Source organism: Pristiophorus japonicus, chromosome 8 (genome assembly GCF_044704955.1).
Source record: "Pristiophorus japonicus isolate sPriJap1 chromosome 8, sPriJap1.hap1, whole genome shotgun sequence".
Taxonomy (NCBI): Eukaryota; Metazoa; Chordata; class Chondrichthyes; family Pristiophoridae; genus Pristiophorus; species Pristiophorus japonicus.
Window position 1 is genome coordinate 232204019 of NC_091984.1, and position 144179 is coordinate 232348197.

Consider the following 144179-nt stretch of genomic DNA (forward strand, 5'->3'; position numbering starts at 1 on the left):
CAGTGTTAAGGGAATCAAGAATGTATGATTCTTCCTAACCACGACATAACTCTGAGTGTTTGTTACAGCCCCCTTCTGGGTCAATACTTCAAGCTTTCACTTTTCACTGAACTGGGAGAGACTACTCCAGTGAATACATCGCCATGAGAGAGCGGACGAAATGTTAAATTTCCTCGGATGAAAATCCCATTCTCCCCTTCGCATCTTGGATCAGAATACAGCCCTGGGTGAAGTGTGAGGGTGTGACAGAGAGGGGGGGGAGAGACAGTCCGCAGTCGGGATCTGAACATCCAGCAGCAAGATCTCACCCACAGATGGGAGTTTGCGGTGCATTTGAAAAATTATGAAGAGTTGTCCCGAAACCCCGTGAAAGCAGAAACAGTAAAATGTCACCTACGCCTTGATCACAAACTTTACAGGAAGAAAACCCAAACTTTCAAGTAATTAATCCACCACCCCCGCCCCCACCCCCCCCAAGTAAATCTCGTAAACGTTCCTATTTTCCCAGCTGGTGTTGAAATGATAATGCCGTGTGGAGCTTTTGAATATCGTTACAATAATTATGATAACCGGTTACTAGGGAGATGGCGGGGCCGTTTGATTCTAAGCGATGTGCAGGGGCCTAAAATCAATCTGAAATTAGCAAAAGATGGCTTGGGGTGGAAGGGGAGGCGGGGGGTGGGGGGAGTGATCGGGATGTTTGAAATGGACCTCCAAGACGATGTACACGAGTTCAGCAAGTACCTCGGTTAGGCAGGCTCTGTGTTTAAAAACACAGACGCACACATACACACACATGTGCAGCCACGGGTTAATCCCGAGTTTGATTCGTCGCCGGTCAGTTTCAAGCATGGCTCAATTTCATATGCGTCCTCAGCCCATTGAGGGGTGTACGAGGTCGAGTGATCTGTCTGTCTGTCTGGCTGCGCGCATTTGGGAGCAACACGCAGAGTTTGGGCGATGCCGACCTGTTGTGTGCTCAGACTTGCCTGTAAGTTTGAATGTAAACTTTTTGGAAAAAAAATCTCTGCGCGTACTGGGCGAGCTTGGGCTGAGTTAAGGAGAGTCCCGGATCCTGATGTGGGCTGTCAGATTTGACAGACGCTGTTTTAAGGGCCAATATAGGCTTAATCAGACCGATCCCGCCTGTTTCTGATTGCAAGAGAGCCTGTAGCCCGGGTTCTGTCCAAAGGAAGAGAAGGCGAGGTTACCTGTTGGCTAACCCTATCAGAGACCCCGCGCGAACCGCGCGTTGATGATAACAAGACTGAAAAGGTAATCGGTAGGATCCCAGCGACAATGCTGCAGCCGCCTCCTCCGATTCGGTGCAATTCTCCTTTATGATAAATGAACGTCGCTTTTTCACAGTGAAGCCACTCTTTATTTGAGCGGTTTTGAGGGCTCCCAGTTTCAACTTGACAGTAAAAAAAGAAGCACTGGCCCATTAATCAAGCTCGCTTTTCAGTTTGAAGAATTCATTTATAAAGGCCCCGTGTCAACAATGGGAGTTCCTATTCGGTGCGTGCGTTTATAGACAGCGCAAGGCACATTTAGACACATTTAGACAGATTGCATGAGTGTCCCAAAGGTAGAACACGCGTTTAGCAATACCGGACCATTTACAATGGGCATACATTGCACTGAGAACGCCAGTTGCGGTTTAATAATGTAGCCTTCTCTTGAAATACATATTAAGTGGACATATCCAGATGCTTTTTTTTAGTGCGTTGCTTGTTATGTTGCAGAAGGCCCCGAGGATTGCAAAAGCGATTTGCTGAGCTTGCACGCCCATTGGATCGGCTGGAACTGTGTAAGGTTAAGATATAATGCACACGACGCGCACTGCCATTAAAGCGATGGTTAACGAGTGAATTAAACTTTGTGGTTAAGGTAAAGTTGACGCGTCATTGAATGGAACCAGAGACACGCGCACGGCCAATTAAAAGGACAGCACAAAAAAGCAGCATTTAAAGAACATTCCTGGACACAAAACCTTGGGGAATTTCAAGAGAGGTTGGTACAGAAACTGTACCGAAAGTCATGTTTGTTTATCATCAATTGCAACGTAAGTATTGTTTTATTCCGAACAATAATCTCACTTGTTCTAAATTAAGAAAAGATTTAATTAATCATTTCTGCCAATGTCTAAACTGACTGACCTTGATTGAGAGTGCCAGCAGTCAGCAGCCTTTAGAAAATGTATTACTTATTTAAGGGTATTACTTTTCCAACCAGATCCCTTGTGTTTAAAGATGTTTTTCTTTGATTGGGGCGTCCCCAAGTTGTTTTCAACCAACTAATCTACACATTGAGGGATTGAATGTAGAGCAGGTACAGTGTTGGTTTAAACCAGAGGAAAAATTCAGACTCAAACAGAGAGATAAACTTGCTAGAAGTACTCAAAAATTGTGCTCGATGTCTTTAAATGTTAAACAGTGAGGAGTCCACGAGTTTCTTGCAATCCTTGCATTGCTGGACTATAGTTGCTATACCGGGCAGTCACATTTGACTATCTCGTTCTGTCCTGGCCTAGTTGCGTCTGGCTCCCTGGGGCATCCCGCAAAAAAAAAAGACTGGTTAAGCAGTTCCTCTTTACCTGGGCTATGCATTTTATCTTTTAACGCCTGCAGAGAGTCAGAAAAAAAAGCCACTTCCGACGTGGCAATGATTAAAAGCGTCGACTTCGGCTCGTACCTTACACACAGACAGAACATGAATCACCTTGTCTTTTTTATCGGCAGAGTTTTGCTTTCAGCTACTTTAAGGAGTAAATACTTCAGTCAGAACTCGCGCGGATTTAACGCCCTTTTCATAATACCCGAATAAATCTGGAGGGCGGTGGGGGGTAGCAGTAGCCAAGATGACAATCCACCAGCCGGTGTTTAAAGCAGATGGGGAGTTTTTCACAAAGTGATCTTAAAATATGGCTACATTTTGGAAACCCTATCTCAGCTTCGAAGCCCGGGACACAGGGATAAGGGGAAACGGCTCACACCCGGATATTCGGCCCTGGAAGCGAATCCTACCTCGTTTTTTAAATGATTGCAACTGCTTGGCAGAGTAAATGTCCCGCTCCCGGAGTAGCCGCCGGGTATAGTATCCTGTATCAGCGCGGGCCAACAGTTGGAGTTGTTTTAAACTGCACTGTACACTTTAACTCATTGAGACTTTTCCAACAAGATCCTAGTGTGTTCAAAGATAGCTTTTTGTTTGATTGGAGCGTCCCCGTGTTGTTTTCAACCAACTAATCTACACATTAAGGAGTTGAATGTATTGCGGGTATAGTGTCGGTTTTAATGAGAGGATAGATCTGGTGTCTTTATTTGTTTGAGAATATCTCACTACAATGTATCTGTAATAAACACGCCGGATCTCTTCTATTTTTTTTAAAGACAGTAAAATATGTTGATGTCTAACATAACAGGAAAAAGATGGAGAATTCTGACCCTCCAGAGATTAAATTGCTGCATTGGTCTGGCCGTCTGCATAATGCAAAGCTGAATATTGACATCGCTTCGAGTCCTTAAATAATGTTAACACAAAACTAAGTGAGATATTGCGTCCCGAGTATAAAACATCTGATCAGATATTAAAATATAATTCTGCGGATGGGCTATGGGGAGAGAGCAGGGCATTGTGATAAGTTTCGGATTGATTTTATTATGTTAAATGTGCTTATATAAATATAAGTTGTTCAGATATTAGAACGGGGTTTTCTCCCTGATTTCCCACCCTTGTTTATTTCTACCGTACAAGTCAGGCAGCAATATAACATTTACTAGTCTGGGAGCGAGCCCTGCATCTCCCTCGACTCTGCCAGTCCAGCTTCTATGAAAAATAAATGATTAAAATTTCTTTAAATCGGCAAAAGTGTCCGAGGAACCCCCGTGGAGATAGCTTTTCACTGGGGCAAGATTTTAGTTTTACATTTACAGATTGAAACGGAGACTGCATAACCAAAAAAAAAACCAACTCGATGGTTAACACTTATTTTTAGACCGTGTTAATTTGATAATGAAACATGTATATTAGTTTGAAATTCACCTCGTGCAGACGTGTAAACAGTACTGGGTGCATCAAGCAGCGAAATCTCTTCAAATATTTTAAGTGAAATATTTTAATTAAATATGATTATCTCGAATATTAATACCGCTGGTAATATGGGGTTGATAGCAGAGAGCAATATGCACAGTTATGATGCACAGTGAACGGAGTGCCCCTCACCCCCGCCCCCCCACCCCAGCTCCTCCCATCTTTCTTTACTTCAAGTTATAGAAAGAATGCAACGCAGTCGTGATCTTAACCGGGAAGCCAAAATCGCCCAAAGCATTGATCTGAATTTGGGAAGTAGTGTAGGCAGGCATTGAGTGTAATGGGAGAGAGAGAGAGAGAGAGATGTATGTGAACAGGCAGGCGAGGTGAAACTGCTCGGATCGAGTCCTGACGTGTACTTTCCTCCAGTGCAACGTCCTTGTTGCTGCAATTCATGCCAGGAAATCGCAGAATCGGCGTCTTGATGAGAAAACTGCCCGAAATTCCGGCGCGAGAATGTTGGAAGTTAGGTACTTTTGTTTGTTAAAGTTGACTTTTCTTTAGGAGGAGTACATGTGTAGCTAGACCAGCACCGACATGTTCCATACTCATGAATGTATTAGTATCACCTTATAAGTACGTTAGTCAGCAATTGTATAATCGCCTATCCCAAAACTGTTCTCAATGTGCAGGGACGGCACACATAAATAGCATTTTTTAATCGATGCTGCCCTGAATTTATTCATGTGTTCGGCGTGTTTATTGGCGAGGCGAAGCAACCCGCCTTCTACACTGTTAAAACATTGCAAACTGTTCAAGTTTAGAGTGTACATCGGCAGACCGAAGTCAGCCGGACATCCGCGATGACGTCTTTTCGTTTTTGCTCTCTCTCTCTCCCTGTCTTCGGGCTGAATTCAAATTTTCTTTCGCCCCTATGATTGACAGGAACCTGTTCAAATAAAACATCACATGGAAAGCAGATTTCTAACAGTGGGTGGGTGGAATAAAGCAGTAAGGGGGGGGTGGGGGGGGAGAGGGCGTGGAGCGAGCCTTCAGTTTTGACATTTTCCTTTGCAGTAGCTGCTTTATTTAGGTAGGTCTGGGAGTTTGTCGTGACATCACCCACCCTGTTGTGAATGGGGGAGCTCAGCAAATCTTAGCGGCGTCTTCGGGGGGGGGGGAGGCGGGGGGCGAGAGACATGCGGAATGGAACTACTAAAACACACAGTTTCCCACCCCCACACCAAAAAATGAACATCTTTTAGATGAATCGACCAACACTTCTCGAGGTAATAACGGCGCCTATTTGCACCACACAAAAAAAAACTCGTCTGGGGAAATTGAAACAAAAACAGTGGGACGTTGAATACCCGGAGGCCCCGGTCCATGTAAAAGGAAAAAAAATCCGAGATTCGTGGCTTAAAAAACATAAGTTCAACTCGGATCTCTTGTGTTTGGTTGCAGTGTTGTTAGGGGAGGAAAGCCGCGAGGAAGGGGGAACTCCGAGCGCTTATAGACCCCTCTCCTATGGACCAAGGCAGCGCGCTGTCTCGCAAGGCGAACGCTTTCAGTATTGCCTCTCTGATTTCAGCGGGCCCACAACCAGGAAACGAGGCGATACAGCAGAGTCCTGTCGTCGGCAAGCACACGGATCCCAGTCTAACTTGCAGTAGGATGCATTTTAGCACCGTGACAAGGGACATGGAAGGTAGGTGGCTCCCGAGCACTTGTTTTTCTAAAAGTGATATAAATATAGATAGAGTTAATCGCACTCGCACACGTCTCCGGGCACAGTTTACGCAATTTAAATACGTGTTCGCGGCGGTCACTAGGGGCTCCTGCCTTCAACGCTGAGAATCCCTGTCGATTAACCGATTAGTCGATATGAAAATAGGATCTGGCGTGTGTGTGTGTCATTTTGTTTTAAATGGGAAATGTGTCGGAAATGTCTCCCTAATCCCTCTTCCTCCCCAAATTTTTTAAACTATAAGTAAATGCGCTCTCACCCCCCCCCCCCCCCCCCACCACAACATACACACACCCCACACGGGCTGGTATTAAATGTGTGGAGTTTGGGGTTAATCTGATAAATCATCCTAATGTCATTTCTTTACTGATGCTAGATTCGTGTTTGTTAGTGACTGAATGGACTGCCAATGTAAACGTGGATCGCCATTGTTTAAATGTTTGTGTGTGTGTGTGCGTGTGAGGGACCCCCCCCCCCCCCCCCGCTCCCTCTCCACCCCCTACTTTAAGTAATGGGTGTCAGAAAGACCATTATAAAAAGCGGCGCACTGCTCTGTCAATCAGACCATCAGGGCTTCATCTCCAGGCGACGAAATCCACATTACCTGTAGGTCCTTATCTAAATAGAGAGAGAGAGAGAGACACACAGAGGGGAGAAAAAAGGAACCGGTTTCATGGAGAGGGGAGGCCCTGAGTTAAAGATAAGAGCTCTGGAGAAGACTGGTGTCAGACTGCAGTAGCGCGGCGCACAGGACGGTGACTTTGTGCTCGTCTCACTCGCAGTAAAGAGCCGAGGAGCAGAGGCACAGAAGGACACAGAAAAAGAGGGCAGGAAAGAAAGGACGAGGGCGAGAGAGAGAGCGAGAAATAGCAACGGGGGGGGGGGGGGGGAAGATTTCATTATTTTTTTTTTTAAAAACCAGAAAGCCATTTGGGGGGGAAAATGATTTCGGCGATCTCCAGTCCTTGGTTAACGCAGCTCTCCCATTTCTGTGATGTTGCAGCTTTTACTGCCAACAGCATTAGTAGTTTGAACTCGTCCGGCGGCTACCACCTCTCGCCTTCTCCCGGGGACCCGGGTCCCTACAGCCACGAGGCGCACTACGAGCCCTGCCCGGCCGCCCAGCACAACACCTACAGCGGCTTCGGCGGCGCCGGCGGCCCGGCGGCTCCCGGCTCCGACACGGACCCCGGCGCTTCCAGCTGCGCCTCGGTCAGCGCGTCCAACAAAGCGCCGGTCAAGAAGAATCCGAAGGTGGCCAACATCACGGTTCAGCTGGAGATGAAAGCGCTGTGGGACGAATTTAACCAGCTCGGGACCGAGATGATAGTCACCAAAGCCGGGAGGTAAGGATCCCAGCGACATAGAGCCGCCATATTTTACATTGTGTGTGTGTGTGTGTGTGTATCGTTCTATTTTTCAACAGGGATGTTTTTTTTTAACCAACCTTAAATCAACTTTAGGGGACATTTTACCAACTTTTTTGTTGACCTCTAACTTTAAAAAAAAACTTTTTGGCATCTACAATTGGCATCCTGGTTTGAGCAGGCTTAGTAATATGTCATTAAAGTGTAGCCCTTTTGTAGGGGCGCCTTTTACCAATATTTCAATGCCCCGTCCAGTTAAACCTTAAACTCGCTCCAATGCATTCTTCTAAACTTAAAACAAAAATTAAACCTTGTATGAACTCTCATCATTTAAATGCAGGGATAGCCCTCGCAGTTGCTATTCCCCCACTGGGTTTATGGCGCTTGCGTTCCAAGTCCACTAAAAGCCAAGGCTAGATTTATTTCCGAAATTCTGAAATAAATGTCGCCCTCTTTTTTTACGGGCTTATCCGAAAGCGTTATTGAGCACCAGGAATGAACTTAAATATTTGAGACCTAAAGCAAAATACAAGTGTGGCACACTTCAATTATGAGAATTCGCTCGCTGCAATGCTGGCCTACAACCCGGACAGGTCATTAACGATACAGAACATTAATGTTGTGTCTGAACGCTAGGATGTGGTCTCTGAGAGAGAGAGCTGTAGATGTGAAGGTATTGAACAAACCCGAGTTACCCCCGCGGTGAACTCGAAGGCCTAGGAGGTTAGCTAGGAGTCAGGCTTCTCTCATTTAATCAGATGTGCAGGTATGAGGTGAGGTTTTTCTTTCTGTTGTTCTTTCAGTTATTTCCCTTAAAGAAAGAAAGGGCGGTAACTTCTACCTGGGAGATTGTGAAAACAGATTTTTTTTAAGTGGAGCTCTGCTCTGTCTCTGACCCCCCAGCCTCTATTGTGTGGAGTCTTGTTTGCTAACTATTTCGGAGATTAATCGGGCAAGCACAATCTACCCAATTCAATCCACCCGCACTCCTCGGCAGCTGGAAGACAGCCTCATATCCCGTGTGCGACTGGGCGAGTGCAGACAGAAGAACACTGGGCTGAAATCTGCCCGAACATTCGCATTCAGAGACCTGTGAAACATGTCTCCGGTTCTGCAAGATATTTATAACATTCTTAACACACTAGAACCCGGCCGATTCCTGTTTATAACCTGTGGCTCTCCCGTCTTTAACACTTGGCAAGTTAGTTGCCCGTGCAATTGTTAGTTCTTTTCGGGATCTGTAGATATCCGCCGCATATAGACAGAGGAACCGAGAGTTTCACGTTAAATTTTTTTTATGTCAATGCATTTTAAATCGGAATGAAGCTCCTGTCAAAATAACATAAGTAGTAATTTAAAATCCAACTGTGACGCAGTTTTTTGGGGGGAGTGGGGGGGGGGGGTTGTACTGGTCCCAAATTAATCGTAGTTTTCGATTCAGCAAATCGAATTAGTTGAAGGTCTGACTTAAGCCGCCCGTCACTTTTTTTAAACTCCAGTCCAGTGCATGTTTGTGAAACGGGAGCCGTGAATCTAAAGGTACCTTTCTTGGAGTACATTCACTCAGTGACTGAACTGCAAATTTCATTTTGACAAGTCAGATTGCAAGGGGAAAAAACTAAACAAGAAGGCGGCAATTGTAAAACAAAACACCAGTACTATGTACCTGCTGAGTATTTCCAGCAATTTCTGTTTTTATTAAAGCTGAGAATCTAAATCCGGTTGAGTGGCCGCAGACTTATTCATTCCCAAGAAATGCTTAGCTTTAAAAACAAACTAATAAAGAAGGCAGCGCACATCTGGGCATGGTCTGAACCAGCTCTCTTCTATTCTCTCTTCTCTCGCTTCCTTCAGCTGCTGTGGGCAATGTTTTTATTGACATGGATGTATATAGTTGTTGTACTCTTATTCGTCAGAAAATGGCGGTTCCAGGGAATGGGCGTGAGCCGCACTAATATTAGATCCATGTGTGTCGCGGGTCTATCTTAGCTCGACTCCCCAGCACCCTAAAGCTTGACATTAGCATTTTTATTTTTGTTTGGAAGTCGGTGCTCTGACGCTGCCAGTTCCTTTAATTTGCTCGGTGTGTTAAGTTGGAGTAGATGTGGATGTGGGTGTTACATTAGTTTGTCTCCCATTGTACTGTGGGCTCTTTGCTACAACAGCAATCAGTATGATGGCACGGGCTCAAACGATTCTGGTTCCTTGATGGTTTTCTCCCTGGGCTCGCCTATATAATATCCTGGCATAAAATCAATCTAATCCGTTTAACAAGTGCCAAATATGCTTGTAGTTCTTTTGGACAAGAATCGCAGCATCTTGTAATGAGTGCGGGTGTTTTATTTTGCGCGCAACCCGATTGGCTTTTTTATTTTAAATCCCCTCCAGTCGAATGCAAAAAGACATTTGAAGAAATAATAGAGGAGTGTGTGGCTTGTTTTGCAATGATTCGGCCACTGAACGCGGATGGGACAGACAATGGCTGTTAAAATTCCGTCTGGCCGTGTGTATCTGCAGCTCCCCGCACGCGCACACACACACACAAATCACAGAACCCTTTTCTGCCGGCACAAGGCCGAGAAAACAGAATAGAATGGGATATTTATGTTCTTGTTGCCAAACCTCCCAATTTTGTAACGATAGCTAACCTGTTCCACAGCGTGTTATAGATTTATGTCTTCGCTTCAGGCGAGTTTGGATTGCAATGTCAATTATTCTGTAAGTGTGAATAGGGCACGTTATGCGTTGACTTTATGCAACGTGCTTATAAATATTAAATAGAGTTAAGCATAAAGTTAAACAAGTATCTATTTGTATGTACATACATTACATTATTGTTAAATATATATATAACGCATTTATATGCACACATTATCACATTATATTAAAACAGATCAGTACAATTAGACTCAAGTTATTTAAGAGGAACTGCAAGTTACAGGGCTTTCCATCTCGTCCATGAAAACTATTACACGGCGACTCGTTACCTTTCTTGGAGTAAATTTACTCAGTGGCTGAACTGCAAATTTCATTTGACAAGTCAGATTGCAGAAAAAAATGAAACAAGAAACCAATTGTTAAAAAAAACAGTACTTTGTACATCGGACTGAATCCTGGATCACGCACAGCTCTGTACCAATCGTTTATTGAAGAAAAACATGCTCTATATTATTTTTTTTTAAATCACAATTGGCACTTCCCAGACTGTTCAATGAATCTGTAGCAATGAAAGCTAGAAGGTTTGCTGCCAATCTCAATGTTTTGCTCCTTTACAAACCGCGATACGCCTCCTGCATTTGTCCTTCCCGGTTGTTCAGTCAACATAGATCTCATTCAGGTAGTGTTGATACCGGGACAGGTAACGCGGCGCTTAGTCGATGCACTATTGTACTCTGTGTGTGTGTGTATGGAGAGAGAGAGTGAGTGTGTGAGAGAGTGAGTGCGTGTGTGTGTGAATTTGTGTGTGAGTATGTGACAGTACGTGTGTGTGAGTACGCGGGTGTGTGAGAGAGTGTGTGTGTGAATGTGTGTGTGTGAGTGTATATAGCTTTTGTTAAAGACTGCTTCTGACGAATACAAAAAATTCAGTTCTTCAATGAATCTGCGGCAATGAATAACTCGTTGGAGAGAATTGTTTTGTAGATATTCAGGCGGGTGGGGAGTTCTATCGGGGAAAATAAATGCCTCAGCTCGCGAGATCAATGCGGAGTGTTGGGCTGTAAATAACACGGGGCTTTTCTAAACTCCAGTGTAGAATCAACCCAACGACTCAGTGAGAAAGGGGGTTAAATCAATCTGCAAGCTTGTAATGTAGCAAACACGTATCATTGCGTCTTATCTTTTCCAAATTGAGTCAAATTAATGCAGCCTGCCTAAATCACAACGAAATTAAATTAAACTGCAATGTGCCAGGACTGGAGGGAACGATTTTAATTGGTTCATCTCCAACAGGCCCCGCAGCGTTCAGGAGTGCTCTGTATTATTGTCCCCTCAGACACTCTGTGTGGTCAAAAAAAATGTTTAGGGACAAACAAGGGAATGCTACAGGATAATATAACCTTCATCAGAAATGGAAACCTTGAAACAGGTCCTTCTGTGTAACCTGTGCCGGAAAGTAAGGGCCGAGGGCAAAATCTCTCCAGTCAGAATTGTGGAATGTTACAGGCAAGAAACAGGCCATTCTGCCATGGGGTGTGCACACGAGCCACCGAGTCTACTCGCACTCTGCTGATCGCTGCCCCTCCCCTTTAATTTTAACAGCAACCTTTTTTGACAAATGTGCATTTCGCTGCCTTCAATTAACCGAGAAAAGAACCCGAAAACCCCGCAGAGTAAAATGTAGATCTCCAGATCTTTGTCTCAGGATCTCACTGTCCGAGTCTGGCTGTGGTTTGAAATCGTCCCTCGCTTCATTCATTTCATTAAATGTTGTTGAGCAGAGACACGTTTACTTAAGAGAGAAATGAACATTGTCAGATTTAAAATGTGATTATTTTAAATTCGTATTTTTCAATCGATGTGGGAATTTAAAAAAATAATTATATTAAACCTTGCGCCGCACACAGAGACACACTCACACACACACACAGACACACACACACTCACTGACACACATATACACACACACATACACACACTCACTGACACACATATGCACACACACACTCACACATACACACACACACTTACTGACACACATACACTTACTGACACACGCACACACTCATACATACACACTCACACACACACATACACTTACTGACACACACACACACACTCACTGACACACTCACAAGTCACAGACACACGCACTCTCATGCATACAATCACATATATTCATATATACTCACACTCACACACATATACACTCACACACTTTCTCTCACACACATACACTTACACACTTTCTCACATATATATATTCACACACACACTCGCACTCTTTCACACACATATATATTCACCTACGCTTTCTCTCACATACACATACACACACACACACACTCACTCTTTTTCACACACACACACACTCGCTCTTTCTCACACACACTCTCACTCTTTCTCTCACACACACTTACTCACCTCTTTCTCACACCGTCACTCACTCTCTCTCTCTTACTCACACTTTCTCACACACACTCTCACATACTTTCTCACACACACACTCACTCACTTACACTTTCTCACTCACACACTCTGACACACACTCGCCCACTCGTTCTCACATATACACACACTCACTCACCCACTCTTTCTCACATATACACACACACTCACTCACCTACTGTTTCTCACACACCCGCACTCACTCTCTTACACATACACGCACTCACACACTCTTTCTCACACGCACATTCACATATCGCGGCAGAATAAGTGGAGCAGTTCAAATTCACAAAGGCCTACTTTAGGGTTCGGATTAGATGCAAGGCAGCGTCATATGAAAACCACTGTAAAATAGCTTCACATGCCCACAAAAAAACCTATAAGCGCCATTCATTCCGTGAGGATGTATTTTATTTGTATCTAAAGCATAGACCAGAATAGAAAATCCTTCAATTATTCCTGACTGACCTTGTGCCGGGGAAAGTAGCTAACTGAACTCTTGTATCTAGACAGGCGCATTCATAATTCATTCAATATTAAGTTGCAGCAACCTAGTTTGCAAACTCCTAATTTCAATTATTCACCTGTTGTGATCCTTTTTATGGAGCCTCTCATCTTATCTTCTGTATTTATTACAAAATGATTCTTTTATTTCACCTTAAAAGTAAAAGTGGACCAGATGACCACGGCCAAACTTGTTAGTTAAATCTTAACACTGGGATCCGGGTAAGGTGAAACCCATTTCTGCACAATATTTATATTCAACTTGCTGACTATTTGAATGGAACTGATTTCCACAAATTTTCGTCATATTTGATTTTGAGAAAAATAGCAGCAATAGTGGAATAATTGTTGCAATCACTTGCATTGCCCGAAGTTTCCCCGAGGTTTATAATCAGTTAGGTGGGTTTACGCAGATCCCGCTGGCGCTATTTTTGACCCCATATTTTTGGGGATGCGAGGGTTAAGCAAAGCACTACCCTTTACACGGTACTAAAGGTACCAGATTTGCCCAGATTTGGGCAGAAATCCAGGAAATGAACAGTAGCAGCTATGTATGAAATGTGTGGTTGGATTTTTCCCCAGATCGGCATTGAGTAACAACAAAGATTTGCACTTATAGGTTATATCAAAACTTGCTAAGGTTCTGTACAGAGAGAGGGTTATCGGGAATAGCAAGAGGTGAACGAACATCCTATCCGTGACCCCGTTGAATGTGGGAGAGCTGGGGACCGGGCTAGCCCGCTTGTGTTGTCTCACTTTACAGGATTCGCTCCAATTATTGACAACGCGGTTTAATCGCTCCTTTCCCCCCCTCCCCCCCCCTCACTCGCAGGAGGATGTTCCCGACTTTTCAAGTGAAGATTTTCGGCATGGATCCCATGGCTGACTACATGCTACTCATGGATTTTGTACCTGTCGACGACAAAAGATACCGGCAAGTAAAATCAAAATTTTTTTTGAGGAAAAAAAAAGAATCAAGGCCCAACTGCTGTTGTCACGGGCGGCGGAGCAGTTTTAGAGGGACATTTCCTCAGACCAGCAACAACCTGAGAGATAAAAATACTCACGGATATTGTAGAATACACGTCCCTGCTGCATATTGACACAAATGCTTTTAATGCTGCTTCTGTATTAATATTATATATGTATATATAAAATATTAACACATATATATGTAAAACAATGGCCCTATTTAAACACTGTTTAATCTTCAAGGTCACACTGTCCCACCCACCTCAGGACTTCCCCCACCCCCACTCTGCATATATAGCTGGGAGGGATTTACAGTTAAACAATGAATTACATTTTTCTCGCTTCGGTCTAAACCAGTCCAAGTGAAGCAAAATCAGTATTAACCTGGATATGAACAAGAGGTTATTGCAAAGGACGGTTTTAAGTTTTGGAGACTGCTTCACCATGCAATTTCAAATGCACTTTTCGTTTGATGTTTTTTTGAATCTCAAATGATTCCTAGACGAAGCAGAGGGTCGCAGTTCTATAATCATCGCAGTCGTTATTAAAATGCACCATTAAAAGAAAGACTTGCATTTATATAGCGCCTTTCACAGCCACCGGGCGTCACACAACACTTTACAGCCAATGTTTAATGTAGGAAAGGCGACAGTCCATTTGTGCACAGCAAGCTCCCACAAACAGCAATGTGTTAATGACCGGATAACGCAGCATTTTGCTCTTTTAATTGCCCTCCTTGTGTAGAATTGTTTTTTGTGGCTAAATCTAATCACACAGCGCGTCCTCGCTCGCATTGCTTGGCGCATCAAGTACTGACCTGAATCCATTTGTTACAATGTTGAGTGGTTATTCAGCCTGAACTACTGCAGCAAATATTGACACAGGAAACAGATTGGTTCTGATCGACATTAACGGAGGGTTTGTGTGGATTAAACAATGTGTGCTGTGGATGGGGTCCTTTTAGCAGCGACTTGTGAACGCAGGCAAAGAGAAAATCAGAGTTTTCACCCAAAACAAAATAGGCGTCACACACGCCTGAAATGTGCTAGAATTGGTATTGCGTTGCAGATCAGACAGGACATGTTCAGGGCGCTACACGTACAGCGCAACAGGGCAATTATGTTATCCTTATAAAGGTCTACATTAAAAAGACATCAACGTAAATGAATTAGCAGATCTCTCTACCTCCTCGCTGTTCAAATAAAGCTTCCCGCCACTTTACATCCACCACCGACCTTCGACAAAGCTGCGGGAAAGTCTCAATGATCAGCTGTTTATTGTGGCCGAGTCTTAAGACGCAGAATACTGGAAGGAACGTGTCCTTGGCCACTCGCGGGTTAGAGGCGAACATTCGCGGCTGATTCACAGACACTCCTCAGCTCCCATATCCCCATCTCCTTTCCTTCGTGTCCCGAATGAATGATCCCTTGCATTATTTTTTACAAGTTATGAAATACGGGCGCGGGGTTTTTGCTTTGAATGCACACCTTATTTTTTTCCCCTAAAACGACACGTTTTTTTTAAGCGAGGGCGCCACTTGTCAAAAAAATAAATTCTGCATCATCTTCTAAGGTGGTGAACAGATTTACAAATTGACGATTTAAAGCATTACACTATTTGAATGAAGCCTGGCTTTCTCAAACAACAACACAACTTGTATTTATATAGCGCCTTTAACCTCGTGAAACGTCCTAAGGCGCTTCACAGGAGCGCTATCAGATTTTTTTTTTAAAAGAACACTTTGATTCGACACATTTTTCTTTCACTGGTTTTAAAAATTGCAGGTGACAACATCAAGATAATTCTGTCTATTAGAAACAGGTTAGAAGATGCTTACACTGCCTGGCAACCCACGAGTTTATAGATATTTTATCCCAATATTTGTTCGGTGGGAACAGAATAGGGTACTTGGTCATTAAAAGACCTTTGTGGGTTTTAATAGCTGGTCAGAGGTATGTTAGGGCGGGGGGGGGGGGGGGTTGGAAGATTTCGCCACCGAGTTATGTTGAAGTTTCTTGAGAGTGATTTGCAGAACGTGCCTCAAGCTCCATCTGGAGACTGCACAGTGAACATTTAAAATGTTTATTTATTTAAGTGATTTAGATTAGGCACGCCTTTTATAGGAAATCATATGCAAACACCAAAGGAGTCTCCTCCATGTACTGATTCTATTCCGAATAAGCTGGTTCCTCTTTCCCCCCCCCCCACCCCCATTTGCCCAGTTTAACCGTCTAATTGCTCGCAATAATGGCAGTCTAAACATATATGTTTCCACCAGAAAGGCTTCAATCCCCTACGCCCAAAACATGGAGATTATGAAAACACGCTTCATTTTATTTTTTTGCACTTTAATTCGCTTTTTGCAGGACAAGTTCATTGCAAAGCCAAAACAAGAGCAGTTCTGTCTAGCTTCTACATTGGAACACGGTTCATCTTATCAATTAACTCAATTTATTAATTGCGTTTCTTTAATTTTCCGGCCGCTCAGTTACTGAATTGCCCGTGTTTATTTATTTACTGACTGACTGACGGGGTGTATTTATTGTTGCAGGTATGCTTTCCATAGCTCCTCGTGGCTGGTGGCCGGCAAGGCAGATCCAGCCACCCCGGGCAGGGTACACTACCATCCCGACTCACCGGCCAAGGGTGCTCAGTGGATGAAACAAATTGTCTCTTTCGACAAGCTAAAACTAACCAATAATTTATTGGACGATAATGGCCATGTAAGTAGCCTAAGGATTTACGTGCAATTCAAATTATTACTTTTGTTTGGCTGAGACCCGTGAATTTTCAAATAATCTCCTTTGCGTGTGTTTTTTTCTCTTCTTCATGCAGATTATCCTAAACTCGATGCACAGATACCAGCCGCGGTTTCATGTCGTATATGTTGACCCGAGAAAAGACAGTGAAAAGTACGCCGAGGAGAATTTTAAAACGTTTCTATTTGAGGAGACCAGATTCACCGCGGTCACGGCGTATCAGAACCACCGGGTATGTGTATCTGGAGATTATTATTCATTGTGGGATCATCTCGGGCCCTCACACTGACGGGGATTTGCAATACTTCATTCATCAAAGTTGTTCATGATCGATGGCGATCTAGAAAGATAAAAAAAAAACATCCGGAAACTATCATTAATTTACCGCAGTTAAAGGGCGCAATGTAAGCCAGTTAACTTGTTTGAAAATTGGTGAAAGGATTGCTCTCTTAATCATAATTACTGTTACTTTTTTTAATAAACTACGAAAATGTATTAACTTTTGAAATAAGATTTTTTTTTAAATACTGGGAATCAGATGCAACTGGGATTCAATATTGGCCACTCAATTGTATATCGATGTTTAAATAAATGTTTAAGAGATGTATAATACATGGCACTGACTTAATAGCTGTAAATAAATCGATAATCTTAACCAAGCACAGGCTATGCGCCGTCTGCAGTGAATCGACTGAAGTGGATACTTGCAATCGCGTTGTGATGCAGTACTTAAAGGCACAGGGCTGGTCTGGCGCCCTTCAGCAATTCAATGCACAGAGTGGGAAATATTAAATGTATGTCCCCTTTAAAAATTATTGAAATAATGTAAGGCGTGTCGAAACAGCTATAAAAAATGTTAACATAAAAAGAAAAGGGGATTCCGATGCTCCGTCTCGCTCTGTGCCTATAATATTGAAGTATGTATGTGTGTCACCACCGCCATGCCTTTGCATCTCCGCGCTAAATCATATTGTCATCTGTTGCACATCTCTGCTTGGCATGCATGAACGCTGATTACAGAGAGCTTGGAGCATGAAGCAGATTTTTTGGAAAGGCAGATTTGAAGTGGCAGGTCCCGGTTGCAGTTTGCCGAGTTGCAGTCTGTTGTGGAGAGTATCTGGGGAAAAGGGTACCCGCACCGCAATGCATCTGCTCAACTCATTCCCAAACCCCTTCCGCACAGCAACCTGATAGCTGAGGGAGCTCAGGCTCCGAATCCATAATGTTGCACAATCAGACAACCCCAAGGACTCCCGACCTGCAATTATGACTATAGAAAACTTCCTGAAACCCACTGGGACGCAATTATCTGTGCAAATTCAAGGCCCCCGGCTTATTTTTGTTCACGGAAAGTGTCACAAGCAAGAAGTGTCAATCAAAGGCGGCGCGGCTCACTTACACACACACACACACACCAACTGTGGCGAAATGCCATCTTCAGTGGCAAATGTGTTTTTGCCAAATCCCGATGAAACATTAGTCTGTGAAAAAGAACTAGAATATGAAGAGATCTATCAGTGCTGGTTGTGCTTGCAAATCTGTTTGAGTTTTTTTTAATGAAATACTGATGTGCAACTCTGGCTTGGACCTGATGTCTGTGAACAGCTGGTCCAAGTCTGACTGCCATACCTCCTGCTTTCCATCAGTTGACCTTTCCGTCTGCAACTGTCAATAACGGATTAAGGTTTGTTTTACAACCATTCCGGACATTTACAGGGGCATATTTTAGCCATGAATTAACAACAATATAACATTTCGCGCCTGGTCATTTCTGTGTGTGAAAACACTGTAGGTGCCGGAGAGTAACATTATTTTTTAGTTAGCTATATTTGCAGACTGGTTAACACATGCAGTTATCTCTGCCGCTGTAATGTGATTCCTCTGCGCCCTTAAAAAAAGGAGAAAATGGCTATTGAGGCCATTAAAAGTGACCGATTGTTAGCAACCTATGTTTTATAGACTGTGACAAACTCACGTATATCAGCCTGATTTATAAAGGTTAAGCGTGCGGCATCGGTGTATAAATGAATTTTGTAAAGTACCCAGTTATTTATAGTGTTGTTTTTAAACGGCTGACCTGAAACTCTACCTTATATTTATAAATCAATCTAATACATTAAAAAAAACACTAAGTCACTCTGGGCGCCTGGGCACTTTTAACTAGATCCGGGTTCGCGGCATTCGAATGCCACTAAAGGCATTTTAATATTTAGTGTAAAATATATTTAAGACGGAGCGCTAGAGGTATTTATTCCCCCCCACCAAAAAAAAATACAGACATCAAATTTAAAATAAAGCATTGTAGACAACATTCAGTTTCACATCAAAACCTAACTGAAAATAAATCTTTATTTTGAATCCCCTCAGATAACACAATTAAAAATCGCAAGCAATCCATTCGCAAAAGGATTTAGAGACTGTGATCCCGAAGACTGGTAAGTCTGTTTGTTGAATGGAAAGGATGGGCGAACTTCATCTGATAACTAGACTAGATTTTTAAACGTTTGATAAGTTAAAGAAAATATTTTTTTGCACGCATTGTCATCATTTTTATTTTATTTTAAAAAAACAACACGCAGTACCTGGGATTGATATAAATATTCTCGAATATGAACAGTTTTGTACCATATTTTAGGCCGAGGAATCACAGACCAGGCTCTTTACAGTTAATCAGCGCTTTCGCCAGAAACAGAAACCCGGTGTCCTCACCGCAACAGAATGGCAGTGAAAAAGGTAGAGTGTGGTATCCCTCATTCCGTGTCTCAAATGTACCAGGCAACATCGTTGGAGTTTGCTGCGGGCAAACTAACTCTCTGCGCCCTTTAAATATATATATATAACATAAATGTCTTGCACATTCTGAGCACATCCCAGGGCATTTCATGCAACCAAATGAATTACCTTTTCAAGTGCAGTAATGTAGACAAATCTGGCGGCCGGTTTGTGCACAGCAAGCTCCTACAGACAACAAATGAGATGAACTACTCCTTAATGTGGTTTGTGTGTGTGTGTGTGTGTTGTTGGTGAAGGGGTGAAATGTTGGCCCAGGACAGTGGGAGAACATCTCTGTTCTTCTGGGATTTTTTCTGCTTAATGTGAATTAAATATAACGTTTCCCTCTTGATTTTGAAGGACTCCTAACCCCTCCAATCAGCTTGTTTAGTGTGAATTTTAGAGAATGTATCTGGAATATAGAATGTAAGGTGAAGCGGGCTCTAAATATTAAAGTGACTTTCAATTCAAGGCTTCAGGAATAATGGAATAACTTTAACAACCCTGTTTCTAAGTACAATGTGTGGATCTGTATTACTCAGGCCAAACTAACAACCCGAAAGCGTTGACATCCACTGTGGGCCGTTCTACCGCCACTTCTGATTGTCCAAAGTAAATTGCTCACACACTTTAGTAAACTCATCAAGAGTGATAGCACAGTCGCCTCTGATTCAGAAGGATGTGGGTTCGATTCCCGCTCCAGAGACTTGTGCACATAATCCAGGCTGACACTCCCAGTGCTGAGGGAGTGCTGCACTGTCGGAGGTGCCGCCTTTTGGACGAGTCTCCCCTCTCAGGTGGACGTAAAAGATCCCATGCCACTATTTCGAAGAAGAATAGGGGAGCTAATCCCCGGTGTCGTGGGGAGCTTGCTGTGCGCGAATTGGCTGCCGCGTTTCCCACATTACAACAGTGACTACACTCCAAAAAGTACTTCGTTGGCTGAAACGCGGTTTGGGATGGTCTGAGGTCGTGAAAGGCGTAAGTCTTTTCATTTGATATATATAGATTATTTCTTTATGTCTTCTTTACTAATTGGACAGCAGCCAAAGCAGATTTGGGATTCCCCATTACCATTGCATAGCGCCCATGTGAATAACAGCGTTTTATTTTACAATCTACATCCATTTCAAAGCAACTTTATATCTAATCATAGATTTAAAAAGAAACAAGCTTTTGTCAGAGCACGACATTCAAAAGATAAATGATGCAATGGTCAGATAATGTACACCCTTTGTGCCTAAAGGATTACATAGCAGTGTATCTCAGACCCCCTGTCCCCCTGTCCCCCAGAGATTTTTAAAGAGCCCTCCCGTGTTGAGACGGGTTTAACTAAATGATTCTACCACAAATCCTTCGGTTCCTCTGTTGTGCTTTTTTTGTTGCAATAAACCACGGGAAGAAATATTTGTCCCATCCATTACTTGCAACAGGCGTGTGCCGGACAGACACGGTGCCAATGCACCCCGCTTTCACCCCGCACGCACAGACAGGCTCCTTGAATTATTCATGTCGGAAGGGTTCGAGGCTGAGTTCGCTGTGCGGGATTAGAACCTCGTACCCGCTCAACCCACCGAGCTACCGAAACAATGAGGTCCGTCCCATCATCAATTATCTTCACATTTAAAAAGCATTTATTTTTACACTGGTCCCTGCTGACAACTCTACAGAAGTAATCTTGATTGTTTTTGGGTAATGTGCATACTTGATTGCGACAAACTTTCAGACGGTCTAAGCATTGACACAGCGATGCATGGATATGGGGAAAGAGCGAGGGATGTGACTAACTGGACTCCTCTTCCAAAGAGCCGACGCAAACTCGATGTACTGTGCTGCATTACTCCACGTATCATAGCTAATTCCATTCTGTGTTAACTGTGCTTTGCGTTTAATCCTTACAATTTATGGATTGCATTTCCTGTCATTTTTAAGCGAGGGACAGTGGGGAAAGCATTCCAATCTTTTGCCCAACTGTTCAGGGCTGGAACGGGTTACATAGAATGTACAGCACAGAAATAGCCCATTCGGCCGTTCGGTCTGTGCTGGTGTTTGTGCTACACACGGTCCTCCTCCCACCTCTCTTCATCTCACCCTATCCATAAATCCTTCTATTCCTTTCTCCCTCGTCTGTTTATCGCGCCACCCTTTAAATATATTTATTTTATTCGCTTCAACCGCTCCCTGTGGCAGCGAGTTCCACATTTTCACCACCCTCTGGGTAAAGAGGTTTCTCTTGAATTCCCGATTGGGTTTATTAGTGACTGTCTTATATTTATGGCCTCTAATTTTGGACTCCCCCACATAAGTGAGGACGTCTTCTCCAAGTCTCTCACCCTATCAAACTCCTTCGTCATTTGATAATTCATGATTTACACAAACTAGGGCTGTAATCCCTGGAATTTAGAAGGGTTAAGGAGTGATCTGATCAAAGTTTTCAGGATACTAAGAGGAACAGATAGGTTAGATAGAGAGAAACTATCTCCGCTGGTTGGGGAGTCTAGGACCTGGGGGCTGAGTCTAAAAATTAGAGCAAGACCTTTCAGGAGTGAAATTAGAAAACACTTCTACACACAAAGGGTGGTAGAAGTTTGAAACTGTCTTCCGCAAATGGCACTTGATGCTGGGCCAATTATTAATTTTAAATCTGAGATTGATAGATTTTTGTTAACCAAAGATATTAAGGGATATGGGCCAAAGGCAGGTATATGGAGTTAGGTTACATCAGCCATGATCTCATTGAATGGCGGAGCAAGCTCGAGGGGATGAATGGCTTCCTCCTGTTCCTAGGATTTGCTAAATTGATATACTGTGAGTGTCACTTGAGTGTGTGTGCTTCTAAACCTTGGCACCTTGTATTTGCAGATGGAGACGCCAGAGGTGACTATGACCGGGATCCGAACCGGACGGCTATGCACGGGGAACACCCACACCAGCAGCAGCTCATGTCCCGGGTGCTGAGCCCGGCTCTCCCCGGCGGACTCCACCCGCTCACCCGGCCCAGCCCTCCTCACGAACTGCGGCTGGACCCCCACGCGCAGCCCCCGGACAGCCTGCACCACACCTACAAGTACCGCTCCTACCACGATGCTTACATCGGTGCCAAAGCCCGGCCCAGCCCTTACCCGCTGCCCAGTATAGCGAGCCATGGCTACCATCACATGAACCCGGCTGCAAACATGTACCCTGCCAATGCAGCGCCCACTAACTATGACTATGGGCACAGATAACGGCAAGGACTTCCTGCTATGTACTTGTTTTATATTAAAAAAAACTACTAATGCTGCAAACTAAAGAAGATGCACAAAAAAAGGGGAATTATCTGTCTCATTGCTTTAGTTGAACTGTTCTCACCGTTTGCAGTTCAAGGGAGGTCCCTATTGGTGGACATGTCAATGACACAGCCTGGACAAGTTGATTGGCAGCCCACTGACCAATCGTAGTGCAGCGAGAAGGAGGGCTTCAGTCCTGATTGGGCGGGGATCCAAGGCGAGCGTTCTTACTCGTAGAGTTGTGATTGGATGTTCTGGGCTTTTTTTGATTGATTGATTGGCGCGGCGCTCGGCCAATCGGCGGTAGAGTGACGGCTACCGGCCAACCAATTGGAGCGAGGCATGGGCGGGACTTCTCGCCTCCCATTGGTCCCAAGGGCGGCGTGGTCCCACGTGGCTGGATGGCAAGCTTGGCAAGTGAGCGAAGCGGCTTCAGAGTATGACTGCACTGAGAGAACTGTGGATAATAACAGCAACTGGAGCTTTATTTTATTTGTACGGCAAAAGGTTATTCGAGTTGCACTTTCAGCTTTGAGAGAAAGCCATATGTTGTTTATTTACGGGGACGCTGTTTCACAATGGCACGGACTGATCCCATTAACCACCTCTAGTTAAAGGCTTCTGTTTTATAACGAGTGTGTGCTTTGATTGTATTAGCAATGGCTGCATCATTCGGGCAATTTGATTGTGTGTGAATACTGGTGGCCGTGTAGACAGATACAGTGAGGGCAGCACATCACATTCCCGGTGCATTAAGTATTACATTAAAAACGAAAAATAACAAATAATTTCAGAACCCACCATGAATTATTGTATTTCACTCAGATATGCAAGTTGAAAGCTACCTACTGATCCAAGCATTTGTAATATTCTAATTTAAAATATATATATTTCTCTAGTTTTGTGTGCAGATTACAACTAAATATTATATTTGGGAAATGGATGTGAGGATGTATTTGACAATATATCACCGTGTTACTCTTAAAATACAGACACGTGCGAGCAGACAATCAACCCTAACCCAGGCACTATTGCGTTATTGTTGTGTCTGAATTTTAAATGGCTTGTCCGTTCCGATGGCCATTAAAGAATGCCTTAATTTCTGCATGTGAAAGAGGAAGACAAAAAAAAATCGCGACTTGTCGGTATTTATCGATATGCCATGTTGTTGTTTGGTGACATGTTAAACCGTGTATACACACATACAGACACACGGATATTATCTCTTCAAATTATAGTGCCAAAGTTTGGTCATGCTGATTATATCGCGGAATGAAGTTGGTATTTATTGTTCCTTACAATGTGGAGGGTGCAAGTGATTATATTAAAAAAAAAACGCAGGGACTGTTGGGAAGAGTACCAGTAACCTAAAGGATGGCACCCATGAACAGGGATAGTGTAGATAAATGTAGATATTTAAACTGTAGATACTGTATATTTAGATAGTAAACCGTTACTTTTTAGTAGTCGATATTGTTTTCATGTGAAGATGTTGTTGTAAAATGGCTTTCGTATTTTTTTAAATGAACCAGCGTGTTGTAATTTTCTATATAAACTGGTAAATTTAAAGAAAGAAAATGTCCCTTTTTCTCTTACAGTGAATAGCATAATAATTATCAATTAGAAATTTTAAAAAATCTCAAATGAGTTTTTACAACAATGTTTGAAGCCATCCCCTGTGCTGGGACTTTCTACAAGCCCTGGAAATGGTTTGCTGAGAGCAGGGGCTGGGTAAATGTGATAACTCGGCAGCTGGCAGTCACAAATATTGGACTGAGTCGAGGCACGATGTGGATGAGCTGGGCTGACATATGAAACACAAATGGGAAGCGGACCTTGCCACCATCATCCCACCAGTAAGAAATAGCGTGGAAGTGGAGAAGTCTCTAATGAGTTCATAATCACGTTAATAAAAAGAGCGTTTTAGAAACCCACCCTGACAGAGAGCAAATACCTCTTCCTATTTTGAGTTTATTTGTAACTTTACAGGCTATCTTGTTTTTACCCCCCCGCCCCCCCAAAAAAAAACAATGAACACAGCAGAGAAGGTTGAGAGAAGGAGGTGATAGGGGTGTTCAAATCATGAGGGGTCTGGACAGAGTAGATGGAGAGAAACTCTTCCCATTGGTGGAAGGGTCGAGAACCAGCGGACACAGATTTAAGGTGATTGGCAGAAAATCCAACTGTGACGTAAGCAAAAACGTTTTTACACATAAATTTAAGGTGGAGATAGATTTTTGAATGAGAAGGGAGTCAAGGGCTACGGGGAGCAGGCGGGGAAGTGGAGCTGAGTCCATGATCAGATCAGCCATGATTTTATTGAATGGCGGAGCAGGCTCGAGAGGCCCAATGGCCTACTCCTGCTACTATTTCTTATGTTCTAAGCAGCGAGTGGTTAGGCGGTGGAGGCAGGCTCAATTGTATCTTTCACAAGAGAATTGGATAAGTACCCGAAGGAAAAAAATGCAGGGCTTCAGGGAAAGGACAGGGGAGTGGGACTGGCTGAGAGCCGGCACGGACTGGACGGGCCGAATCGCCTCCTTCCGTACTGTACCCATGCTATGGTCAGGAACCGTGAAACTAAATAAACTCGCCCGAAGTGGCGCTTCCCCCCCGCCTCTCTATTCGCCCCACTCACACAGTCTGCATAATGTTAGGCGCCGTTATCTTTCCACAGGAGACATCCGCTTTGAACGCTGGGGTTAGGAGATAACATCCAAGAGATCCGACCTTAGAAACACAGCCCAGAACGATTCCCAGGATTGACGGTGGAATCAGTCAATTGAACCCACTGGAAAAGGTTGATATAGATATAGACGCACAGCATTGCAATATCTGTAGCATGTCATACCAGGGCTCCGCCTCGGAGATGCTTGAAAATGGCACAGATACTTCAAGCCCATTAAAACAATTCGGCTAAAAATCCTATCTGACTTCCATTGTGATTATAAAACATTAAACAAATGATTAGCGATTTATTTCACCACCTTCCACGTTTCAGTTAATGCAATATGTGCAGGGCCTGGCTATTTAAATATGAACTGGAAAACTGTTATACATTGCCAGTTAATGACAAACAACGTTACATCCAATGGATTAAAAACAGAATATGCTGGAAATTCATAACAGGTCAGGCAGGGCGAAAGCGAAAAGACAGAATCATTGCGGAGAGAGTACTTTGCACCAGTACTGACATGAATTCAGTAATATTGCTCCTTCATTCCAAAAAAACCCCCTAAGACTAGTATTTAATGACACGGAATAATTTAGTGAAAATTTAATCATAGGCTATTATTATCTTACAGAAATAAATATTTGGTTTAGTGCAGTTCGGCTTTTCAATCCTGAAAGTTTAAACCCGAAGTAAATTCTTCAAACAAAGTGTCGTGGAAAGCTGCAGCTCTCTCTCCCTGGGCCTGTGGGGCAATTGAAGCTTTCAAGGCTTCAGTAGATCAGTAGATTTATGTTGAGCGAGGATATCATTTGAGATGGAGCAACAGCAGTTAAAATAGAGCTGAGGTACAGATCAGACGTGATCTTATGGAATGGCCTCCTGTTCCTAATGTTCCTTCGAATTCATTGGGTTAAAACAACCTTCAGACCTAGGAACCGCTGTATAAAGGATTATTTTTTTCAGCAAAGCAAATCAGTTCTAACCCCCGAGTGATTGTTTCCTTAACATTCGGCCGTTCTCGACTCCAGACGAGAAATAACCCAGCCTGTGGTGGACTGCGGGTCAACCAGTCAGGCTGATGTTCAATCTTGGCCACATATTCCGTCTCTTTACACCCCGGGGGCTTCGAAGGCAAAAAAAAAATCAAAATATGCAGCTTTACTTTCCAATTTTAGATCTAATTCGAGAACTATGATTAAAGTACAATCGGCGGTGCTGCAGAAAATTATTAGCATGAAGTGAAATTTGACCGGGACAGGAGTCTCTGTATCAGCGCCTCGCTTGTTTGGCGTTGAGCCTCAGAGTTTCCCGGGGGCATGGGACTGACGGCAAAGCTGCATGATCATTAATGTCGGAAGACTTGTGGATTTAGTCGGCGCTCTCTCGGTCTCAAAGCGCAATGGACATGAGCATGAGCATGCGGCGGGGCGAATCTGTGAGCGGCACATGGCTGTGATGGTTATAGGCACGGCAGTCGGCTCAATGTGCTCCGCAGTACTGGTTTCAACAATAGCAACAGACCCCCATTTATTGGCGAGGGCCAAGGGTTGATTATTGGAGCTGACATAACATCTTGGCTCAGGATTCCATTTTTTTAAACCTTAAACACATTAGATGGTATTGCAACACTTCATTCCAAGGCCGCACTGGCATTTTTTTATAATCACCTACACAGACTGGAGTCTAAGATTGAGCCACACTGATCCCCCCCACTCCATACCCAGTCACACACACACAGGCAAAATACTGCGGATGCTGGAATCTGGAATAAAACAGAAAATGCTGGAAATCTCAGCGGGTCAGGCAGCATCTGTGGAGAGGAAGCAGGGTTAACGTTTCAGGTCGCTTCCTCTCCACAGATGCTGCCTGACCTGCTGAGACTTCCAACATTTTCTGTTTTTATCCCACACACACGCACACACACACACACAGCGCCGATTTAAAGGGATCCCTACATACTGGGGATTAACACGAAGTGGGCCAGCGCAAAGTCCCCCGCTGGTTCCTCAGTAACCGAAGGCCGTCCTAAATGTACTCCTTCATTTAACACCGACTACCGATCTGAGGAACCCCGTTTACGGAAATAAACAGCGATTTACGTAAACAATTGTCTCCTGCATTCATAAATATGTTCTCAGCCAGCCAGCAGCTAGCTGGAAAGGCGAGTATCTAATGACAGTTAGTGCGAATAATTCTGTTACTTAAGGCAAGGGGCAAGGGTGTTGTGTCGGCAAGGGGTGTAGGTATATTTCGGAATGAGTCATTCAATACATGGTCCACCACCGCCACCATGGTCTGCGGGATGGGCCCGGTGACCGTGACAGAACGTCAGCAGTTATCATTGGAAGCCTCTCCTCTCCTTGCTGGTCTGTTTTGAAACGCTCTACCCGTTATGAAAAGGGTTACAGGAACCACGGCGGGTAGATGGAGTTAAGATACAAATCAGCCGTGATCTCATTGAATGGTGGAACAGGTTCGAGGGGCTGAATGGCCTCCTTCTCTTATTAGTCCTGCTGCAAAGCCAGACACTGGCGCTTCAACAGGAATAATCCAAACTGCTGAAAGCGGATTGAGCCGGAGTTTTCCCCACACTGATGGGGCGGCTGAGTTGGTCTCGTTTTATTTTGAATGTGAAGAGGGGAAATGGCCGAGAGCTCTTCAGACATTCGGTGACTGGACATTAACTCACACCAGCCACGCTGGGAGAGAAGGGGGGAAAATATCCTATCACTTCACGCAAATGTGATTAATGAATTATTTAGTGCGGACGTATCTTCCCCGACCTTTACAGATTCGCGATCCTCCAATCCCATTGGGTATAAATGATCACATCCCCTGCCTGAAAACTGCAATTTTGCTGCCGAAAGGTTTGTGCAATATTAATTCGATCCTATTACTCAGCGTGCCTTTGAAATGCAAAAACAATTTTCCTTTACAAAATTAATGATCAGAATACGATCGATATTTTTTCATCTACATTTAACAGTACAAAATTATATCGGTCAGATTGCCATATGAAAAAAAAGTCCACTGAAAATATATCAATACACGAATAACCATTGATAGTCCAGCTCTCCCGGTCTAAACAGAATACAATGGTTGTACCAAATTGCCAACCGCAATTGGGCAAATCAACTTGACAGGTATTTGCATACGAATTATGTCTCGGAAAACGCCTATAGTGGGTTAGTGCAGGTAGATAAACATCGCTCAATCCTTGAATTCCTCCTTGAGCTGTGATAGAGTTTTTTCGGTGAATGGGAGCGGGGAGGTTGACAAATATTTCTAACCCTGCCAAATCAACCTTAGGGGAGCGTGCTGGAGGGTATGAGGGAGAGAGTTAAAAATGATTGGTATGGGGAATGGAAGCGAGGAAGAAACTGCCCAGAAAACTCACAAGGCCAGGTTTAGTTCCAATGTTATTAACCAGTCTTCGTGGCAATTATTATCGGTACCTCCGCCCTCATCATATAATATCACTTAATCACTAATTGATGCGGAATGGATTTCAGCACAGCGTTTGATAAATGGTTGGTTAAGTTTTAGTTAAAATTTGTTAATTTACACTTTTTTATTGGTTATGTCCCTTTTAACAATGGGGCGCATGGTTGACTTTTAATTAAAAGAGTCAACATTTGATAAAAACCGGTGGGCACCGGAGAGACTGGAGTGCACCATCAATTTAATTTGTTACATTTCCTTTATAATTTATTTTTCATTTACAGTCTTTATTGGTTCTGCCCCTTTAAAACGCGGGGCACATTCTGAACTTTGGGGTACTGAAGTTGCATGTTCAGCCATGAACTCATTGAATGGCGGTGCAGGCTAGAAGGGCCAAATGGCCTGCTCCTGCACCTATTTTCTATGTATGTTTCTATGTTTAAATTGGCAGTCGGCAGTAATAAGGAGAATCAGCATTTGATCAAATATATCTCAGGCCTGTTAATCAGTTTTCGTGCCTGCAGATAGAATGATGTTGTGTCTTATGTCAAACATTTAATGTCTCGTTTGGTTTGTTGTATTCTTTCATGAAACACGAGACAAGTTAAATATTTATAGCAAATAATTGATGTATATATGTGAAACACACATAAGTGACGTGGATAAATGAAACGTACAAATAAATCTGCTCTGGTCACTTTTCCTGATCTATCTTCGGCCCTATGCCGATATATCTTGTTATACTGATCTGAATTAACCTTCACTTCTACCTAGAGTGTGTACTGGAGCGCTCAATGTCAAGAGTATGCTGTATTCTGCTAGCCTGGCAGCTGTGACCATGATAAAGTGTCTATGAGCACCCTGATATAGTGTGCATGCAGTTTGAGAAAGGGGAGGGGACCTTATAATAGAGGCATGCCAGAGATAGCCAATCTCTTTTGGAAGAGGTAAATGCAGCAATGCTCTGAGGGAAGGCTGCATCAAAATAGTAAAACGGATGTCTGGTCCCAACCAGTTCCCTTTCACACGAAGAGTGATTGACTCGTGGAATGGACTTCCGGGTAGGGGCATCAGGCAAGAGAAAATGTAGAATAATTTGGGAAAACGGCTGGGTATTACACTGGAGATTGTAGCTGTGATTAAATGGACCCGGTGTCACTCTTCACCCTTAATCTTAGTCTCACATTCAGATATAAATGATCAGGTGTGTTCAGGAAGATTCAGGCCGGTTGAGACAATCTCACTGTCTGCCGAAAGCGCAATTGCGAGCCGCTGTCCGCAGATTTCGCGGTGAGAGTGAGGTTGGTCCAGGCTCTGCTTCTGTTTCTGTGCCTCTGCGGATCCGGCTGTTTCTGAGCAATTGGATTTCAGCTTCTGGCGTAAGAACCCGAATCAGCGATTTCAACCCCAGCAAAGTCCCTGCATTGACTCCAAATTCTTCGGCATTCCAAGATTGAACAAACTCCCCGTTACGTTCTCCAGACTTCGCCCACCACTGAATGCGAAAGTGCAAACGCGCGCGCTCCAAACTTGTGAAGGTCGTCGCAACTCTGCACCTTTCTACATTCCAGTCATTTTACAGGGTTCCCGAATTTCATATCACACAACAAACACATCGCCGCTCCCGGGTGTTACAGCGTGGTGGGGGGAAATCACGCGAAATATTAATCACTTCACCTTGCCTGTACAGAATTGGATGAGTGCGGTTTCAAGCCTTTCCAATAAATCGCGTTCTCATCGTAAAACTGAGTTGGGAGAGAGGTCAGTTACGGGGGGGGGGGGGGGGTGCATTTTTTTTGGCAGAAACATTATACATAATGTAATACATGTGAGGCCATAAATATAAGATAATCACTAATAAATCCAATAGGGGAAACTTCAACCGCAACTTGTATTAATATTGCGTCTTTAATTTAGTAAAACGTCCCAAGGCATCGCAGGCGTGCTAATCTGACAAAATTTGACACCGAGCCACATAAGGAGATATTAGGGCAGGTTGGTCAAAGAGGTAGGTTTTAGGGAGCGTCTTAAAGGAGGAGAGAGAGGCGGAGAAGTTTAAGGAGGGAGTTCCCAGTGTTTAAGGCCTAGGCAACAGAAGGCATGGCCTCCCATATATATCGGGGGTTCTTTACCCAGAGAGTGGTGAGAATGTGGAACTGGCTACCACAGGGAGTGGTTGAGGTAAATAGCACAGATGCATTTAAGGGGAAGCTGGATAAACACATGAGGGAGAAAGGAATAGGAGGATATGTTGATGGGGTGAGAGGGTGAGAGAAGGCTTGTGCGGAGCATAAACACCAGCACAGAGCTTTTGGGCCGAATGGCCTGTTTCTGTGCTGTAAACGCTATGTAATTCGATATAACAGATCTGAATTGAAGATATTTTCAGGTTAATTATTGACCACAATTACTTACATTTCAAAAGAGTTAATTCAATTTTTTAAAGCAGTCACACTGAATTCTAGTCCCAGGACCCATCGGTTTATTGCTGTGTGAGATTATTTAGACAGGGGTCCCAATGTTGGCCACGCTGATCCGCTTCTGCGCCTTTCAGAGGCCAGCACCAAAGACAAAAACAAAATACTGTGATGCTGGAAATCTGAAACAAAAATATAAAATGTTAGTCATCAGCAGCTATGGAGAGAGAACCAAAGTTCACGTTTCAGGTCGATGACCCTTCATCTTATTGAAGATATTGATATGAAAAATACCTCAGTCTTTCGCCTTAATATCATCAGTGATGTGACCTTGATACATTCTTATTTTTAAGATACTGTTTGCTGTCAGATTCATTGACTCTGTCTTCAAAATCACCCCGAAGTACACCAGATCCCAGATTCCAAACAGGACTTTGACTGTTAGACAGACTTTCGCAGTTTAAATTCGAGGATATCTTAAACTGGTTGCAATCCAAACACTCTAAACTAAATATACATCCAGCCTTGGTGACAGGCCAACTAGTGATACAGGACATTACTGAGGGGCAATTCGACCGGGAAGTCAGGGAGCTGTGGTCTGTGGAGCCACGTCTGGGTTCAAACTCTGTACATTGTGGAAGGAAGGTGAAGAGAAATGGAAATATATTATACAATGTGCAATTCAAACCCCCCACCCCCATCCGCATTTATCATTGTCTGCACACAATCGTAGAACATTATCTGGATTTTCTTCCCCTACATTCTAAAAAAAATCCTCCCAAAGACTGGCCAGAGAGGGAGAGAAAAAGGCAAAGAGAGAAAAAACAGATTTAGGAGAGAAAAAGAAACGGGTACATATAGAGAGAGACAAAGACAGGTATAGGTAAAGACACACACACACATATATATATATATATATACATAGAGAGAAAGAGGAGGAACAGGTATAGATCGATGGATAGATAGATAGATAGATAGATAGATAGATAGATAGATAGATAGATAGATAGATAGATAGATAGATAGATAGATAGATAGACACAGATATATATATAGATAGATAGAGAGAGAGAGAGAGAGAGAGAGAGAATTAGGGTAGAAAGCAAAAGGGAAAACACAAGTTTATATATAGAGAGAAACATGGGTATAGAGGTACAGGGAGAGGCAGGAATAGAGAGAGAAACGGGTATAGAGGGAGAAAGCATGACAAACAATGCAAGAAAGACAGAAACATTGATAGAGAGAGAGAGGGAGAGCGCGGGACAATGTGACAGATACAGAAACATAAAGAGAGAAGGAGGGAGAGAGGCAGAGTGAGAAAGAGACAGAGAGGCAAAGAGATTATGAGAGGATTGAGAGTGGGAAGGAGAGATAGGTTAGAAAAGGAACCAGTGAGAGACCAAAACAGAGCAAAGGAGAGAGAATGATAGGTAGGGACAGAGAAAGAGACAGAGACAGAGTGCGGGAGAGACAGAGAGCAACAAAGACAGAGGAATAGAGACCCGCAGAGACAGAGACAGAGAAAAAAAAAAGAAAAGGAGAGACACAGAGAGATAACAGTTAACTGTAACATGATGGAAAGGGAAACTATTACTGGGCTACAGTGTTGCAATCTCTTAAGTTAACCCTCACTGCATTGTCCAACGAGGACTGTTTTTTAGAATGATCAGTGAGGGGACAGTTCCCGTACACCTGTGGCTCATTTCACTGTGAGGCGCCCCCATCAACCCCCATCACTGGGCCACCTTCAGCACAGCTCCTACTTTCTCCCCCCCCCCCCTCAACCCCCCCACCACCACCATCCCCTCCCCCTTTCCCTATTCCGATGAATACTGGGAAAATCCATGTCCTCCTGCCAGCTCCTTCCTGCAAAGGGAAAAGCAGACGGAAAGCTGGGACTGGGATGGTGCTCCGAGTGCATGAGATGGAGTTGCATTCAGTTTTCTCCCCTCAGGAAGATGGTCACATTGAGTGGCAACAAACTCCAGCAGTCTAGCTGTGTTTGTTCAGTAAAATAATGGGACTAAAGGTGGACAAATCCCCTGGATCTGATGACTTACATCCTAGGGTCTTAAAAGAAATGGCTGCAGAGATAGTGGATGCATTGGTTGTAATCTACCAAAATTCCCTGGATTCTGGGGCAGTCCCAGTGGATTGGAAACCCGCAAATGTAATGCCCCTATTTAAAAAAGGAGGCAGACAAAAAGCAAGAAACTATAGACCAGTTAGCCCAACATCTGTGGTTGGGAAAATGCTGGAGTCCATTATTAAGGAAGCAGTAGCGGGACATTTGGAAAAACATAATTCAATCAAGCAGAGTCAGCATGGTTTTATGAAAGGGAAATCATTTTTGACAAATTTGCTAGAGTTCTTTGAGGATGTAATGAGCAGGGTGGATAAGGGGGAACCAGTGAATGTGATGTATTTGGATTTTCAGAAGGCATTCGATAAGTTGCCACATAAAAGGTTACTGCACAATATCCCTGCGGCACCCCACTAGTTACTGTTTGCCAACTGGAAATCATTGTGTTGGGGGTAATATATTAGTATGGGTAGAGGATTGGCTAACTAACAGAAAACAGAGAATCAGGATAAATGAGTAATTTTACAATTGGCAAACAGTAACTATAGGGGTGCCGCAGGGATCAGTGCTGGATCCTCAACTATTTACAATCTATATTAATGACTTGGATGAAGGGATCGAGTGTAATGTAGCAAAGTTTGCTGATGATACAAAGATGGGTGGGAAAGCAAATTGTGGGGAGGACACAAAAAAATTTGCAAAGGCTAAGTGAGTGGGCAAAAATTTGGCAGATGGATTAAAATGTGGGAAAATGCGAGGTTATCCACTTTGGCAGAAAAATAAAAAAGCAAATTATAATTTAAATGGGAAAAAATTGCAAAGTGCTGCAGCACACAGCGACCTGGGGTCCTTGTGCATGAAACACAAAAGGTTAGTATGCAAGTACAGCAAGTAATCAGGAAGGCAAATGGAATGTTGGCCTTTATTGCAAGGGAGATAGAGTATAAAAGCAGAGAAGTCCTGCTGAAACAGGGTATTGGTGAGGCCACACCTGGAGTACTGCGTACAGTTTTGGTCTCCGTATTTAAGGAAAGATATATTTTCATTGGCGGCAGTTCAAAGAAGGTTCACTAGGTTGATTCCGGAGATGAGGGGGTTGACAAGGTTGAGTAGGTTGGGCCTATACTCATTGGAGTTCAGAAGAATGAGAGGTGATCTTATTGAAACATATAAGATAATGAGAGGGCTTGACAAGGTGGATACAGAGAGGATATTTCCACTCATGGGGGAAACTAAAACTAGGGGGCATGGTCTCAGAATAAGGGGCCTCCTATTTAAAATTGAGATGAGGAGAAATTTCTTCTCTCAGATGGTTGTAAATCTGTGAAATTCTCTGCCCCAGAGAGCTGTGGAGGTTGGGTCATTGAATATATTTAAGGCGGAGATAGACAGATTTTTGAGCGATAAGGGAGTAAAGGTTTATGGGGAGTGGGCAGGGAAGTGGAGCTGAGTCCGTGATCAGATCAGCCATGATCTTATTGAATGGCGGAGCAGGCTCGAGGGGCCAGGTGGCCTACTCCTATTTGTTATGTCCTTATGTTCTCCTTTCATTTCTCAGCTGGGCCGATCTCACCACAGTCCAGAGAGAGGGACAAAAACATTTAAAGTAGACAGAGAGCAGTGGGCTCAGGGACAATCGCCGCTGAAGCAAGGTGCGACCGAGAAGTGTATATATATATATATATAAATAACAGTCAAAAGTAACTGAGATTTTATCGATTGCAACTTTTCAGACCGGGGTACCATTATTATCGAATTTTGCGAAGTTTTATAAACGGTGTGGGGGATGTATCTTTGGTAATTCAGATAAAAATGACATCTGTTCCAACCACCCATTTAACCTCACTGTACCCAAAGACAAAATCCTGCTTTGCGTTGCTTTCACTAATCGGAAAGGTTTGTGTCGGTATTTCGTCGGCCCAACTACCCAGATAACAGGAAGCTCTGAATGTAAAGACGGCGAACCCTACAATGATTTATGTATATTAATGTATGAGATAATTGTGCATTTTGAAATCATTCAATCCATACTTGGAAGATTTCTGATCGTAACTTTTAATCGTAGCGGCGCGTTTAAAACGACATGCATTGGAACATTTCGAATGCAGATCTGTAATAGTGAGATTTGACTGTCACTTTGCAAAGTCAATGCCAGACCTGTTAAAAAGGCTTTCTCGGCGAGCATTCGCCTCCAAATATAATGGTTTTTAAATTGCCCTTGCCCTGTTTTTCTAGCCCTCTCTGTAACTCGCATTAGGTGTAACTCTGTACCTCGAAGATATGAACTAAAAGTAATTAGAACAGGTAAGATCTCAATAAATTAAACGCAGGCGTGGTCGCGACCTTCAATACTGAAACTAAGGCGCGATTTGAATCAACAATCGCAGCCATAATTGTGCTGGAGAAGGAAGTTTATACATGACCTTTTGCTTAAATGCAGTTGCTCAGAAAACATTTTAACTATATCTTTATTTCCAAATAATCACTGGCCTCTTCCCAATTTTGCCCCATTTGCGTCTCATATTTTCTAACACGATTTTGGTCTCACTTTTGAAATCTTCACTGAACTAATGCGGCGCGAATGAATGACGCCTCAATTTATAAACATTCACACAACACAATCGCGCGGATTCCACTCACCCCAGTAGCACTCGGTCCCGCCGTTCCTTGCTGTGGGCCAACTATTGCACCCTTCAACATCAGTGATCCAAATTGCTTCAATGGTTACTTTTTAAAAACCCATCCGTCACAATAGGGACATAAAACGGTGATAGGTATTATACCAACCGATTTAACTAGTTGATGGGTAACACTTCAATAATCCCACACATCTAAAGTAATGAGCTGCTTAATCTAGCTCAGTGGGTAGCACCCTCGCCTCGGAGTCTGGAAAGTCGTGGCTTTAAATCCGACTCCAGGGATTTTGAGCACAAAAATAATTTGCTGTTTATGGGAGCTTGCAAACTGACTGCTGCATTTTCTCACATTACAAGCGCTTTGGGAGTGAGTTCGCGTTGGACGCAGCAGAAATGTAAGTATTTCGTCCAGTTTAGCAACGGGCGTTACTCGCCCAGAGATTGCAATGACATTATATTTAAAACAAATGGGAACAAGTTCATTGGAAAATTGGAAATGGAGGGTCACGTACACTTGGTCTGTGGCGCACAATTCTAGAGTCTGAGAGAGATCCAGGGAAACGCAACGCTGCAGATTACCAGAGACAACCCAGCTGCCGGAAATCTAATATGGGACTTCAATACAATAAATCCATTAACATCCAATCCGATAACAATTATCAATCTCTGTGGGAATTCCGCTCATGTTTTTGTGCTTTTCAAAAGCAGTAACAGGACATTTAGTACAGAGTGCAGGGCACAAAGGCCTCTGAGGCTGAACCACTATTGTATTTTAATCAGTCGAGGTGACATTGTATTATTACTGACACCAACATTTTTTAAAGGAATTATATGTCTCTAAAATACTGAGAATAACAATGTTTCTGCGGCCTGGTTTTGGCAGAGGCTGTATTTGGCATTTTGCAGTTGAGTACAGCTGTGGCTCAGTGGGCAGCACTCTCGTCTCTGAGTCAGAAGCTTGTGGGTTCAAGGCCCAGAGACCTGAGCACTATTTCGAAGAGCAATGGAGGTATCCTGGCTAATATTTATCCTCCAATCAACATAACAAAAACAGACTAGAAGGTCATTATCACATTGCTGTTTGTGGGATCTTGCTGTGCGCGAGTTGGCTGCCGCATTTCCCACATTACAACAGTGACTACACTTCAAAAAGTACTTCATTGGCTGTAAAGCGCTTTGAGAGGTCCGGTGTTGGTGAATGCAAGTCTTTCTTTTACAGAGTGAGATTGAATGTTGAAGTCGAGGTGCTCCCGTTGCAAGATCTTCAGAGAAAGACTGTACATTTTCCCCAACGATTGTACATGTTCACCAGAGCATCTGAGAGGATTGGAAACTGCGGGCGCGGCACATTGAAAAACATAGCGAGTTCAGCTCAGCTTTAACAGAACTATATTCAGTGATTCACTGAAGCTAACTTAAGATCGGTTCCGGTCTCTGGAAAAAGCAGAGAGTGAGTTTGAGATCAAATCTATAAATGAGCAGTGTTCCAGGAGGGTGTGTACAGATTAAAGATAGAAGCGGTCATTCTTTGAAGGTGTGCAACGCCTAGTTGCACGTTAATCGTTGCCGCTCCTTGACACATTCTCAATGAAACACTTATTAATACAGCACAACCTATTCTGTCGGAGATCGATGTGCGAATGCCTGTACGTGTTGTGCAGATACCTCAAACACTGCGGGTCCCCACATTCCTGGTCTATTGACCTTCGCTAATAACATTACCAGCGCTTGCCATCTAGCGGCGTGCTCTGTTACTGTGACTCTGTTAATGTCAAACTATGTTGCAATCTAAGGCAAGTGCATCTTTTGTCTTACTGCACCGCACTGATGCTGCCACGGAGCCTACTAGCCACCTGGAAAGTTTAAATGTGCTCACTGTTGTATTGTAGGAAACACAGCGGTACCTGGGGTAATTCCTCCTCTGCTCTCCTTGGAATAGAGCTGTGGGATCTTTCCGTTCCATCGGCGAGGGCAGACAGGGCCTCAGTTTAACGCAATGAGGTGCCAGCCTGGATTTTTATGCTCGAGTCTCTGGAGTGGGGCTTGACCAGACCGATTCCCGGGATGGCTGGACTGACATATGAGGAGAGACTGGATCAACTGGGCCTTTATACATTGGAGTTTAGAATGATGAGAAGGGATCTCATGCAAACATATAACATTCTGACGGGACTGGACAGAATGTTCCCGATGTTGGGGAAGTCCAGAACCAGGGGACATAGTCTAAGGATAAGGGGTAGGCCATTTAGGACTGAGATGAGGAGAAACTTCTTCACTCAGAGTTGTTAACCTGTGGAATTCCCTATCGCAGAGAGTTGTTGATGCCAGTTCATTGGATATATTCAAGAGAGAGTTAGATATGGCTCTTATGGCTAAAGGGATCAAGGGGTATGGAGAGAAAGCAGGAAAGGAGTACTGAGGGAATGATCAGCCATGATCTTATTGAATGGTGGTGCAGGCTCGAAGGGCCGAATGGCCTACTCCTGCACCTATTTTCTATGTTTCTATGACCCCAAAGTCTTCTGACTCAAAGTCCAATTGAGGCGAATTATATTGTTTCGTTAACCTGCCTTATACACATCTGCCCAATAGTTTGCATACATCTTAACTTGTTGATAGGAACAAATCTTGTTGCTCTGATTTTGGATCTTTCTATCAATGAGGAAAAAGTGCAAAAAAAACCCCCAACCCATTCTAATGCTCTAGGCCCACACCAGCAGAGAAGAATTTTAAGCAGAAATAGGACAGATTTGCTGATGCTTTCAAGGTTGGATAGCCAACACTGAGGATGACTACCAGGTGGAGCCAATTAAAATCTTCAAGAGGCAGAATCACTCTCTGGTATTTGAGGTGAATAGCATAGACGCCTTTAAGGGGAAGCTAGGTAAGCACATGAGGTAGAAAGGAATAGAAGGATATGCTGATAGGGTGAGATAAAGTACAGTGGGACGAGGCTCATGTGGAGCATAAACACCGGCATGGACCTGTTGAGCCAAATGGCCTGTTTCTGTGCTTGTAAATGCCATATAATTCTATTTACAATTGCCTGTAGTAAATCATAGAATCATAGAATGTTACAGCACAGAAGGAGGCCATTCAGCCCATTGCATCCTTACCAGCTCTCTGCACTAGTCCCACTCGCCCGTCCTTTCCCTGTAGCCCTGAAAAAAAATTTCCTTCGGGTACTTATCCAATTCCATTTTGGAAGCCACCATTGAATCTGCCTCCACCACCCTTTCAGGCAGTGTGTTCCAGATCCTAACCACTCGCTGCATAACATTTTTTTCCTCATGTAGCCTTTGGTTCTTCTGCCAATCACCTTAAATCTGTGTCCTCTTGTTCTCGACCCTTCTACCAATGGAAACAGTTTCTCTCCATCTACCCTAGACCCCTCATGATTTTGAACACCTCTATTAAATCTCCTCTCAACCTTCTCTTGCTCCAAGGAGAACAACCCCAGCTTCTCCCGTCTATCCACGTAACTGAAGTCCCTCATCCCTGGAACCATTCTTGTAAATCATTTCTGCACCCTCCCTAAAGTCTTCACATCCTTCCTAAAGTGCGGTGCCCAGAATTGGACACAATACTCCAGTTGAGGTCGAACCAGTGTTTTATAAAGGTTCATCATAACTTCCTTGCTTTTGTACTCTGTGCCTCTATTTATGAAGCCCAGGATCCCATATGCTTTTTTAACCACTTTCTCAACCCACCCTGCCACCTTCAATGATTTGTTGAAGGGGGACATTTATACACCAACTTTAATTTTGCAATAAAGTAGTTTTCACTTGGTGTATGAAGAGTGCCGCTCACGAGTGATTGGACTACAAATCGCACAGTTAAGGGGATTCAGACCCAAACTGCAGATCACAGCTCCTCAGGTCTAAATCCACAGTGCACTGTATGGTCAGGGGCATATGAACATAAGAACTTAAGAAATAGGAGCAGGAGTCGGCTATTGAGCCCCTCGAGGCTTCTCCGCCATTTAATACGATCATGGCTGATCTGATCTTGGCCTCAACTCCACTTCCCTGCCCGTTCCCCATAACCCTTGACTCTCTTACCATTCAAAAATCTGTCTATCTCCACCTTAAATATATTCAATGACCCAGCCTCATAGCTCTCTGGGGTAGAGAGTTCCAAAGATTCACGACCCTCTGAGACTATGCCCCCCAGTTCTATATTCCCCATGAGAGACAACATCCTCTCTGTACCTACCCTGTCAAGCCCCCTGAGTATCTTAGACATTTCAATAAAATAATATTGAGATGTTAAAGTGTCCAAAAAATCAAAGGGCTTCAAACAGCTATCAAAATCAGAAAGAAAGATTAGGAGTGGAAGAGCCGGTGTGATGCGGTTAAATTAGTTCATTTGAGAAAGTGTAAATGCACAGTAATTTTATTCCTGTCGTGTTGTAAAGACGACTCATTCTTGCTTGTAATTCCTCCCCCCGCCCCCAGCAAATCATAATTCTTTTCATTAGAGCGCTATTATTCCTACCAGAAATTTTTTTTAATGATAACTGCACCCCGCCATCAGTTTCTTTCACGCTGTACGCAAGTCAGTATCATTGAATGGCGGAGCAGGCTCGAGGGGCCAAATGGCCAACTCCGGCTCCTATTTCTTATGTTCTTATTTTCTCAACCTGCGAGCCAAATGCAGATGTTTGTGGTTCTCGCTAAAGCAGCAAGGCTCTCCACAACAACTGGAGCCGAAATTGCCTGTAAGAAGTCAAGTATACAGGAAGGCTTGCACCTAGCATGCCCATCACACTTCCCAAATCCAGCTATGTATAAAACACCAATTCATAAGTGAGCAATCTTTTTAAAAAAAAACAAACATAACAAAAAAAATGAGAAAGAAAAACAGAGATTTCCTGTTGATTTCTCTGATCACGAGCTCTGATCTCTGAGGAAAGGGGCCAAGCAGCTGCCAATTTAGAGAAGCGTTGGACAGAAAGAGCAATTAGCCACTAATTGATCTCGGGCTGTGCCTGTGACAGAAAGGAAGCTTCTCGTCAATTTTGCCACGGGATTGTTGTTTTTTCCACAGTGCAAATAGGGTTAAAAAAAACAAGTTCACTCACAGAAAACTGTCCAGCTTATTTTGATACACAATAGTCACAGAATATAACCATGATTCCGGTGTCAGATATCCAAGAGAACAGCCAAGCCATTCAATTCAAATACTAACATCCTGTTGTTTTGTTTGTATATATATATATATGTGTGTGTGTGTGTGTGTGTGTATATGTCAATTTTTTAATTTCATAACACTCCTGTGAAGCGCCTTGGGACATTTCACTATGTTAAAGGCGCTACATAAATACAAGTTGTTGCTGTTGTTGTTTGTACACATATATATATTTGATTGACAGCTCTATTCAAGTTACATATTTAAAATTCCTTTTCCTTGGTCAAATTTAAAAACAAATTATTTAGAATTGTAAAATCTTGCAGCACAGAAGAACAGAAGAAATAGGAGCAGGAGTAGGCCATTTGGTCCCTCGAGCCTTCTCCACCATTTAATAAGTCGTGGCTGATCTGATCATGGACTCAGCTCCACTTCCCTGCCCGCTCCCCATAACCCTTTACTCCCTTATCGCTCAAAAATCTGTCTATCTCCGCCTTAAATATATTCAATGACCCAGCCTCCACAGCTCTCTGGGACAGAGAATTCCACAGATTTACAACCCTCTGAGAGAAGAAATTCCTCCTCATCTCAGTTTTAAATGGGCGGCCACTTACTCTGAGACTATGTCCCATAGTTTTAGTTTCCCTATGAGTGGAAATATTCTCTCTGCATCCACCTTGTCGAGCTCTCTCATTATCTTATATGTCTCAATAAGATTACCTCTCATTCTTCTGAACTCCAATATGTATAGGCCCAACCTACTCAACCTATCTTCATAAGTCAACCCCCTCATCTCCAGAATCAACCTAGTGAACCTTCTCTGAACAGCCTCCTTGCAAATATATCCTTCGGAGACCAAAACTGTACGTAGTACTCTAGGTGTGACCTCACCAAAAACCTGTACAGTTGTAGCAGGACTTCTCTGCTTTTACACTCTATCCCCCAACATTCCATGCTGAAGGCCAACATTCCATTTGCCTTCATGATTACTTACTATACTGCATACTAACTTTTTGTGTTTCATGCATAAGGACCCCTAGGTCCCTCTGTACTGTAGCATTTACAATTTTTCCCCATTTAAACTATAATTTGATTTTCTATTTGTTCTGCCTCACTGTTTTCCACATTATACTCCATCTGCCAAATTTTTGGCCACTCACTTAGCCTGTCTATATCCCTTTGCAGATTGTTTGTGTCCTCCTCACAATTTGCTTTCCCACCCATCTTTGTATCATCAGCAAACATGGCTACGTTACACTCGGTCCCTTCATCCAAGTCATTAATATAGGTTGTAAATAGTTGAGGATCCAGCACCGATCTCTGCGGCACCCCACTAGTCACTGTTTGCCAACTGGAAAATGACCCATTTATCCCGACTCACTGTTTTCTGTTAGTTAGCCAATCCTCTATTCATGCTAATATTACCCCCAACCCCGTGAACTTTTATCTTGTACAGTATCCTTTTATGTGACACCTTATCGAATGCCTTCTGGAAATCCAAATACAGCACATCTACTGGTTCCCCCCTTGTCCACCTTGCTCGTTACATCCACAAAGAACTCCAGCAAATTTGTCAAACATGATTTCCCTTTCATAAAACTATGCTGACTCTACTTGATTGAATTATGCTTTACCAAATGTCCCGCTACTGCTTCCTTAATAATGGACTCCAGCATTTTCCCGACGACAGATGTTAAGCTAACTGGTCTATAGTTTCTTGCTTTTTGTCTGCCTCCTTTTTTAAATAGAGGCGTTACATTTGCGGTTTTCCAATCCGCTGGGACCGCCTCAGAATCCAGGGAATTTTGGAAGATTACAACCAATGCACCCACTATCTCTGCAGTCACTTCTTTTAAGACCCTAGGATGTAAGCCATCAGGTCCAGGGGACTTGTCCGCCTTTAGTCCCATTATTATACCAAGTACCACTTCATTAGTGATAGTGATTGTATTACGTTCCTCCCTCCCTCTAGCCCCTTAATTATCCACTATTGGGATGTTTTTAGTGCATTCTACCGTGAAGACTGATACAAAATATTTGTTCAACATCTCTGCCATTCAGGAGGCCATTCGGCCCATTAGTGACTATTCCAATGCATTCCTGGTTTGCCTCCCACATGCTACACTACGTAAACTAGAGGTGATCTAAAACTCAGCTGTCCGTGTCCTAATTAGCACCTAGTCCCGCTAAACCATCACCCCCTGTGCTCGCTGACCTACATTGGCTTCCGATTAAGCAATGCCTCGATTTCAAAATTCTCATCCTTATTTTCAAATCCTTCCATGGCCTTGCCCCTCCCTATCTCTGTAATCTCCTCCAGCCCCACAACCCCCCAAGATGTCTGTGCTCCTCTAATTCTGCCCTCTTGAGCATCCCTGATTATAATCACTCAACCATCGGTGGCCGTGCCTTCAGCTGCCTGGGCCCCAAGCTCTGGAACTCCCTCCCTAAACCTCTCCACCTAACTACCTCTCTTTCCTCCTTCAAGATGCTCCTTAAAACATATCTCTTTGACCAAGCTTTTGACCACCTGCGCTAACTTCTACTTATGCGGCTCAGTGTCAAATTTTTAATGCATAATACTCCTGTGAAGTGCCTTGGAATGTTTCACTACGTTAAAGGTGCTATATAAATACAAGTTGTTGTTGTTGTTCTTCTTGTTGTCATGTCTGTGACAGCTCTTTGAAAGAACTATCCTATTTAGGCCCACACCCCAGCTTTTCCCCCTTAATCTGCAAATTAGTCATCTACAAATACACGTCCAATTGCCTTTTGAACATTACCATGGAATCTGATTCCACCACCTTGTCAGGTGGTGCGTTCCACATATGTGTGAAAAAAAATTCTCCTCACTTCCCATCTAGGTCATTTGCTAATTATTTTAAATCTATGACTCCTGGTTACTGGCCCACTTGGTAGAGTCTTGTTCCAACTGATTAGTCTATCTGAAGTCATCAGGGAAAGATTGACAGACCAGAGAGAATCTATGGACAGCCAGCAACAAACCAATATATAAAGGGTAATATTCAGGGCCAGGTTTACTTTGCAATTTAGCATAGCAGATACAACTATTTATTATTTTCCATCTTCACAACGTAGCAGCTTGCTAGGTCACTTCAGACAACATTAAGAGTCACATGTTCTTGAAGACCATTACTGAACTAGTTGGATTCTTGTGGCCACTCATGAATTCAGTTTTACTAACTTACCGAGGTGAAATTGAACTTATGATCATTGAGTTGCTAGTCCAGCACGATAGCCACTCCAGTACTCTACATGAGGCAGTGTCCTAGGCCCAACCATCTTCAGCTGCTTCATCAATGACCTTGCCTCCATCATAAGGTCAGAAGTGGGGATGTTCACTGATGATTGCACAGTGTTCAGTTCCATTCGCAACTCATCAGATAATGGAGCAGTCCATGCCCACATGCAGCAAGATCTGGACAGCACCAGGCTTGGGCTGATAAGTGGCAAGTAACATTCACACCACACAAGTGCCAGGCAATGACTATCTCCAACAAGCGAGAGTCTAACCACCACCCCTTGACATTCAACAGCATTACCATTGTCGAAACCCCTTCAACATCCTGAGATCACCATTGACGAGAAACTTAGCTGGACCAGCCACATAAATACTGTGGCTATAAGAACAGGTCAGAGGCTGGGTGTTCTGCAGCGAGTGAATCACTTCCTGACTTCCCAAAGCCTTTCCATCCCCAAAAGACTCAAGACAGGTTTGTAATGGAATACTCTTTACTTGCCCGGATGAGTGCAGCTCCAACAACACTCAAGAAGCTCGACACCATCCAAGACAAAGCAGCCCACTTGATTGGCACCCCATCCACCACCTTCAACACTCACTCCCTCCACCACCGGCGCACCGTGGATGCAGTGTGTACCGTCTACATGATGTTCTGCAACAACTCGCCAAAGCTTCTTTGGCAGCACCTCCCAAACCCGTGACCTCTATCACCTAGAAGGACAAGGCAGCAGGTGCATGGGAACACCATCACCTCCAAGTTCCCCTCCAAGTCACACACCATCCTGATCTGGAAATATATCGCCATTCTTTCATCGTCGCTGGGTCAGAATCCTGGAACACGCTCCCTATCAGCACTGTGGGAGCACCTTCACCACAGGGACTGCAGCGGTTCTTCTCAAGAGCAATTGGGCAATTGGGGATGGGCAATAAATGCTGGCCTTGTCAGCGGTGCCCACATCTTGTAAATGAATAAATAAAGATAATTAAACTCCAATTAATCATGGAATTCCCTACCTAACAGCATCATGGGAGCACTGTCAGTACAAGGACTGTGGTTCAAGGAGGAGATCCAACACCACCTGCTCAAGAACAACTAGGGGTGCTCAATAAATACAGCTTTGCCAATGTATCCCTCACCCAGAGAACAAATTCTCTGAGAAAGGAGAATTAAGCCTGTAACTCTCGAAAATCTACATTATGTCATTGATGCTGTTTAATTATTCATTTGCTGTTTAACAAATTTGTTTGCCAGTGTTTGGCAGTTTTTAATCCAAAGTCCAGCAACATGATTTTCTACCAACTTCGCAAGTCAAGGGAGGTCATAAGGGCATGTGACTCAGAAGCTTAAACAGCAACAAGGCCTTTCTGTTCAACTCCTGGGCATGCTACGAGTTACCCATGTATTGGGCAGATAAAGGCACGGTCCAGTCCGCGGGGCGCCTCTCCTGCAAGAGTGCTCTGAGATCCTGAATCTGTGAAAATATAGAGTAACAAGCCAAAAGGTGCAACAGTGCTACCTAGCCACAGTGTCAGCTGTGGGTCAGTCGGTAGCACTACTCGCCTCTAGGCCAGAAGGGTGTGGGTTCAAATCCCACTCCAGGGACTTGAGCACATAACTCCAGGGGAGCGCTGCACTTTTGGAGGTGCTATCTTTTGGATGAGATGTTAAACCGAGGCCCTGTCTGCCCTCTCAAGTGGACGTAAAAGATCCCATGGCACTATTTCAAAGAAGAACAGGGGAGTTATCCCCAGTGTCCTTGGCCAATATTTATCCCCAATCAACATAACAAAAGCAGATTATCTGGTCATTATCACATTGCTGTTTGTGGGATCTTCCTGTGTGCAAATTGGCTGGCTGCTGCCTTTCTCACATTACAACAGTGACTACACTCCAAGAGTACTTCGTTGACTGTAAAGTGCTTTAAGATGTCTGGCGGTCATGAAAAGCGCTATATAAATGTAAGTCTTTCTGTAGACTGTTCTCCATAGGGAGTATCTGGCCGACGACAACCTTAAAGGGACAGGCCAGGTTAGCAGCTGGATAATACAATCATGTTCCAACCCAAGAGCTACATTACACGACATCAGCCTATGTTTTCCAACAAAAGTATCTCAAAATGGCTCATTTTGAATGTAAAAAACAATGTTATTTTGGAGTGAAACTGTTACTAATTTTTATCTGCTCTTATCAGTTGTTATACTGAGTGTGGTAACTACATGAATCCATTATATGTCATAATTATAATCTATATTCCAAACGTAGCTTCCCAGTAATGAATATTCAGTGGTGAACTTGCAGCAATTACACCACACTCATTACATTTTGAACAGGAACTTCACAAATTACAAATGAGAACTGTTGTGTGCAAATAAAAATGAATTCAAAAAGGAAATTAATCTAACCACATGAATTTCATATATGCATTATCTTTTAAAATAAATACGCTGAAATAAATCCAAGTCTGGAATTTTATTCTGGGCTTCATTCAAGTTTAGATTTCTTCAAGTAGTTCGTCTAGTGTTACCAAATCCTTTGTGCAATTATTATATTTGAATCCTTTCCAGGAATCTCGTAAGTGCTTTATGATTACTGCATTAATATAAAGCAAGAAATAACTTACAGTACCATTCACATCCTCAGGATGTTACAACATACTTCATAGCCAATTAATTGCTTTACTATTGTTTTATACTCCAGGGACTTGAGCACAAAAATCTGTGCAGTGCTGAAGGGCTGCTGCACTGTCAGAGGTGCTGTCTTTCAGATGAGACATTAAGCCGAGGCCCCGTCTGCTCTCTCAAGTGGACGTAAAAGATTCCATGGCACAATTTAGAAGAGCAGGGGAGTTATCCCCGGTGTCCTGGGCTAATATTTATCCTCCAATCAACATAACAAAAACAGATGATCTGGTCATTATCATATTGCTGTTTGTGGGAGCTTGCTGTGCGCAAATTGGCTGCTGCATTTCCCACATTACAACAGTGACTACACTCCATTGGCTGTAAAGTGCTTTGGGATGTCTGGAGGTCGTGAAAGGCGCTATATAAATCCAAATCTTTATTTTTTTTTTAAACAAACATGGCAGCCAATTTGGGTACAGCAAGAAACCACACCAACAGTAAATTAAATAAATGACCAGGTAATTTATTTTGATGAGGGATGCACGTTGATCAGAATTCACCTGCTCTTCTTCAAACAGCACCTTAGGACCTTTTACGTCCACCTGAGAGGACAGACGGGATCTCGGATTAACGCCTTATCCGAAGTCGGCACCATCTGACAGGTCAGTACTGGGACTGAATTCTCATCTTAGATTTTGTTCTGAGGTTGCTGGAGTGGACTTGAACCCCACAACCTTCTGACTCAGAGGCAAGAGTGCTACCCACTGAGCCAAACTGGGTACCATTATACATACCTGTCTAGATCACAATTGACACAGCTGCCACTCTTTGACAGCTCAGTATGTGTCACTGAACCACAGGTACCAAGAAGTTGCTAGGACCTGTACTGAGTTACCTAATCCCAGCAAAAACAGACTGCCTTAAGATAAACGCGTGCAAATTGGCTACAGGTATTATCAAAAAGAAAAAAAAGACTTGCATTTATATAGCGCCTTTCATGACCACTGGACGTCTCAAACACTTTACAGCCAATGAAGTACTTTTGGAGTGTAGTCACTGTTGTAAAGTGGGAAACGCAGCAGCCAATTTGCGCACGGCAAGCTCCCACAAACAGCAATGTGATAATGACCAGATAATCTGTTTTTAGTGATGATGATTGAGGGATAAATATTGGTCAGGACACCGGGGATATTTGCCCTGCTTTTCTGCAAAATAGCGACCATGGGATCTTTTACTTCCACTTGAGAGAGCTGACGGGGCCGCAGTTTAACTCCTCATCCAAAAGCTGGCACCTCCGACAGTGCAGCACTCCCTCAGCACGGCTGTGGAGTGGGACTTAAACCGACAATCTTCTGACTCAGAGGCAAGGGTGTTACACACGCAGCCAAAGCTGACACTGTGACGTCCCTTCATTAAGTTGTAATGGTAATAGTATGTGCCTCTTTAAACTTCATGTCTGCGGCACATAATTACTAATTTACAAAGAACACTTTCTTTTCCTCTGCTCTGCTGTAATCTACCATACTCGTGTGAACATCAGCAAATTGGTTGCCTCAGATATGAGCTGTGATCTGGATTGATGTGACTGGTTGGCCCTGTGTGTTGAATTAGAAGAGGCTTTCCTGCCCAACACCTAGAATTCAGTTCCCAACAGCCCAGGGAACTACTCATTTAAAAAAAAAAATCCATTCTTGACATATGGGCGTCACTGGGAAGGCCATTATTTATTGGCCATCCCTAGTTGTCCTTGAGAAGGTGATGGTGGATCTCCTCCTTGAACTGGTGCAGTCCTTGTACTGAGGGTGCTCCCATGATGGTGTTAGGTAGGAGATTCCCCGATTAATTGGAGTATAATTTTTATTTATTCACTCACGAGATGTGGGCATCGGTGACAAGGCCGGCATTTATTGCCCATCCCCAATTGCCCTTGAGAAGGTGGTGGTGAGCTGCCTTCTTGAACCGCTGCAGTCCGTGTGATGAAGGTGCTCCCACAGTGCTGCTGGAGAGGGAGTTCCACGATTTTGACCCAGCGACGATGAAGGAACAGCCGATATATTTCCAAGTCAGGAAAGTTTGTGACTTGGTGGGGCATCTTCTTTCAATAATATCAGTTCTTAAAAACACCTCAGTCACTGATGCATTCAACACCTTACTAAGACTATCAATGATACATATAACTATGAAAGCAGAAAGGGAAAGTTTGCCTGACCCAAACATCTCTCCTGCAGAGATTATGCTTCGTAGACTAAATAGGTTCAAGGAGTCTGAAGTGGAGTTTCAATATCAAATCCTTCTAGTTTCAAAAGGCACAATGGTCTATCAGCAGCAACTGCCCCTCGAGGCTGCTCCGCCATTCAATAAGATCATGGCTGATCTGCTACCTCGACTCTATTTTCCTGCCCGATCCCCAGTGTCCATGCTAAGGCAATATCTGGGGCCAAATCTGTTCACCCTGCACAGGCAAGCATTTTAACTCTTGTGGCTAGAAGCACTGGAGGAGCTGATGTTAGGGCACAAGTTCATGCCAACTTTTATTTAAAGCTGGTGAAGTAATTTCATGGTGGTGAAGTTCTACGCAATCTGATGATGCATGTCATCATATGAGAATATCAGTTGAAATGGACACTCAGTGCTGGCCATTGTCCATTTCCTCCCCTACCCCTATCCTCCCCATTGCTGTATGGCTAGTATTAATGAGTGGTAAACCAACTTTAAGCCCAAGTTGGCTTTTCCTTTCAATCTTAAATTGGCTGGAATAAAAATAGTAATGAGTTCTTTCACTTTTTGTTTTACACATTCAGCACAATGGTGTGTACTATAGAATATTATAAGATAGAGAGACTGGTTTTGGTATTATACAGGGTGGATGTTACAATTTGTGTCATCTCCAGCAGTCTTTACTCTGGGTCACAGCGAAATGGCAATGTCTGTTAGCAGATCCATATCTCCAATGTCTGAAACTTGTGTGAGTTAGATAGCGTGTTACAAGACTGACAATTATGTTTATCTCTGCAGGTCAGGTTGGTAGCCCACTCCAAAAAGGTGAAAAATGCCATGCTGTCTAACCAGATAATTCAGGCTAAAACTTGTAACCAGATTTATCCACAAAAATATAATTACATAGAAGCATAAGTTGACCCAATAATCAGCAGTGCAATGCTTGATTTATATAAAACTATCCCCAAAATTAATTAAAAGTCCAAAAGCTTAATGTCCTTTCCAGAATCTTTAAACTGAGTCTTTGATGACTGTAATATATTGAGCCCCTCCCACTGTTGTATCATTGACACCACTCGTCAAACAGGCAATTGGAGGAAAACTAATAGCATTTATATTAATCAAAGAACGCCGCAACACCTTCGAACAAAGAAGTTCTTTGGCTGCCACTCATGTTATTAATCAACTTCGTCATTTAGGTAGATAGCAGACAACTGGTAACTTCTAGTAGTTTCATTGTTTTCAGTGCCTGATTCGTATATCAAGTAGCTTGGTTCCAAGAACAACAGTACAGTTTCCAACAAGTACTTACATGTTTTGCATTTAACCTTTCAAACAATTTCTGCTGCAGTAATCGGTGGGCGTATATAACGATTTCATAGGAACATAGAAACAGTAGGCCATTCAGCCTCTCAAGCCTGTTCTGTAGATCACAGCTAATCTGTACCTCAACTCTATTTGCCAGCCTTTGTTTTATATCCCCTGAAACCCTTACCCAACCTAAATCGATTGATCTCAGTCTTGAAAGCTCCAATGGTCCCCCAGCATCCACAGCCTTTTGGGGGAAGAGGGTTCCAGATTTCCACTAACCTTTTGCGGAAAAAGTGCTTCCTGTGTCAGCTGTGGCTCAGTGGGCAGCAAAAAGGTTGTGGGTTCAAGTCCCACTCCAGAAACATGAGTGCATAAATCCAGGCTGACACTCTAGAGCAGTGCTGAGGGAGCACTGCAGAGTCGGAGGTGCTATTTTTTGGATGAAATGTTAAACCGAGGCCCCGTCTGTTCTCTCAGGTGAATGTAAAAGAACAAAGAGCGGGGGAGTTATCCCCGGTGTCCTGGCCAATATTTATCCCTCAATCAATATAATAAAAAAAATAGATTAGCTGGTCATTATCACATTGCTGTGTGTGGGAGCTTGCTTGTGCGCAAATTGGCTGCCATGTTTCCTACATTATGACAGTGACTACACTTCAAAAGCACTTCATTGGTTGTAAAGCATTTGAGACGTCCGGTGGTCGTGAAAGGTGCTATATAAATGCAAGTCTTTCTTTCTTTCCTGATTTCAATCCTCTGCTGCCTTTCATCTGCGATCGGTTTTCATGGCAATGTATAATCCTGGTTCCAATCCCAGCTATCCCATTGCAGCCACCAAATTCTGACAATTAATTTTACAATTCAAGCTTTGCCTTGTAAATGCTTGTGCTCAACACAAAAGCCAATGATTTTAAGCAAGCCAACGCTTTCTATGAACTGAAGGATGACTCTGTATGCAAAGTTATCGGGGATAGAGATCCCTGACCATGGATCTGTTTATTGTTTCGCAATTGAAACTACGCACCCATGTAACTTCATAGGACTTCAAGTAATGCCAGCCACTTCTGTAACAGACTAAATCGCTAAACAGGGATTATTCACAGATAATCATTTATGGAGCAAGCAGCAACAGTGCGTTTTTAAAGTTAGCCCCAGTAACACAGCAACACTCCAGTTGAGTTCCTTTGATTGGCTTTCTTTGTCAGCCATGGCTCAGTGAGTAGCACTCTTGCCTCTGAGTTACAAGGTTGTGGGTTCAAGTCCCACACCATGGCACAAAAAATTCTAGGCTGACACTCCTGTGCAGTACTGGGGGAGCGCTGCACTGTCAGAGGTGCTGTCTTTTGGATGAGATGCTAAATTGAGGCCCCGTCTGGTCTCTCGGGTGGACGTAAAAGATCCCAGGGCACTATTTTGAAGAAGAGCAGGGGAATTATCCCTGATGTCCTGGCAAATATTTATCCCTCAATCAATATCTCAAAAACAGGATTATCTTGTCATTATCAAATTGCTGCTTATGGGAGCTTGCTGAACGCATAATGACTGCCATGCTTCCTGCATTACAATAGCGACGACACTTCAAAAAGTACTTCATTGGCTGTAAAGTGCTTTGGGATGTCCTGAAGTCCTGAAAGGTGCTATTCTGTGAGGGTTGTAAATCTTTGGAATTCTCTGCCCCAGAGAGCTGTGGAGGTTGGGTCATTGAATATATTTAAGGTGGAGATAGACAGATTTTTGAGCGATGAGTTATGGGGAGCGGGCAGGGAAGTGGAGCTGAGTCCATGATCAGATCAGCCATGATCTTATTAAATGGCGGAGTAGGCTCGAGGGGCTGAATGGCCTACTCTTGCTCCTACTATTTTTGGAGTGTAGTCACTGTTGTCACGTGGGAAACGTGGCAGCCAACTTGCGCACAGCAAGCTCCCACAAACAGCAATATGATAATAATCAGATAATCTGCTTTTGTTATGTTAATTGAGGGATAAATATTGGCCAGGACACCGGGGATAACTCACTTGCTCTTCTTCAAAATAGTGCCGCAGATCCTTTACGTCCAACTAAGAGGGCAAGCAGGGCATCAGTTTAACTTCATCCAAAAGACAGTACCTCCAACAGTGCAGCACTCTCTCAGCACTGCACTGGGAGTGTCAGCCTAGATTTATATGCTCAAATTCCTAAAGTGGGACTTGAACCCACAATCCTCTGACTCAGAGGTAAGTGTGCTACCCACTGAGCCACAGCTGGTACCATTTTCATATGGTCATGAGCCATAGGAAACACAGGCTTATATATTCTAACTAGCCAGCATCAGTGTAATAAATTCTATGGTGCCTACAATGTTCACCAGCTATGAAATCTGAAAGAAGTATTAAAACACACAGGGTTCTCCAGATCTGTTGATGGTTGCCTAGTTGTCAGCCCCAAAGCAGCCATTCCATCTCTTCAAACAGTTCCCCCTGCTATGCCCATACTGTCTGAAGTTGCCTGTGCTGTGCATGACTGCTCCAACTACCGTCCTCGCTTATTAATCATCTACATGCTACTCCTCAGCATCATCATCCACAGCATGGGGTCAGCCTTCCCATGTATGCTGTTCACATTGACCTCTACTTCTGCACCACCACTGACTAATTGCTCCAATATCCGATTGGCTTTCCAGCATTGAGTCTTGAACAAGCTGAAATTGCCATCAGCATAACCAAAGTCATAGTTCTTAGTGCCCTCCCGTACCTATGAGCCACTGATTCCTGCTCTATTGACCTCCTCAGGCTAAGCAAAGTGGTGCACAACCTCAGCACTACCCTGACCGCACCATCCTGCCCCACCTCTAGGACATGGCCACTTATGCCCCTGTCGCACTCCCTCCATTGCTGAAATCTAAAACTGTGCCTTCACCGCTTATAGAACCGAATACTCAAAAAGTGGTTCTTACCAGTCTCCCCCTTCTTCGCCCTTCATGGACTCCAGTTAACCAAGATTCTAAAGTCCGAGTCCTTCCTCACACAAACCCGCATGTACATCAGCCCTTTCCTTGCCAAGTTCCCCAGGCTCTACATCCCCCAATGTATCAACGTCAAGTTCCTCCTCCTTATTTTTACATTTCTTTACAGTCTGCTCCACCAGATCTTTCTGGCTCTCAGGTTTGTCCAGAGTACGGCCCTACATAAGAACATAAGAAATAGGAGCAGGAGTAGGCCATTCGGCCCCTCGAGCCTGCTCCACCATTTAATAAGATCATGGCTGATCTGATCATGGACTCAGCTCCACTTCCCTGCCCACTCCCCATAACCCTTATCACTCAAAAATCTCTCTATCTCCACCTTAAATATATTCAATGACCCAGCCTCCACAGCTCTCTGGGTCAGAAAATTCTATAGATTTACAATCCTCACAGAAGACATTTCTGCTCACCTCATACATAGCTCACAAGCAGCTCAATTCTATTTCTGCTTGTATTTTTTTAAAGCTCACTGGTTTGTCCAGTTAGAATTTCATGGGACTGGAAGTAGCAGGAGTTTTTCTTTACTAAGGTCTTTAGGGAAGGAAATCTGCCGTCCTTACCCGGTCTGGCCTATATGTGATTCCAGACCCACAGCAATGTGGTTGACTCTTAAATGTCCTCTGAAGTGGCCTAGGGAGCCACTCAGTTGTACTGCAGCGGTTCAAGAAGGTGGCTCACCACCACCTTCTCTCGGGCAATTAGGGATGGGCAATAAATGCCGGCCTTGCCAGCGATGCTCACATTCCAGGAACGAATGAAGAGAAAACAAGAGACTAGTGGATCAATCCTAAATCAGGGCACCCAGACCTATTAGTGTCCACAGCTTGAGATGTATTTAAGTCAATGGGGATATTAATTTAAATGTTATATGTGACTCACTGAGTTCCATGATATGCAGCCAACAAACACTTGGACAGTCTGCTCTAACCATGCGTCTCAGCTTGAACCTTCCAATCCTCCAGCTCAGGGTTACTGCCAATCCCTCACTCCCTCTGTTCCGTCACTGGCAGCCAATCTTTCAATCACTCGGACCCTGCTCTTCAGAACTCTGTCTCAATCCCACATGGCATTGCAGCAGCTCCTTTTGTCACTTGTTCACAGTGTCAGCTGTGGCTCAGTGGGCAGCACTCTCGCCTCTGAGTCAGAAGGTCATGGGTTCAATTCCTACTCCAGGGACTTGAGCACAAAAGAAATCTAGGCTGACACGGCAGTGCTGTGGGAACGCTGCACTGTTGGCGGTGCCGTCTTTTGGAATGGAGTATAAAAGCAGGGAATTCCTGCTCCAACTGTACAGGGCGTTAGTAAGACCACACCTGGAGTACTGCGTACAGTTTTGGAGGCAGTTCAGAAAAGATTCATGAGGTTGATTCCTGAGATGAAGGGATGTCATATGAAAAGAGGTTGAGCAGGTTGGGCTTATACTCATTAGAGTTTAGAATAATGAGAGGTTATCTTATTGAAACATATAAGATTCTGAGGGGGCTGGACAGGGTAGATGCAGAGAGGATGTTTCCCCTCATGGGGGAATCTAGAACTAGGGGGCATAGTTTCAGAATAAGGGGTCGCCCATTTAAGACAGAAATGAGGAGGAATTTCTTCTCTCAGAGAATCGTGAATCTTTGGAATTCTCTACCCCAGGAAGCTGTGGAGGCTGGGTCATTGAAGATATTTAAGGTGGAGATAGATTTTTGAATGATAAGGGAGTCAAGGGCAGGGAAGTGGAGCAGAGGCCAGGATCAGATCAGCCATGATCTTATTGAATGGTGGAGCAGGCATGAGGGGCCAAATGGCCTACTCCTGCTCCTATTTCTTTTGTTGTTATGAGACATTAAACCGAGGACCCATCTGCTCTCTCAGGTGGACAATCCCATGGCACTATTTTGAAGAAGAGCAGGAGAGTTATCCCCGGTGTCCTGGCCAATATTTATCCCTCAATCAACACAACACAAAAACAGATTATCTGGTCATTATCACATTGCTGTTAGTGGGAACTTGCTGTGCGCAAGTTGGCTCTGCATTTTCCACATTACATCAGTGACTACACTCCAAAAGTACTTCAGTGGCTGTAAAGTGCTTTGAGATGTCCGGCAGTCGTGAAAGGTGCTATATAAATCCTAGTCTTTCTTTTTTAAAATAATCTGCCTTGTTGAACTTGCATGCAGAGCCCACATCTTGTCTTCTCTTCCCAATGTATAGATACTGTAAGTCACAAACAGGAGCAACCTGTAGGAATTAACTGGCAATGTTCGCTAAGAAGAATAATGGGGGGGGGGGGGGGGGTTATTTGAGTCAAAACAGTCAACAATTAATTAATATTAATGGCGCATTCTATAAATGGAAGGAGCTGGGTTTTTTACTGCTGTTACGAATGGATCAGTCCTAAATCAGAACAAATAGACTGGCCACAGTTCCAATCTCCATATTATACAAAGGATATAGAGGTGCAAACAAAGATTTCCAAGAATTATACCAGAACTGAGAGGCTACAACTATCAGGATAGATCTTGGCTGATCATTTTTGCAACTTCAGTACCCCATTCCTGTTTTCTCTCCATGCCCCTTGATCCCTTTAGCCATAGGGGCCACATCTAACTTCCTTTTGAATTTTTTCAACGAACTGGCCTCAACAACTTTCTGTGGTAGAGAATTCCACAGGTTTACAGTTCTCTGAGTGAAGAAGTTTCTCCTCATCTTGGTCCTAAATGGCTTACCCCTTATCCTTAGACTGCGACCCCTGGTTCTGGACTTCCCCAACATCGTGAACATTCTTCCTGCATCTAACCTGTCCAATCCCGTCAGAATTTTATATATGTTTCTATGAGATCCTCTCTCATTCTTCTAAATTCCAGTGAATATAAACCTAGTCGATCCAATCTTTCTTCATATGTCAGTCCTGTCATCTCGAGAAGGCTAAAGTCTTCCTAATAGAAGTCTTTAAACTGATGAAGGGGTTTGATAGGGTAGACATAGAGAAGACATAGTAGAAAACTAGAGGTCATAAATATACGATAGTCGCTAATAAATCCAATAAGGAATTCACGAGAAACTTCTTTACCCAAGAGGGAAAGAAAAGAAAGCCTTGCATTTCTACAGCGCCTGTCACAACCTCAGGACATCCCAAAGCACTTTACAGCCAATGAAGTACTTTTGAAGTGCGGTCACTATTGTAAACGCGGCAGCCAATTTGCAAGTTCCCATAAACAGCGCTGTGATAATGACCAAATAATATGTTTGTCTAGTGCTGTTGATTGAGGAATAAATATTGGCCCAGACACCAGGGAGAACTCCCCTGCTCTTTTTCGAAATAGTTCCATGGAATAATTTACATCCACCTGAGAGCGCAGATGGGGGTCTCGGTTTAATGCCTCCTCTAAAAGATGGTACCTCCAACAGTGCAGCACCTCCTCAGTACCGCACTGGAGTGCCAGTCTAGATTGTGTGTTCCAGTCTCCAGTGGGACTTGAACACACAGCCTTCTGACTCAGAGGCGAGAGTGCTACCAACTATACAGGCTATTGGTGAGGCCACACCTAGAGTACTGCATACAATTTTGGTCTCCTTATTTAAGGAGGGATATATTTGCATTGGAGACAGTTCAGAGAAGATTCACTGAGTTGATTCCGGAGATGAGGGGGATGACTTATGAAGAAAGGTTGAGTAAGTTGGACCTATACTCATGAGAGTTTAGAAGAATGAGAGGTGATCTTATTGAAACATATAAGATACTGAGGGAGCTTGACAAGATAGATGCAGAGAGGATGTTTTCCCTCATGGGGGAATCCAGAACTAGAGGGCATAGTTTCAGAATAAGGAGTCACCCAATTGAAACTGAGATGAGGAGGAATTTCTTCTCTCAGAAGGTTTTAAATCTGTGGAATTCTCTGCCCCAGAGAGCTGTGGAGACTGGGTGATTGAATATATTTAAAGTGGAGATAGACAGATTTTTGAGCGATGAGGAAGTGAAGGGTTATGGGGAGCGGGCAGGGAAGTGGAGCTGAGCCCATGATCAGATCAGCCATGATCTTATTGAATGGCGGAGCAGGCTCGAGGGGCTAAATGGCTGACTCCTGCTCCTATTTCTTATGTTCTTATGTTCTAACTGAGCCACAGCTAACACCAGAGATTGGTTAGATTGTGGAACTTGCTATCACATAATGTAGTTGAGGCAAATAGCAGATGAATTTAAGGAGAGGCTAGGTAAGTATGAGGGATTAAGGAATAGAAGATACGCTGATAGGGTTAAATGAAGTCGGATGGGAGGAGGCTCGTGTGGAGCAGTTGGCAAATTTTCAGTACTGTAAATTCAGTTTAATGTAATAATACATTGACACTCACACAAGCTTACCCTTGATGCAGAGCAGAAACTCCTCTGCAACAACACTAAACTTGGGAGTGTAAACAGGGAGCAAAGAGCCAAACAGACTTGAAAGCAAAGTGGAGCAAGACTCTCTCTTCATCCTGGCATCAGATCAAGTGCTTCAGGCTGCAGTTACATGAGAAGGGCAGCAGTTGTGCCCCAAAACTAAACCTTTTCACACCAAGTAGTGCAAATACAGAAAATGCAGGAAATCTCAGCAGGTCAGGCAGCATCTGTGCAGAGGAAGCAGAGTTAACGTTTCGGGTCGATGACCCTTCGTCAGAACTGGAGAGTGTTTGAAAAGAACAGATTCTTAATAAGCAGTGAAAGAACAAAAGGGAAGATCTGTGATAGGCTGGAAGACAGGAGAGATTAGAGAGACAAAAGGGATGATGGGCCAAAGTCAAATGCTAATGCCAGGAGTTAGAAAAACATTAGTTGAGATAGGGTGTGACACAGCCCAGCTGTGTCTCTTTTCTCTTGAAAAAAGAAGGCTGAGAGGGTGACCTAATCGAGGTCTTTAGAACTATGAAAGGTTTTGATAGAGTGGATACAGAGAGAATGTTTCCACTTGTGGGGAAGAGCATAACTAAAGGCCATCGATATAAGATAGTCACCCAGAAATCCAATAGGGAATTCAGAAGAAACTTCTTTACCCAGAGGTGGTGAGAATGTGGAGCTCGCTGCCACAGGGAGGGATTGAAGCATTTAAGGGGAGACTAGACAAGCATGAGGGAGAAGGGAATAGAGGGTTGTGCTGATAAAGTTAAAGGAGGAAAGACGAGAGGAGGCTCGAATGAAGCATAACAACAACAACTTGTATTTATATAGCACTTTTAACTTCACAGGAGTATTACGTGATAAAAATTTGACATCGAGCCACACAAGTAGAAATTAGGGCAAGTGACCAAAAGCTTGGTCAAAGAGGCAGGTTTTAAGGAGCGTCTTGAAGGAAAAAAGAGAGGTCGAGAGGCAGAGAGGTTTAGGGAGGGAGTTCCAGAGCTTGGGGCCCAGGCAGCTGAAGGCACGGCCACCAATGGTTGAGCGATTAGAATCAGGGATGTTCAAGAGGGCAGAATTAGAGGAGTGCAGACATTTCGGTGGGGAGGGGTGGGGGGGTGGGGGAGCTGGAGGAGATTACAGAGATAGGGAGGGGTCAGGCCATGAAGGGATTTGTAAACAAGGATGAAATAAAAACCAGCATGGACTGGTTGGGCCGAACCGCCTGTTTCTATGCTGTTTTTTCTATGTAACCCTATGTAGAATGAGCAGTGCATCATCATTCCAACAATAAATCATTGTTAACACACACCTGGGACTGGACGCTGTCAGTCAAAGCTTCAAAGAATTGCCATTTCTTCCCTCGCTTCCCTTTATTGACTTCCCAATTTACCTCAAATGATTCTCAGCACTTCCTTGCTCATTATGTTTTGGTAAATCTCTGCCTACATCTGTTTGCAATATTAAAAGCATTCGATTTATCACAGAATGGACGGAAACCCCATTAAACGCCTGTTCTGTTGCAGAGGTCTGAGTCAGTGATGGGACTCTCAAGGTCGCCACAGCAGAGCGGACTAACTTTTCCACGACTGGGCCGCTCCGAATTTTATTTTTATTTTGAAGCCCGTAAGTCGCGCCTTTGATTTGATTTCCTTTCCTGTAAGTTGCTAGTTACTGTACACCAGATGCAACTGGGGGGGGGGGGGGGGGGAAGAGAGACAGGCAGACATATGGCTGAAAGCACGCAAGTCAACAGAACAACAACGGATACCAGGCATCCCAGTAATATTCACCTGGGAGGAAAGGCTGAAAAATAGCCACTCCTGCAATCTCGCTGGTCAGCGCCATAACAAATACTCCACTTCAAAGCAATTCAATGCGTGCAAAGGCTTGGCGATGTGTCTCAGGGACATGGTGCAGTGCATCATCGCAAGTCTTTGTACGTGGCATAATACAATACAACATGCTCACTATTAATAAGTATATGGACGTATACAGATTTACCATTTACTGTCCGTCTATGTCATATTTATTATGCAAACCGTGTTGATATTCTGGTTTATTTATATTATATCCACATGTTTCTATGCGGGATGTGTTCCCATATAGTTTTTAAAAAATATATTCGATAGATAGATAATTAGATAGAATTAGTCCCGCACTCCATCTCTTTCCCCATAGCCCTGCAAGTTTTTCCTGCTTTACTACGTTAAAGGCGCTATATAAATAAAAGTTATTATTATTTTATTCTACCATATCCAATATTGAACGTTGGAAGAGGTAGATGGAGCAGCAGAGAATGGGGAGGGAACGATAAACTATCCATTCAAACGAATCCCTGGTATACATGTAGCAGAAGGAGGTATATAACAGGAGAGGGGAAGTATTGGGTTTGTTAGGAGTATATGCTCCAATGGGATGGGTAGACATATCCATTCTGGTACCCTGGTGCCTTCTCAGACAGCTCAAATAGAATATCACCAGTCTGCATATCCCCTCCATCACCAAGACTGCCTACTTCCACCTCCATAACATTGCCCGACTCAGCCCCTGCCTCAGCTCATCTGCTGCTGAAACCGTCACTCATTCCTTTGTTACCACTAGGAACATTATGCAAACTGTGTTGATATTCTGGTTTATTTATATTATATCCACATGTTTCTATGCGGGATGTGTTCCCATATAGTTTTTTTTTAATATATTCGATAGATAGATAGATAGATAGATAGATAGATAGATAGATAGATAGATAGATAGATAGATAGCTATCTATCTATCTCCTGGCCGACCTCCCATCTTACACCCTACATAGACTTGAACTCTGCTGTCTGTATCCTAACTCACACCAAATCCCCTTCATCCTTCTCCCCCCAGCCCCCACCCCCCCCCCCCCAACACCACGTGCTTCCTGTCCGACAACACCTCAATTAAAACATTTGCATCCTTGTTTTCAAATCCTTTCATGGCCTCGCGCTCTCTATCTCTAAAACCTCCTCCAGCCTTCGAGATCTCTGCACTCCTCCAATTCTGGCCTCTTGAGCATCCCAGATTTTAATTGCTCCACCATTGGCGGCCGTGCCTTCAGCTGCGTAGGCCCTAAGCGCTGGAACTCCCTCCCTAAACCTCTCTACCTTTCTCTCCTCCTTTAAGATGCTCCTTAAAACCTACCTCTTTCACCAAACTTTTGGTTAGCTGTCGTAATATCTCCTTATGTGGCTCAGTGTCAAATTTTATTTGATAATGCTCCTCTGAAGTGCCTTGGGACGTTTCATTACATTAAAGGCGCTATATAAATACAAGTTACAGTTGCAGCACATAATTTAACTACTGTAAAAAAAAAAGTCGGTTTATGGCGTTGCTGGCAAGGTCGGCATTTATTGGCCACCCGTAGTTGCTCCCTCTCCTCAGAGTTCACAAACAAACATACATTTAAGGCACTGAAATGTATAACAGTAAAAGGATGCAATGTTTAAACAATAGCTCCGTGTTGTTTGATACACAGTGTAGCCACCTCTAAATATTCAGAGTAAATATTGCAAAATTGCACACTGCTAAGGACCTGCATTTATATAGTGCCTTTCACATCCTCAAGAGGTCTCAAAGTGCTTTACAGCTGATGAAGTACTTTTGGAGTGTAGTCACTGTTGTAATGTAGGAAACACAGCAGCCAATTTGCGTACAAGCAAGCTCCCACAAACAGCAATGTGATAATGACCAAATAATGTTTTTTTTGCTAAGTTGATTGAGGGATAAATATTGGCCAGGACACTGGGGATAATTCCCCTGCTCTTCCTCAAAATAGTGCCTTGGGATCTTTTACATCCACCTGAGAAGGCAGAGATGCCTCGGGTTAACGTCTCATCTGAAATATGGCATCTCTTACAGTGCAGCACTCCCTCAGTACTGCACTGGAGTGTCAGCTTAGATTGTGTGCTCCAGTCTCTGGAATGGGACTTGAACCCACAACCTTCTCACTCAGAGACGAGAGTGCTATCCACTGAAGCCAGAGAAATTCTACATATGTATTCATGCATATACATACATAATCATATGAGGTGGACACAGTGATTTTCCTGACAGGAGTCTCGTTGAATCTATTGATTCATCAGTAGGGATCCAAGATTGCACCCAATTGCAAGGCTCCAGACCTGATTCCAGCTCCTGTATACTGCCCCTTGGGCATTAAACCATCCCTCCCTTTAAGAAAAATAAAAGAACTTGGGTGGGCATGAAATGAAACTGTAAAAATAAAAATATTACGGGTGCTGGAAATGTGCATTAAATTGTCTCCATTCAATATCAGTATTACAGTGTAGGTTGTTCCCCACCACAGCAAACAAAATTCAGAGTCCAACATAACATCGCGAGGAAGCGGTTTTTACGCGCTCCTCGCTCTCCGGTGGAGAATTTACAGAGCTTGAAACAACCTACCATTTCTATTTAAATTAGGGAGAATACATCACACTTCAAAAGTACCTCATTGGCTGTAAAGCACATCGGGACATCCTGAGGTCAAGAAAGGCAATATATTTCATTTTTTTAAAGAAAATAATATTTCAAATCTAGAGGGGGGAGAAAGAGGGGAGAGGGGGTAGAGGGAGGGGGAAGAGGGGAGGGAGAGGGGGGCAAGAGGGGAGTGAAGGGGAGAAGGGGAAGAAGGGGGGAGCGAGGGGAGGGGGAAGAGAGGGGGGGCAAGAGAACAGAGGAGGATTGTGATTTGCAACACCACAACCTGTCTGATTAAATATGTCCATTTGACCATTTGCTGGAATTCTTTGAGGATGTAACGAATAGGGTGGATAAAAGGGAACCAGTGGAACCAGAAGGCATTTGACAAGGTGTCAATAAAAGGTTACTGCACGATAAAAGTTCACGGGGTTGGGGGTAATATATTAGCACGGATAGAGGATTGGCTAACTAACAGAGAACAGAGAGTTGGGATAAATGGTTCATTTTCTGGTTGGCAACCAGTAACTAGTGAGGTACCACAGGGATCAGTGCTGGGACCCCAACTATTTACAATCTATATTAATGACTTGGAAGAAGGGACTGACTGTAACGTAGCCAAGTTTGCTGACGATACAAAAATGGGAGGAAAAGCAATGTGTGAGGAGGACACAAAAAATCTGCAAAAGGACATAGACAGGCTAAGTGAGTGGGTAAAAATTTGGCAGATGGAGTATAATGTCGGAAAGTGTGAGATCATGCACTTTGGCAGAAAAAAATCAAAGAGCAAGTGATTATTTAAATGGAGAAAGATTGCAAAGTGCCGCACTACAGTGGGACCTGGGGGGTACTTGTGCATGAAACACAAAAGGATAGTATGCAGGTACAGCAAGTGACCAGGAAGGCCAATGGTACCATGGCCTTTATTGCAAAGGGGCTGGAGTATAAAAGCAAGGAAGTCTTGCTACAGCTATATTAGGTATTGATGAGACCACACCTGGAATACTGCATACAGTTTGGGTTTCCATATTTACGAAAGGATATTTTGTGTATGTAGGCAAATGACTCCACGAGGTAGGATATGGTACTTAAACTTTGTAGACTGTAGTCCTTTATTTGCAGCTCCTCGTGTGAGGACACCAAGCTGTAAGCTTCCTATTATACTAGGTTACCTGCAGTGTGCAGGTAACCCTTAGGTCTCCAGCAGCAGCATGCTCTGGTGTACAGGTAAGGTGTGTACAGTGTAAAGGTACATTCAGTGTTACAGACATCATACAACAATACATGCATACATACTTGCTTTGGAAGCAGTTCAGAGAAGGTTCACTAGGTCGATTCCGGAGATGAGGGGGTTGATTTATGAGGAAAGGTTGAGTCGGTTGAGCCTCTACTCATTGAAATTCAGAAGATTGAGAGGTGATCTTATCGAAACGTATAAGATTGAGGGGGCTTGACAAGGTGGATGCAGAGAGGATGTTTCCACTGATGGGGGGAGACTAGAACTAGAGGGCATGATCTTAGAATAAGGGGCTGCCCATTTAAAACAGAGATGAGGAGAAATTTCTTCTCTCAGAGGGTTGTAAATCTGTGGAATTCGCTGCTTCAGAGAGCTGTGGAAGCTGGAACATTGAATAAATTTAAGACAGAAATAGACAGTTTCTTAAACGATAAGAGGTTATGATCAGATCAGCCATGATCTTATTAAATGGCGGAGCAGGCTCGAGGGGCCGTATGGCCTACTCCTGCTCCTATTTCTTATGTTCTTATGTAACATTCTCGGCACTTGCTCGCATTCTCATTTCCTTAGACAATCCGAGCAAACCAGCCACATGAAATCCACCGTCAACAGTTCCAGAAATCCACAGTTTACCTAACTAACCCGGTCAACAGTCTATGCACTTTTGTCTTGGTATCTGTCGGCCGATCTAATGAATGACAAGGTATTATTTGAAAAGTTGCAAGTCCTTACTGGGACATACTTACCGTGAACAAGTTGTTCAGATACAGTTAAGACGGTAAGGTTACAGAATCTTTATTTCACTCCTCTCTTACAACACACGTAGGCGAATTTATACACCGCACTGAACTTCAGTCACAGCACAATTCTAAACAAAAAGAGCGATTGCCAAATTAGTCATTCGAACCCAAGTCGCCAAAACAAGGGAGACATCGCTTGCAAAAAAAATATTCGGCAAAGAGCAGATGCATGTGCAGTAACTCGTTCCCTGCCGATTCCCCACAATATGCAGGAATATCGTGATCACTCCCCATCCAGGTTGTCATATTGATAACACGGGCGATGTCAATTCGACCAAACACTGATCTAGAATCTGTTCCCCCCACACCACCCCGCTTAAATTGTTCAAATGATTTCATCATTAAATGGTTAATCGATTCGCTCCCATTTCAGGAGCTGGTTGCATTTTGCAGACTCGACTCCACTTGTGGATTGTTGTGCTGGCGGGTGCTAGGTAACCGTTTAACACAAATACAGGTGTGTAAAATAAGCCAATGTTACTCACTATCAATCACTTGTCAGAGTCACAATCTGTCAGGCTGGTATTTCAAACTGCCCGTACAACCAGCAACACTCCCCATAGTCCTCCCCTCAGTTATTAGTAAGTTCATTTAATTGCTTTATTGGTCACTGTGAAATCATGAGCCCTGAAAGTCCGATGTCACGGATCCGTACGAAGTTTTTACGGACCCAGGAAAACATCGGAAAAGCCGGTTTTCAGCGCGCAATGCACATGCGCTGAAAATCGGCTTTTCCGATCTGTCAAGTTTCTAGCTTGACAGATCATCCACAGATCGGGAGCGAGGACTCTTGAAGGACAAGATTTCCGATATTTACGAATATCTTGTCCTGCAAATGTCCTTTAAAATCTTGCGCCAGAAAAAGCCGGCGCATGTGCAAGTGTTTAAAAATACACAAACATTTAAAAATAAAGTTATAAAAACACATTTTATTTTTTTAAACCCTCCCCACTACAGTAAGTTTATTTTAAGGCTTAATTAAAAAAACTTTTTAAAAAGTCGGGAAACTATTTTTTTTAATATCAACTTTAATTTAAATGAATGTAAAATATGTAGTTTATTTTCTATTTTTTTATTGTGTTTTGGGTGTTTGGGGGTGGGGGGGTTATCATTCATAGTAATAGGAGTTCAAATCTCATCACCATAGGCAGTCCCTTGAAATCAAGGAAGACTTGCTTCCACTCTTAGCATGAGTTCTTAGGTGGCTGTACAGTCCAATACGAGAACCACAGTCTCTGTCACAGGTGGGGCAGACAGTGGTTGAAGGGAAGGGTAGGCGGGGAGCCTGGTTTGCCGCACGCTCCTTCCGCTGCCTGCACTTGATTTCTGCACGCTCTCGGCGACGAATACTACACCTGATTGGCTGCTGTCACCAGATCCCGGCCTGCGCACGTCCCCACATGCACGCGCTGAGACTCGCAGTCATAGGAGGCCTCAGGCTCGGAAGTTCCAACAGGCGCAGCAGCAACAGGTAGGTGCGCATCTTTTTTTTCTTTTTCTGTCGTTTGCCCGCGGGAAGAGCTCGAACAGAATTTCAGGATCTTCAAATGCTTCCCGTTAACGCATACTTCTTTCAGGAAAAAGCTGCTGGCTAGATTGCCACAGGATCGATGATCACTCTTCAATGTACAATCGTATCATCTTGTCAAACTTAAAATCTACTCGTAAAACATCTATAAAGGATATACTTGCCTTAGAGGCAGTGCAACAAAGGTTCACTAGATTGATTCCTGGGATGAGAGCGTGTCCTACGAGGAGAGATTGAGTCCATTGGGTCTATACTCTCCAGAGTTTAGAAGAACGAGAGATGGGCTCATTCAAACATACAAGATTCTGAGGGGGGGGGGTGACAGGGTAGATGCTGAGGGATTGTTTCCCCTGGCTGGAGAGTCCAGAACTAGATGACATAGTCTCAGGATAACGGGTCAGCTATTTAAGACTGAGAAAAGAAATGTATTCACTCAGAAGTGTGAATCTTTGGAATTCTCTATCCCAAAGGACTGTGGATGCTGAATCATTGAGTAACTTGGCACATAAATCTAGGCTGACATTCCCGTGCATTGCTCCCTCAGGCCAATATTTATCCCTCAATCAAAATAACAGAAACAGATTACCTGGTCATTATCACAATGCTGTTTGTGGGAGCTTGCTGTGCGCAAATTGGCTGCCGTGTTTCCCACAGTACAACAGTGACTACACTCCAAAAGTACTTCATTAGCTGTAAAGCGCTTTGAGACGTCCGGTGGTTGTGAAAGACGCTATAGAAATGCAAATCTTTCTTTCTGAGAGAGATTTTTGAATACTAAGGGAATCAAGCGATATGGGGAGAGGGCGGGAAAGTGGAGCGGGCAGGAAAGTGGAGTTGAGGGCAAAGATCAGCCATGATCTCATCGAATGGCGGAGCAGGCTCGAGGGGCCAAAAGGCCTACTCCTGCTCCTAATTCTTGTTATGTTCTTAAAAACCCAGCTGCTGATGATGAGAGCACAGGTGCTCTGAAGGATTTAAGGCTGATCTCTTATAATTTTATCAATAAATCCATCATCTTTATTCATTATTCAATGTTACAATGCTACAATCAGATGAAAACAGTATTGAAACCATGCTTCATTCCTTTGATGGTGGTTCTATAGAAAAGAACATTCAGCAATGTAGGCCGGGCAGGCCCAAAAAACAAATGGATCAAAATCTTATCTGTTTTAGTTATTTTAGTGTGATTCCCCTCTCCTGGTTAAATGTACTAGTATAGTTTTCACAGCCTGTATGAAACCAATATAATGCCCAAAACAATTTGTAAAGTGTATCATGACTACAATTAAGAAATTGGACACAGAACAAAGTTATTCCCAACCATGCAGAACCACAGCGCGGTGTTTTTACAAACACAAATGCAATACATCACCAAATTATTAGCAACTAAAAACTTAGGAAGTCACAAGGCTTATGTAGATTGGGTCTAATGTACTACTTTGTGAAGTGCCACCCTGTGGGTTGTGGCATCACCGCTGCAGAAATAATTTGAATGGGGCTCCATGTTGTTGTCAATCACCTCCAGGGCACCTGGGCAGAATGGCATCATCACAAGATCAGAGACATGAATGGAATAGCATTTGGTAACTCCTGCTCCTGCAGTAATGAGCGAGTGCTGCACGGAGGTGCTGTCAGATAAGATGTTAAACCAATTGTTTGCCCTCTCAGGTGGATGTATAAGATCCCATGGCACTATTCAAAAGAAGAGCAGAGGAGTTCTCCCTGGTGTTCTGGCCAACATTTATCTCTCAACCAACACCTAAAACAGATTATCTGGTCATTTATCTCATTCCTGTTTGTGGGAGCTTGCTGTGCACAAATTGTCTGCCCAGTTTCCTGCACATTACACCAGTGACTACACTTCAAAGGTACTTCATTGGCTGCAAAGTACTTTGGGACATTCTGAGGCCATGAATGGCACCATTCACGACCTCAGGATGTCACAAATGAAGTACCTTTGAAGTATAGTCACTGTTGTAATGTGAGAAACTGGGCAGTCAATTTATATATATATGTATACATATATGCACAAGTCCTTTCTTTGAAGTTGTTTTCAAAAAATCAAAACAAAATTGGGTCAGTTGGTGGTACTGCACACACTTAGAGACTGCTGCAGCCCAAACCAATAAAGCAGGAAAGCTATGTAAAGATTTGCTGGGAGTAGACTATTCTCAAACGTCCAGGAAAGGTCCCCAATACTGTGACAATAGCTGTCTGTTTGGCACCATGTAGAAACTGACAGCACAGTAAAAGACTTGGATTTATATAGCACCTTGCACAACCACCGGACGTCTCAAAGCACTTTACAGCCAATGAAGTACTTTGGAGTGTAGCTACTGCTGTGATGTGGTGAAATATAGCCCATTCTCTGCACGAGGAAGATGCATAGATTGGATTGATTACAGGGAAAAGTAGTACACAAAAATGAGTGCCAGTTTAAAAAATAAAATTAATGTTTTAAAACTGAGTTAAAGCTTTGAAAGTAATGTTTACGCTAAATTTACCACATTCTCTCTTTAAACTTTGATTTTTTTTTGACCTTATGTAACTTGTCTTGTCTATCCCATCCTTTCCAGAAGTTGCTGATTCATGCTGAGGTACAGTTCTTTGGCTCCTGGCCTTCCTCCAGTAGTATGGTCAAGTTACCACTCTATGTGTAAGCCTAGAAGGCGAATGTTGGCAGGCCACTCGACTATGAAGGGTAACACAGCCGCCCTGATCCTCTTGTCGCTGGACGCCAGCATATGCTTTTTCTGCAAGATTAATGTATCCAAGTTTGCTGACAATACAAAGCTAGGTGGGACAGTAAGCTGTGAGCAGAACACAAAGCGTCTGCAAATGGCTCTAGATAGACTAAGTGAGTGGGCAGTAAGGTGGCAGATAGAATATAATGTAGGGAAATGTGAGGTTATTCACTTTGGTAGGAAGAATAGAGAAACAGAATATATTTTTAAATAAACTTTCAAATGGTGTTCAGAGATTTGGGTGTCCTTGTGCAAAACAGAAAGGTAGCATGCAGGTACAGCAAGCAATGAGGAAGGCAAATGGCATACTGTCCTTTATTGCAAGGGGGTTGGAGTTTAACAGTAAGGAAGTCTTGCTACAATTGTACGGGGTCCTTGGTGAGACCACACCTGGAGTACTGTGCAGTTTTGGTCTCATCTAAGGAACGATATACTTGCTTTGGAGGGGGTACAACGGAGGTTCATTAGATTGATTCCTGGGATGAGAGAGCTGTCTTATGATGATTGTGTAGAATGAGCATGTACTCTTTGAAGTTTAGAAGACTGAGAGGTGATCTCATTGAAACATACAAGATTCTGAAGGGGATTAACAGCGTAGATGCTCGAGAGCTTGTTTCCCCTGGCTGGAAAGAATAGAACTAGGGGGTACCGACACCTGGGAGTCCCTGGCCAAAGACTGCCCCAAGTGGAGGAAGAGGATCCGGAAGGGCGCTGAGCACCTCGAGTCTCGTCGCCGAGAGCATGCAGAAATCAAGCGCAGGCAGCAAAAGGAGCTTGCGGCAAACCAATTCCCCACCCACCCTTTCCTCCAACAACGGTCTGTCCCACCTGTGACAGACTGTAATTCCCGTATTGGACTGTAGTCACCTGAGAACTCACTTTGAGTGGAAGCAAGTCATCCTCGATTTCGAGGGACTGTCTATGATGATGATGGTGGAATGGCGGAGCAGGCTCGAGGGGTCGCCGGGCCTTCTCCTGCTATTTCTTATGTTCTTAATTGGATGCCAATCATGAGAGGGAACCCTGGCAGACTGTTTCCTCCACCCGAGCACCAGGGCACTGAGGCTATTTGTACCATCCCAAAGGCTACACTGGCTGAGATGAGTCCTAGGCCTGGGACTCAACCTGAGATCCTTCTATTTGCACGATTCAGCACAACACCTAGCATTACATTACACTCCTACATTACAATAGTGCAGAAAAAGTATTTCATTGGCTGTAAAGCACTTGGGGAGTGCCTGATGCCTTGAAAAGGTGCTATATAAATGCAAATCTTTCTTTTTTAAAGACTGCTGATCCTATTATTGGTAACACTTTCCCCTTAGAAGCAACTTAATAAAGATTCCCTTACCCTCACTCTCCCATCTCCTGCTGACAATTTTGGGAAGTTGGAATAAGTTTAGAATATTGGATGTTCATTATCTGACGACCAGCTTTAAACAGGAGTTTTTCAGCCAATGAGAAAGCCCAGGATATGGAAAACCAACCAGCTGCATCAATCATTACAAGTCCAAGTGAGGACTGCTAAACAGGCATGCCAGTCAGTGAATCCCTAAATCCAATCGACAAATAAAGATGGCCATGGTTCTGGAAGGGTTAATAATGTACTACCCCATCTATAGCTGGCGCCAATTGTTTTCACTGCTTGAGGGCTTTGTAAAAAGACTTGCATTTCTATAGCGCCTTTCATGATCACCAGATGTCTCAAAGTGCTTTACAGCCAATTAAGTACTTTTTGAAGTGCAGTCACTGTTGTAATCAAAGGTTTTGTGCTCTTGTCTGTCACAAAAACATTGGGTCTTCTTTGCAACCTTCATTGGTTTGCACAGCAATGGTCAGTTTCAGGAACTTGAGCAGTGTATCTCATTTCCCTTTATGCCTGACAAGATAAAAAGCCCCACAAGTTCATAGGTCCATGCCTAAACTGTACAAACACCAGCCTTATATTTTACTCCACCTTTAATAGAGAAAACAATATTTACACTATATTAACAACTCACCTTCACCACAAACACTTTAATATCTTCACAAAAGCAGGACTCTTAGTTCCTACCTGCGCATCAAAAAAAAGGATAGGACACTGCAGCTTTAAGCAATCTCCCCGGCAACTAATTGAGGATCAGTCTCGATCATTATCCTTAGTTATCCCTTCGATATTCCTGTCTTGGGGGTTAAAAATTGTCAAGATAAACAGCACAAAGCAGTGAAACAATAAAAAGCCAGTCAGATTGTGTATCTTTAATATTGTATGCTTAGCAGACAAAGTGGTGTATTCTATAAATCTGGTTTGTCATAAAAGATCAACAAAATATAGATACAGTAACAATTTACCCCAGGTGTTTCATTGTGCCAGCAGTCACCTGTATTCAAAATGGTGGCAGCAGCCATGCTTCAACAGGCCTGAAATACTCAGATAGCTTTTTATTTAATACATTATAAAATAAATTAGTTTTGCACTGCAAATGCCATTCCATTGATGGCATCTTTAAATACACGTGGATCTCTTATGCCATTGGTCATTTGCTGGTCCAGAGCACAGGATGAAGGTAGTTAGGAAAACGTTTCAATCGCACATGCATGCGCCATCAAGGCGTAACAAAGAAGCAACAGTGAACTCCAAAGTCAGGAATGGACAAAAGAATATCACAATCCATGGGCTATTATAAGCATCACAGCTCCAGGAATAGAGCAAGAGCCAAGATCAAAGAGGGAGCCTGTGCGACAGGGAATGGCGTGGAAGTTAGAATAGAATCTTACAGCAAAGAAAGAGGCCATTCAGCCCATCGTGCCTGTGCCAGCTCTTTGAAAACTAATTTAGGCTTTAGTTGTTGAAGGTATGAGAGGGCATGACAGTTACATTTATTTTTTAAAAAATGACTACTTTTTCATGTTTATTCTAAATTTTAATTTTCGGAGGCTATAGAGAGTTGGGTTGGGAACAATGGACTCATGAAAGATTTTGAAATTTTTTTCTCCCCAAGGATGTGATTGGTTCTTTTATTGGTGAAATAGTACTCTGTGATACTGCAAAACATGAGAGTTTTGACATAGAATTTACAGCACAGAAAAAGGCCATTCAGCCAACTAGTTTAAGTTCCACATAAGTTATTTGACTCTAAAGTTATTTGAAGTATAGCTAGAAAACAAATTTCCCTTCATTGATGTAAAATCGATTACAAGTGCCTTTTAAAAATCGGTTGGTCTTGAGTGAATGTGAAGTTTGAGCCAATCTGTATACTTCATGCCCGCAAACCAGTCAGCTACTTTCCCACACCCTACAGACATGTACCAGCTGTAAAGTGCTTACACACATTCATGCCCACACACACAGCATCTATCAGAAGTAAATATTCAAACAGAGAGTGAAGTCGGGGGAGCCCCATACAATATATAAAATCTTAAGTCGAATTTAGTTAAGACAATTCCCAAATATTACTTTAAAATGAAACAGCATATTAGGACAGGAGGTCAAAAAGTATAAGCTGGTGAAAAACAAACTTCGATTACATTGTTCTCCTTGGAGCAAAACAAGGCTAAAGGGAAATTTAATAGAGGTAATCAAAATTTTGAGGGGTTTTGATAGAGACAATGGGGAGAAACAGTTTCCACGGTCAGGAGGATCAGTGACCAGAGGACACAGATTTAAGAAAACTGGCAAAAAATAATCCAGGGGATGAGAATTTTTTTTAAAAGTGAGTTATGATGATCTGGAATACACGGCCTGAATGGGCGGTGGAATCAGATTCAATAGTAACTTTCAAAAGGGAATTGGGTATATACTTAAAAAGGAAAAATTTTCAGGGCTACGGGGAAAGATCAGGGGAGTGAGACTAATTGGATAGCTCTTTCAAACAGGTACGCTGGGCCACATGGCCTCCTTTTCTGTGCCGTATGATTCTATATCAAAAGGAACTTCAGGTAAAGAATTGGATGCTATGCTGAGGGAGCTGATACACTAGTCCTTGGCTATTTCAAAGTTTCCAATAGAAGCTTGGCTCAAAATACAGTTTTGTTGATTTTATAACCCCTCTAGGTGTGTTTTATCCTTGTGTGTGTATGTGTGTGTGTGTGTTGGGGGGGGGGAGGGGGGCGGGGGGAATAGACTAGACACACAAGCAAGAAATCAAAGAATTACAGGAAAAATACAGGCAAAAACAAAATCTGTATTGTACGGGGGAAAGTCTGATCCGGAAGCAGGATCTGCCAGATCAGTTAGGACTGTGAATTGTTGCTGGTGACCAAACTGGAATAAACTCTGCAATTAATAGTCGGGTGGGAGCTGATTCAATTGCCAAGCAATTAAGAAAAATAAATGGTTTACAAACATTAATTATATTATGTTAAGCTGTTAATGGTTAGCCCCAGAAATAACGGGAAATGAATAAGGACTTCAGATTGAAAGCAGAGGCGAGTCCATATTTTTGGCATATATTGGTAAAAGATTAAAATAAAACGATGGCCCGTGTTCGGTCTCTGATGAGACTAATCTCAGTTACGTCAACATTAGAGGCCACAATCCAAAAGGACCTGTTTGGTTGATGTCACCTCATTGACCACTTCTTTGCTTGCTGAGCAAAATGGAGTACGTGAAGAGTTGCATACTTTCAAAACAAAGACGTTTAAATTAACCATGGGTTTATGTTAAAAAAACATGACTTCTGTCTCCCTTATGCATTAGCCATTGTGTTAAACACAATGAAGTCTCATGAGGTATTAAGAGTTAAATTAATTGCTAAATTTACCACATGCCAACAAGTTGTAGAGTTGTGGCACTCCATGGCAATTCTTATGTCTGCGACGTGCTACAGGGTTTCATGCGGTTATTTTGGATTAGAATTTTTTTTTTTTAAATCCCATGGCACTATTCAAAGTAGTGCTGGGAGCTCTCCCGATTTGCTAGCCAACATTTACTCCTCCAGCAGAGCCATCCAGAAAAACATTATTTGGTCATTATCACATTGCTGTTTGTGGGAGCTTGCTTGTGAGCAAATTGGCTGCTGCGTTTCCTACATTACAGCAATGACTACACTCCAAAAGTACTTCATTGGCTGTAAAGCGCTTTGAGACTTCCGGTGGCCGTGAAAGGCGCTATAGAAAATCCAAGCCTTTCTTTCTTTCAAGGCTCGTTGTAGAGAGACCATAAGCTTATGCGCTGGTCTTTAGATCCTGCAGCCATAAATCTTTCACTTAAAACAGCACGATCTGAGAATGTCACGCAGTGGACGCTGGCTGTGTGGTACTGTAGAACTGCCAGGGGCTTCAGCTTCTTCCAGCCAAAGACACGGACCCGATGATCCCAACCAGCTGTAGCAAGTATCTTCTTGTCTTGACGAATGCAGGCATGAGCTATCCCAGCATTTACTAGCGCCACGGTTTCCTGCAGCTAAGGAATTAAATTGGAAATAATAATTACATTTTTTTTGTAAAAATATTCAACATCTATTTTCTCCCCTGTGATTTCCACTTAGTTCCAACTTTAAGACACTAAACTATTTTTATGCCAGCTTTTTAAAGAAAAGTTTAATTGTAGTACCTTTCCAAAACTTGATCTGTATAATATACATAAGTAATAAGTAAAGTAATATTTTCTGCAGAATTTGGTTATAAATATGTGGATTTCAGCTACAATATAACTACAGTCATGACTCCAATTTTAGAACTATTGTTCACGGAAGTACAATGGCAGACAATAGCAATTTAGCCAGAACATTTTTACCTCGGGAATAAAATGAATTACAGCATGATGGAATAGTCATATCTTGAACAACGTAACATTAAAAAAAGCTTTTAGATTTAATATTTAACTGTAAGCACGTGTGCATCATAATATAGCAACAATTTTAAATTGAGATAAATAATTCTGCAGATATGAAATAGCTTTTTGATTTTGTGTTCTGCAGTTTATTTTGATAATAGGTCAACATGGTAAAGAGAATGGGTAGATAAAAGGCTGAGATAGATAGATTTTTGGACTCTAGGGGAATCAAGGGCTAGGGAGATCGGGCAGGAAAGTGGAGTTGAGGTCAATGATCAGCCATGATCTTATTGAATGGCGGAGGAGGCTCGAGGGGCCGTATGGCCTATTCCTGTTCCTATTTCTTATGTTCTTATTTTCTAACACAGGCCAAGATACAAAATGCTAACTACTGTACATAAAAGCAAGAGTCACTCCACAACGTTAACTTTCTTTTGAATCATCAGAAGGTTGTGGGTTGAAGTCCCACTCCAGGGACTTGAGCACAAAAATTCAGGCTGACACTCCAGTGCAGTGCTCAAACTGCACTGTCGGAGGTTCCCGTTTTCGGCTGAGACGTTAAATCGAGGCCCCGTACGCTTGCTCAAGTGGATGTAAAAGATCCCATGGCACTATTTCAAAGAAGAGCAGGGGAGTTATCTCCGGTGTCCTGGAGCCTATATTTATCCCTCAATCAACATAACCAAAACAGATTATCTGGTCATTATCACATTGCTGTTTTTGGGAGCTTGCTGTGCCCAATTTGGCTGATGCATTTCCGACATTACAACAGCGACTACACTCTAAAATACTTCATTGGCTGTAAAGCGCTTTGAGACGTCCGGAGGTCGAGAAAGGCGCTATATAAATGAGTGTTTCTTTTATCAGCAGCCATAGCCTGCAATAAAATTGTATGTGTTTTTTTTTGGCGTAAAGGACAAAATTAAAAAATCAAGGGGTTATACGAAGATAGTTTGCCAAACCTAAATTAAACATTTACTGTTATAACAACTCAGCAGTATTGACTTTCTAAAACACAAAACATAAAAATCGTTAAAAATTTCAGTACCTACTGGATTGACAATCCAGACAACATATCCTGGGCCCATATATTTTTTGTAACTAGTACATGATTAATTAGCTTGGGCTCTGCAACAACTCCTCTTCATGACTAAATATTTTTTCAGCATATCAGACTGTTGGTGCAACGCTGAATAAACGACACACAGGTCATTGTTGCTGACCTTAAGGTTCTGTTGCTTGTCAAGTCCCCAAGAGCTGAGAACCTTTTCTGAGGAGCCGGAGATACCCTTGACCTTCTCGGGATCAAAGTCAAGACACATGATTGGTTCGCTGTGGCAGGCGAGACGGCTCAACATTTTCTTTTCCGATAGGTCCCAGAGGGTCACAGATCCATCCTCGTATCCAACCAATAACAAAGGTCGAGAACAGGAACGAGGCTAGTCAGAAAGGCAGAGAAAGAGATAGTAACGCAGCATGTAATGTGCCACGACAAATTCAGACCGTTGCTACCGTCCAATTTATAGCAGAGATTTAGACCTAGTACAACCCAGTTTGATAGCATATTTAGAAAAAAAAAGACAACTTACAGTTCTCCCAGTGTTGCTACAAAAAGTCTAGGTGGAGAATAAAATCTCATCCAGCAAATCGCTACAGAATTTTCAACGTGTAGAACAGGCTTGAGGGGCTGAATGCCCTACTCCCGTTCCTACGCTCTGGTTAACACTGACTTCAGTGCTTGAAGACTAGAGGGCATAATTTCAGAATAAGGGGTCAGCCATTTAAAACGGAAATGAGGAGGAATGTCTTCTCTCAGAGGATCGTGAATCTTTGGAATTTTCTACCCCGGAGAGCTGTGGAGGCTGGGTCATTGAATATATTTAAGATGGAGATAGACAGATTTTTGAATGATAAGGGAGTCGAGGGTTATGGGGAGCGGGCAGGGACGTGTTGAGGCCAAGATCAGATCAGCCATAGAAACATAGAAAATAGGTGCAGGAGTAGGCCATTCGGCCCTTCGAGCCTGCACCGCCATTCAATGAGTTCATGGCTGAACATGCAACTTCAGTACCCCATTCCTGCTTTCTCGCCATACCCCTTGATCCCCCTAGGAGTAAGGACTACATCTAACTCCTTTTTGAATATATTTAGTGAATTGGCCTCAACAACTTTCTGTGGTAGAGAATTCCACAGGTTCGCCACTCTCTGGGTGAAGAAGTTTCTCCTCATTTCGGTCCTAAATGGCTTACCCCTTATCCTTAGACTGTGACCCCTGGTTCTGGACTTCCCCAACATTGGGAACATTCTTCCTGCATCTAACCTATCTAAACCCGTCAGAATTTTAAACGTTTCTATGAGATCCCCTCTCATTCTTCTGAACTCCAGTGAATACAAGCCCAGTTGATCCAGTCTTTCTTGATATGTCAGTCCCGCTATCCCGGGAATCAGTCTGGTGAATCTTCGCTGCACTCCCTCAATAGCAAGAATGTCCTTCCTCAAGTTAGGAGACAAAAGCTGTACACAATACTCCAGGTGTGGCCTCACCAAGGCCCTGTACAACTGTAGTAACACCACCCTGCCCCTGTACTCAAATCCCCTCGCTATGAAGGTCAACATGCCATTTGCTTTCTTAACTGCCTGCTGTACCTGCATGCCAACCTTCAATGACTGATGTACCATCACACCCAGGTCTTACTGAATGTTCTTATTGAATGGCGGAGCAGGCTCGAGGGGCCAAATGGTCTACTCCTGTTTCTTATGTTCCATTGTTCCAAGAGGTCTTTGTCCTCCAGCATCATGTTGTATGTGTTTAGCATCTGTGGGTTAACTGATTTCCTCATATATGAAATCAAAGTCCTTATCTTAAGTGCCAAATTAAAGGCATTTTTATCTTTTTGCAATACAATCACATCACAAATACAATGTCCTTGTTTCTTATATTTAAAATAAATTGCAACATAAATATATTTTTAGTCACAATATATTATTTTTTGATAATATATCATACATAGTGTTACTACAGCAGGAGTTAATCATTAAAGGTCCATGCTGTAACAGTTTTGAATTTTATTCTTATTTCCCCTTTTCTCTCTCTTCTCTGTTCCTTTCCTTTTTCTTTTTTTTTCTCATTCCTATCTTTCTTCTTATGTATTTTGTTTCTTTCTTCATCTCCGCTATCCTCGGGTTGTTTATGCTGCTACTATTTTTTTTTGTGCATTTTTCCCTGTGGTTTAACCCTGTCCATTCCCATTACCCCCTTCTCTAATGCTTCCCTGCACACGTCACCGTCAAGATTCTGTTGAGAAAACATAAATTATTTATGTTTTGCTGTTATTTGTTAAATTGCAGTATAATGTGGATTATTTAGATTGTACTAGGTATACAAGACAGGAATTGATTCTATAAAAACTATAGATAATTATTTACAGCAAAGGTTGTAACTTCCCAAGTGCATCTTAATAAAAATATTAAAGAAGTAAAGATAAGTTGCTTGATAAGTGCACATTTAAGGTGGAAGACAGATTTTTGAGCGATAAGGGAGTGAAGGGTTATGGGGAGCAGGCAGGAAAGTGGAGCTGAGCCCAAGATCAGATCAGCCATGATCTTATTAAATGGAGGAGCAGGCTCGAGGGGCCAAATGGCCTACTCCTATTTCTTATGTTCTTATATTCTCCACAGATAAGCGTTACCAAAAGGTCACGCCAGGACAAAGGAGAATCCATTACAACAGGTGTGGAGCATTAAGACCTGTCCAAAAGGCATGGAAACCAGTTGGGATGGATGGAAAAACATCAAAGGCTATATCAGAGACTGTCAGCGACACTTCATCAAACCCCAGTGGACACTGCTTTGAAAAAAGCTAAATGAGATGTGGAGCAGCTCCCCTTTCTCCTGCTACAAGTCTGATAGAAACTTCAACAATCCAACAACAGAAAGATACATTGAAAGGGAAGCCAATGCTGCCACTTACAGCGTCACCATTTTGGTAATTTTCCCTGTCAAGTTGCAATTATTGAGAATATTAGCAAAGACTTACAAAAAACATGACTATCAACTGTGTCATAGTTGAGTTGGGCAAATTCAGAAATAAAATATTTACTTGGTTCCAATGTTAGCAAGCCCATATATAGCAATAATGCACACCTCCACACAAACTAGTGTGGCCATGACTGACTAAACATGTCCCAGTCTTCGTTGCAATGTTGAAACTTATTTCACATTATCACAGAAGGTACATAACCAGTAGCTTTGTAATTAACCATCTTTTTGAAGGAGTGCCTTGTTAATCCCCAAATAGTCTAAAGCCAATATTATCATTTCCTGTTCGTGACATTGACAAAGTGTCAAAACTTCTCGGCCAAAAGCTCAAACCCCACCCCACGCACACACACACACACACACGCACGAAATAACAGCGCCTGCTGCTCAACTCTCTACAACACTAAGTGCATCTGCGTTCTTGGAAAATTATAGTTTTTCTAGATGAATCGGAGACAAGCTAAACAGAAAACAAAAAGAGCACCTGATGAAAACATGAATCACATGCTCAAGGCAAAATGAGTCAGTGTTCAGGTTTCCGCAACACATTAGGTGTGTGTTACCTGCCACAGTTTCAGACACATGGGCATGCCCAGTTTAGCATCTGCTGGCGGCTTTAGGGTCCAGACTGGCGTCTTGTTCGGTAGATCTATAATCTTCACCTATGTTTTAGAAGAAAAAAAACAAACAACATTAATTCAGCACTGTTCCAGGCCTACACTTGTTGCATCCTACAAAGAAAGCCATGGGCAATAATTTGGAAATAATTATGGAAGCGCAAAGCTGGCCCACATTATCGCTTTTAAAAAGCAAAACTGCATTGTTGCTAATCAAGAAACAGTTTGTCTCCATCCAAATTATTATGCCTGGTTCAATACCTTCATTGTTTACATTTGGAAAACAATCACACCACTCTTGTGCGCTGTTCCAAAAGCTGCAAATGGGATACCCAATGGCAATTTATTTTCTTTTTTTTCATATAAAGAAGAATTGGTAACCAGAAACGTTCTGTCAAAGGTGCCAGACATAATATTTGATGTCTAATAACAGGGTGCAAATCACAAAAGTTTATTGTAAGTATAACAATTGGGAAAATAGTAATCTTAAATGAAAAGCTGCCAGTCTGGCAACTCAACAATACAAACTAGCAGAAACAGTGCTTTCACTCTGTATGTTTTAATTAATCACTATTTGACAATTCTCTTCAAGCTGTCATGTATAATCTTGTAGGTTAAGTGCATATAATAGATATGCATACAAAGCAGAATAACCTTGTTGCAAAACTTCCTTAACATTGAAATGAAACGTTACATTTCTTTTTCTATTGCTACATGGTGCGTTGTTACTCTACGATTAATATGGGCCTGTAATTTGCGGTCTGCAGCGAAACAACAGCGATCGCCGCTAACCTCGAAGAAAGCTGCCCACAGAGAACTCGTGATCTCTGTGGTGAGAACTTTAGTTCCCTCAATGTGAAATTGATTGTAGCGCTATCAAAGGGAGAACTCCAGCAAACAGCAGCAGTGACATCATCAAGCTGTCTAAGCAACCAATCACATTGAAGAATTCTCACAGACAGCAAACCAGGAAATAAAATGCATTATCGGCACTGTAAAAAAATGTTAGAGAGAGCAAAATAAAGATTGGGACATAGATGTGGGGTTAGGATAGAAAAAGAAATATCACAAACAAACTTTTTTTTTTAAATCTAGTAATTTATCATCAAAATTGAACATTCACCTGAGAAGGCAAATGGATCCTTGGTTTAATGTCTCATCCGAAAGACGGCACCTCCGACAGTGCAGCACTCCATCAGTACTGCACTGGGAGTGTCTGCTTAGATTTGGTGCTCAAGGCTCTGAAGCAGAGCTTGAACCCACAACTTCAGACTCAGAGGCGAGAGTGCGACCACCTTAGCCAACAAATATAAAAATTGTTTTTCAGGGTCAGGACGATTGTTTAGCAGTCAATACGCTGTTTAAAAAAACCCCATCAAGGCTTAACATTTAATGGGATGTTGAACAGCGATATTAGCGTGGAAAATCTCAAGTTTTTGTCAGTTCCACTGATTGTTGGCTATGGAGGGTGGGGGTGAGTGGGTGGAGGTGGGGGGGGGGGGGCTGAGAGCTGTAAATTACTGATCGCAACTTCAGGATTTCCGAGTTTAGCTTCGCATGGACTAAATCCTGAAGTTACGGTCAGTTTCATAGGGGTAAACGTTGTCAGTTCGTCGTCAGTACCCACCGCAAAATCTGGACCATTAACTTTTTCTGTGAATGATTCACATCGAGACCCTTTGACAAAGCTCAACATTTTTCGACTGGTCTCAACTTTTATTTCTTCTTTTCAAATGCTGACAACTCTGCATTTCAAGCATGCCCTGCTTTTGTGTGACACAACAACCATCTTCACTGTGTCAGCCTTGGCTAAGGTGGCAGCACTCTCACCTCTGAGTCTGAAGTTGTGGGTTCAAGCCCTGCTTCAGAGACTTGAGCGCCAAATCTAGGCTGACACTCCCAGTGCAGTACTGATGGAGTGCTGCACTGTCGGAGGTGCCGTCTTTCGGATGAGACATTAAGCCAAGGACCCGTTTGCCCTCTCAGGTGAATGTAAAAGGTCCCATGGCAGTATTTCGAAGAAGAGCAGAGTAGTTCTCCCTAGTGTCCTGACCAATATTTATCCCTCAAACAACACTACTATCTGGTCATTATCACACTGACATCTGTGGGACTTTGCAGTGTGCAAATTGACTGCCCCGTTTCCTACATTACAACAGTGACTACAGTTCAGAAGTATTTCATTGGCTGTAAAGCACTTTGGGACATTCTGTGGTCGTGAAAGGCGCTATATAAATGCAAGTCTTTTATGTTGAGCTGAGTTCTTTGACGTGACATTAGCTTTGAAAATAATTATTCAAATCAATGTAACCAACATCCAATGTAAGTGCTGTTCATTCACAAGATGTTATGAAATGTGAGATAATCGCTAATAAAAAAAATTAACAATGCTCAAGGTCCTTGCAAATGGGGTCGAGGCAATAAGAGAAGAAAGGCTTGCATGTATATAGCGCCTTTCATGACCACCGGACATCTCAAAACGCTTTACAGCTAATGAAATACTTTTGGAGTGTAGTCACTGTTGTAATGTGGGAAACGCGGCAGTCAATTTGCGCACAGCAGGCTCCCAAAAACAGCAATGTGATAATGACCAGATAATCTGATTTTTTGTTACGCTGATTGAGGGACAAATATTGGTCAGGACACCGGGGATAACTCCCCAGCTCTTCTTTGAAATAGTGCCATGGGATCTTTTACGTACACTTGAAAGAGCAGACGGGGCCTCGGTTTAATGTGTCATCCGAAAGACGGCACCGCCGGCAGTGGAGTACTCCCTCAGCACTGCACTGGAGTGTCAGCCTAGATTTTTTTGCGCTCAAGTCTCTGGAGCGGGACTTGAACCCACAACCTTCTGTCTCAGAGAGCGAAAGTACTACCCACTGAGCCACAGCTGACACTGAGGGCACTGAGTATTGAATCAGACTGTTCACAAGAGCTCTACCTCAACAGACCCTAAGCAATGGCACTGCACATCTGCGTATTATGATCACATCCATTTGGTAAAGTGTATGATTACCTCTGACAGAGCCTTGCCCGGTGAAGCTAATAGGTAGCGGCCGCCATCTTTTTCCATCAGCGAACATTGACAGAATCCATAGCTATCCAAAGGAATGCTGTCTGTCACTGCAGTACGCCCTTCTGACAGGTCCCATGTACAGACAGCTGAGTCACGACCTTGGCTGCATGAGCATATGGGACACATCAAACACAGCAAAGCCGTGGCCACATTTTCTTCATTACATTAGCATTCGTTTGCAATCAGAATAATGCAATGATTTTAAACTCGTGAGCAATTAAGCCATGGCTTAAACATATGTTAGTTTTCTTTTCTTTTAATCAATTCTAAGTCATAAACATATTGTTCAGAACACATTTTTGTCCCTCCTCTCCTTTTTAAAAATGATTTATTCATAGGATGTGGGCGTCACTGGCAAGGCCAGCATTTATTGCCCATCCTTAATTTCCCTCGAGATGGTGGTGGTGAGGCTTGCTAAGCCATTTCAGAGGGCAGTTAAGAGTCAACCACATTACTGTGAATCTGGAGTCACATGTTGGCCAGACTGGGTAAGGGCGGCAGATTCCCTTCCCTAAAAGGACATCAGTGAACCAGATGGGGTTTTTACGACAATCTGGTAGTTTTCTGGTATTACCGGTATAGGGGCAGCACTCCGAATCTGGAACCCACGGGACCGAAGTCGTTCCGGATTTTGCATTTTGCCGGACTTTGGAACGTCTTTCTGACGTCACGAATCCGGAAAGACCCGAGCCCAGATTCGGGTTTTTCCGGATTTCAGAACGTCAGAAGGGGGGAGTGGGGTGGTGCTCGCCGGGCGATGAGGTCGTCGGGTGGGGACCCGCTGCCCTGGAGTTGTTCGGGCGGGTCCTGTCGAAGAGGTGGTGTTTGGGCGGGCCGCCGAGGTGAGGCTTGAGGTCGGGCAGCGAGGGGCAGCAGCGGCACCTCGAGGTCGGCAGTGTCCGGATTCCGGATCATTTTGCGGATTCCGGGACGACCGGGTCACCAATCGGTCTGGAGTCCGGAACTCCGGATTTTGGACGTTACACCTGTACTCGCTTTTTTTAAAATTCCAGATTTATTTAATTGAATTTAAATTCCCTAGCTGCCCTAGCAGGATTTGAACTCCTGTCTCTGGATCATTATTCCAGGCCTCTGGATTACTAGTCCAGTAACATATCCACTATGCTACTGTACTCCTGAAGCACTAATTCCAGCTGTGTATGATTCCATGGTTTCCAGTGGTTCTTCAATACTTATTCCAAGATAACACTTCCTGCGTGTGTGCTCCTAAACCTCCCTATATTTCACATCGAGGGCCACGTGCAATGGCTTACTCTAATGCCACTCTCAGGAATGCTGCACCACAAAGCAGCACAGTGTGACGGGGCCCAGGTCTGCACATTGCAACTCCCTAAACCCTGCAAGCTTCTGACTTAGGTCATGAGCGGTTGGCAAGTGCAAGCCGGGCATCTTCTCCAAAGGAAGAGGGACCAAAAAAAAACTATAGCTCCAAAAGCTTTTTGCTGGACAGTAAGAATAGCGGAGAGAACAAGAGTGAATCAGGGCTTGGCCAATATGCCACAGCCAAACAGAAGGAGAATAGAGGCACCAAGGCAAATAGACCAACAATATTGTGAGTATCAGCAGGCTACTCACTCAATACAGCCAAGCCTAAGAAAGACTTGCATTTATATAGCGCCTTTCACGACCACCGGATGTCCCAAAGCGCTTTGCATCCAATGCAGTACTTTTGAAGCGTAGTCACTGTTGTAATGTAGGAAACGCGATAGCCAACTTGCGCACAGCAAGCTCCCACAAACAGCAATGTGACAATGACCAGATAATCTGTTTTTGTTATGTGATGGAGGGATAAATATTGGCCAGGACGTAACTCCCCTGCTCTTCTTTAAAATAGCGCCATGGGATCTTTTACATCCACCAGAGAAGGCATCTGTTTAATGCCTCATCTGAAAGACGGCACCTCCGACAGTGCAGCACTCTCTCAGCACTGCACTGGGAGTGTCAGCCTAAATCTTTGTGCTCAAGTCTCTTGAGCGGGACTTGAACCCACAACCTTCTGACTCAGAGGCGAGTGCTGCCCACTGAGCCACTGGCTGGCACTAATCCTTATCCTATCCTCAACACACATACACCTTGTCCAATATATGCACATGCTATCCGGCAGGATTCATTGGATAGCAAACAGGAGCAGGAATACCATTCCCTCCTTAGCCCAGAGACATTGAGTTGGCTTACAGTGCTTAGTCTATAACAGAGATCAGCTTACTCAGCATGAACCAGCGATCTACCTGGTCTATGTAAGACAGCATGCAGTGGATGTACCCATTACTTTGTGGAGAAGGTGTCTCATATTTTAAAATAAATGACATCACAAAAACGACACCTTCGACTCAATTTGGAAGTTTTCACTGAATCACTATAACAGAGCAAAGGCCAACATGATAAAATGTTACACTGATGATAGCGATGGGAGCATCATCACCTCCAAGTTCCCCTCCAAGTCACGCGCCATCCTGGCTTGGACATATATCGGCCGTTCCTTCATCGTCGCCGGGTCAAAACCCTGTAACTCCCTCCCTAACAGCACTGTGGGAACACCTTCACCACACGGACTGCAGCGGTTCAAGGAGGTGGCTCACCACCACCTTCTCAAGGGCAATTAAAATGGCATTGACAACAACGCCCACGTCACAGGAACAAAAGAAGAGAAAAAACGTATCTTTCTCAATTAGTTCATTTTTCTTCCCCCGCCCGTTAAGTTTTGTGAAAGCTGCTCTGATCACTCTGCGAGTTTATCAATCAGCAGCTGAGCATTAGATGTCAGGAAGTTCCTACGTTCGATCCCAGCCTGTGCTGAGATAGCTGATTTTAGTTGGAGCAGCAACAGAGGTGCAGCTCACCTCAACACCACCTTGCTTAGTGTGTTACTCTGAGCCATGTCATGTCCTAATTTCCTCCACCTTATAACATGCACAAGTTGTGGCTCTCAGGAATTTCAACCAATGTGTAGTGATCTCTATGTTTGTCCATCCATGTTCCACCGAGAAGGATCAGATACCAGTGCAGACTAACCTGATGAGGGAGTCCCCCCCTTGCAAAGTTTGTGTCCATAAAACAGATTCTCCGCCATGGCTTTCCAGCACCGTATCTGCTCTGTGTGTTTTTAAGTTCCATATGTGTATTAGTCCATTAGCTGAGCTGTTGGAGGAAAACAGTAAGTTATTTGGTCAACGCAAGATTGTATATCATATTAAAAAACCCAGCTTAAGCGTATACATCCAATTCTGCAAACAAAGCCCATGGTATTAGTAATATTCAGTGGCAGAGGTTGACTTACAGTAAACATAAGAGCTCGGAGCAGGAGTAGGCCATTGGCCCCCCGAGCCTGCTCTGCCATTCAATGAGATCATGGCTGATCTGATCTTGGCCTCAAGTCCACTTCCCCACCCGCTCCCCATAACCTTTGACTCACCTATCATTCAAAAATCTGTCTAACTCCACCTGAAATATAGTCAAATGACTTAGCCACCACTGCTCTCTGGGGTAGAGAACGCCAAAGATTCATGACCCTCTTGAGGGAAGAAATTCCTCTTGATCTCCGTTTTAAATGCGCGACCCCTTATTCTGAAACCATGCCCCCCCTAGTTCTAGATTCTCCTTTGAGGGTAAACATCCTCTCTGTGTTGATCCTAAGCGATCTGGTGGTGTGCAATGGCTGTAAACACACTTAAACAAGATTTTCAGTGACTAATTTATGTTCTAGTCTGGTGCACCCTCATTAAAGCACTATAAGATAAAGTGTGACAGATAGTGATGGTGCTCAGCACTGGAGCTCCAACGCATCGTCAGAGTGGTACGGTGCGAGCTCACGTCCCACCATCTCCCACAGGCTCAGCTCCTGATTTCTACTGTGCTGAGGAGGAAGCATCAAACCAAATCTACCATGTCCCACGGAGGGCAGAAAGGAGGAATCAGAAGTCACTTTAGATCACCGCCGTGCAACTCAAGAACATTTGCCGAGGCCTTGGGAGTGGGATGGCCAAGCTTTTTCATGACACAGAGACCAAAGAAACTGGGAGTCAATAAAATGCTTTAAATAAAATGAGGTCGCGACCCCAAAAATAAACAAACTATATTTTTCAGCAAGTATGATTGAGTATCTAAACACTTTGGGGCGAAATTGCCCCTTTGCACAAGGCCCATTGGCGCGTCCGGCCGGCACTAATGAGACAATAAGTGGTTTGCATCCGGGGGCAGGCGGCGACAGCGTCGCGGCCGGAATTGCCACCGGGATGCTGCCGCGAGAAAGGACTTTGCGCCACACCCCATCGTTGGCACCCCGGGTGGCGGCGCATACAAGATGATGTCATCAGCGTGCGCGGCGATCCCTTTGCACCCTGCGGGAGCGTGATCAGCGCCAGGTGATGTCACCAACAGCTTCTCGGGGCGCGAAGCAGTGACTGGGGCGTTGCGGCCTCCCTTAAAGGGGAGAGCCTAGCGTTGCGTGGCCGCCATCTTCATCTAATTGGTGGTCGGCTCTGGAATCGGCCCGACAATGGCGGCCGTTGGTTTGGCCGGGCCGCCAATAGGCAAACTGCATCCCTTCTTGGGTGCCAGGCCGTTGGCCCAGCCGACACCTTTCCTTAGTGGCCCAGAGGGCGCCACGGGCCGTCCCTAGGCTTTGCAGCGTTCCTCCCCTTTAGGGATGGGGGGGGGGGGGGGGGGCGTGCAGGGAAAATGTTGCAACGCGTCAGCGCCGCACTTCCGCCTCCCAAGGGCGCACAAATCTTTTTATTCCCGGTAAAGAGCCCAATTCCGGAGCTCATGTATCCTCCTACTGTCGGGCGATTAAAAAAAAAAATCGAATAAATTAAATTCTGTGCCCTAAAACCAGCGCGGGGCAATTTCGCCCCCTATGTGTTAATATTTGTATAACATTTTATCTGGGCATTTCCCCCATTGCACCTCACACGGTTACTTTGACCCCCTTCCCCAACCAAGCCCTGGACAAGACTATCTGAAATGTGGGCTTTTTTGCTCTCAAGCCATCATCAGCACCCTCAATTACTGGGCAACAGTGCTGAGCGGCTGCAGTGTGGGACTGGTTTCCTTAATACTTCACTCATCTCTGTCCCTATTCGAGAACTTTCAAAACCAAAACTGAATGTCAGTCACAGCTTGGGTTCAAGCAACAACAACTTGCATTTATATAGTGACCCTTTAATGTAGCAAAACCTCCCAGGGCACTTCATAGGACTGTTATCCGACAAACATTGACACCGAGCCACAGGAGAGAGCAGGACAAGCATTCCGAAGACCAAAGGCAGCAAGTCTCCCATTGACTTGTGCGTCTTAAATCTCAGAGCACTGAGTATCATTCGAGAAACAAGCATGCTTTGCCAAGTATTGCTTCTAAACTCATACCTACAAAAATAGAACGGTGAAGCAAACAATTTAAACAAAGCTGAGAATACCGAGTAACATGCAGACAAACTTAAATAAAATGACAATTTCTTATTCTGCATGTTGCTACAGTCCTCAATATCCCTGTCGAGACAAGAAACAATTCATAAAAGGAGCTACTTCCAGTCCTTGAAAATAGATGGATATTTGGAAGAGAAAAAAACAGCTGGCAGCTTTTCATTTTTCTTTCTGGAGCAACATTACTTAAAGTCAAGAAGAAACCTAACCACATCCATCCTTTCCTTCCAATTGATCATAATTAATCTGGAAAAAATGCCAATTGATCTGTTCTCTGGCTTCCAAATATACCCTTGTAAATGATGGTGTGAAGCAACACTGGAAATCACCTGCGATCTGGCAGTGCTCAAAGCCAATAGTTTGTTGAAGAGCCCCATTAGTCCAAGTCCCACATCAAACTCGGTCACGCCACAAGTCCAGACAGTAGCAATTATAATTTTGCTGTTTTAGTAGCAATTATCCTTAGCTATCACTTTGGAGCAAAAAGATCACAAGGAATCACTCTTTGGGCCACTTACACAAAAGGACAATTACGATAAGCTTGAATTATGTAGCAATTTGCAATCAGCTCAACCCTCAAAACAATTTGATGATGGTGTGTGCTGGGGCGAGGCAGCAAGTGAAACATGTAATTTGGTAACAAGTTCATGACAGTGTCTTCACAAGGAGGAGGCTGGGCAGGTAGCCCACTTGGATTTTTTCTTTTATAATCGTTTTGGGCCTGGTGTTCAGACTCATTATTGACATTCAATCAGTTCCAGTCACATTCTGAAACAAAACCAATTTTTCAACTCCAACTGTCATTCTTCAAAGTTTAAACAAAGAAAATGCAGACTACAGACGGCATGAGTTCAGAATAAAAATCTCAAGGAAACAAAATCTTATTCATTGCAAGGCGTCATGATTTCCCATTTCTTGATTAATAATTAATTCAGGCAGACTACAATCAACTACACTTTAGGGTAGGAGTATGGTTGCTTGTATGTATCGATTTTTCCCCACTCGTTTCAGCGGGCTAACTTCTGGATCAGCCGACCGATTGCTCTTATAAGGAGGTTCTCCTCAGTTTCAAGGGTAATATGGTAATCATGGGGGGCTTTAATCTACACATAACATTTTTACAGGCCTTAACAGGGTAGATGCAAGTATTTCCTGAGGAGTCTAGAACCAGGGGGTCACAGTCTCAGAATAAGGGGTCGGCCATTTAAGACTGAGACGAGGAGAAACTTCTTCACTCAGAGGGTGGTGAATCTTTGGAATTGTTTACCCCAGAGGGCTGGGGATGCTCAGTCGTTGAGTATATTCAAGACAGAGATCGATAGATTTTTGAATATTAAGGGAATCGAGGGATATGGGGACAGTGCAGGAAAGTAGAGTTGAAGTAGAAGATCAACTGTGATCTTATTGAATCGTGGAGCAGGCTCAAGGGGCTGAATGGCCTACTCCTGCTTCTTATATTATGTTCTTATAGACTGGGCAACAAATTTGCAGTAATAATATGCAGGGCAAATTCATGGAATGTATACAAGATAGTTTTCTAGATCAGTATATTGAGGAACTAACGAGGGAACAGGCTATTTTAGATCTAGTATTATCCAATGAGAAAGGGTTAATTAATAAACTTGTAGTAAAGGGGCCCTGGGAAGAGTGACCATAAAAAGATAGAATTTTATATTAAGTTTGAAACTGATTTAGTAACATCCGAAACTAGGGTCTTAAATCTAAACAAAGCAAATTATGTAGCTATGAGGGGGTGAATTGACTAAGGTAGATTGGGAAACTACATTAGCAGAATGACGGTAGACAAGCAATGGCTAGCATTTAAAGAATACATAATTTACAACAAATATACATTCCTTTAAGGTACAAAACCCCCAGAGGAAAAGTGGTCCACTGTGGCTTACAAGAGAAGTTAAAGATAGCATTAGATCAAAGGAAAAAGCTTATAATGTTGCCAAAAAGAGTAGCAAGCCTGAGGTTTGGGAGGATTTTAGAATTCAGCAAAGGAGGGCCAAGAAATTGATGAAGAAAGGGAAAATAGAAGAAAGAAAGGTAAACTAGCGAGAGACATAAAATCAAACTGTAAAAGCTTCTATAGGCATGCAAAAAGGAAAGGATTAGCAAAAGTAAATGTGGGTCCCTTACAGGCTGAGGCAGGAGAAATTATAATGGGGAATAAGGAAATGGCAGAGAAATTAAACAAATACTTTGTGTCTATCTTCACGGAAGATGCAAAAAACCTCCCTGAAATAATGGAGAACCAAGAGTCTAGTGAGAATGAGGAACTGAAAGAAATCAGTATTAGTAAAAAAATAGCACTGAAGAAATTAATGAGACTGAAAGCTGATGAATCCCCTGGACCTGATAGCCTACATCCTAGGGTTTTGAAAGAGGTTTCTACAGAGATAGTGGATGCATTGGTTGTCATCTTCCAAAATTTCATAGATTCTAGAAAGGTTTCCACGGATTGGAAGGTAGCAAATGTAACCCCACTATTTAAGAAAGGGAGAGAGAAAACAGGGAACCACCAGACCAGTTAACCCGACATCAGTAGTAGGGAAAATGCTCGAATCTATTATTAAGGATGTGGTAACACGGCACTTAGAAAATATAATAGGATTGGGCAGAGTCAACACGGCTTTATGAAAGGGAAATCATGTTTGGCAAATCTGTTAGAAATTTTTGAGGTAACTAGCAGAATAGATAAGGGGGAACCAGTGGATGTGGTGTATTTGGATTTTCAGAAGGCATTATAAGGTGCCACACAAGAAGTTATTAAACAAAATTAGGGCTCATGGGGTTGGGCGTAATATACAACCATGGATTGAGGATTGGTTAACGGACAGAAAACAGAGAGTAGGAATAAATGGGTCATTTTCAGGTTGGCAGACTGTAACTAGTGGGATACCGCAAGGATCAGTGCTTGGGCCTCAGCTATTCACAATCTATATCAATGATTTCGATGATGGAACCAAATGCAATATATCCAAGTTTGCTGATGAGACAAAGCCAGGTGGGAATGTAAGTTGTGAGGAGGATGCAAAGAGATTTCAAGGAGATATAGACAGGCTAAGTGAGTGGGCAAGAACATGGCAAATGGAATATAATGTGGAGAAATGTAAAGTTATCCTTTGGTAGGAAAAATAGAAAAGCAAGAGTATTTTGTAAACAGTGAGAGATTGGGAAATGTTGGTGTTCAGAGAGACCTGGGTGTTAACATGCAGGTACAGCAAGCAATTAAGAAAGCAAATGGTATTTTGGCCTTTTTTAACAAGAGGATTTGAGTACAAGAGTACAGATGTCTTATCGCATCTATATAGGGCTCTGGTGAGACCACACCTGGAGTACTGTGTACAGTTTTGGTCTCCTTACCCAAGGAAGGATATACTTGCCATAGAGGGAGTGCAACAAAGGTTTACCAGACTGATTCCTGGGATGGAGAGACTGTCCTATGAGGAGAGATTGAGTGGACTAGGCCTATGTTCGCTAGAATTTAGAAGAATGAAAGGTAATCTCATTGAGACATACAAAATTCTTACAGGGCTTGACAGAGTAGATGCAGGGAGGATGTCTCCCCTGGCTAGGGAGATTGGAACCAGGATCACAGTCTCAGAATAAGGGATCGGCCATTTAGGACATGGATGAGAAGTTTCTTCACTCAGAGGGTGGGGAATCTTTGGAATTGTCTACCCCAGAAGGCTGTGGAGGTTCAGTCGTTGAGTATATTCAAGACAGAGATCGCTAGATTTTTGAATATTAAGGGAATCAAGGGATATGAGGATAGTGCAGGAAACTGGAGTTGAGGTAGATCAGCCATGATATTTCAGGCTTGAGGGGCAAAATGCCCTACTCATGCTCCTAATTCTTATGCTCTTATGTTTCAACACGGACTATAATGGTAAGGAAGCTACAACTGTATGTGACATGATGAAACGATAATTTTTAGATCATGCTGTATTTTTCCGAAAGTCACTTGATTTTGCTATACAGCTTCCCCCACATAAAAGTAATACATCAGTCATAGGAAAAGGAGTAGCCCATTCAGGCCCTCGAGCAATGTTCCCTGTAAGCTGCGCTTTGTTCTGCGCAGCCTGTTTCTTTTAATGCACTGTCCCTTTAAATTTCTGCGCATGCGCGATATTGACAATGTGAAAGCCGGTGAGTGGCCTGCACGGGACCTTTCAGGTTACTGCGGGCTGTGCGTGCACCTTGGTGGGAACATTGCCCTCCAGCCTGTTCTGCCATTCAAATAGATCGTGGTTGATCTGTATCTTAACTCCATTTACCCGCCTTGGGTCACAGGGCCAATTGGTATCAGTAGAAAGCATCTACCTCAATTTTGTGAAAATGAAACTTTATAAAATATTTTACAAGTTATATTTGATTTTAATTGGGAAGTTCTACTGGAACGACGGTTTGAGATCTGGTTTTTCTGCATGGGGCTAATTTCTCCACCGTCATCCAGTAGAGCATATGGAAATTTGTGGTCCCTGCTGTAGATGATAATTGGAGTTCTCAGGATTTTATTTTGCTGGTATGAAGCTCATTAATTAAAGCCCTTTGTTGTATTACTGGCTGTGCCAGAGCCATCATCTGCTGATCTCTACTTAAATATTCTAATCGTCTGCCCTCACTTTCAACTGAAGTTGAAGTCACCAGAAAGAAAGAAATGCTGCACATTTCACAGTCACAGTTTGCAAAATGTGTGACGTTGCAAGTATTTGTTTGTAGCACAGAGGTAGAAGCTGGATGCTACAGAACTCTGACACCTCCAGGAATAAATATAGACAATCATATTTTCTGCAGCCTTCAACTTCGCTGGGTCAAAATCCTGGAACGCCCTACTTAACAGCACTGTGGGAGCAACCTCAACCACACGGACTGCAGCGGCTCGAGGAGGCGGCTTACCACCACCTTCTCAATGGCAACTAGGGATGGGCAAGAAATGCTGGCCTTGCCAGTTCGTGCTCACATCCAGAGAATTAATTTTTTTAAATGCCTGAGGGCTGCCAGATAAAGAAGGCCCACTGCCCTCATGCACAAACAGCTCTATTAATTCTTTGCCCCCGGGCCCAGCAGGCCTTGGTGTAGTGGAACCTACCATTCAATTGTTGGTGAGCCAGCACGTCAATAATAGAAACAGAGGCAGCAGCATCAAGGGGAACTGCCACAGTATCACTAACTGAACAGGACAGGATTGAGGGGCTGAATGGTCTTTTTTTTCGTTCATGGGATGTGGGTGTCGCTGGCATGGCCAGCATTTATTGCACATCCCTGATTGCCCTTGGAATGGAGGTGGTGAGCAGCCTTCTTGACCCGCTGCAGTTCGTGTTGCCTACTCCTATTTCTATGTTCCTTCACCCTCCACAGCTAATTCAGCAGCTACAGCCACTCATCGAAATGTTTATGCCAGTTAACAGGTGCTGTACATGTCACATGCTGACTAGTTTCCTTTGTATCAAGAGCAGCACAAAGAACATATGAACATAAGAAATAGGAGCAAGAGTAGGCAATTTGCCTGCTCCGCCATTCATCAAGATCATGGCTGATCTGATCTTAGCCTCAACTCCACTTCCACGCCCGCTCCCCATAACCCTTGACTCCCTTATCATTCAAAAATCTGTCTATCTCCATCTTATTCTGAAACTATGCCCCCTAGTTCTAGATTCCCCCACGAGGGGAAACATCCTCTCTGCATCTACCCTCGAGTCCCCTCAGATTCTTATACGTTTCAATAAGATAAGAGTTAAACTACTGACCAGGAGAGGGCGGGGCCATCATCAGGGACATGTCAGTGGCCAGTAATTATTTGCCTTATTAGCAATGTTGCCATCTAATGCTCTAAAAACCCTACACCATGGTTTTATTTCTATTGCAATTTCCTGTTGGATTGATGTTGAACATAAAAAAATAATATCCCTACCCTCCGCCCAAAAAAATACCAAAAAAAACATTTACTCACAAGCATGCCCAGCATCGGTTTATCTCATTGTATATGTTGCCTGCGTATTGCAGTTAAAAATGGTCAAAGTTGTGACATAAAACTGCTACCTGATGGCACCACTGCAATGGAACATGTTGGAAATGTCACAGTAAGCAGTTTGCAGTAAGCTTGCTCAAGAATCTTCCTGCATACAGCAGAACACTACAGGGTGCCAGCACTGGTAGCAGAACCCTTTCACCTCAACGCGATGGGAAATCTTCCATTTTATTAGTTACACACACACACACACACACACACACGCGCGCACACCGCTACTTTTGTATTAAGTTTCAGCAGACTATTCCATGCACCACAGGAGACGTTCCTCACCCCGAGAAGAGTACAGGATCACAGCCCTCCTGATTTCTGCAGCAGAAATGCAGAGTGTTCACTGAAGCTCCGGTCCCTCGAAGCACAAACTTTGGATCAGGAGGACGCAGGGCCATAGGGTGGCTGCGGAAATCTGCGGAGAGGACATTCAATGAGTAACGCAACAATGGCTTAAAAATGGATCAAATATTCCTCAAATTCATAATGCGCTGGCTGTGTCTGTTGCTTCACAAATGCATATCCTAGACTTTTTAAACAAAATAGCACAACAAGAACAGCAGAAGTATATTCTATCGCAAATCGCCAGCACCAAATAGATAAAACATTTGCAATCACAATGTAGATTTAGAAAACCACAAATGGATATTCATCAAATGGACTTACGGCATAAAACAGGTACTATTTGGATAATATATATTGTTTAAAAATCATGAACATCTCTGAGTTATGCAACAGAATGGCTAGATGCAGTTTTACATTCAGAATTTATCATATGGTGAATTTTTGAATTTAATCAGGCAATTAAGGGGACGTGCCAAATAATGGCAAGACTTATATGAATGTTAACGAGGGTAAATGTATTCTCCCTATATGTTCAAGATCAACATACACAGAGAAGGTCACCACCCACCCTTCAAAACTGCATCTCACATTTCTCCACATTAACTTTCATCTGACATTCATCTAGCCAGTCAATGCCCCATGAAGTCACTTGCATTCACTGTTCAGTTAACCATGCTCCCTATTTTTGGGTCATCTGCAAATTTTGATATTGCACCCCATTAAACCCAAATTGGGTTCATATTCTATATAAACATTTTTAATGATCCATGGTCTCAGAATTCCAAAGATACCGCAAAGTAGGTGGTGCTATTAATGTAACGTTACGTGACAAATTGGAAAGCAATGGGGCAACATTGAACATTACACAACAGCCCAAACAGTAGCTTTCGGGAATCCCCAAACTAAGCAAAAAAAATGACAGGACAGAAACTCTATTTATCAGAAAAATAAGCAAGGAAATCCAATGTGGACGGCTGCAGACAGAGGTAATAATGCAAAACGGAGGACCTCAGAGAAGTTTAAAGTGAACCAAAAATGTAAAGTGAAGAAAAATCTCAGAAGGGGAAGACTGAACGACTTCAGATGAAAATAACTGCAGGAGGTCAGTGGCCCAATAATGGCAGAGGGACTTGAAAGATATACAGAGAAAAGGTCTTGAAATATATACAATTCCAGTAGGACGCTCTATTAGAATGGTGGAGCTTGCTTATCCACCACCCCCCCCACCCCCCTGCAGCCCCAAATATGCCCTGAGGACCCCCCCCCCCCCCCCGGCAGCCCCAAATATGCCCTGACCCCCCCCCCCCCGCCCAAAATATGCCCTTGCACAATTAGCTGTCAATTGGTAGATTTTAACCTATATGCTACATGCTCGCTGGTATGTTCCATATCTAGTCGGTTGTGATTTCTTCCTGTTTATATGAATGACATTTCAGCCAATCAGGTGCAAGTGTGACACATACTTCGCACATCAAGTGTAACAGATACAGGTGCCGGACACAAGACTCCCAAAGCAAACGCTCTACTCGGAAATCCTATACGGCAAGCGAGCCCCAGGTGGGCAGAGGATACGTTTCAAGGACACCCTCAAAGCTTCCTTGATAAAGTGTAACATCTCCACCGGCACCTGGGAATTCCTGGCCAAAGACCACTCTAAGTGGAGGAAGAGCATCCGGGAGGGCGCTGAGCACCTCAAGTTTCGTCGCCGAGAGCATACAGAAAACAAGAGCAGGCAGCGGAAGGAGCGTGCGGCAAACCAGTCCCACCCACACTTTCCTTCAACCACTGTCTGTCCCACCTGTGACAGGGACTGTAATTCCCGTATTGGACTGTTCAGTCATCCGAGAATTCACTTTTGGAGTGGAAGCAAGTCTTCCATGATTTCGAGGGACTGCCTATGATGATGATACCACAAACAAGACTATAACTATTTCCCCCCCCCCCCCCCCCATTCTGGGGCGATTTAATTTAGCTCATCAGGCCAAAGGTGTGATAACTGCCCATAAAGGTTCTTTTTCCGACCAATAATAAGCCTCATGTTTTTTTTCTCCAATGCCTCACATGAGCTCGTTTCTGCGGGTAATGTCAGCAACATCTAGAAGAACTGGATATCCTGCCTTGGTCAGAAAACTGCTCGGTTAAGGAGCCCTAGCTTAATTGTGCATTGCTAATCTGTCAGCCACGCAGATTTGTCAGCCCAGCCTCCCTAATTAAGGCCAGCACCGGGGTAGTGCTTCCTAAGTAAATGTTGAGCGATTAGGATAGCTGTTCTCACAGCCATGTACTCTTAACAGTTAGGAAGTATGTTTTGTGCTGGTGCATTTCTCCTTTGAGGAGATGTTTGTTCAAAGGCTTTCACTTATCAACATTTGACCAAACACGAGAAAAGCTATTTTAGTGCAACACAAAGCAACTAATTTCACATGGTTGACATGGCTGCAGATCTATTGACATAAAAATTTATGATTCATGCCACATTGTTAGCAGTCAGGCACTTTTAATAGTTATATATAAACAGAAACTTGGGCATAGTACCTAGATTTAAAAACACAAATTATCAAAATTTCGCACATTGTTCAATATTCAAATGCTTTAAACTTTGTCTTCTGTGCTGGTACAGGAACACAGAATGTTTACAGAAATGAGTCTGTAACGTATTGTGTTAAATACGAAAACAATAGGCAACATTCACTTTGTAGCTGTAGGTTTACTGTGTGGCAAAGACTGCGAAAGTCAATCAGAACACAGTACCAGTTTCACTTCTATTACTTACACAAAGAACCTGCAGGTTACAAAAAAAGCACGGAAAGCACATTTTAACAAAAAAACAACAAATGCTAGCTACGCTATATTAACATAAGGTACTAAAGTAGCGTCGGACCCATTGAGTAATAAATTGAGCACAGATTCTTATTCATCGCATTTCCAAAGCTGAAATCGGATCACTTCGGTAATTTAAACTTTAAGACAGCGATAATTTAGGAAGGGGGGGGGGGGGAAGGAATTAATTTAGTTGGAATGAATCAAAGAGATTTTCTTTTTCAATATTCTCATCCCAATCCCATATATTGTGGGATCCCATTCCTCTTTGAAGAAGTAACCAAGAGTCAGCCTTGTAGTCAGCAGAAGCAGATAACACAGGAACTGTAATCTGACTCTAAGCCTTGGATAAAGAAAGTTTGTTTCCTCGTGACCATATGATGGCTTCTCCATCAACACATTCTCACTAATTAGGCCTAATTATCAGCCGAAGCTCGCTTCCCCTTCATGTTATTAAATCAGAAATAATCACATGCCCTGGCTTCTGTCAGCACCTGAGAGACCGGAGACCCCAATTCAATTGAAACCACTATCAAGCCCGGCCTTTGGAAGAGCTGGCTTGGCAATTTCTCCCGGCTTCAAAAGATCCAGGTCCCACAGCCGCATGCCAGCGCTGCATTCTCGGGAGTGGATGCGTTCTTATGACTGACAGTGACACCCTTGACCCCTGCATTATTTCACAAATTACCGCTCCAGAAAAGATACTGATTAGCTATTGTGCGCTAATATTGGGTAAATGGCACACCAAACTTTCAGAAATGCATTCGTAACAAGCCACAGTGCATGGACAGAGTAAAAGAAAAAGGATCACTGACAGCAGAATGGACTCTGTACAAGTCCCCACATTTTGACAAAGGCAGGACAGATTGATTAGAATCAAACAGCCATGATTGTGTTACCCACGGGCATTTATAGAGGAATCTGTAAGCCAGGGATTTAGATAAAATTTGAAAACAGGGATTCTGCTGAAATTTGAGGAAGCTTTCGAAGTCAACACAGAAAAATCTTGCCAATTCTACTTTCAGTTTGTAAACTTTTGACATGAAATTCTGTTATCCCCAAATACTGATCAAGGTCACTTTTAATTTGATTACAGAATGTTTATTGCGAATTCAGAGAAACCTATATGACTTTTCTCGTTTGCAGACTTTGGCGAATAGCAATGAGAGAACAGTACACGAAGGGTTACAAAAACCGTATGAACTAAAACACTTCGGGCTAGAAATTGATCAAAGGCTGCCACTGCTCATTTACTGCCAACAAACGCCAAGATTCTGCAATTAACGCCGGTGGAAAATTGATCAAAAAAATAGCAAAAAAAACGCCCGGCAGGAAAAATGGGCGGAGCATGTGGATTCTCGGCGGGCCAGATCAAATTAAGTCCGAGGCTAGAGTCGGCCTAGGGAGAGGAGAAAAACACGGAAAATATTTTTTCAAAAAATAAAAAATAAAACATCGGAAAACATTCAAAGGAGCTTTTTTAACTGAAGCGCTTCAAAATAATTTTTAAAAAACACTTACTTTTTTTTGCAGGGTTTCATACCTACCTCCATCGAAAGGCTGCTCCGACTGGGTGTTTTATTTGCAGAAGTATGGATCACCGCTCCCACCAACTCAGGCGGGAGCGGTTTTCCCAGCGTTACAGGCCGGCGGTCCGCTCCCCAGCGTAAGGCCCTGATGAAATTCCCAACGAATGAAAGACCGCCCAAAACAAGGAAATAGCCCTCAGGACTTGAAAAATAACTTCAGACTGACTATTTTCCAGTGATCAATTTTTTTATCGTTATCAGATAAAACCTGCAGTGAACAAACAGGCCGCAATCATTAACCCTTCACCACACACCCAGAGACCACAAACTAGTGCTAGCATTGAACAGTCAGCAAAAGCTGACCCAAAACAGGATGACACCACTCCGTTAAAAGCAAGGGTCTGGAATTTCACCCGTGGCTACAACGTGGAAATTAGACACGAAAACTGGTCCATTCCATCGATGTCAAGTTGCGCTCAAGTTTCCTGCCAATCTCACTAGAATATGCCTGCAAATAAAAATACGTAGTCCTCATATGGTGGGTGATATTGAGGCTTTGGAAAGAGTGTAGAAGAGGGCCACTCGACTAATTCCAAGTCTAAAGCATCTTAGTTATCAAGACAGGCTGAAAGAGTTGGGAATCTATACCTTAGAGCAGCGTAGATTATGGGGGGGATATGATTGAGGTTTATAAGATAATGAAGGGAATAGACGGTGTTCCAGCTGACAGTTTATTTCAATATGTTCGGCAGGACCAAGGGGCACAAATTTAAGTTGTAAAGAGCTAGATCTAGATTAGACGTCAGGAGATGATTCTTTTCCAAGAGAATAGCAGACCCCTGGAACAAGTTGCCTTTGCATGTGATGGATGCAGACTCGCTGAATTCCTTCAAGCGAAAGCTGGATTTGTTTCTGGCTGCGGCGGAGATCACCTCTTACAGAAGGTAGGTACTGCAAGGAATTCAATGCCAAAGTGATCTCCTGGACATAGTTTCGATCGCCTAGATGGGTCGGAGAGGAACGTCCCTGATTTTTTTTTCGGCAAATTTTGTTTGTGTTAAAATCTGTTTTTTTGCCTCTCCCAGGAGATCACATGGTTTTGGGTGGGTTGAAGTCATCATAGGCAGTCCCTCGAACAAGGATGATTTGCTTCCACGAGTTCAAAGGTGTTTCGATGAAGGACCCGATGTTCCAGTCCTGAACTCCAATTGAGGGGGTGGAAGATGCCTGTGCGTGGATTTTTTTTAGCGTGTGGTGACTGTTGCACACCAACCACCACACGGGCTTCACAAAGCTAGGTCTTGGTCCAGTGACAAGGGTTAACCAAGACAGCTGGAGACCTGCTCTGCTGCAGGGTGGGGTGAAGTGTATATGTTGTGATACACAAGGTATCGCAATTGTGTGGGACAGGCTCGATGGACCAGATGGTCTTTACCTGTCCGTCATTGTTCGCAGGTTCATAAAAACGGGCATAAATGGACGTAAATCAGCGTATAAAATCGGGGCCCCAAGGAAAGCACCGAACTCACACCATATATTCTGTGAAAATAAAAATTTCAACTCATTGAACCAACATTCATGCACAGCAAAAAAAAAGCGTCATTTAGATTCTGAAATTAAAATGTTTCCAGACTGAGTGATATTACATAGATTGGGACACAGATGGGATTTCCCCCTGCCACTAGACGGGAAGAAAAAGTCAGTAGCAGAGGAATTCCCTCAGCTGCCTTCTGATTTGAGTGTGCTGTCACAGACCTTGGATCAGGTAGCCCATGTGCTAATAAGCATTGTCTGGTTGCACCTGGGGGAAAAATAGGGGTTTCCCCTCAAATGGGAAAAAACAAATTGATTCCTTATAAAAGTCTTAAAAACCCCTTCTCAGATGTTGAACAATGGCGTAGTACAAATTGAAGCAGTATGCAATGTTCCCCCTATGATGCACAGCCAATCGGGCAGCCCTGCTCACCAGCGGCTGCCAATTTAAAAAATACCGTGCATGCGCGGCCACGCAGCAAATTTAAAGGGACTGCGCACCGAAAAATAAATTAGAGAAAGCATTGGCAGTATGCCATGTATTTTACATAGCGCAGCATCTACATGCTCTTTTTGAAATTGGGCAATATCTAACATCTTGGAACCAAAAACAATTACTGCAACTTCCCCCTACAGGTTTAAAAACATATATATATTAGAAATTCTTTCAGTGAACCAATGTGTAGCCTAAAATTACATCAAATCAGGCATTTTTATAGAGTTACAGTGTACAAATGGAAGTGCCCAGAAGCCTACTGTGTCTCCAGTGCATGCTGAGTGAGTGCTGCACTGTCGGAGGTGCCGTCTTTCAGATGAGATGTTAACCTAAGAGGGCAGATGGGGGCTCGGTTTAACGTGAAAGATCCCACAGCACTATTTCAAAGAAAAGCAGGGGAGTTCTCCCAGGTCATGGCCAATATTTATTCCTCAACCAACAGTACAGGTCGAATCTCTCCAGTCCGGGAATCTTTGGTCCGTCAACCTCCCTGGTCTGGCATCATTCCCGGTGGGTGAGTACTAAAAAACAGATTAGCTGATCATTATCTCCTTGTTGTTTGTGGAAGCTCGCTGTGTGCAAATTAGCTGCCGCGTTTCCTACATTATAACAGTGACTACACTTCAAAAAGTACTTTATTAGCTATAAAGACTTATATTTATATAGCACCTTCCATGACCACCGGACGTCTCAAAGCGCTTTACAGCCAATTAAGTATTTTTGAATTGCAGTCACCGTTGTAACATAGGAAACGCAGCAGCTAATTTGCACACAGCAAGCTCCCACAAACTGCAATGTGATAATGACCAGACCATCTGTTTTAGTGATGTTGACTGAGGGATAAATATGGGCCAGGACACCAGGGATAACTCCCCTGCTCTTCTTCCAAATAATGCCATGGATCTTTTACGTCCACTTGAGCGAGCAGATGGGGCCTCATCCGAAAGACAGCATCTCCAACACAGATTGTCAGCCTAGATTTTTGTGCTCAAGTCCCTGGAGTGGGACTTGAACCCACAACCTTCTGACTCAGAGGCAAGAGCGCTACCCACTGAGCCACGGCTGACACGTAAAACACTTTGGGATGTCCCGAGGTCATGAAAGGCGCTGTATAAATACAAGTTAATTTTTCCAAAGGTTTACGCAAATAAAGATAGTTGTGTTTCACTGAGCAAATCAATCTACGCCCATGCTATTAAAGAATACCCAGCCCCTTCAGTAGATATTTTTTAACACCTGTCTATAGTGAACACTTTCAGCTCACCTGCAGTCACACACACACACACACACACACACACACACACTACTGTTACATTTACATATCTGGCTCAGTGCCGCCTATATTTCTGCCATCAGCAACAGACCGGCAATGCAGAAAGTTGGTATTCTTGCCACCAGAGGCTGTCCACACCAACAGGCAGTTTTCCCCTGGACGTCTTTGGCAGTAGCACCTTCTCTGATGGTATCATGAAGAGAAGGCGGCTTGCTGTCAGAGGTACAGGCAACCACCGCTTTTGGCCCACAAAGCAGACGGAGTGTAACCCAGACTAGTCTGTACAATTCAGTGATGTGATTTTGCATTCGCCGGCCAACATGGACCTTCCCAATTATTGCGAAAGCTGGAACAGCAGCAGCTAAATAGCTGCAAACCACGACTTCAAAACTGCACAATTTTACACGTGCACAATTGTTTTAAAGCGAAGCCAGCTGTTGCCCGGACATATAAACAGGGTCAAAAAAAGCAGAAAATGCTGGAAACACTCAGCAGGCCAGGCAGCATCCGTGGAGAAACAGAGTTAACGTTTTGAGTCTGAGACCATTCATCAGAACTGGAAAAGTTAGAGATGTAACAGATTTTAAGCAGGTGCAGGAGCAGGGAAAGGGAGGTGGGGAGGAAAGAACAAAAGGGATGGTCTGCGATAGGGTGGAAGGCAGGAGAGATTAAATGGGAATGGCAGAATCATCAAAAGCTTCTGAAAAAATAGGGGCAGAGGTTATGGTCTGAAATTGTTGAACTCTATGTTGAGTCCAGAAGGCTGTAAAGTGCCCGATCGAAAGATGAGACGCTGTTCCTCGAGCTTGCGTTGTGCTTCATTGGAACAGTGCAGGAGGCCGAGGACAGAGATGTCAGAGTGGGAGTGGAGCGGAGAATATAAACAGGGTCCTTCCTTACAGAACCTGGGACCGAGATGGTGTTGCAGAACTGCACAATTTTACCCATCAATAAAAATGCATCTGATGAAAAAACTCTTAAAAGAAAGATGTCATTCAAATATTAAAAATAGTGCTTCATTTCCAGGTAAGCAGACATCCACAGTAAGTATTCTCGTTCAAAGCATACACACACACGGTGGACGTTTCCACTCAACTGTGCTCTGAAAATAAAATACCCGTCCAATACTCCATGTGGAAGTGTGGAGGCCTCTTAAAGAACTGTATTCCCCAACATTATCATCGGTTTCCTTCCAAGGATAATTAAATTGACTGATACCGTTTTATGATCCTGAACATTATAGAATCCTAAACAATTATAAAGAGAAACATACTGATTGTCAGTACCTGTACTTATTTTATATTATCCAACGGCTGCTTAAAGGCTACCTTTTCTGCATAGTGAAATTGTGAATAGGGAGCAGACATCCGATATCAATTAACTTGAGGATTTAATATGATTTATTCCATCATGATCTTGTTGAGATTAAGATGCAAGATAGTGAGGGAAAGAATAATGAGGGGGAAAAAAAAAACAGAAAAGGATACCGAGGAGAAGTATAAATGTATCAAGCTTCTAACGCTATATACAAATGTGTACAACATTGGAAATAAATTCAGAGAGCTAGAGGCATTAGTTAGAATGGAGGGCGGGACAAAGTAGCTTGAAGCTTGGCTTCAGTCAGAACTATTCTTGGTTATCACATTTTCAGGAGAGACAGAGAAGGAAAAAAGGGAGGAGGGGTGATCTTATTTAAGCCATGGCTACAGTAACAGAAGTTTTTTTTTGATAATGACACTCACACAGAGCATGAGGTGGAAACGCAGCCCATACATTTAGAGAAACGGCTAGGGGCACAGAAAACAAAATCAGAGCAAATGAGTCAAGAAAGAAATAGCAAGGGTCAGTTACCATATTTGGAGTACATTATACTATTATAGGTAGGAGTACAGTAGCATAGCGGTTGTGTTACTGACCTAGTAATCCCGGGCCTCGACTAACGATCCGGAGACGCAAGCTCAAATCCCACCACTGCAGCTGGGGAATTTAAATTCAATTAAATAACTAGTATCAGTAATGGTGACCATGAAACTACCGGATTGTCGTAAAAAAAACCCACCTGGTTCACTGATGGAAATCTGCTGTGCTTACCCGGTGTGGCCGATATGTGGCCCAGACCCACAGAAACGTGGCTGACTCTTGACTGCCCCCTGAAATGGCCCAGCAAGCCACTTATTCAAGAAGGCAGCTCACCACCACCTTCTCGAGGGCAATTAGGGATGGTCAATAAATGCTGGCCTTGCCGGCGATGCCCGCATCCCGTGAATGAATTTTTAAAAATACTCCACTGAGTTGTGAGAAAAAAAATCAAGGATGAAATTATCAGCCAATTTAGAGAGCTTTGCAGTAATTCATTGGCCGTGAGGTGCTTGGGGACGTCCGATGTCACGAAAGGCGCTATATAAATGCAAGTTCTTTCTTTAATGACAGAGATGTAATATTGGACAACTTTAATTATACTAAGTTAGAGTGGGCTAAGAAAAACACCTGTGGTCAAAAGAGGGAGTGCCTCTTAGAACACACTCAGACCTGTTTCCTTAATCATAGAATCATAGAAATTTACAGCACGGAAGGAGGCCATTTCGGCCCATCGTGTCCATGCTGGCCAACAAGAGGCTATCCAGCCTAATCCCTCTTTCCAGCTCTTGGTCCGTAGCCCTGCAGGTTACAGCACTTCAGGTGCACATCCAAGTACTTTTTAAATGTGGTGAGGGTTTCTGCCTCTACCACCCTTTCAGGCAGTGAGTTCCAGACCCCCACAAATCCGCTCTAAACCTTCTACCAATTACTTTAAATTTATGCCCCCTGGTTGTTGACCCCTCTGCAAAGGGAAATACCCACTATACTACAGACCAGCCCACACTGCGATATGTGTGTGCACTAGGTCCGTGGAGCAGGGCAGGTCTCCAATCGTCCTGGTTAAACCCTTGCCACTGGATAAAGACCTAGTTCTGTCAAGCCCGTGTGGTGGCTGATGTGCAAAAGTCACCACATGTTAAAAAAATCCACGCACAGGCATCATTCCACCCCCTCGACTGGAGTTCAGGACTGGATCATCAGGTCCTTCATTGAAACATCTGCGAACTCTCAAGGAAGCAAGTCATCCTCGTTTAAGGGACCATCTATGATGATGATCTCTGCCTCTCGTAATTTTATACACCTCAATGAGGTCTCCCTTCAACCTCCTCTGTTCCAATGAAAACAAATCCAGCCTATCCAATCTGTCCTCATAGCTTAGATTCTCTACTCCCGGCAACATCCTCGTAAATCTCCTCTACACCCTCTCCAGTGCAATCACGTCCTTCCTGTAATGTGGTGACCAGAACTGCACGCAGTACTCCAGCTGTGGCCTAACCAGTAATTTATACAGTTCAAGCATAACCCACCTGCTATATAAAGGCAAGCATTCCATATGCCTTTTTAACCACCTTATCTACCTGGTTTAACCACCTTATCTACTTGTTCAACCAGGAAGAGAGCTGTACTGCATAACCAAGCCGGACAAGTAAGTGATCTGCAAGTTGGAGAATACTTGCAAAATAGTTATTGGAACCTAACTGATTCACATTGAAAATACAGAGGAATCAAAAATAAAGGCACTGGACTGGAAATTAGCCAATTTCAGTCTAGTGAAAGGATCCCTAGCCCAGGCTAACTGGTTGTAAAAAATGGCAGGTCAAGCAGTGGTGGGAGATATTTAAATACCAGAAAGATAAAGCACAGATTTAATACATTCCAACTGGAAGATACGCCAAGGACAAAGGTTCCATGGATAAATAGAGGGTTCAGTGTAAAAATCAGATCTACAAGTAAAGGTGTATGATAAATATGGGAGGGAACAACACAGAAGAATATTCTCATATAGAAGGGAAGCAAAAAAGGAAGATTAGGAAAGACTGAGGAGGTGGGGGGGGGGGGGGAGGGGGGAGGGGGGGAGGAGGAGTACGAGAGAAGATAAGTGATCAACAAAGGAAAATGGCAAGGGTTGTTATAAGCACATAAAATGTACAAGGGTGGTCATAGAAGGGATAAGGATCACTTACAAAGGGGCAATCTTATAGCTGAGATTGAGGAAATCGAAGAGATGTTTTAATAATTTTTGCCCCTCCGTTTTTAGAGAACAAGAACTTGCATCTATATAGCGCCTATAATGTGGTGAAACGACCTAAGGCGCCTCACAGGAGTATTATGAGATAAAAATGAGACACCAAGCCGCATTTTGAAAAGGGAGGGTAAACAGCCAGTAGTGCATATAGGTACCAACGATATAGGTAAAAAAATGGGATGAAACATAGAAACATAGAAAATAGGTGCAGGAGTAGGCCATTCGGCCCTTTGAGCCTGCACCGCCATTCAATAAGATCATGGCTGATCCTTCCCTCAGTACCCCTTTCCTGCTTTCTCTCCATACCCTTCATCCCCTTAGCCATAAGGGCCATATCTAACCCCCTCTTGAATATTTCCAATGAACTGTCATCAACAACTCTCTGCGGCAGGGAATTCCACAGGTTAACAACTCTCTGAGTGAAGAAGTTTCTCCTCATCTCAGTCCTAAATGGCTTGTCCCTTATCTAAGACTTCTCCTCTCTTCCAGGTCATCTATGTATATTGTAAACAGTTGTGGTCCCAGCACCAATCCCTGTGGCACACCACTAACCGCCGATTTCCAACCCGAAAAGGACCCATTTATCCTGACTCTCTGCTTTCTGTTAGCCAGCCAATTCTTGATCCATGCTAATACATTTCCTCTGACTCCGCGTACCTTTATCTTCTGCAGTAACCTTTTGTGTGGCACCTTATCGAATGCCTTTTGGAAATCTAAATACACCATATCCATTGGTACACCTCTATCCACCATGCTCGTTATATCCTCAAAGAATTCCAGTAAATTAGTTACACATGATTTCCCCTTCATGAATCCATGTTGCGTCTGCTTGATTGCACTATTCCTATCTAGATGTCCCGCTATTTCTTTCTTAATGATAGTTTCAAGCATTTTCCCCACTACAGATGTTAAACTAACCGGCCTAGTTACCTGCCTTTTGTCTGCCCCCTTTTTTAAACATTAGCTGCTTTCCAATCCGATGGCACCTCCCCAGAGTCCAGAGAATTTTGGTAGATTATAACGAATGCATCTGCTATAACTTCTGCTATCTCTTTTAATACCCTGGGATGAATTATTTCAATGATCAGTCATTGAAAGTTGGCATGCTGGTACAGCAGGCGGTGAAGGCGGCAAATGGTATGTTGGCCTTCATAGTTAGGGGTTTTGAGTATAGGAGCAGGGAGGTCTTACTGCAGTTGTACAGGGCCTTGGTGAGGCCTCACCTGGAATATTGTGTTCAGTTTTGGTCTCCTAATCTGAGGAAGGATGTTCTTGCTATTGAGAGAGTGCAGCGAAGGTTCACCAGACTGATTCCCGGGATGGCAGGACTGACATATGAGGAGAGACTGGATCAACTGGGCCTGTATTCACTGGAGTTTAGAAGGATGAGAGGGGATTTCATACAAACATATAAAATTCTGACGGGACTGGACAGGTTAGATGCAGGAAGAATGTTCCCGATGTTGGGGAAGTCCAGAACCAGGAGACAGAGTCTAAGGGTAAGGGGTAAGCCATTTAGAACTGAGATGAGGAGAAACTTCTTCACTCAGAGAGTTGTTAACCTATGGAATTCCCTATCACAGAGCGTTGTTGATGCCAGTTCATTGGAGTTCAAGAGGGAGTTAGATGTAGCCCTTACGGCTAAAGGGATGAAGGGGTATGGAGAGAAAGCAGGAATGGGGTACTGAGGTAAATGATCAGCCATGATCTTATTGAATGGTGGTGCAGGCTCGAAGGGCCGAATGGCCTACTCCGACACCTATTTTCTATGTCTCTATGTTTCTATAAGTAGAAATTAGCGCAGATGACCAAAAGCTTGGTCAAAGAGGTAGGTCTTAATAAGCGCCTTAAAGAAGGAAAGAGAGGTAGAGAGGCAGAGTGGTTCCAGAGCTTGGGGCCTAGGCAACAGAAGGCATGGCCCTAATGGTTAAGCGATTATAAATCAGGGATGCTCAAGAGGGCAGAATTAGAGGAGCGCAGACATCTCGGGGGGAGTTGTGGGGCTGAAGGAGATCACAGAGATAGGGAGGGTGAAAGTGGGACCATAGGAGTTGCTGAGGAGAACATTGAAGAGCCAGTGCTAGAGGTAAATATTCAAAAAAAAAGAGAATTTTTAAAAAAGTCAACGGGACTAACAGTAGAAAAGTCACAAAGCCCCAATGGTACGCACCCACAGTACTGAAGGAGAGGAGAGGAGAGGAGACGGCAGAGACACTAACAGTAATTGGGCCAACAAACGGGAGATTAGCACATCTTATATCTCAGAGAGGAAAGAGATAACCATGAAATTTCCCAAAAAGAGGAAAGGGATAAGCCAGGACATTTTAGGCCAATTAGTCTTACCTCTTCGCCTTGGGACGTTTTATTATGTTAAAGGCGCTATATAACTACAAGTTGTTCTTGTGGTTTTGAGTAAACTTTCAGAGTCCATAGTACAGAAAGAAAGAAGAAAGACTTGCATTTATTTAATGCCTCACAGAGCACCGGACGTCTCAAGGCGCTTTACAGCCAATGAAGTAGTTTTGGAATGTAGTCACTGTTGTAACGTTGAAGGATTTAATACATTCCAACTGGAAGATACACCAAGGGCAAAAGTTCCATGGATAAATAGAGATTCTGGATTTTATACCTAGAGGCAAATTGAACATATGAGCAATAAATTGATGTTGAGTTGGTTCAAGACAACGCCAAGGGCCACTAAAAGGGGAATTCATACAGGTAACATTTTTCTATATAATGTCCTCCTTCATCTGTAATTGGATAAATATTGAAGCGGTAAAATTTACAGGGCTATGGGGAAAGAGCGGGACAGCGGGACTAATTGAATAGATCTTTCAAAGAGCCGACACAGGCACGATGGGCCGAATGGCCTCCTTCTGTCCTGTATCACTCTATGATTTAATGAATTAAGAATAAGAATATAAGAATCAGGAGCAGGAATCGGCCATTCGGCCCCTTGAGCCTGCTCCGCCATTCAGCAAGATCATGGCTGATCTTCGACCTCAACACTTTCCTGCCCGATCTACATATCCCTCGATTCCCCACGAGTCCAAATTTCTACCTCAGCCCTGAATGTACTCAACGACTCCTCATCCAGAGCCCTTTGGGGTAGAGAATTCCATAGATTCTCAACCCTCTGAGTGAAGAAATTCCTCCCCATCTCAGTCTTAAATGGCCAACTCCTTATCCTGAGACCATGCCCCCTGGTTCTAGACTCTCCAGCCAGGGGGAACAACCTCTCAGCATCTACCCTGTCAATCCCCCTCAGAATCTTATCTTATATAATGTTCAATGAGATCACCTCTCATTCTTCCAAACTCCAGGAGTATAGACCCACATTGAATCCTCTTTGTACGATGTATATATGGTAAATGGTATAAATAATAACTTTTATTTATATAGCACCTTTAACATAGTAAAAGGTAGTAAAATGAAATAAATCTGGCACAGTACTTCCAATTAAATGTGATAGTGGCACAAGGGGACACGGATTCAAACTGGCAAAAGACAAATTTATGGAAAATGTCATGAAATTCTTCTTTACGATCAACCCAGACTAGACTTTCCGGTGGAATAGTAGCGGCGAAAAGCCTGGAATTATTTAATAGTTGTATGTTGTGATTTGGGGAGGAGACAGTAAATTATTTTTAGATGGATAAGATGGGATTGGTACAAATGATTTTCCTCAACCGTATCTATCAGGTGAATTATGTGGGGGGAAAAAACACAATAAAAAGGTATTCCTCATTGACTTTGAAAAAAAGTTACAATATCATTCCATCTGCTCTGAAAATAGCATATTTACAGAGTGTCAAACATGATAATGAGCCGATGCTACCTGCCCCCTACACTGCCTGGGAAAGCAGGTCAAACTATAGGTGGGTGGGAACCTGCAGTTAGAGTTCCGTCAGCCCACCCACGTTGAGTAGAGCAGCACCAGTCAGAGGGACTGAAAATGAACTTTAAAAAAAAAACTGGCACATTAGTATTGCAATATTGATAAATGTACTGCCAACAATATGAAATTGAAGCTCATCACTTCTTTAAGTGAAGTTTCACTGTCTAGTGCCCAAGGGCAACAGAATTCAAGATAGGTCTACACTTCACCTGCAGTCGCTGATGCTACCAGGCAGCTGATCTGAAGTACTTGCACAGCAAGTATCCCAAAACACAATGTCACGAGGTTCTCAAAGTTTAATGGGATCTTTTCGCGCCTCAAATATGCTTTCTTGTGCCCAACCTTAAAGAACGCTTTCAAAGGGAAGCCCGAGTTCCCTACAAACTGAAATACGGCCTTCGATAATGACCGATGAGTTACACACTGCAATTGACAGAGATTGCCATCATAAATAAACTCCTGATCTCTCCGAGTGATGGGCAAACAACTCTTTCAGGTCACTTATGCCAGGTTATGACTACAAAGCAGGTTTATTAATAAAATTAGGAGAAGCTATAGTTAAAACACAGCAGATAGATAAACTAGCATGGTTCAAATAGCTTAAAAAAATTTGCAACTAAACAACTCAAGGTTCTCTCAGCTCAGCCCATCTATGTGAGGGGAAGTTTATATGTGAAATCGAACATTCACAGGGTTTTCCCACTCATCCTAGCTTGCAGCTGCCAGGAAAGTGGGTATTCACCGAAAAAGCAGCGACACTGGACCCTAATTATAATTATATCCCCTCTTTACTTTGACACTTAAATATTAAAATATGGTTTCTTATGACATACCAGTTAAATATCAACATATTAGCTAATGTGGGAGCTTACATAGTACTTATAGTAGTTTGCCAACCCAACAAGTGACCGCACTTCGAAAGAAAGAAAAGACTTGCATTTTTATGGCACCTTTCACGACCTCAGGACTTCCCAAAGCGCTTTACAGCTAATGAAGTACTGTTGGAGTGTAGTCACTGCTGTAATGTGGGAAACGCAGCAGCCAATTTGTGCACAGCAAGCTCCCATAAACAGTAATGTGATAACGAGCAGAAAATCTGTTTCAGTGATGTTGGTTGAGAGATAAATATTGGCCTGGACACTGGTGATAACTCCCCTGCTCTTCTTTGGAAAAAGTGCCATGCAATCTTGTGTGTCCACCTGAGAAAGCAGACAGGGCCTTGGTTTAACATCTCATACAAAAGACGGCACCTCTGACAGTGCAGCACTCCCTCAGTATGCACTGGAGTGTCAGCCTACATTTTTGTGCTCAAATCTCTGCAGTGGGACTTGAACCCATAACCTTCTGACTCACAAGACGAGAGTGCTGCCCACTAAGCCACAGCTGACACTAAGTAAGGAAGTATAAATGCAGGTCTTTCTTTAACAAGCAAGAGACCTAACTATGCAATACAATTCCTGTATCTATTGCACCTCCACCACACATCAAAATATCTAAAGTACAAATTTTTTTTAAACAAGTCAGTCATTTCCTGCTAGTTTTTCTGACCTCACTAACCGGACCTTTCCTCATGGGCAGAAGAAATTTACAAGCAGCTGCCAATCTACAGAAACTTCTCTCAGCGATTAACCTCTATTTGATCTCAGGGGGTACAGCGGCCCGAGGCTAAGTTAAACACAGCTCTGTCATAGCGCTAGGGCATCTTAACTATGCTTCAGACTCAAATCACTTGCAAGCAACATTAACAGTACTGTATAAAACATCATTAAGTCTTGGTCTTGGAATCTTGGCCTTTATTGCAAAGGGGATGGAGTATAAAAGCAGGGAAGTCTTGCTTCAGTTATACAGGGTATTGGTGAGGCCACACATGGAATACTACGTACAATTTTGGTTTCCATATTTACAAAAGGATATACATGCTTTGGAGGCAGTTCAGAGAAGATTCACTCGGTTGATTCCGGAGCTGAGGGGATTGACTTATGAGGAAAGGTTGAGTAGGTTGGGCCTCTACTCATTGGAATTCAAAAGAATGAGAGGTGATCTTATTGAAACGTATAAGATTATGAGGGGGCTTGACAAGGTAGATGCAGGGAGGGTGTTTCCACTGATAGGGGAGACTAGAACTAGAGGGCACGATCTTAGAATAAGGGGCCGCCCATTTAAAACTGAGACGAGGAGAAATTTCTTCTGAGGGTTGTAAATCTGTGGAATTTGCTGCCTCAGAGAGCTGTGGAAGCTGGGACATTGAATAAATTTAAAGACAGAAATAGACAGTTTCTTAAACGCTAAGGGGTTATGGGGAGCGGGTAGGGAAGTGGACCTGAGTCCATGATCGGTCAGCCATGATCGTGTTAAATGGCGGAGCAGGCTCGAGGGGCAGTTTGGCCTACTCCTGCTCCTATTTCTTATGTTCTTATGTTATGTTATGTTCAGCTTAATAAAAATCTATGAACTCAAGCATACGCACCTGCAATACTTCTTTTCACCCCAAAAGGTTAATTGTTGGTGTTCAGTTATGATCTGAAGGAAGCAGGAAAACAGAAGCACTTGTATGTCGACACCTCCTAGCAAACAGAAAGGCTACATTTAGTTGTCTGCACCCAGGAGTATGGACATTCATCAGTACAATGCAACGTTCTCGTCAAGTCCATGCAAATACAACAGGCGAGTTCAGTTTATATCTGCTGTGCAAATACAACAGCTTCACGACCTTCAACGCATGGCACTGACAGTCAGATGCTATTTTCCCGAAGCCAAAGGCAGAGCGGTGCATCTCGACGGCAACTTTCGATATTCGCATTTAACCGCACACCTGCCCGACGCCTAAAGAATCCTGTCTGAGGCGGATCCAGACTGTTCGCAACCTTGGTGTCATATTTGACCCTGAAATGAGTTTTCGACAACATATCCGCAACATAACTAAGACCGCCTATTTCCACCTCCGTTAACCTCGCCCATCTATGCCCTTGCCTCAGCTCATCCGCTGCTGAAGCCTTCATCCATGCCTTTGTTACCTCTAGACTTGACTATTCCAACACACTCCTGGCTGGCCTCCCACATTCTACCCTATGTAAATTAGAGGTGATTCAAAACTCGGCTGCCCGTGTCCTAATTCACACCAAGTCCCGCTCACCCACCACCCCTGTGTTCGCTGACCTTCATTGGCTCCCGGTTAAGCAACGCCTCGATTTCAAAATTCTCATCCTTATTTTCAAATCACTCCATGGCCTCGCCCCTCTCAGCAATCTCCTCCAGCCCCACAACCCTCCCCCATGGAGATGTCTACACTCCTCAAATTCTGCCCTCCTGAGCATCCCTGATTATATCGCTCAATCATTGGTGGCCATGCCTTCTGTTTCCTAGGTCCCAAGCTCTGGAATTCCCTGCTTAAACCTCTTCGCCTCTCTTTCCTCCTTCAAAACGCTCCTTGAAACCTACCTCTTTGAGCAAGCTTTTGGTCACCTGCCCTAAATTTCTACTTATGCGGCTCAGTGTCAAATTTCTATCGCATAATACTCCTGTGAAGCGCCTTGGGACATTTCATTACATTAAAGGCGCTATATAAATATAAGTTGTTGTTGATGTTGCTGCAACATTTATGCATCAATAACGCCGACCGCCATTAGCCTCAGTGTTATTTTGACAGAAAAATCTGGCCAGAGATGTTGAGAAACCAACATTTTCAGAGATATATATGACTGTAACTTTACAATTATATATATTTAAATATGCACCTATATTTATTTTCCACAGCAATCAGTCCCTATTCAGATTACAAACTCAACCTGAAAATTCAGCTACATTTACAAACCTTAGTTTTTCATATGGTTTGGTGCATGATTTTATTTTGTATTGAAATATCTAAATCTCACAGATTACAACAATGTTGCAGTGGTACAGGTAAGCCAATTCCAATGGTCAGTGCAGAAACTGAGGTACTGTTGTTGGAGCAGACCCTGATGTGCGTTAGCTTGGGGCTGTAAATAATTCCAGTCACATTGATACAAGGTTTGCATTTTTCATACCTTGTTGAAACTTTTTGGGAGTATTTAAAGTCACAGACATGCAAATGTCCTTGACTTGTGCAACTTTTAAACAGTCTTTGATGTCAAAAGATGTACCCTGTTTAAACAAGTTACCACTGAGTCAGAAATTATGAACTTATGATGAAAAATAGTCAACTGGTTTACCTCACAATATATAGTTGTAAAAGACACAGCATCGCTGTATCAGTAGTAGCAGTAGGATGATGTGCTAACAGGCCCAAACTAGCAGTTCTAGAGAGCTTTAGGTGACTATTTCATCATGTGCCCATTATGATCTGATCAGGTTCTGATTGAATCTTTTGACTTCACTATCATTCTGCATAAAAACTGAATCTTTCCAACCTGAAAATGTGATATTCTAATCACGCATGTATAAGAATCTTTAAAAAGGATATTGTGCCAACCGTGGAAACCATCAAATTCCAGTTATTGTCACCTTATTACAAAGCTGCAAGTTATACACTGCCGCGTCCAAGGCTGTTCACTGTTGAGCATGAAGAGCTGTTAAGGTGGTCAGAGCTACAGTGTAGGGCCCAAAATTCCACATGGACTTTTTTTGACACAGTTGAAGAGATATGTCCGATTTTTTAGCGGCCCAACTGCGCCAAAAAAAAGTTCCAAGCTTCGCCGGCATAACACTTTCATTTTGGAGCGGCACAGATTGTCCTTAAGCTCTGTGGGTGGAGCTTAAGTTCTGCGCCAAAAAAATGAGGTTGCCAGGGTAACGAGGGACACTCTGAAGGGCTGAGGTACAGCATTTCCCCTTTTTAAATAGATCACTAAGTGAGACTTTTTTCACCTCTGCAGTGCCGGTGCCGCTGTAATCCATGGTCAAAAGGCCACCCCACACCACCAGCCCGTTCCTATCCCGGGCCAAAAGGCCCCGCACCGGCCCGCTGCCATCCGAGTAATTTGTCTTAGAATCATAGAAAATAGGTGCAGGAGTAGGCCATTCAGCCCTTTGAGCCTGCACCGCCATTCAATGAGTTCATGGCTGAACATGCAACTTCAGTACCCCATTCCTGCTTTCTCGCCATACCCCTTGATCCCCCTAGTAGTAAGGACTACATCTAACTCCTTTTTGAATATATTTAGTGAATTGGCCTCAACAACTTTCTGTGGTAGAGAATTCCACAGGTTCACCACTCTTTGGGTGAACAAGTTTCTCCTCATCTCGGTCCTAAATGGCTTACCCCTTATCCTTAGACTGTGGCCCCTGGTTCTGGATTTCCCCAACATCGGGAACATTCTTCCTGCATCTAACCTGTCTAAACCCGTCAGAATTTTAAACGCTTCTATGAGATCCCCTCTCATTCTTCTGAACGCCAGTGAATACAAGCCCAGTTAATCCAGTCTTTCTTGATATGTCAGTCCCACCATCCCGGGAATCTCTGCATTTTATGAACATGGATTATTATATCTCGCCTCATTCTTTTCTCCTATGAAAACGAGTTTGGTTCTGATTATTTCTTCATAATGAAGGTCCGCTTACGGATCCGCTCCCCCGCCCAACCCTGGCCCTGAGTGCACTCCCGGTCCGCTCCCTGCCCCTAGCCCAGGGCGAATGGCCTCCTCCGATTTACTTACCTGCACCGGTTTCTTTAACTCTCCGCAAGGGTTTTCTGGAGAGGTCACATACGCTGGCCTAAGCAGAACTGGAGTAACTATCAGCTGGCCAAAGTTCCCTAAATGGCCAGAATTGGCGTAGTTGGCTGGTTACACCCGCTTTGGCTGAAAAAAACACTTACCTAAAAAAATTGTAACTGAGTTACGCTGGTGCAAATTGATTGGGGAAACTGTGAATTTTTACCTTAGGCCAAGAAAACCAGCTTGCTCCAAAAAAAAACAGCACAAATCACTGGGGGAAATTGAGCCTGTAGTTTGGGACCTGAAATATTAGGTCCTTCATTGAAACACCTGTGAACTCATCCCTTTTTGGCGTGGAAGCAAGTCATCCTCGATACGAGGGACTGCCTATGATGATGATGACACTCCGTGCATACCAGGACAGCTTTACCAACGCAGTAGCTATTTTTTTCTTTGACATTAGTAAAATGCAGGTATTAATGCCTGGCCTATCACAACATAATAAAAGTTCTAAGTTGATAAAGTGTCCAGGAGACCACTTCAGCACTTTTATAAACGCAGCCTCACATCACAGTTAAGTTACGTTCTACCCAGGCGGTGAGACAACAGTACATTGGCAGTTCTTGTGTGTGTTCAGCTGTCACATTGGGATTTGATTCCTGGGTCGCAATGCCAATTTTATATCAATGCGTACCCAAAAGCACTTTACATTGGCACGGAATTAGAAGTACAACTGCAGCCTCAGTCTCACATGCTGAGGAGAAAAGCTGCATTTCACCACAGAGCTACCTCACAGAATTGATGTTTTGCAACACCAGTATATTAATTGGAAAATATGAATTGGAAATTTTTTGTTGAATTTGGAAATTGTATAAAGAGAGGGGCTCGCTTCCCGCCCCGCCGGTACAGTGAGGGGCGCCTAGCCTCCAGACACCCCTGAACATAAGAAATAGGAGCGGGAGTAGGCCATTTGGCATCTTGAGCCTGCTCCGCCATTCAGCAAGATCATGGCTGATCTTCGACCTCAACTCCACTTTCTTGCCCAATCCCCATATCCCTTGATTCACTTAATATCCAAAAATCTATCGATCTCTGTCTTGAATATATTCTTTGGGGTAGAGAATTCCAAAGATTCACCATTGAGGAGCTCCGCTCCCAGAGAACCCCCTGTAGAGTGAGGGACTCCTCTCCCCCAGATCCCCCTGTACAATGAGGTGCTCCTCTCCTCTCTCCCCCTGACCCCTTGTACAGTGAGGGGCTCCTCTCCTCTCCCCACCCCCAGACTCCCCTGTACAGTGAGGGGCTACTCTCCCCCCTCAGATTCCCCTGTCCAGTGAGGGGCTCCTCTCCCGTCCCCTCCCCTCCCCTTCCCTCTCCCCCAGATCCCCCTGTACAATGAGGGCCCCCTCCTCCCCACTCCTGTACAGTGAGGGGCTCCTCTCCCCCCAAGACCCCCCTGTACAATGAGGGGCTCCTCTCCCCCCCAGACCCCCCTGTACAGTGAGGGGCTCCTCTCCCCCCCCCAGACCCCCCTGTACAATGAGGGGCTCCTCTCTCCCCCAGACCCCCCTGTACAGTGAGGGGCTCCTTTCCCCCCCAGACCCCTCTGTACAATGAGGGGCTCCTCTCCCCCAGATCCCCCTGTACAATGAGGGGCTCCTCTCTCTCCCCCCAGACCTCCCTGTACAATGAGGGGCTCCTCTCCCCCAGATCCCCCTGTACAATGAGGGGCACCCCTCTCTCCGCCCAAACCCCCCTGTAAAGTGAGGGGCTCCCCTCTCTTCCCCCCCCCCCCCCCCCCCAAGACCCCCCTGTACAGTGAGAGGCTCCTCCCCCCCCCAGACCCCCCTGTAGTGAGGGGCTCCTCCCCCCCCCAGACCCCTCTGTACAGTGAGGGGCTCCTCCCCCCCCAGACCCCTCTGTACAGTGAGGGGCTCCTTCCCCCCCCCAGACCCCTCTGTACAGTGAGGGGCTCCTCCCCCCCCCCAGACCCCCCTGTATTGTGAGGGGCTCCTCTCCCCCCCAGACCCCCCTGTACAGTGAGGGGCTCCTCTCTCCAAGACCCCCCTGTACAGTGAGGGGCTCCCCTCTCCCCCCCCAAACCCCTCTGTACAATGAGGGGCCCTTCTCCCCCCAAACCCCTCTGTACAGTTAGGGGCTCCTCTCTCCAAGACCCCCCTGTACAGTGAGGGGCTCCTCTCCCAAGACCCCCCTGTACAGTGAGGGGCTCCTCTCCCAAGACCCCCCTGTACAGTGAGGGGCTCCTCTCTCCAAGACCCCCCTGTACAGTGAGGGGCTCCTCTCCCAAGACCCCTCTGTACAGTGAGGGGCTCCTCTCCCAAGACCCCCCTGTACAGTGAGGGGCTCCTCTCCCAAGACCCCCCCTGTACAGTGAGGGGCTCCTCTCCCCAAACCCCTCTGTACAGTGAGGGGCTCCTCTCCCCAAGACCCCCCTGTACAGTGAGGGGCTCCTCTCCCAAGACCCCCCTGTACAGTGAGGGGCTCCTCTCCCAAGACCCCCCTGTACAGTGAGGGGCTCCTCTCCCAAGACCCCCCTGTACAGTGAGGGGCTCCTCTCCCCAAACCCCTCTGTACAGTGAGGGGCTCCTCTCCCAAGACCCCCCTGTACAGTGAGGGGCTCCTCTCCCCAAACCCCTCTGTACAGTGAGGGGCTCCTCTTCCCCCCTCCCCTCAGACCCCCTGTACAGTGAGAATTTAAACCGGCCCCGCCGCCTGCGGCCTACTTGCGCCTGTTGCTCGGGCAACCGCGGCCTAGTGCTGTCAGAAGCCCGCGCCCGGACCGCTGCCGCCTAAATCACCCCGCGAGGGGCTTCGGATTCAATCTGAAAACACGTCCGCTGACAGTATTTTACCGGTTCAATGTCCAGGTAACCGAGGGAACGCGACACAAATGCGCTTAGTCTCTTTGGGCGGCGACTTCCGGTTGTTGCTGGGCACTCTGGGTAATGTAGTCTGTGTGTTTCTGAATTTTCTATTTAAAATAATTTTTTGAAATCTTAAATATTACAAGGACTCACTCTCCTCACCAGCATCCATTCCACGGTATTGATCAATCTTTGTGTGAGAAATTTACTTTTCACTATTTGATCCTAAACTCCCTTGATCAATTGTCAAGAGTTTAATTTGAAGTGATGTCCTACCTTTTCTGCACTATTTATTACCCTTTTATACGGTCACCTCTCAGTTGCCTCCTTTCATAACAGATTCCTCCTGTGATAGAGATCAATCCTACATTACAACAGTGACATACCCTTCAAAAAGTACTTCATTGGCTGTAAAGCACTTTGGGACGTCCTGAGGTTGTGAAAGAATGCCGTGGATTTATATAGCGCCTTTCACGACCACCGGACGTCTCAAAGCGCTTTACACCCAATGAAGCACTTTTGGAGTGTAGTCACTGTTGTAATGTAGGAAAGGAGCTATATAAATGCAAGTCTTTCTTTTTTCCTTTTCTATCCTTTTCTATCCCTTCTTTTTCTATCCTTTCCTCTTCTATCATTTCCTTTTCTTTTCTGTCCTTCGTCCATCACCAGGGCTTGAAGGTGCCCTTGCATCTTGCTGACCAGAACTGGACACAGAAGTCAAGGTGTGGTTTTCTTAGAAAAACCATAAGTAGACACTGGGTTGCACCAATGTCATCAAACAAAAGTGCCCTCTTTTATAGAAGGGTACAACGATTAAAGAACTAAACCATAAAACAAAGGTAATATAACCAGTTAAAGAATAACATTATCATCCATGTGAGTGTTCATAGGTTTATATGTAACCTTTAGGGCTGCTGACCAAGGGCCGTGTGGCTCTTTGTCAGCCGGTGCGGACACAATGGGCCGGAATGGCCTCCTTCTGCGCTGTAAATTTCTATGTTTCTATGTTTCTATATGTGTCCAGTACTCATTCCAGTCCCTGCAGTGCCCACCAGTCACGGAAGACCACAAGCGTGTGTGTTAACTGTGCTGATGGGTGTGGGAAGGTGCTAACCTCTATATGTGCAATGTGTGCATGTCTGTGTTTTACGCTTTTGCAGCCACTGACTGGGGGCCCATTTGCAGAGAGAAATGTTCGGAGTGGAATACTTCATCTGATCTGCAACCACCACAAATGGTAAATCTATGAATAAATATATAAAATAGAAACAGGAAATGTAGTAAAATACTCAACAGGTCAGGCAGCATCGGGCTCCTGGAGAGAGAAAAACAGAGTTCAGAAGTTCTTGCTTGATTGGTATGTTACTTTTTGTTTTTTAATGGATTATAGATTTAAAATAATAGGCAAAAGAACTAAAAGGGTCCCGAGGAGAAATTTCTCCACGCAGAGGGTTGTTAAGATTTGGAACGCACTACCTGAAAGGGTGATGGAATCAGATTCAACAGGAACACCTCAAAGGGCAATTGGACATGTACTTGAAGAGAACTAATTTGAAGGGTTATGCGGCAACAGCTGGGGTGTGGGACTAATTGGATAGAACTTTCAAAACAGCCGGCTGTAGTGTATTTGCTTCCTGGGTTCTTTGCTTAAGAATTCACAGCTACATATTTGTTGTAAAGACCTAGCTGTATAATATTTAGTGAAGTTAATTGCAAGATAAATATATAACTTTTTAATCATGTAACTTCTGCAAAGCTGATTTTTTTAAATTCTCAGGATAGTCATATTTATTGCCTGGCTACCACCAGCATCATATGTAGATCAGATTAGGTAAGGGCAGCAGGTTCCCTTGTAATTACTGAACCAGTTGGATTTTTATAACAATCTGACAGCTTTTCATGATCAATTTATTTACGGTGTCAGATTTATTTATAAATAAAACTTGCCATGTTGCCATTGAAGTTTGCAGCTTCTAGGTTACAGGTTGGACCTCTCTGGTCCAGCACCCTCTGGACCTGATCGGTGCCGGAACAGAGAATTTTCCGAACCACGGGAGGTCAGGCCAAGCCTAGGCTTACCGGTACAGCGCCCGGGCTCCTGAACGCCTCCGCCACGCTCCGAGCTCAGGCTCAGGCTGTGAAACTTGGGCCTCGCTCCCACTCTCTCCATGTAGAAATCTCCCGTAAGCGCGGGAAACCGGGACGCCACCCACGCAAAGCGGCAATTGCGGACTGATCACTGAGAGCCAGGAAGCACGGGAAACCGATGCCAAATCCGAAGCACGGATATTCCCGGACCAGAGAATCCCGGACCAGAGAGGTCCAACCTGTACTAAACCAGTGTCATAAGCACTGTCATCATCATAGGCAGTCCCTCGAAATTGAGGAAGACTTGCTTCCACTTCAAAAGTCAGTTCTCAGGTAACTGTACAGTGCAATACGGGAATTACAGTCTCTGTCACAGGTGGGACAGACAGTGGTTGAAGGAAAGGGTGGGTGGGGAGTCTGGTTTGCTGCATGCTCCTTCCGCTGCCTGCGCTTGTTTTCTGCATGCTCTCAGCGATGAGACCCGAGGTGCTCAGCGCCCTCCCGGATGCTCTTCCTCAACTTAGGGCGGTCTTTGGCCAGGGACTCCCAGATGTCGGTGGGGATGTTGCACTTTATCAAGGAGGCTTTGAGGGTGTCCTTGAAATATTTCCTCTGTCCACCTGGGGCTCGCTTTCCATATATAGTCCACGTCTCTGAGTCATACAGGAGGGCGGGTATCACAACAGCCTTGTAAACCATAAACTTGGTGATCTTCAAACACTCTCTTCCTCAGGCAGCCGAAGATGCAGTAATCGTGACCATCTTTAAAAAAGAGGACAAGTCCGACTGCAGCAACTACAGAGGAATTTCCCTGTTGTCAGCCACTGGGAAAGTCATCACTAGACTCCTCCTCAACCGTCTTCTCCCTGTGCCTGAGGAGCTTTTCCCGAAGTCACAGCATGGATTCCGTCTACAATGGGGCACAACGGACATGATCTTTACGACATGACAGCTGCAAGGGAAATGCAGGGAACAGCACCAACTCTTGCACATGGCCTTCTATGACCTTACAGATGCCTTTGACACTTAACCGCGAGGGACTATGAAGCGTCCTCCTCCGTTTCGGCTGCCCCCAAAAGTTTGTCGAAATAAGCACTGTACTAATGTACCCATTACACGTTCCTAATATGGAATTTTATGAAACAAAAAAAACTACTAAAATACACAGCAGGCCAACCAGCATCCAGAAAGAGAAAAGACAAGTTAATGTTATGGGTTTCGACTCTTCATTTGATGAGATGAAGGATACAGACCTGAACCATTAACCGATCTTTTCTCTTTACAGATGCTGACTGTTCTACTATGTATTTTTTTTTTAGCATTTTCTGTTTTTATTTCAGACTTACGGCATTTGCAATTTTATAACAAATGTGTTCTGAGTTTTATGAAGTATTTACAAAAATACACAGAGCATCAACCACTCCCTAATTCGGAATATTCCTGCAGTAAAAAGTGGTACAGAAATGCTATTGTACTCACTCCAGAGACTTGAGCACATAATCCAGGCCAACACATCAGTGCAGAATTGAGAACATAAGAAATAGGAGCAGGAGTCGGCCATTTGGACCCTCGAGTCTGCTCCGCCATTCAATAAACTCATGGCTGATCTGATCATGGACTCAGTTCCACTTCCCTGCCCGCTCCCCATATCCCTTCACACCCTTATTGCTCAAAAATCTGTCTTTCTCCGCCTTAAATATATTCAATGACCCAGCCTCCACAGCTGCTGGGGCAGAGAATTCCATAGATTTACAACCCTCTGAGAGAAGAAATTTCTCCTCATCTCAGTTTTAAATGGGCGGCCCCTTATTCTGAGACTATGTCCCCTAGTTATAGTTTCCCCTATGTGGAAATATCCTCTCTGCATTCACCTTGTCGAGCCCCTTCATTATCTTATATTGAGTGAGTGCGGCATTGTTGGAGGTGCCGTCTTTCAGATAAGACATTAAACCGAGGCTCCCGTCTTCCCTCTCAGGTGGACGTAAAAGACCCCAGGGCACTAGTTGATGAAAAACAGTGGAATTCTCCTAGTGCAAAAGCAAAATACTGCGGACGCTGGAATCTGAAATATAAACAGAATATGCTGGAAATACTCAGTAGGTCAGGCAGCATCTGTGGAGAGAGAAACAGAGTTAACGTTTCAGGTCGATGACCCTTCGTTAACTCTGATTCTCTCTCCACAGATTCTGCCTGACCTGCTGAGCCTTTCCAGCATTTTCTGTTTTGAATTCTCCTAGTGTCCTGGGCAATATTTATCCCTCAACCAACATCACTAAAAACAGATTACCTGCTCATTATCACCTTGCTGTTTGTGGGAGCTTGCTGTGCGCAAATTGGCTGCTGCGTTTCCTACATTACAACAGTGACTGCACTCCAAAAGTACTTCATTGACTGTAAAAGGCTTTGGGACATCCATGAGGTCATGCTATATAAATGTAAGCTGTTTCATTTATTTCTTTAAGGGGTTAAATGAATGGAGGGGCACGCCGCCCACACAGCAATAAACACAGGTCGAAACGTGTTGTATTGATTTTGAATAAAGAGTTTCCATTTATATAGCGCCTTTCACAACCTCAGGATGTCCCAAAGCCCTTTACAGTCAATGAAGCACTTTTGGAGTGTAGTCACTGTTGTAATGTAGGAAACGCGACAGCTAATTTGCGCACAGCAAGCTCCCACACACTGCAATGTGATAATGACCAGATAATCTGTTTTTGTTATGTTGATTGAGGGATAAATATTGGCACAGGATACCATGGAGAACTCCCCTGCTCTTCTTCAAAATAGTGCCCTGGGAACTTTTACATCCACCTGAGAGCAGACAGGGCCTTTGTTTAACATCTCATCCGAAAGACGGCACCTCCAACAGTGAAACACTCCCTCAGTACTACACTGGAGTGTCAGCCTAGATTTATGTGCTCCAACACCTGGAGTGTGACTTGAACCCACAACCTTCTGACTCAGAGGTGAGGGTACTACCCACTGAGTCACAGCTTTCCTTGCTGAGGGAAAATTGGCTGCCATGTTTCCTACATTACAACAGCGACTGCACTTCAAAAAAGTACTTCATTGGCCGTAAAGGGCTTTGGGACATCCTGAGGTTGTCAAAGATGCTATATAAATGTAAACATAGAAACATAGAAAATAGGTGCAGGAGTAGGCCATTCGGCCCTTCGAGCCTGCACCGCCATTCAATAAGATCATGGCTGATCATTCCCTCAGTACCCCTTTCCTGCTTTCTCTCCATACCCCTTGATCCCTTTAGCCGTAAGGGCCATATCTAACTACTTCTTGAATATATCCAATGAACTGGCATCAACAACTCTCTGCGGCAGGGAATTCCACAGGTTAACAACTCTCTGAGTGAAGAAGTTTCTCCTCATCTCAGACCTAAATGCCCTACCCCTTATCCTAAGACTATGTCCCCTAGTTCTGGACTTCCCCAACATCGGGAACATTCTTCCCGCATCTAACCTGTCCAGTCCCGTCAGAATCTTGTATGTTTCTATGAGATCCCCTCTCATCCTTCTAAACGCCAGTGTATAAAGGCCCAGTTGATCCAGTCTCTCCTCATATGACAGTCCAGCCATCCCTGGAATTAGTCTGGTGAACCTTCGCTGTACTCCCTCAATAGCAAGAACGTCCTTCCTCAGATTAGGAGACCAAAACTGAACACAATATTCCAGGTGAGGCCTCACTAAGGCCCTGTACAACTACAGTAAGACGTCCCTGCTCCTATACTCAAATCCCCTAGCTATGAAGACCAACATACTATTTGCCTTCTTCACCGCCTGTTGTACCTGCATGCCAACCTTCAATGACTGATGAACCACGACACCCAGGTCTCGTTGCACCTCCCCTTTTCCTAATCTGCCGCCTTTCAGATAATATTCTGCCTTCGTGTTTTTGCCCCAAAAATGGACAACCTCACATTTATCCACATTATACTGCATCTGCCATGCATTTGCCCACTCACCTAATCTGTTCAAGTCACCCTGCAGCCTCTTAGCGTCCCCCTCACAGCTCACACCGCCACTCAGTTTAGTGTCATCTGCAAACTTGGAGATATTACACTCAATTCCTTCATCTAAATCGTTAATGTATATTGTAAAGAGCTGGGGTCCCAGCACTGAGCCCTGCGGCACTCCACTAGTCACTGCCTGCCATTCTGAAAAGGATCCGTTTATCCCGACTCTCTGCTTCCTGTCTGCCAACAATTCTCTATCCACGTCAGTACATTACCCCTAATACCTTGCGCTTTGACTTTGCACACCAATCTCTTGTGTGGGACCTTGTCAAAAGCCTTCTGAAAGTCCAAATACACCACATCCACTGGTTCTCCCTTGTCCACTCTGCTAGTTACATCCCCAAAAAATTCCAGAAGATTTGTCAAGCATGATTTCCCTTTCATAAATCCATGCTGACTTGGACTGATCCTGTCACTGCTTTCCAAATGCACTGCTATTTCATCCTTAATGATTGATTCCAACATTTTCCCCACTACTGATGTCAGGCTAAACGGTCTATAATTACCCGCTTTCTCTCTCCCTCCCTTTTTAAAAAGTGGTGTTACATTAGCTACCCTCCAGTCCATGGGAACTGATCCAGAGTTGATAGACTGTTGGAAAATGATCACCAATGCGTCCACTATTTCTAGGGCCACTTCCTTAAGTACTCTGGGATGCAGACTATCAGGCCTCGAGGATTTATCAACCTTCAATCCCATCAATTTCCCTAACACAATTTCCCGCCTAATAAGGATATCCTTCAGTTCCTCTTTCTCACTGGACCCACTGTCCCCTAGTACATTCGGAAGGTTGAACCGAAGTATTTGTTCAATTGGTCTGCCATTTCTTTGTTCCCCATTATAAATTCACCTGAATCCGACTGCAAGGGACCTACATTTGTCTTCACTAATCTTTTTCTCTTCACATATTTATAGAAGCTTTTGCAGTCAGTTTTTATGTTCCCTGCAAGTTTTCTCTTGTACTCTATTTTCCCCCTCTTAATCAAACCCTTAGTCCTCCCTCCTCTGTTGAATTCTAAATTTCTCCCAGTCCTGAGGTTTGTTACTTTTTCTAGCCAATTTATATGTCTCTTTGTTTTTAACACTATCCTTAATTTCCCTTGTTAGCCTTGGTTGAGCCACCTTCCCCGTTTTATTTTTACTCCAGACAGGGATGTACAATTGCTGAAGTTCATCCATGTGATCTTTAAATGTTTGCCATTACTTATCCACCGTCAACCCTTTAAGTATCCTTGGCCAGTCTATTCTAGCCAATTCACGCCTCATACCGTCGAAGTTACCTTTCCTTAAGTTCAGGACCCTAGTTTTCAAATTAACTGTGTCACTCTCCACCTTAATATAGAATTCTACCATATTATGGTCACTCTTCCCCAAGGGGCCTTGCACAAGATTGCTAATTAGTCCCTTCTCATTACCACATCACCCAGTCTAGGATGGCCAGCTCTCTAGTTGGTTCCTCGACATATTGTTCGAGAAAACCATCCCTAATACACTCCAGCAAATTCTCCTCCACCGCATTACTACCAGTTTGGTTAGCCCAATCAATATGTAGATTAAAGTCACCCATGATAACTGCTGTACCTTTATTGCACACATCCCTTATTTCTTGTTTGATGCTGTCCCCAACCTTACTACTACTGTTTGGTGGTCTGTACACAACTCCCACTAGCGTTTACTGCCCTTTGGTATTCTGCAGCTCCACCCATACTGATTCAACATCATCCAGGCTAATATCCCTCCTTACTATTGCATTAATTTCCTCTTTAACCAGCAACGTCACCCCACCTCCTTTTCCTCTCTGCCTATCCTTCTTAAATGTTGAATACCCCTGGATGTTGAGTTCCCAGCCTTGGTCACCCTGGAGCCATGTCTCCGTGATGCCAATTACATCATATCCGTTAACTGCTCTCTGCGCAGTTAATTCATCCACCTTATTCTGAATACTCCTCGCATTGAGGTACGGAGCCTCTTTATTTTCTTTCTTTAAGGGGTTAAATGAAAGGAGGGACACTCAGCCCACACAGCAATAAACACAGGTTGAAACGTGTTGTATTGATTTTGAGTACACAAGCAAAACAATAATGAATCAAAATACTTTGTTGTGTACACATGGAACTGTATAAAATGATAGAATACTATTGCCTGCAGCAATCAGCTCAAACTGCTGGAGGAATTTTAGAAAAGGGACTATGTAACAGCATGCTAACTGGGTTGGGTGTAAACACTTCTCCCTTATCTATACAGATCGTGGATGTTGTTATACTTTGTCAGTGTATCACTGGAAGCTTTTCTTCCTTTCAATTGATCAGTTGCATGGCTATATATTATATCTAAGCTATACTTAACTTACCCCTAAATATATCTAATATCAACTTCAGTTTGGTTTTCCACCCTTTTAGCCTCTCAGTTAAAATAATGAAGCTAATTTAAAAAAATTTGTTCACAGGATGTGGGCATCGCTGGCAAATATTGCCCATCTCTAATTGCCCTCAAGAAGGTGGTAGTGAGCCGCCATTTCAGAGGGTAGTTAAGAGTCAACCACATTGCTGTGGGTCTGGAGTCACATATAGGCCAGACCAGGTAAGGGCAGCAGATTTATTTCCTTAAAGCATATTAGTGAACCAGATGGGTTTTTATGACAATCCAGTAGTTTCAAGGTCACCATTACTGATACTAGCTTTTTTACCCCAGATTTATTTAATTAACTGAATTTAAATTCCCCAGCTGCCATGATGGGATTTGAACTCACGTCTCTGAATAACTAGTGCAGGCCTCTGGATTACTAGTTCAGTGATGTAACCACGATGCTACAGTCCTCAACACACCTTTTAAAAACCTCGTCAACTGGAACATATCAATCTCACGGGATAGCAATGGGTGAATATCTGGCACATCCCATTAAGGAAGAGAGTTGGAACGGGGTCTTGCAATGCCCCTGACTCTTTGTGCCTGGACAATGCCCACCACCTCCTCCAATAGGACGGCTGAGATAAGAAACTCGCTACATGGCAATGGGAAACATTAGCCCCCTTTCTACCATTACGCATTATAGCACCCTTGTGCTGCATCACTTCCTCCTTCAGCTTCTCTTTTCTCTCTAGTAAGAAACAAGTGAGACCTGATGTTGAAGGAATGAGGTCACTGAATGGGGGGCGGGGGGGGGGGGGCAATAGTCAATATCGAGGAGGATTGCAACAAATTACAGAAGGACATTAATAAACTTGCAGAGGCCAAATAATTGGCAAATGAAGCTCAACACAGATAAATGTGAGGTAGTACATTTTGGTAGAAAGAATAGGGAGGTCACATTACTTGGAAGGTGCAAGTCTAGGTGGGGTAGAGGAACAAAGGGATCTCGGAGTACAGATACACCAATCACTAAAAGTTGGGACACAGGTTAGCAAGGCCAGAAAAAAGCAAACCAAGCACTAGGGTTTATTTCTAGGGGGATAGAATTGAACAGGAGGGAAGTTATGCTAAACCTGTATCGAACCTTGGTTAGACCACACTTAGAGTACTGCGTATAGTTCTGTTCACCATATTATAAAAAAGGATATAAAGGCGAGGGTGCAGAGAAGATTTACAAGGATGATACCATAAATGCGAGGGTATACATATCAGGAAACGATGAACAGGCTGGGTCTCTTTTCGCTTGAAAAAAAAAGGCTGAGGGGGTGACCTAATAAAGGTCTTTAAAATTATGAAAAATTTTGATAGAGTGGATACAGAGAGAATTTTTCAACTTGTGGGGGAAGAACATAACTAGAGGCCATCAATGTACAATAGTCACCAAGAAATCTAATGGGGAATTCAGAAGAAACTTCTTTACCCAGAAAGTGGTGACAATGTTGAACTCTCTACCACAGGGAGTGGTTGGGACAAATAGTATCGATGCATTTAAAGGGAGGCTGGACAAGCGTATGGGGGAGAAGGGTATAGAGGGTTACACTGATAGATTTAGATGAGGAAAGATGGGAGGAGGCTCGAGTGGAGCATAAACGCCAGCATGGACTGGTTGGGCCGAATGGCCTGTTTCTGTGCCGTATACCCGATGTAACAGCCCGTGAGCAGTGAAGCAAAGGCCGCTGGCTCCGAAGTACGCTTCCCACAAAGATCTCGCGATCTCTGTGGCAAGACGTTCGGCTTTTCCGACATGCAGCTGAAATCAATGCAGTTTAGTCGGAATGCTGGTGTATCGTCAACAAGCTGTCTAAGCAGCCAATCACATTGCAGAATTCTCACATAAATTCTCATAGAAAGCACTAATAATCACTTAAAAAAAATTACAGAGAGCAAAATAAAGATTTTTTTCATACACATTGGGTTACGGTGAAGCTGAAATATCATGGGCAAACTTTAAAAAAATTTTTTTTAATTAATTTTAAAATCTAATCATTTTTAACTTAATGGAAACATTTGACATTCCACCACCAGAATAAAATGAGTTTTTCAGGGCCAGAACGGTTGTTAATCACTAGTTATTACTCAATTTGCCGTTAAAAAGCCAGTTACACCTCATTTGAATGGGGCTAACATTTTATGGGGTTTGTTCGGAAAAGGGGATGTTTTTGTCAGATGAGTGATGTCCCTAATTGCCGGACTTGACGTGTGTTGGGGGGGTGTTGGGGGGGTGTGGGGTGTGGGGGGTTGGGGGGTGGCAGTGGGGTGGGTGGCCACAGCACAGCTTGAGTCGGAGCAGTGAATGACAGACTGCAACTTCAGGATTTCCGCGTTGGGCTGCTCATGCCAGTTCGCTATCGTCAGGGCTGCAAGTTCCGGCCCAGTGTGTTTTGGCTAAATATGTAACTTATTCAAGTGTCCAAAGAAAATATAAACACTAGGAGTGGCCTCTTACCCTTGCCCCTTCCAGGTGGAACAGTGATTTACTTGCACCTCCTGCAATGTAGCATGCTGTATTCGCTGCTCAGGATGTGGTCTCCTCTACATTGGGGAGACCAAACGCAGATTGGGTGACCGCTTTGCGGATCACCTCCGTTCAGTCCATAAGCGTGGCCCCGAGCTTCTGGTCGCCTGTCACTTTAATTCTCCGCTCCACTCCCGCTCTGACCTCTCCGTCCTCCTACACTGTTCCTGTTATGTTCAGAATAACTCCACGAGGCTGCGTTGTAAACGTAAGCCATTGTGACCTTGGTCTCTTTAATATAACTACAAAGTGAGGCAGTAAAGTGGTGGCCTGCCTTTTATACCTGCTTGCACCAGGGTACACACAGGTGACCCATAGGTCTCCCACAGGTGTGCCCTCTGGTGGCAAGTCTTACACACAGGTGAGGTTCACATACATAACATCTCCAATGAAGCTCAACGTAAGCTCGAGGAACAGCACCTCATCTTTCGATCGGGCACTTTGCAGCCTTCTGGACTCAACATCGAGTTCAACAATTTCAGACCATAACCTCTGCCCATATTTTTTCAGACGGAAGCTGTTGATGATTCTGCCATTCCCATTTAATCTCTCCCGCCTTCCACCCTATCACAGACCGCCCCTTTTGTTCTTTCCTCCCCTCCCCCCACCCTTTCTCCGCCTCTGCACCTGCTTAAAATCTGTTACACCTCTAACATTTTCCAGTTCTGACGACAGGCCACAGACCTGAAACATTAACTCTGTTTCTCTCTCCACAAATGCGGCCTGACCCGCTGAGATTTCCAGCATTTTCTGTTTTTATTTCAGAGCATCCGCAGTATTTTGCTATTGCATACTCAAAGCCTGTTGGTTTCTTTTGTCCTTGCTGCAATCGCAAGTCCTGTTATTGGCTGGGTTTACAAATGGTGGAGCAGGAAATATCGTGCCCAAGGCGATGCTCCCTATTAAAAAAATATCCATCCCTCTCTTCAGGAAGTCACCCACCCTCATCATCATCATCATAGGCAGTCACTCGAATCGAGGGTGACTTGCTTCCACGGCAAAAAGCAATGAGTTCACGGGTGTTTCAACGAAGGACCTAATATTCCAGGTCCTGAACTACATCCTGAAGGGTGGAAGATGCCTGTGGGTGGATTTTTTTAACGTAGGGTGGCCGTTGCACACCAGCCACCACACGGGCTTGACAGAGCGAGGTCTTGGTCCAGTGGCAAGGGTTAGCCAAGACGACTGGAGACCAGCTCTGCTGCACGGACCTAGTGCGCGCACATATCGCAGTGTGGGCTGGTCCGTGCTGCCCCTGGGCCCTCGCCGCTTCTGGGCCCCAAACTCACGCCTCTCCTGGGCCCCGACCTCGCCGCTCCTTTGATAAGGTACCACACGGTAGACTCATGATAAAAGGTTAGGGCATGTAGATTCAAGGGACAAATAACTGAATGGATAGAAAATTGGCTAAAAAAACAACCCTTCCCACAACAATAATTCTCAAATCAGTAACTTACTGTATGAGGAATTTTGGGAACAATCTATGACACTGGACACTGGTTCCAGAGACGTGGGATTACAGTTATGTGGAGAGACTGCAGAAGCTGGGCTTGTTCTCCTTAGAGCATAGAAGGTTAAGAGGAGAATTCATAGAGGTGTTTATTATCATGAAAGGTTTAGATGGAGTAAATAAAGAGATGCGGTTTCCAATGGCTGAAGGATCGCTAACCAGAGAGCACAGATTCAGGATGATTGGCAAAAGAACCAGAGGCGACATGAGGAAAAATCCTTTTACGCAACGAGCAGTTATTATTTAGAATCCACTGCCTGATAGGGCGGTGGAGGCAGATTCAATAGTAGCCTTCAAAAGGGACTTGAACGAGAAAAAATTCCAGGGATAAGGGGAAAGAGCAGGAGAGTGGGACTAACTGGATTGCTCTTTGAAAGCACTATTCCAGATTTGATGGGCCAAATGGCCTCCTTCTATGATTGTATAAAAACAATGGATCCATCAGCATTATAGGCAATCCCTCGGAATCAAGGAAGACGTTTCCACTCTTAAAATGAGTCCTTAGGTGGCTGAACAGTCCAATACGAGAACCACAGTCCTTGTCACAGGTGGGACAGATAGTCGTTGAGGGAAGGGGTGGGTGGGACTGGTTTGCCGCACGCTCTTTCCGCTGCCTGCGCTTGTTTTCTGCACACTCTCGGCGATGAGATTCGAGGTGCTCAGCGCCCTCCCGGATGCACTTCCTCCACTTAGGGCGGCCTTTGGCCAGGGACTCCCAGGTGTCAGTGGGGATGTTGCATTTTATCAGGGAGGTTTTGAGGGTGTCCCTGTAACGTTTCCTCTGCCCACCTTTGGCTCGTTTGCCGTGAAGGAGCTCCGAGTAGAGCGCTTGCTTTGGGAGTCTCGTGTCTGTCATGCGAACAATATGGCCTGCCCAGCGCAGCTGATCAAGTGTGGTCAGTGCTTCAATGCTGGGGATGTTGGCATGGTTAAGGATGCTAATGTTGGTGCGTCTGCCCTCCCAGGGGATTTGTAGGATCTTGCGGAGGCATCGTTGATGGTTTTTGTCCAGCGAATTGAGGTGTCTGCTATACATGGTCCATGTCTCGGAGCCATACAGGAGGGCGGGTATTACTACAGCCCTGTAGATCATGAGCTTGGTGGCAGTTTTGAGGGCCTGATCTTCAAACACTCTTTTACCATAGAAGAATGGTATATGGCATGTATCATAATGCAAGAACAGTGTTGTAATCAATACAAGTGCGATTAGGTCATATTTTAATTCTGTGCCAGAATGCATGGTACAAGAAAAGCCATTCAACCCCTCTGACTATTGTTTCTCCCACCCATGACAATCCTTCATATGATGCATTGCACCCAATTGATTTAGTCTCCTGAGGAAAAGAACACCCCGATTTTAAAATGATCATCTCTGTCTTCAAGTCCCTCCATGGCCTCACCCCTTCCTATCTCTGTAACCCCCTCCAGCCCCTACAACACTCTGAGATCTCTGCGCTCCTCCAATTCTCATGTGTGTCCCCGATTTTCATCGTTCCGCCATGTGTTTCCGTGCCTTCAATTGACTAGACCCTAAGCTCGGGAATTCTCTCCCTAAATCTTTCCGCCTCTCTACCTAGCTCCTCCTTTCAGACGTTTCTTAAAACCTATCTCTTTGACCAAGCTTTTGGTCACCTGCCCTAATGTCTCCTAATGTGGCTCAGTATCAAATTTTGTTTGATTCTTCTCATCATAGGCAGTCCCTCGAAGCGAGGATGACTTGCTTCCACGCCAAAAAGGGATGAGTTCACAGCTGTTTCAATGAAGGGCCTAATATTCCAGATCCCAAACTACATCCTGAAGGGTGGAAGATGCCTGTGTGTGGATTTTTTTAACGTGTGGTGGTTGTTGCACACCAGCCACCACACGGGCTTGACAGAGCTAGGCCTTGGTCCAGTGGCAAGGATTAGCCAAGACGACTGGAGACCAGCTCTGCTGCACGGACCTAGTGCACACACACATATCGCAGTGTGGGCTGGCCCGTGCTGCCCCTGGGCCCTCACCTCTTCTGAGCCCCAAACTCACGCCTCTCCTGGGCCCCGGTCACTTCCCTCTATGGACTCTTGCCGCTCCTTCGCCCCTCCTGCTGTGCCTGCCCGCACTACAATAAGTGACCTGGCTTCGCAGCCGTCGCCCTCCTGCAGCAGCACGCGCTGCTCCCTGCAGTGGCATGCCCCCGCACGCTGCTCCCTCAAATGGCCACGGCCTGCTGATGGTCTTGCAGGCGGGAACCACGCCGATTTCCGGGCCAGGCCGCCATATGCTGCTCCCTCCTATATAAAAATAATTTTGTTTGATAATCACTCCTGTGAAGTGCTTTGGGACATTTTACTACATTAAAGGTGCTATGGAATTGCCAGTTATTGTTGTTATGTTGTCTGCCCATAATGATTTATTAATTTCCCTTGCATTCCAGCACTTTAGAGTGCAGCAATCATGTGCTGCCCATTATTGGAATCCTTTAAGGACAACATAGTAACAGCAGTAATCATTGACGGTAACTATGATGCTCACTGTGGATATTACTTGAAGAACAAAGTCCTCTGAAAGAGATAATAAACACAGTTATAATGGTGCATTAAACCTTCATTTACCTAGCGAGAGAGGTTGTGTGTAATTTGGAGGTGTGTATTTGTACCACAGACGTGTCTTACATTGACTTCGTCCTTTTATTTATTTATTTTACCACCAAGTATTCAGTTCGTGCTAAGATAGTTACCTTTCAGAAATAGACACAAAGAGGTGTGTTAGTGAGAGCAGAGACAGAGAGATTACCCTCCCCCAGTGAGCAAACATCATCTTTATAAGATTGTTTGCCTTTTCCATGAGAAAAAAATAAGCAAATATGCCTCCAGCACCTTTTGGCTGTCATTCCCAGAAATCTGCTCTTTCAAAGATGCATTGTTTAATCAAATTGTCCATTCCCCACCCCCGCCCCCCTAAGTATTGCCGGCCAGATATGAGCAGGACCCCATGTACTTTACAAACAGCTGTTGGAAATTTGAAAGATCAGGGAGTCGAGGATTGTGGGGAGCGGGCAGGGAAGTGGTGTTGACATCGAAGATCAGCCAGGATTTATTGAATGGCGGAGAAGGCTCGAGGGGCCAGGTGGCTTACTCCTGCTCTTCTTTCCTATTTCTTATGCTTAAATGCGTTTTGTAACTCCTGCATGGTGTTTTTCTTCCAATTTCTGTCCCCTCCCCTTCTCCGCCACCACTGACAGCACCTGTAAAGTCCTGTCCCCGCAGTACAGATTCACACGAGGCACATACTGAAGTCAAGGTCACTCAGGACCTGCACCTTTATTACACAGCTCTCGAATACCACACTTGCCTGAGACCTGTCCTTATATACCTGTCTGGGACAGGTAGCCAGTGTCTCCTGCAAGTGCACCCCTGGTGGTAACGTAAGCTTGTGGTTACAGGTCATCTCTGGTTACAGATTCGTACGGATCCATCAGGCTTCATGACTGGGACGATGGGACTTGCCCAGTCGCTAAATTCCACGGGTGAGATAATGCCTTCCCGCAGAAGCCTGTCCAGTTCATGTTCAATCTTTTCCCTCATCACATAGGGCACAGCTCTAGCCTTGTGATGGATCAGTCTAGCATCCTGTGTGATGTAAATTTTGACTTTAGCCCCTTTAAATGTGCCCACACCTGGCTGAAAGAGATGTTCAAATCGACTTAGAACTGTTGAGCAGGAGGTCCGTTCCTCTGACGACATGGCGTGAACATCATCCCATTTCCAGTTTAGTTTTGCCAGCCAGCTTCTCCCCAGCAGTGCTGGGAGATCTCCAGGGACAATCCACAGGGGAAGTCGGTTCACTGTCCCTTTGTGTGTGACTGAGAGCATGGCGCTGCCAAGGACTGGGATGATTTCTTTGGTATAGTTCCTTAGTTTGGTGTCGATCCTTGTGAGCTTTGGTCTGTCTCTTTTGTGCGGCCACAGCTGTTCAAATTGTTAAGCGCTCATGAGAGATTGACTTGCTTCCGTATCCAGCTCCATGTTGACGGATATCCCGTTGAGTAGGACCCTCATCATTATTGGAGGCGTCTTGTTGTAGGAGCAGTGGCCATTGATCGTGTTGACCCGCTGTACATCGGTGTCCTGGGTACTGTCCCCACCGTCTTCAGGTCCGTTTTCCGACCCTTCCGATTCGTATACCAGCCGAGCTGCCGTTTTTCTGCACATGCGGGCCAGATGCCCTGTATAGTTGCAGTTTCTGCAAACAGCATGCTGAAATCGACATCCCCTTGGTGAGTGCCTTGCCCCACATCTCCAGCACAGACCGCTTCCATTGTTTCCAAAGAATTAGCTGCGTCTGGCTGATCTCTCTTGAGCTTCTCTCAGTTTGTAGTTGATTGCTCGCATTGTGGGTTGATGAGGTGTGAACGGCCGTTCATGTGGCCCTTGATGGCTTCTGGCACCACTGCCTGCTGTTGAGGGCCTGCTCTCCTGCCTTTGTCTGTGTGTGGGGGTAGTGGCTTGTTTCACGCTGTGAACCCCTTGTTCCGATGTTTCGTTAGTTGTCATACCCGCAGTGTCGATCAACCTCGTTTCTTCTTCTCCTGCCAAGAATGTCTGTGCGACTAGTGCTGCTGCCTCTAAAGTCAAGTTCTTGGTTTCTATGAGCTTTCAGAATATGCCTGCGTGGCCTATTCCTTCAATAAAAAAGTCTCTCAGTATTTCTCTCCTTAGTTCATCGGCGAACTCACATAAGCTAGCCAACCTCCGAAGTTCCACCACGAAGTCGGGTATGCTCTGGCCCACACAGCATCTGTAGTAGTAGAACCTGTGTCTGGCCATGTGTAGGCTGCTCACTGGTGGTCTCTTACCAGTGTGCTCAACTCTTCAAACGACTTGCTTGCTGATTTCTCGGGTGCCAGCAGGTCCTTCATTAAAGCGTATGTTTTCAAGCCACAGCTGGTCAAGAGGTGGGCTCTTCTCTTGTCTGCCTTGTCGTCGCCTAACCAGTCTTTGGTTACAAAGCTTTGCTGGAGCCTTTCTATAAAGTCCTCCCAATTATCTCCAGCATTGTATTTTTCATCTGAGCCGTTGTTCGCCATTCTGTGGATTCTGTAATCCCGTAACTCGTCGCCACTGTAAAGTCTTGTCCCCGCAGTACAGATTCACACGAGGCACATACTGAAGTCAAGGTCACTCAGGACCTGCACCTTTATTGCACAGCTCTCGAATGCCACACTTGCCTGAGACCTGTCCTTGTATAACTGTCTGGGACAGGTATCCAGTGTCTCCTGCAAGTGCACCCCTGGTGGTAAGGTAAGCTTGTGGTTACAGGTCATCTCTGGTTACAGTCATGTATAGTATGATAAGATACAGTTATGTACAGTAGTTTGAGATACATGACAGCACCGATTGGTACAAGGATAGGATTCCACTGGCACTGGGCATTCTCTAGGACCTCGCCCATTATTCACGTGTGAGCCTTGAAGGTGAGTCTCGGTAGGGCTATTCATTGATTGGGAGAGAGAACAGCAGAGCCTCGCCTTGTTCAGTTCTCCAGTTCTCCTGTTCTCCTGCTTTCCAGTTCTCCTGTTCTCCAGTTCTTCAGTTCTTCCGTTCTTCAGTTGTCCAGTGCAGGTACAGCATTTGCACGCACAGGCACACACATTTCCAGTCGGCACTGCTGGATAACAATCAGGGTTGTGTACCTAGACAAATATTCCACTCGTAACCTTGCAACCTGTACCACAACTGTCATGTATCCTACATGGTTACTGCTTGCACTATTTCAAGGTGTGCCACCAGAGGGCACCGCAGTGGGAGACCTGTACAGGTGTGCCTGGCCGAGTATAAAAGGCAGGCCACTAGGTATGATCCTCACTCTGGAGTTATCAATAAAGGACTAAGGTCACTACAGTTCAAGTACAACACATTGCCTCGTGGAGTCATTATTAGAGCATCTAAAGACATAGCAACCACTTGCTGTTGACCGAGATCAACCAACTCAGCCGCTCATTTCAGCATAACATTTTGTTCTTTCGCAAGTTTCTTTTTTGCAATTTTCTTCACTTTCTATCATATGAACTAGGAGCAGGAGTAGGCCATTTGGCCCTTCGAGCCTGCTCCGCCATTCAGTAAAATCATGGCTGATCTTCTACCTCAACTCCACTTTTCTGCACTAACCCCATATCCCTTGATACCCTGAATATTTAAAAAATCTATCGATCTCTGTCTTGAATATACTCAACGACTGAGCATCCACAGCCCTCTGGGTTAGAGAATGCCAACGATTCACCACCCTCTGAGTGAAGAAGGTTCTCCTCATCTCAGTACTAAATGGCCGACCCTTTATCCTGAGACTGTGACCCCTGGTTCTAGACACCCCAGCCTGGGGAAACACCCTCCCTGTATCTACCCTGTCAAGCCCTGTAAGAATTTTATGTGCTTCAATGAGATCACCTCTCATTCTTCTAAACTCTAGAGAATATAGACTTAGTCTACTCAATCTCTCCTCAGAGGACCATCCCCCCATCCCAGGAATCAGTCTGGTGAACCTTTGTTGCACTCCCTCTATAGCAAGTATATCCTTCCTTAGGTAAGGAGACCAAAACTGTACACAATATTCCAGGTGTGGTCTCACCAGGCCCTATATTATTGCAATAAAATGTTTTTACTCTTGAACTCAAATCCTCTTGTAATAAAGGCCAACATACCATTTGCTTTCTTAATTGCTTACTGTACCTGCATTTAATTTTCAGTGATTCGTGTACAAGGACACCCTGGTCCCTCTGAACACCAACATTTCACAATCTCTCACCGTATTAAAAAATACTCTATTTTTCTATTTTTCCTACCAGAGTGGATAACTTCACATTTCTCCATATTATATCCCTCCCTTACCCCCACCCAATATTCCCACTAATTTTTTTTTTTCGAGCGCCGTCGCCCCTTTAAGGTAACCTTTAACCCCATGCGCGGTTTTTGCATTTAGAAGCCGACTCACCGACCGCGCGGGACCGCCAAAGTGCTGTGCGGCCCCCAACCCAACCTAAGGGCAATGACATGATGCCCTGTTACCTCAGATAGCAACTACTGCGGAAGCAAAACCTGGGCCCTACCTTCTCTCAGAGGCCTGGGGCTTGAGTTTGCTCCTTTACTGGAGTTTGCTTCGCTCAGGTCTCCCAATATTTTCAGGTCTCCCTGCACACTCAGGGGGAGAAATTGGGCTCGTTTGTGCCTCCCGTTAGGCATGGGGGGGGTGGCGGGGGAGGGGCGCTAACGGGGCACAAACGACTTTTCGCCCTGGCGCAGCACCGCTAATGACTCCCGCTAAATTCCGTGTGTGTTTAGCGGCGGCAGTAACCCGCGGTAACCCGCTCCGCTGCGCCGACAATGACAACGTCATCACCGTGCATAACAACCCATTTCCTCCCCGGAGCAAAAATTGGGTATCACCCCCCTGTACAACTATTTTGGTTAACAGATAAAGCCGAGTGCCCCCTTATTAAAGGGAAACTAGAACACACAAATTAACAATAAAACTTTAAATAAACATTGAATGAAACAACATCTCTACAATTCTTTTGTTGCAAACCAATAAATAAACAGTTAAATCAAGTGCCCCCTTATTAAAGGGGGGGACACTCCAAACATTTTTCAAGTGCCCTTTTTTTTGGTATTTTTTGGGGGTATTTTTTGGGGGGGTTTTTTGTGTTTATTTTTGGGGCACCAAGAGGCAAATTATACAAGTGCCCCCTGACTCGGGGGACACTAAAACCGGCAATAAAAACAAATTAAACTTTAAAACATGTAACCATGTTTGGAAACAAAATTAACTAGTTAAATCAAGTGCCCCCTGATCTGGGGGACACTCCAAACACTTATCAAGGTCCTTTTTTGTTTTTTTGGGGATTTTTTTTGTGTTTTATTGTGGGGATTTTTTTGTTTTTTTGGGCACTAAAACTATACATTATACAAGTGCCCCCTATAAAAGGGGAGAGGGACACTAACATCCAGCAGTTAAAACAAATGAAACTTTAAAACATATAAAATCAAATTAAAATTTGGTTGCCGGGGGTAACGATGCACTCCAGTCCCTCCGGCGCCCACCTTCGCGGAAGGCCGCGAGCGTACCGGTGGACACCGCATGCTCCATCTCCAAGGATACCCTGGCCCGGATGTAGGCGTGGAAGAGAGGCAGGCAGTCGGGCTGAACGACCCCCTCGACAGCCTGCTGCCTGGACTGGCTGATGGCACCCTTGGCCATGCCCAGGAGCAGTCCTACGAGGAGGCCCTCGGACCTACCCACTCCCCTCCGCACAGGGTGCCCAAAGACCAGGAGCGTGGGACTGAAGTGCAACCAGAAATTGAGGAGCAGCCCCTTTAAATAATGGAACAGGGGCTACAACCTCGTACATTCCATAAACCGCAGAAATTGCAGGCGGCCTGGGAGCCCGTGAACCGACTTAAAAATTTGTTGCACGGGACTGCTCCGTGCACCACCCTCCAGGCCAAGTCCCCGATAAATAGTGGGAGGACTCCCGCGTAGAGTGCATTCCCCCACCTCCTCCGGATGGCAAGATGGTGCGCTATGGCGTGTCCGGACGGCAGGCGAGGATGGCAAGGTTGAGAGTGTGCAGGAGCAGCCCGTACAGGAAACCCCTCCGCGCAGATCTGAAAGGCACGGAGAGGATTTCCCCGAGGCGGCTCAAGTTGTGAGGCGCAGGCTCCCGAGGGAGGTTTCGGGGCTTGGCGCCGATGAGGAATTCCGTCCGGACGGGGGTCAGTTCTGACAGGATCTCCCCACGTGCTTGAGCCTCCTCGATGCACCTAACAGAGTCAGGGCCCAGAGCTGTTTTTAACGACTCGATGACATCGGCAATGCGGCGGACATCAGCCCAGTTTAGGCGCCGTGCCAGCACGCCTGGCGCCATCCAGCCCGCTCCTCCGCCATCGAGCAGGTCCCTGACCCTGGTCACTTCACCAGCCACAGCCTTCTCGTCCGCCTGCCACCTAAAACCTCGGTCGTGGAGGTACGGATTCCTGAGCAGCGGCTCCTGCAGGACAGCCGCCACTCCAGACGGTGGAGAGCTGCACTTGGTGGTGACTCTGTTCCAGACCTTGGTGAGTTCCTTGTAAAAGACAGGCAGCCCCTGCATGGCGGTCCTGACGCCCCCCAGGCTCACAAACAGGAGCTGCGTGTCGTAATTGAGGCTGTACTGCTGGCGGAAGAAATACGTCGCCAGCGCACGCCACCTAGGGGCACTAAAACCGGCAAACTTAAACAAATTAAACATTAGACATTAAGGATCAAATCAAAATTTGGTTGCCGGGGGTGATGATGCCTCTGGCGCCCACCTCTCGCAGAAGGCCGCGAGCGTACCGGTGGACACCACATGCTCCATCTCCAGGGACACGCTGGCTTGGATGTAACCACGGAAGAGAGGCAGGCAGTCGGGCTGAACGACCCCCTCGACCGCCCGCTGCCTGGACCGGCTGATGGCCACCTTGGCCAAGGGAGCGCGTACATGGTGGCCAGCCGCTAGCAGGGCACTAGTTAAAGGGGAGGTGGTGTGTGCGTCCAAAAAAAAAAAAAATCGTCCGACTCACCTGTCACGGCCTGTTGCCTCATTGGGGTCGTGCTGTGATCTGGCAGCCTGGCACTACGCTCAAGTGCCGGGCTGATGGCACGACATCCTGCTACCCGATGTTCCAGGTAAGGCCCCACAGAGTTAGCAGCTCAACCCACCCCTTCATTAAAGAGGAGGGCCCCTTTCACGCAGTAGCGCTACGCGGCCTAGTGCGTGGCACTGTGCCCCGCTCCCTGTGCGTCCGCCCCCATACCGCCCCAGAGAAGAAGTGGATCGTGTTTTCTTACGCCCCACTTCCTCTCTGGGGTGGTAACCCCAATTTGACGAGCGGAGCAGGACTTCCCAGCCTGGCGGATGTTACCAACCCCCCCCCCCCCCCGAACGGGGAGCTACGTAATTTCCCGGCCTCAACCTCTCAGGGCTATGGCCATGTGCTACCTTTCAGGCGCCTGGGTATGCACAACGTCATCATCATCGAGGAAGACTTGCTTCCACTCTAAAAATGAGTTCTTAGGTGGCTGAACAATCCAATGCGGGAATTACAGTCTCTGTCACAGGCGGGACAGACAGTGGTTGGAGGAAAGGGTGGGTGGGACTGGTTTGCCGCACGCACCTTCCGCTGCCTGCGCTTGGTTTCTGCATGCTCTCGGCGACGAGACTCGAGGTGCTCAGCGCCCTCCCGGATGCACATCCTCCACTTAGGGCGGTCATTGGCCAGGGACACCCAGGTGTCAGTGGGGATGTTGTACTTTATCACGGAGGCTTTGAGGGTGTCCTTGTAACGTTCCCTCTGCCCACCTTTGGCTCGTTTGCCGTGAAGGAGTTCCGAGTAGAGCGCTTGCTTTGGGAGTCTCGTGTCTGGCATGCGAACAATGTGGCCTGCCCAGCGCAGCTGATCGAGTGTGGTCAGTGCTTCAATGCTGGGGATGTTGGCCTGATCGAGGAGGCTAACGTTGGGTATGCAAGTCAATAGCATTGGCAACGCTGGAGCTTCTAGTTAGACCAGGGTCACTCATTATTTAATTTGGACAAATAAATGGAAAATAGCTAGTCCGAAATGGAACTGGATGGGTTTACTTTTTGTAGATTTAGATGTGTGGCAGTGAAAGGGTTAAGGGCAGTCACCTTAGTGGAACAGCTCACACTGTCCCTGTTCACAGCTGCCAGCATTCTACCTGCTGTAGATCACACATTTAATTAGAAAGGGGAGCCACATAGTAGCTGATAAGAGACATACCCTCAATTTCCTGTTTCGTGGGAGGATTTCTCCTGATGCTTTCCAATGCCAGCAGCTGCCAAACATAAATTTGCTTCTCTCGTTATACGGTTTAATTGAGATTCTTGCTTTATTTCCCTTAGTAGCTATTTCATCTGCACAGAACTGTGCTCGTAGTACAGAAGTCCCTCTTATAATGCTGTCATTGGGAGCCACACTGTGCTGTAACAGTGAGCAATGTATCAAGGTTGATACATAATTGTAACTTTTTTGGCATCTAGAAAACATATTTGTTTCCTTATCTCGCGCTGGTTTTTAAAAATTCCTTTCCTATGAAAACATGATTAAAATTCAGCCATTTTCACTTACAATATTGATTCTAAATTGTGTCAGTTTTTAATTAGCATCCCTCTGTTCAGAGAGCATAAAGCACAATTGTGAGAATTGACCAATAAAGTTTAATGTACCAAAAAGATTGCAGACAAGCATTAGTTACCCCAGAGTACTCCTGTGATAATATTGACAATTATGAGCAAACCCCTGAGCAAACATTACATACTGTTATATGTTTTTCACTACTAAACAGGGAGCTGTAAACCAATTTGAGTTATGTTAGAGACAATTCAGTATTCTATACAATAATATTATTATACTGAGGCACAACTGTAACGTACCTCCCCATGCAAAATCAGGTACTTCTGTGGATTCAAGTCCCACTTCAGAGACTTGAGCACATAAATCTAGGCTGACACTCCCAGTGCAGTGCTGAGGGATTGCTGCACCGTCGGAGGTGACGTCTTTCAGATGAGACGTTAAACCGAGGCCCCGTCTGTTCTCTCAGCTGGATGTACAAGATCCCATGGCACTATTTCAAAGCAGGGGAGTTATCTCCGGTGTCCTTCCTGGCCAATATTTATCCCTCAATCAACATCACTAAAAACAGACTATCTGGTCATTATCACGTTGCTGTTTGTGGGAGCTTGTTGTGTGCAAATTGGCTGCCACGTTTCCTACATCGCAACAGTGACTATATTACAAAAGTACTTCATTGGCTGTAAAGCGCTTTGGGATGATCTGAGGTCGTGAAAGGCGCTATATAAATGCAAGTCTTTTTTAACTTTTGAGGAAGGTTTATTCTGAGTGCAAGTACTTCAACGGTTAACTATGGGCTAGGTTTTCTGCCCATTGAGTGAAGTTTTCTTTGACTTGTTCATGGGACGTGAGTGATGTTGGCAAGGCCTCATTTATTGTCCATCCCTAGATACCCTGAGAAGGCGGTTTTGGGCCTTCTCCTTGACCTGCCACAGTTTTTGAGCCGATGGAGCTCCTACAATGGCATCATGTAGGGATTTCCAAGATATTGACGCAGCTCACAATGAAGGAACGGCGATATATGTCGAAGTCAGGATGGTGTGCGGCTTGGAGGGTGATAGAGAATTCAAACAGGCTGTATTTAGACAGGCTGTGAAAATTCACAGACAACAAGTCAGAGATGCTACATGTATTTCAGCATGTTGCATTAAGGCATCAATCAACTTGACATTTTAGGACCCTTGGGTAGTGAGCCAATAAGGTCAAAGAAGGCGAGTTCTTTTCTGTAAATTGATCCAGGCATAAATACAGCCATTTTGACCATGTGGTTTCAGTAAGACAAAGAAACTGGCAATCAGCCAGCAGCTTGTTACTCTCTGCCAAGATTAAAAAGTTAAAACTACCATCGGAGTTCGTATTTCATTGGAAATTAAGAGATCTAACAATTTTGGCGCTGCAAGCAGGGTCACTGAGAAAAGAAACTGAATTTTGGACATCGGACCTACATATTGAGGTAAGGACTCCTCTTTTTAAAAAAAAGTCCTCGGTCAAAAGTCTAAATTCGCCTCTCCTTTTACGTGATTCCAAAAGCCTCCGGTTTGCAAACCCTCCGGTTGGTAGTCGGCTCGAGGTCCCATAGACGTCTAAACTTCGGCGGTGTGTTAGTTAATTAATCACCGACCTATTGATCGGCTAGCAAGCCTACGACTCGAGACCCCAGTAAAGAATTCAGTATTATGGCAGCAGGAGATAAGAACAAAGAATTGCCTACAACTGTTAAAGGTGGGCAGGTACCACCTGAAGTTTCACTAGATTTAATTCTCGAACAGTTGAAAGAATACATAGAGCAACAATTCAACTTATCTAAAACCTATATTAAGATCGAACAAAAGTACGGAACCTCCAAAGGACAATGGTCCTTGGACGAGATTAAAAGGGTCTGGGGAAAAACGACCCGTATGAAAAATAAAGAGCGAACTAGATGGTCCCTAGCGGTTATGGGCCAGATCCGAAACCGGAATGAAATTATAATGCGTTCCCAACATGATCGAGAACTGACCAGTAAAAAGGATCAATTGCAAGCGGTTTGTGCACAGCTGCGACAGAAAAAGCTTGAACTTGAAAAGCTGGAAGCGGAAGTTAAAGATCTTAAAGATGAAATTAAAGAATGGACAAATCATTAGGTCAAGAAACAGTAATAGGAAAAGGAAAATGTATTGATCAATTCCCAGGGTACCCATGTTTGGATAAATTAAAAGCGCAAACCCGAAGACACGACCGAGGAATAGATACGGTTTCTGAATCCTCCGCCAATACAGTGTCGGAGGATGATGAAGAATTAGGGATGCGCTTTGCCCCGTTTAAAAAAAGACGAGTTGTAGTCAAATCAGAAGAGACTGCGGATGAGGGCGGAACCAAAAAAACAAAGAGAAGGGTGTATGCAGAATACTTAGTTCATGCTCCGGCAGACCCAGAGAAAATTGATAAATGGTCCAAGGAATTGCCCAATCCAAAGAAAGGGGGAGTAAAAACGTGGGACCAATTGGACCGCTGAAGAAATAGATATCAACTTCATCCCTGGGACGGAGTGCAAATTTTGACCATAATGGTGCCAAAAACACAGGGAAGAAAATTGCACG

The 144179-nt window shown here is 44.2% G+C and overlaps 2 protein-coding genes across 6 annotated transcripts; one reads left to right on the top strand and one right to left on the bottom strand.

Moving 5' to 3' along the window:
• Positions 1 to 943: 943 nt before the first annotated feature.
• On the top strand, positions 944 to 24053 carry tbx1 (T-box transcription factor 1). Of its 4 annotated transcripts, XM_070886406.1 has the most exons (10): positions 944 to 991; positions 1746 to 2065; positions 5624 to 5740; positions 6783 to 7125; positions 13589 to 13690; positions 16280 to 16451; positions 16564 to 16719; positions 18855 to 18922; positions 19105 to 19220; positions 22122 to 24053. In XM_070886406.1, the coding sequence occupies exons 2-10, from the start codon at positions 2041 to 2043 to the stop codon at positions 22484 to 22486; spliced, it is 1464 nt and encodes a 487-aa protein (XP_070742507.1). In that variant the 5' UTR covers positions 944 to 991; positions 1746 to 2040; the 3' UTR covers positions 22487 to 24053. The 4 variants fall into 4 exon arrangements, with proteins under 4 accessions (XP_070742507.1, XP_070742508.1, XP_070742504.1 ...); XM_070886407.1 differs by lacking the exons at positions 944 to 991; positions 1746 to 2065 and adding an exon at positions 5240 to 5321; XM_070886403.1 differs by lacking the exons at positions 944 to 991; positions 1746 to 2065 and having other exon boundaries at positions 5247 to 5740.
• A 46599-nt stretch (positions 24054 to 70652) lies between these two features.
• gnb1l (guanine nucleotide binding protein (G protein), beta polypeptide 1-like) lies at positions 70653 to 117978 on the bottom strand. 2 transcript variants are annotated; one of them, XM_070888060.1, is made up of 9 exons: positions 117899 to 117978; positions 111860 to 111956; positions 103306 to 103366; positions 93676 to 93808; positions 84954 to 85079; positions 81861 to 82023; positions 78791 to 78889; positions 75413 to 75628; positions 70653 to 73817 (listed from the first exon to the last, which is right to left on the bottom strand). In XM_070888060.1, exons 4-9 carry the CDS (start codon positions 93789 to 93791, stop codon positions 73551 to 73553), a joined length of 987 nt encoding a protein of 328 aa, XP_070744161.1. In that variant the 5' UTR covers positions 93792 to 93808; positions 103306 to 103366; positions 111860 to 111956; positions 117899 to 117978; the 3' UTR covers positions 70653 to 73550. The 2 variants fall into 2 exon arrangements, with proteins under 2 accessions (XP_070744161.1, XP_070744160.1); XM_070888059.1 differs by lacking the exon at positions 103306 to 103366.
• Between the last annotated feature and the right edge of the window lie 26201 nt (positions 117979 to 144179).

Coding starts and splice junctions, on each gene's coding strand:
- tbx1 (XM_070886403.1), top strand. CDS start 5,560: ATGGACCAAGGCAGCGCGCTGTCTCGCAAGGCGAACGCTTTCAGTATT. Junction 13,691..16,279: donor GTCGACGACAAAAGATACCG/GCAAGTAAAATC, acceptor TTATTGTTGCAG/GTATGCTTTCCATAGCTCCT. Junction 16,720..18,854: donor CGGCGTATCAGAACCACCGG/GTATGTGTATCT, acceptor GAATCCCCTCAG/ATAACACAATTAAAAATCGC.
- gnb1l (XM_070888059.1), bottom strand. CDS start 93,791: ATGGCCCTGCGTCCTCCTGATCCAAAGTTTGTGCTTCGAGGGACCGGA. Junction 85,080..93,675: donor GATCCTGTACTCTTCTCGGG/GTGAGGAACGTC, acceptor TTCCTCCAACAG/CTCAGCTAATGGACTAATAC. Junction 82,024..84,953: donor GGGGGGGACTCCCTCATCAG/GTTAGTCTGCAC, acceptor ATGCTCATGCAG/CCAAGGTCGTGACTCAGCTG.